At 47.6% G+C, this 118047-nt stretch overlaps 38 protein-coding genes across 38 annotated transcripts; 19 read left to right on the top strand and 19 right to left on the bottom strand.

Moving 5' to 3' along the window:
• Positions 1 to 9399: 9399 nt before the first annotated feature.
• Positions 9400 to 9603, top strand: EDB91DRAFT_1024513 (uncharacterized protein; the record flags this gene model as incomplete). Its single annotated transcript, XM_041312616.1, has 1 exon — positions 9400 to 9603. A coding segment is annotated over one exon (204 nt), but the record flags the coding sequence as incomplete, so codon positions are not given.
• A 1727-nt stretch (positions 9604 to 11330) lies between these two features.
• EDB91DRAFT_1236330 (uncharacterized protein) lies at positions 11331 to 15565 on the top strand (the record flags this gene model as incomplete). The annotated part of the gene is made up of 8 exons (XM_041321441.1): positions 11331 to 11357; positions 12872 to 13219; positions 13448 to 13645; positions 13698 to 13873; positions 14135 to 14346; positions 14392 to 14781; positions 14834 to 15204; positions 15362 to 15565. The coding sequence occupies 8 exons, from the start codon at positions 11331 to 11333 to the stop codon at positions 15563 to 15565; spliced, it is 1926 nt and encodes a 641-aa protein (XP_041179378.1).
• A 636-nt stretch (positions 15566 to 16201) lies between these two features.
• EDB91DRAFT_1049851 (uncharacterized protein) lies at positions 16202 to 16483 on the top strand (the record flags this gene model as incomplete). The annotated part of the gene is made up of 1 exon (XM_041313494.1): positions 16202 to 16483. One exon carries the CDS (start codon positions 16202 to 16204, stop codon positions 16481 to 16483), a length of 282 nt encoding a protein of 93 aa, XP_041179377.1.
• Positions 16484 to 16596: 113 nt separating this feature from the next.
• Positions 16597 to 16770, top strand: EDB91DRAFT_1049892 (uncharacterized protein; the record flags this gene model as incomplete). Its single annotated transcript, XM_041313497.1, has 1 exon — positions 16597 to 16770. The coding sequence occupies one exon, from the start codon at positions 16597 to 16599 to the stop codon at positions 16768 to 16770; it is 174 nt and encodes a 57-aa protein (XP_041179376.1).
• Positions 16771 to 18950: 2180 nt separating this feature from the next.
• On the top strand, positions 18951 to 21788 carry EDB91DRAFT_1246290 (uncharacterized protein; the record flags this gene model as incomplete). The annotated part of the gene is made up of 11 exons (XM_041322640.1): positions 18951 to 19509; positions 19585 to 19609; positions 19651 to 19982; positions 20034 to 20206; positions 20253 to 20366; positions 20433 to 20497; positions 20554 to 20774; positions 20825 to 21006; positions 21055 to 21073; positions 21127 to 21263; positions 21330 to 21788. 11 exons carry the CDS (start codon positions 18951 to 18953, stop codon positions 21786 to 21788), a joined length of 2286 nt encoding a protein of 761 aa, XP_041179375.1.
• Positions 21789 to 22260: 472 nt separating this feature from the next.
• EDB91DRAFT_1021809 (uncharacterized protein) lies at positions 22261 to 23367 on the bottom strand (the record flags this gene model as incomplete). Its single annotated transcript, XM_041312575.1, has 2 exons — positions 22261 to 22464; positions 22519 to 23367. Coding segments are annotated over 2 exons (1053 nt in total), but the record flags the coding sequence as incomplete, so codon positions are not given.
• A 2354-nt stretch (positions 23368 to 25721) lies between these two features.
• EDB91DRAFT_1080338 (uncharacterized protein) lies at positions 25722 to 29455 on the bottom strand (the record flags this gene model as incomplete). The annotated part of the gene is made up of 14 exons (XM_041315218.1): positions 25722 to 26481; positions 26582 to 26793; positions 26857 to 26925; positions 26980 to 27437; positions 27489 to 27549; positions 27775 to 27863; positions 27945 to 28120; positions 28161 to 28182; positions 28415 to 28677; positions 28728 to 28791; positions 28844 to 28950; positions 29044 to 29225; positions 29297 to 29374; positions 29396 to 29455. The coding sequence occupies 14 exons, from the start codon at positions 29453 to 29455 to the stop codon at positions 25722 to 25724; spliced, it is 2601 nt and encodes an 866-aa protein (XP_041179373.1).
• A 190-nt stretch (positions 29456 to 29645) lies between these two features.
• On the top strand, positions 29646 to 31777 carry EDB91DRAFT_1080337 (uncharacterized protein; the record flags this gene model as incomplete). Its single annotated transcript, XM_041315217.1, has 8 exons — positions 29646 to 29872; positions 29927 to 30177; positions 30227 to 30413; positions 30476 to 30722; positions 30769 to 30842; positions 30892 to 31063; positions 31179 to 31322; positions 31382 to 31777. The coding sequence occupies 8 exons, from the start codon at positions 29646 to 29648 to the stop codon at positions 31775 to 31777; spliced, it is 1698 nt and encodes a 565-aa protein (XP_041179372.1).
• A 276-nt stretch (positions 31778 to 32053) lies between these two features.
• On the bottom strand, positions 32054 to 32886 carry EDB91DRAFT_1335325 (uncharacterized protein; the record flags this gene model as incomplete). The annotated part of the gene is made up of 5 exons (XM_041325490.1): positions 32054 to 32107; positions 32138 to 32157; positions 32212 to 32368; positions 32440 to 32532; positions 32862 to 32886. The coding sequence occupies 5 exons, from the start codon at positions 32884 to 32886 to the stop codon at positions 32085 to 32087; spliced, it is 318 nt and encodes a 105-aa protein (XP_041179371.1). The 3' UTR covers positions 32054 to 32084.
• A 1632-nt stretch (positions 32887 to 34518) lies between these two features.
• Positions 34519 to 35439, top strand: EDB91DRAFT_1049964 (uncharacterized protein; the record flags this gene model as incomplete). The annotated part of the gene is made up of 4 exons (XM_041313502.1): positions 34519 to 34716; positions 34768 to 34935; positions 34986 to 35166; positions 35270 to 35439. Coding segments are annotated over 4 exons (717 nt in total), but the record flags the coding sequence as incomplete, so codon positions are not given.
• Positions 35440 to 36005: 566 nt separating this feature from the next.
• On the top strand, positions 36006 to 38257 carry EDB91DRAFT_1335324 (uncharacterized protein; the record flags this gene model as incomplete). Its single annotated transcript, XM_041325489.1, has 10 exons — positions 36006 to 36058; positions 36120 to 36174; positions 36227 to 36599; positions 36693 to 36919; positions 37090 to 37162; positions 37438 to 37449; positions 37779 to 37871; positions 37943 to 38099; positions 38154 to 38173; positions 38204 to 38257. 10 exons carry the CDS (start codon positions 36006 to 36008, stop codon positions 38224 to 38226), a joined length of 1086 nt encoding a protein of 361 aa, XP_041179369.1. The 3' UTR covers positions 38227 to 38257.
• An 882-nt stretch (positions 38258 to 39139) lies between these two features.
• Positions 39140 to 40135, top strand: EDB91DRAFT_1080333 (uncharacterized protein; the record flags this gene model as incomplete). The annotated part of the gene is made up of 2 exons (XM_041315216.1): positions 39140 to 39377; positions 39483 to 40135. The coding sequence occupies 2 exons, from the start codon at positions 39140 to 39142 to the stop codon at positions 40133 to 40135; spliced, it is 891 nt and encodes a 296-aa protein (XP_041179368.1).
• Positions 40136 to 40474: 339 nt separating this feature from the next.
• EDB91DRAFT_1080332 (uncharacterized protein) lies at positions 40475 to 41130 on the bottom strand (the record flags this gene model as incomplete). The annotated part of the gene is made up of 5 exons (XM_041315215.1): positions 40475 to 40503; positions 40558 to 40605; positions 40628 to 40661; positions 40710 to 40965; positions 41081 to 41130. The coding sequence occupies 5 exons, from the start codon at positions 41128 to 41130 to the stop codon at positions 40475 to 40477; spliced, it is 417 nt and encodes a 138-aa protein (XP_041179367.1).
• A 4172-nt stretch (positions 41131 to 45302) lies between these two features.
• Positions 45303 to 46663, bottom strand: EDB91DRAFT_1246280 (uncharacterized protein; the record flags this gene model as incomplete). The annotated part of the gene is made up of 4 exons (XM_041322639.1): positions 45303 to 45883; positions 46148 to 46222; positions 46276 to 46465; positions 46529 to 46663. The coding sequence occupies 4 exons, from the start codon at positions 46661 to 46663 to the stop codon at positions 45303 to 45305; spliced, it is 981 nt and encodes a 326-aa protein (XP_041179366.1).
• A 651-nt stretch (positions 46664 to 47314) lies between these two features.
• On the bottom strand, positions 47315 to 48265 carry EDB91DRAFT_1080329 (uncharacterized protein; the record flags this gene model as incomplete). Its single annotated transcript, XM_041315214.1, has 5 exons — positions 47315 to 47476; positions 47572 to 47691; positions 47738 to 47769; positions 47850 to 47938; positions 48084 to 48265. 5 exons carry the CDS (start codon positions 48263 to 48265, stop codon positions 47315 to 47317), a joined length of 585 nt encoding a protein of 194 aa, XP_041179365.1.
• A 406-nt stretch (positions 48266 to 48671) lies between these two features.
• On the bottom strand, positions 48672 to 52181 carry EDB91DRAFT_1080328 (uncharacterized protein; the record flags this gene model as incomplete). Its single annotated transcript, XM_041315213.1, has 11 exons — positions 48672 to 49288; positions 49391 to 49737; positions 49786 to 50263; positions 50300 to 50377; positions 50438 to 50971; positions 51096 to 51159; positions 51214 to 51415; positions 51465 to 51639; positions 51688 to 51741; positions 51883 to 51961; positions 52026 to 52181. 11 exons carry the CDS (start codon positions 52179 to 52181, stop codon positions 48672 to 48674), a joined length of 2784 nt encoding a protein of 927 aa, XP_041179364.1.
• Positions 52182 to 53000: 819 nt separating this feature from the next.
• On the top strand, positions 53001 to 53799 carry EDB91DRAFT_1335323 (uncharacterized protein; the record flags this gene model as incomplete). The annotated part of the gene is made up of 3 exons (XM_041325488.1): positions 53001 to 53218; positions 53292 to 53554; positions 53598 to 53799. Exons 1-3 carry the CDS (start codon positions 53147 to 53149, stop codon positions 53797 to 53799), a joined length of 537 nt encoding a protein of 178 aa, XP_041179363.1. The 5' UTR covers positions 53001 to 53146.
• Positions 53800 to 54130: 331 nt separating this feature from the next.
• EDB91DRAFT_1246276 (quinon protein alcohol dehydrogenase-like superfamily) lies at positions 54131 to 56567 on the top strand (the record flags this gene model as incomplete). Its single annotated transcript, XM_041322638.1, has 7 exons — positions 54131 to 55180; positions 55236 to 55262; positions 55322 to 55408; positions 55462 to 55629; positions 55682 to 55892; positions 56376 to 56485; positions 56538 to 56567. The coding sequence occupies 7 exons, from the start codon at positions 54131 to 54133 to the stop codon at positions 56565 to 56567; spliced, it is 1683 nt and encodes a 560-aa protein (XP_041179362.1).
• A 1282-nt stretch (positions 56568 to 57849) lies between these two features.
• EDB91DRAFT_147498 (kinase-like domain-containing protein) lies at positions 57850 to 59547 on the top strand. Its single transcript, XM_041326233.1, has 8 exons — positions 57850 to 58103; positions 58155 to 58269; positions 58325 to 58570; positions 58622 to 58652; positions 58706 to 58743; positions 58807 to 59013; positions 59068 to 59304; positions 59362 to 59547. Exons 1-8 carry the CDS (start codon positions 58078 to 58080, stop codon positions 59380 to 59382), a joined length of 921 nt encoding a protein of 306 aa, XP_041179361.1. The 5' UTR covers positions 57850 to 58077; the 3' UTR covers positions 59383 to 59547.
• On the top strand, positions 59239 to 61109 carry EDB91DRAFT_147481 (heterokaryon incompatibility protein-domain-containing protein). The gene is made up of 3 exons (XM_041326232.1): positions 59239 to 59304; positions 59362 to 60808; positions 60853 to 61109. Exon 2 carries the CDS (start codon positions 59387 to 59389, stop codon positions 60758 to 60760), a length of 1374 nt encoding a protein of 457 aa, XP_041179360.1. The 5' UTR covers positions 59239 to 59304; positions 59362 to 59386; the 3' UTR covers positions 60761 to 60808; positions 60853 to 61109.
• On the bottom strand, positions 61110 to 62693 carry EDB91DRAFT_1269752 (uncharacterized protein; the record flags this gene model as incomplete). The annotated part of the gene is made up of 5 exons (XM_041324556.1): positions 61110 to 61730; positions 61781 to 61871; positions 61937 to 62128; positions 62180 to 62271; positions 62358 to 62693. 5 exons carry the CDS (start codon positions 62691 to 62693, stop codon positions 61578 to 61580), a joined length of 864 nt encoding a protein of 287 aa, XP_041179359.1. The 3' UTR covers positions 61110 to 61577.
• Positions 62694 to 62986: 293 nt separating this feature from the next.
• EDB91DRAFT_1120734 (uncharacterized protein) lies at positions 62987 to 63516 on the top strand (the record flags this gene model as incomplete). Its single annotated transcript, XM_041318206.1, has 2 exons — positions 62987 to 63191; positions 63342 to 63516. A coding segment is annotated over exon 2 (175 nt), but the record flags the coding sequence as incomplete, so codon positions are not given.
• A 615-nt stretch (positions 63517 to 64131) lies between these two features.
• EDB91DRAFT_1080324 (uncharacterized protein) lies at positions 64132 to 65046 on the top strand (the record flags this gene model as incomplete). The annotated part of the gene is made up of 6 exons (XM_041315212.1): positions 64132 to 64381; positions 64435 to 64502; positions 64543 to 64698; positions 64755 to 64793; positions 64831 to 64869; positions 64921 to 65046. The coding sequence occupies 6 exons, from the start codon at positions 64132 to 64134 to the stop codon at positions 65044 to 65046; spliced, it is 678 nt and encodes a 225-aa protein (XP_041179357.1).
• Positions 65047 to 72919: 7873 nt separating this feature from the next.
• Positions 72920 to 73416, top strand: EDB91DRAFT_1120689 (uncharacterized protein). Its single transcript, XM_041318205.1, has 3 exons — positions 72920 to 72999; positions 73053 to 73088; positions 73166 to 73416. Exons 2-3 carry the CDS (start codon positions 73059 to 73061, stop codon positions 73349 to 73351), a joined length of 216 nt encoding a protein of 71 aa, XP_041179356.1. The 5' UTR covers positions 72920 to 72999; positions 73053 to 73058; the 3' UTR covers positions 73352 to 73416.
• Positions 73417 to 73576: 160 nt separating this feature from the next.
• Positions 73577 to 75193, bottom strand: EDB91DRAFT_1269742 (uncharacterized protein; the record flags this gene model as incomplete). Its single annotated transcript, XM_041324555.1, has 6 exons — positions 73577 to 74175; positions 74265 to 74314; positions 74393 to 74559; positions 74607 to 74821; positions 74871 to 74983; positions 75042 to 75193. The coding sequence occupies 6 exons, from the start codon at positions 75191 to 75193 to the stop codon at positions 73739 to 73741; spliced, it is 1134 nt and encodes a 377-aa protein (XP_041179355.1). The 3' UTR covers positions 73577 to 73738.
• A 1964-nt stretch (positions 75194 to 77157) lies between these two features.
• EDB91DRAFT_1049934 (uncharacterized protein) lies at positions 77158 to 79988 on the bottom strand (the record flags this gene model as incomplete). The annotated part of the gene is made up of 8 exons (XM_041313500.1): positions 77158 to 77786; positions 77834 to 78156; positions 78224 to 78443; positions 78500 to 78873; positions 78925 to 79301; positions 79348 to 79503; positions 79555 to 79739; positions 79808 to 79988. Coding segments are annotated over 8 exons (2445 nt in total), but the record flags the coding sequence as incomplete, so codon positions are not given.
• Positions 79989 to 80205: 217 nt separating this feature from the next.
• On the bottom strand, positions 80206 to 80887 carry EDB91DRAFT_1120688 (uncharacterized protein). Its single transcript, XM_041318204.1, has 4 exons — positions 80808 to 80887; positions 80719 to 80754; positions 80351 to 80641; positions 80206 to 80297 (listed from the first exon to the last, which is right to left on the bottom strand). Exons 2-3 carry the CDS (start codon positions 80746 to 80748, stop codon positions 80351 to 80353), a joined length of 321 nt encoding a protein of 106 aa, XP_041179353.1. The 5' UTR covers positions 80749 to 80754; positions 80808 to 80887; the 3' UTR covers positions 80206 to 80297.
• A 2226-nt stretch (positions 80888 to 83113) lies between these two features.
• Positions 83114 to 83275, top strand: EDB91DRAFT_1022151 (uncharacterized protein; the record flags this gene model as incomplete). Its single annotated transcript, XM_041312582.1, has 1 exon — positions 83114 to 83275. A coding segment is annotated over one exon (162 nt), but the record flags the coding sequence as incomplete, so codon positions are not given.
• Positions 83276 to 87793: 4518 nt separating this feature from the next.
• On the top strand, positions 87794 to 90526 carry EDB91DRAFT_1335319 (uncharacterized protein; the record flags this gene model as incomplete). The annotated part of the gene is made up of 12 exons (XM_041325487.1): positions 87794 to 87973; positions 88144 to 88289; positions 88515 to 88660; positions 88702 to 88805; positions 89007 to 89149; positions 89204 to 89321; positions 89368 to 89516; positions 89719 to 89880; positions 89984 to 90011; positions 90092 to 90247; positions 90304 to 90378; positions 90464 to 90526. 12 exons carry the CDS (start codon positions 87794 to 87796, stop codon positions 90524 to 90526), a joined length of 1470 nt encoding a protein of 489 aa, XP_041179351.1.
• A 7121-nt stretch (positions 90527 to 97647) lies between these two features.
• Positions 97648 to 98433, bottom strand: EDB91DRAFT_1120625 (uncharacterized protein; the record flags this gene model as incomplete). Its single annotated transcript, XM_041318203.1, has 2 exons — positions 97648 to 98361; positions 98411 to 98433. Coding segments are annotated over 2 exons (260 nt in total), but the record flags the coding sequence as incomplete, so codon positions are not given.
• Positions 98434 to 99180: 747 nt separating this feature from the next.
• Positions 99181 to 100082, bottom strand: EDB91DRAFT_1236327 (uncharacterized protein; the record flags this gene model as incomplete). The annotated part of the gene is made up of 5 exons (XM_041321440.1): positions 99181 to 99275; positions 99311 to 99380; positions 99466 to 99715; positions 99767 to 99961; positions 100003 to 100082. 5 exons carry the CDS (start codon positions 100080 to 100082, stop codon positions 99181 to 99183), a joined length of 690 nt encoding a protein of 229 aa, XP_041179349.1.
• A 409-nt stretch (positions 100083 to 100491) lies between these two features.
• EDB91DRAFT_1120622 (uncharacterized protein) lies at positions 100492 to 101572 on the bottom strand. Its single transcript, XM_041318202.1, has 2 exons — positions 101200 to 101572; positions 100492 to 101156 (listed from the first exon to the last, which is right to left on the bottom strand). Exons 1-2 carry the CDS (start codon positions 101495 to 101497, stop codon positions 100828 to 100830), a joined length of 627 nt encoding a protein of 208 aa, XP_041179348.1. The 5' UTR covers positions 101498 to 101572; the 3' UTR covers positions 100492 to 100827.
• A 2624-nt stretch (positions 101573 to 104196) lies between these two features.
• EDB91DRAFT_1236326 (P-loop containing nucleoside triphosphate hydrolase protein) lies at positions 104197 to 105797 on the bottom strand (the record flags this gene model as incomplete). Its single annotated transcript, XM_041321439.1, has 2 exons — positions 104197 to 105029; positions 105077 to 105797. 2 exons carry the CDS (start codon positions 105795 to 105797, stop codon positions 104197 to 104199), a joined length of 1554 nt encoding a protein of 517 aa, XP_041179347.1.
• Positions 105798 to 106581: 784 nt separating this feature from the next.
• EDB91DRAFT_1220332 (uncharacterized protein) lies at positions 106582 to 107898 on the bottom strand. Its single transcript, XM_041320891.1, has 3 exons — positions 107151 to 107898; positions 106934 to 107100; positions 106582 to 106885 (listed from the first exon to the last, which is right to left on the bottom strand). Exons 1-3 carry the CDS (start codon positions 107885 to 107887, stop codon positions 106824 to 106826), a joined length of 966 nt encoding a protein of 321 aa, XP_041179346.1. The 5' UTR covers positions 107888 to 107898; the 3' UTR covers positions 106582 to 106823.
• Positions 107899 to 107968: 70 nt separating this feature from the next.
• EDB91DRAFT_1220329 (small subunit of acetolactate synthase-domain-containing protein) lies at positions 107969 to 109594 on the top strand. The gene is made up of 4 exons (XM_041320890.1): positions 107969 to 108297; positions 108361 to 108556; positions 108607 to 109048; positions 109096 to 109594. The coding sequence occupies exons 1-4, from the start codon at positions 108032 to 108034 to the stop codon at positions 109200 to 109202; spliced, it is 1011 nt and encodes a 336-aa protein (XP_041179345.1). The 5' UTR covers positions 107969 to 108031; the 3' UTR covers positions 109203 to 109594.
• Positions 109595 to 110519: 925 nt separating this feature from the next.
• On the bottom strand, positions 110520 to 113440 carry EDB91DRAFT_1236324 (kinase-like protein; the record flags this gene model as incomplete). Its single annotated transcript, XM_041321438.1, has 8 exons — positions 110520 to 110630; positions 110693 to 111044; positions 111102 to 112085; positions 112237 to 112315; positions 112363 to 112451; positions 112503 to 112647; positions 112814 to 113000; positions 113048 to 113440. 8 exons carry the CDS (start codon positions 113438 to 113440, stop codon positions 110520 to 110522), a joined length of 2340 nt encoding a protein of 779 aa, XP_041179344.1.
• Positions 113441 to 113839: 399 nt separating this feature from the next.
• Positions 113840 to 114792, bottom strand: EDB91DRAFT_1120600 (uncharacterized protein). The gene is made up of 4 exons (XM_041318201.1): positions 114586 to 114792; positions 114538 to 114547; positions 114335 to 114482; positions 113840 to 114274 (listed from the first exon to the last, which is right to left on the bottom strand). Exons 1-4 carry the CDS (start codon positions 114711 to 114713, stop codon positions 114180 to 114182), a joined length of 381 nt encoding a protein of 126 aa, XP_041179343.1. The 5' UTR covers positions 114714 to 114792; the 3' UTR covers positions 113840 to 114179.
• An 18-nt stretch (positions 114793 to 114810) lies between these two features.
• On the bottom strand, positions 114811 to 115518 carry EDB91DRAFT_1120598 (uncharacterized protein). Its single transcript, XM_041318200.1, has 3 exons — positions 115339 to 115518; positions 115138 to 115288; positions 114811 to 115087 (listed from the first exon to the last, which is right to left on the bottom strand). Exons 1-3 carry the CDS (start codon positions 115510 to 115512, stop codon positions 115038 to 115040), a joined length of 375 nt encoding a protein of 124 aa, XP_041179342.1. The 5' UTR covers positions 115513 to 115518; the 3' UTR covers positions 114811 to 115037.
• Positions 115519 to 118047: the final 2529 nt, after the last annotated feature.

The raw sequence follows: 118047 nt of genomic DNA, 5'->3' as shown, positions 1-118047 counted from the left end.
TCCACCGAAGATGAGATGCGAAGTTTCTCCTGCATGGAAGTATCAATGAGGTTTATGAATAGTCCATCAGGGAGGACAGTGACATCAGAATTGTCCTTCGCATCAACAGGAATATGATCAGGTCTACGGGATAAAGAATCGGGAACGGAAAGGTCTTTGCCGGGTACGTGTTGGAGTTGCAAATCAAAACGTGAAAGGAATAGGAGCCATCGAGCTTGTCGGCGATTGAGTTGTTGAGCTTGACGGAAATAAGTCAAGTTTTTATGGTCAGTCATGACGAGAACTGGGAAAGGGGATCCTTCGAGGTAATGACGCCAGGCTTCTAATGCTCGTATGATGGCTAATAATTCCCGATCAAAGATTTGATAGTTTCGCTCTGCTGGGGAGAAAGTTTGCGAGAGATAAGAACAAGGGTGCCAGTCACCATTGGAGTCTTTTTGAAGAAGGACGCCACCGGTAGCATAAAGAGATGCGTCAACGGCGATCGTGAACGGCGTGTCCTTGTCGGGGATGGAAAGTATGGGAGCGGAGAGGAAACAGTTCTTCAGGTCGGTAAACGCCTTGTCGCAAGCTGGCGACCAATCAAAGATAGTATCTTTCTTCGTTAGGTCGATGAGTGGTTGTGTGATGGTTGAATAGTTGGCAATAAATCGGCAATAGAAATTGGCGAATCCCAAGAATGATCGAACATGTTTGATGATCATGGGTTGTTCCCATTTGACTACTCCGTCCAACTTGACCTTGTCCATGCAAATTTGGCCGGGACGGATGAGAAGGCCTAGGTATTCGACTTCGGTGGTGTCGAAGACACATTTCTCGGGTTTGAGGGAAAGTTGGTGATCACGGAGTCGTTGTAACACCTGCATTGTTCGTTGATGGTGGGATTCCAGGTCTTTGGAAAAGATTAAGATATCGTCCATATAGATGACCATCCAACCTTCGTCTATCATGTCAGAGAAGATATCATTCATCATTGCTTGGAACGTAGTGGGGGCGTTGCATAGACCGAAGAACATGACCGTTGGTTCGAAGAGTCCTCTTGAGGTTTTAAACGCCACTTTCCATCTATCTGGACCGTGAATTCTGACATTGTTATATCCTGCACAGACATCCATTTTGGTGAAGATTGTTGCACCTTTTAACTTGTCGATAAGGTCGGGGATATGTGGGAGTGGATATGCGTCCTTGACGGTTGCATCGTTAAGCCTTCTGTAGTCTTGGCAAGGGCGGAGGGATCCATCTTTCTTTCCTACGAAGAAGAAAGGAGATGCTTGTGGAGATTGAGATGGTACAATAGTTCCTTTTGCCAGATGTTCGTCTACGAATTCGTTCATTGCCTTTTCTTCTGGTGCAGACAATGGATAGATTTTGCAGGAACGCGGTTCGAAATCAGGTTTCAGTTTTATCTTGTGATCAAAGGGTCGAGACGGTGGTAAGGTATCCATGGCTGCCTTGTCGAAGACGTCTTTGTACATATGAAAGACCTCGGGCACAAGTTCTTCGAACGTCTTTGGCTTTTCCTTTGCATATGCTTCTTGTGCCAATTGTTGAGCGACATTAGCAGCCTTTCATACAGGAAGAGGAGTGAACATGAATCGAGGGGAATTGGGGATTTTGGAGATTCTGTTCGTTCGGGATAGGAAGGAGAATGTGGTGGGGATGTGTTCTTGTGTAAGTGGTGAGTCGAAATCGATTTTCTCGTACATTCCCACGAATGCTTCTCCTTTGACGTAAGCGATAAGTACTTCGTCATCTTGTAGTTCTTCTATTATTTCTTTTTGATCTTCTTCTTCTTCCTCTTCGGGTAGAAGTTCCGGTTGTTCCTCGGGAATGTCGTCCGAGGATATGTATGCTTCTTCATCTTCTATTTCTTCTATTCTTGGCTGCATAGAAGCATGTTTGTTTCTGTCAGAGATAAGGGTTTGAATCATGATTGGGTCTTCTTCTAGCGAGATTTCGCTTTTAGCCCAATCTATTGTTGGATTTTCATTTTTGAGCCATGGAAGTCCGAGGATGATGTCTTCTCCTCCGAGGGAGGTGATAAGGAAGGTGGCGAACATAGTTCGGCCCCCTGCTGAGAAGAACAGATTGCAGGCCTTATTAATAGTTCCTGCTTTGTTCTTCGTTCCATCCACGTTCCGGACTTTGATTTGTGAAGAGAGATTGTGAGTTGAGAAATTGTTCTTTCGTACGTATTTCCAGTCAATGAATGTTCCAGCGGCACCCGAGTCAATTAGGGCGGCTGCTTCGGCGGTTTTATCGGACTTGCAGGATTCGATCGAAATAGGAATGCGCATAGAATTTGAATCGCCTACAGAAGATACAATGAGTCCGATAGATGTACTAGGGGTTTCCGACGCCGGTCCGGTCTCCCCATTTAGAAATCCTTCTTAGAAGAAGAAGGTGCTTTCGACGCTTTCCAAGCTTTCCAAGCAAGGAACTCCTGATATTCTGCGTCTTGATCGTCTTGTTCGATCTTAGTCTCACGGACTGGTCGTCCGGCCGGCTTCTGCCAACCAGGGGCGGATTCTCTGTGGTTAGGGCAATCCTTCATAAGCCCTTTCTTTCCGCACTTGAAGCAGAGTCCTAATTTGCGACGCCTGTCTTGTTCAGATCTGGAGAGTCGTGCATTGCGAACAGTAGTTGTTTCTTCTTCTTCGTCGATGTCGATCTTATCTATTTCCATCGCGTATGGGTCGTTCTTCTTTGAGAAGCCTCCTGAAGAGTTCATGAGAAGTCTTCTGGATTCGTACTCTCTGGTGGCGTCAATCCAGTCCTTGATGGTGTTGGGCATCTTTTCTCTCATGAGAATTGCTTCTTGGACTTCCTTTCTAAGTCCTTGTCTGAAACACGTTGTTTTGACATCTGAATCTGTGCATCGGGCTTCTGCCGAGATTTGCTTAAAGTAAGCGATGTACGCCAATATTGTGGAAGTTTGCTTTGCTTTCATCATTACGTTGACGGCGGTCAGGGTGTCGTTCTTAGGATAGAACACGTTCTTGAATTCAGCAATGAATTCGTCCCATTTCCCCATTGGGGTGGCTGTGTCGTGTTTCCTGTTGATCCATCTGACAGCCCATTGTTGAGCGTGTCCTTTAGTCATAAACGACGTTGCAAATGCGATGCATTTTTCGTGATTGTCGTACACGTCCTTGTTTATGGTGATATAGGTGGATACAGTCGTCCACCAGGCTTTCGCCTGTTTCTGTGATCCGTCAAAGTTTGCCGGTCTGTTCAAGTTTAGTTCTCCCATTTTCTTTCTGGGTGTCGGTTCTACTGGAGTCTGAGGTGGTGGTGGTGGTGGGTTCGATGGACCTGGTTGGTCTGGTCCGTATCCGTCTATGTATTCGTTGTTATCCGGTTGGATGGGTGAACCTGGTTCAGAGAAGTGTTCGTCTTTGTGTTCAGACTCCGAGGAGTACTGTCGTTGATCGCGATAAGCCACGATGTATCGTGACGACTACTAAGGTAGCGTCGTCTTGTAATAGAGCTTAACCTTTTGTTACGCTGAAGTATAACGCAGGCAAAACAATAGTCAATAAGACCAAAGGTCTGTCGATACGTTCAAGACAACAGTCTTAAGAACGCCCAAAGTAAAGTCAAGGCTAAGTACCGAAGAGGTAACTTAGAATCAAGTCAGATGTTCAGAGGAAAACCAGCGTAGGTTAAGCTGAAGAATCAGCGTCACCTAGCCAGGGTTTATATAGTATAGAGGGTACAGGGTATGACGTAATAATAGGTATGTATCAGTAAGCACATGCGTAAGCAATGAGGCGTCTGAGTAATACCGAACTAAATATAGCATGATAAGGGACATGCGTAGTAAGTGTGTATCAAGGGAAAAAGAAGCAAGATAAGCACAGCCGTAACACCAGTCGTATATTCCGTTTCTCGATCGTTTTATTTTTCGTTTCCATCCTACGTACTATAAAGTTACGAGCTGGTCCATACGAGCATCTCAGTTCTGACTACAGACTGAGATGTGAGTACCCGTTATTTCACAGACGCGATACAATCAGTTAACAAGTCTCTAGTATTGTTTTAACTAGGTACATGACTTATAATAAAGAGTTCTGACTACAGACTGAGATTATTGTTCTAACTAGTGTCCCTCCCGTCTGCTCGTACCTGTAACTCACTACAGGTTATGAGCCCTGCCATGGCCACAGATATCTCGCTCCCCGGTACCACCTCATCCCTATTCAACATCTCCAAACTTGCCGAAGATGGCTCGAATTGGATTACCTATAAGGAACGAACATTGATGGCAATTGGTGCTCAAGGTTTGATGTGTTATGTTGATGGTCGTGCAGATAAACCTAAGGTCTTCGCAACTAACCCTACGACGGGTCTAGTACAGAAGCCCGACAGTACGAGCCCCACTCAGACAGACTTGGACGACCTAGATAAAAGGATCAATGAGTTCTATCAAAAGGATTTGCTGGTCAAGCAGCAAATTTTTAGCATGATAACAGATCGTCTGCTGCTTTCCGTTCAGAAGCTCAATACAGCCTCGCTGATCTGGGCAGAGATCTGTCAGATTCATGAAGGTAAAATGGAGCTAGTACAGATTGACCTACGTCGTTGTCTGCAGGAGATGAGGTGCAATGAAGCTGGGGATGTCAAGGCCCACTTCACTGAACTCTTGAGGTTGAGAGAGTCACTTGCTGGCATGGGCTCAGTGCTCGATGATTGAGACTTCCATGCCATTGTACAAGGCTCCCTTCCCGAGTCGTATTGCCCCCTCCTATCATCAGTAAATGCTGCTGCTAAGATAATGAAGAAGCCCCTCACCCCCAACAAGCTCATCAGCATTGTGACGGAGGAGTATGAGCATCGCCAGCTCACAGACCGTCACCCGACGAAGAAGGGAGGAAATGCCGCACTGGCAGCCAAGGGCGGTCAGTCTATGAAGTCCCGCACCTCAGGTGCAGCGAATGGAGTGAACACAGATGTTACCTGCCTCAACTGCGATTGAAAAGGCCACTATAAGGTGGACTGCTGGAGACCGGGTGGTGGAAAGGAAGGTCAGGGTCCGCAACAGAAACAAGGCAAAGGTGGACGTACCCAGAAGCAGAACACCAGACTTGGCTGGCATAGCAAAAGGGTTGAAGGTACCTGTTGATCGCCGTGGAGCCATCATGGACTCTGGCGCTACCTCGCATTTCTGTCCTGATTGATCAAAATTTACCAACTTTGTCGATATAGCCCCCCAGGATGTTCACACTGCAGACGGTTCCACGCTCAGTGCGATTGGTCGCAGAGATGTGAGCATAGACTTACCTCTGGGTGATAAATGGATGAACATTACCTTGAAGAACGCCCTATATGCCCCTACCATGGCATTCACACTCATATCCACCAACCGCATAGCTGCTGCAGGCCTGGTCGTACTTTTTGAGGGCCACATGTGCAAAATTCTATTGCAAGGCCCCAAGCGCAAGGTAATCACCGAAATTCCCCAAGTAGAAGGGCTCTATAGCATTGCAGCTCGAAAGCACTATGCACACACAGCAAGGACGAAACTCACAGTCTCTCAACTTCACCATGTCCTCGGCCATATTTCCCAGACGGCTGTGCAACAGTTAGTCAAGAAGGGACTCGTTGAAGGACTGGAACTCGACCCTACCTCGTCACCTGAGTTCTGTGATGCATGCATGAAGGCGAAGTCAAGCAAACGCCCATTCCCGAGCGAAGCAAAGAATAGAGCGCTCAGCTATGCAGAGCTCATGCATATGGATCTCTGGGGCCCGGCCCAGACCACCAGTCTAGGTGGGATGAGCTACTATATCAGTTTCACGGATGATTTTTCCTGTGAAACGAGGGTCCATTTCCTTAAGGCAAAGAGTGAAGCGCTAGAAGCTTTCAAGGACGCACCTGGCTCATCAAAATCCAGGCGTCCGGTTGTGGAAGATCCGTTCGGATTGTGGCGGAGAGTACCTTAGCGAGGAGTCCGACAAGTACCTGTGGGAGCAAGGAATCGCACGTCAGTTAACTGTGCATGATTTGCCTCAGCAGAACGGAGTTGCTGAATGCTTAAACCGTACCTTGGTTGAACTTGCCCATGCCATGCTGCTCGCGAAGGACCTACCCAAGTTCCTATGGGCCAAGGCTATAAGCTATGCGACCTGGTTGAAGAATCGCCTGCTGTCGAAGGCCATCCCCAGTCATACGCCCTATGAGTTGATCCATAACAGTAAGCCCAACCTATCCAATGCCCATGAGTTAGGTTCCGCTGTCTATGTCCATCAGGAGCACACAGGCAAGCTGGAGGCCAGAGCGGAGGAGGCTCTGTTCGTGGGTATTGACACTGAGTCTAAAGGTTTCAGAGTGTACTGGCCAGCGAAGTGACACATTTCAGTCGAGTGAAACATTATGTTTGCGCCGGTAGCTGAGGTTGTCGGAGAGGATATACTGGATGAGGGGGAGTCCGTCAATGCCGATTCTAATGCAAGAACGAACAAGAATGCACCTGCAAATAGCATCCAGACTACCTCTCCTTCCCCATCCCAGCCACCTTCTACCCCGCCCAGACAGCAACACCAACATCCTGAGACCCCACTCACACCACAGATGACCCGAGTACACCCGCCTCCAGGATACTTTGCTGCCCTCAACAAGGGAGAGAGAGCAACATTAGCCGCCGAAATCTTCAAACTGGAGGACTCAGCGGAGGAGCAGGAAGAGGTTACTCACCAGTACGCCCTAGCGGCTGTCCAACCCGAGCTGGCAAGAGGCAGTCGACTATGAGATCAGTCAGCTGGAAAAGCTTGGAACATGGGAAGTGGTTGACTCACTGTGTGGCGCTAACATAATCCCATGTCATTTTGCCCTGGCTACCAAGCGAGGACCAGACGGAGAGAAGTTGAAGCTGCGCGCCCGTCTCATGGCGAACGGACAGCATCAGCAGTATGGCGTCGACTACTTCGACACATTCACACCTACCTCCAACATGACGACCATCTGGACCATGCTAATGATGGTGGCTCAGCGCGACTGGGAGATACACCAGGTAGACATCAAAAGTGCATACCTATATGCGGATGTCCAAGAAGAGATTTATATGAGGGCGCCACCTGGGTACTTGAAGGAGGGAGAGAAGGGAAAGGTGCTGCGGTTGAAGAGAAGCTTGCCAGGATTGAAGCAAGCAGGGTTTGAATGGGCAGAAGAACTGGCCGGCGTTTTCCTGAAGATTGGGTTCAGTCACTTGAAGGTAGATCAAGCTGTTTATTTTAAACGCACCTCGCAGGAACACATGGTTGTGACCATGTCCGTCGACGACATGGCCATCACTTCTAGCCATACTTCCCACATTCAGCGGTTCAAGTCGCAACTACGCGAGTTCTTTGAAATCTCTGACTAAGGCGAGCTGAGTTGGCTTCTGGGTTTGAAAGTCACCTGCAACTGCGTCACACAAACCATTAGCCTGTCCCAGAAGGCATATATCGACACAGTCCTAGAGTGCTTCAACTTGACTGATGCAAAGAGCACTCAGACACCTATGGATGCTGGCACTATCCTATCTGCTGACCAGTCTCCCTCTACTCATGCCGAACTGCAAGCCATGGCTGACGTCCCATACAAGTGCACCATCAGTTCTCTTATGTATGCCGCTACCAGCACTTGCCCAGATATTTCCTTTGCAGTCGCCACCCTGTCCCAATTTATGTGCAACCCTGGAAAGGTGTACTGGGAAGCAGCAAAGCACATCATGCGCTACCTAAAAGGCACAGTGGATTATGAACTCACCCTTGGCTCCACAGATGGAGGTCTTGAGGCATTCGTTGACGTGGACTGGGCATCCCAGCCCCATTGCCATTCGATGTTGGGTTACATCGTATTGCTGAATGGAGGTCCCGTCGCTTGGAGTGCATGTAAGCAACAATCAGGCCACCATTGCCCTCGCATTGAACGGAAAATTCCAGTCCTGCACTAAGCACATAGCCATTTGGTACCATTTCATCCGCACCCACATCAAGGACGGCACCTTCCAATTGTTCTACTGCCCCAGCGAAGACAATGTGGCGGACACGTTCACTAAAGGTTTACCTTGCCCCCGTCTACAGAAGCTCAGAGCTCAAATGAGCCTGGATTGTGCTCGAGGGGGAGTGTTGGACTCCGAATGATCCGAATGATGAGTTGAGCTGTCTGAAGGATCCGAGATCTCAGTGCGAGCGCAATAAAAGGAGTGATGGACGAACAACACTTTGACGTCAGTTCATACCAGTCGTATATTCCATTTCTCAATTATTTTATTTTTCGTTTCCATCCTACATACTATAAAGTTATGAGCTGGTCCATATGAGCATCTCAGTTCTGACTACAGACTGAGATGTGAGTACCCGTTATTTTACAGATGCGATACAATCAGTTAATGAGTCTCTAGTATTGTTTTAACTAGGTACATGACTTGTAATAAAGAGTTCTGACTACAGACTGAGATTATTGTTTTAACTAGTGTCCCTCCCATCCGCTCGTACCTGTAACTCACTACAGAACCCACACCATCACACCTGTGAGAGCTCATGCCACTAGGAGCTTGCATTTTCTAGACTGACGACAATGCTTGAGTAGCGAGTCCAGAGGGCGGTAGGAGCTACAAGGTCGAAAGAGAGGGAATGAAGTTAACACCTCAGGCAGCAGTTCTCAGAGGCAAAAGGTAGGCTTTCAGGCCAGGTTCCTATGTTATGGGAAACTGGCCTGAGAGGCCCTCATCCTCCCAATGCTAATTTTAGCATGCATTCTAAAAATATCTGTGCACCTCATTGTCCTCCTTCCAGGATGCCCAGGTGCCTCCTCAGTGCTCACCAGTTTGAATCTTGCCTTCCAGGATCCTTTCTCTATCAGTGTTACATGCATCTGCTCCAGGTGCTCTCGAGCCTCATGTGGTTCGAGGTCTTTCTTACATCGGTGCAAATCCTCCCGTCCTTCTGAGTCGTAGAGTCACTGGAGGCAATGCCTTGTAAGTTATTCTTTCCCTTAAATTTTGTCTCTCATATACATAATACACCTACAACATTGGAAACCTCTACCATGGCTCCACAATCCCAGACTCGTGTGGCCCAGCTGACAATGTCTGGATTAGGTGCCCAGTTTGTCAGCCCATGAAAACCAAGAGACAAGTGCAAGACTCAAACATTAGTCGAACTCCCAGGTCAGAGGGAAAAGCAGTAAAAACTGGTGGCAAAGTTGGAATCTCTTCTCTCAGGAAAACACGATCCAGCTGAAATGTCTGCAAGAGACTTGTATGATACACTTCCCACTCCTCCCTTACCCGAAGAGCAGATGTCTGCTGATGCTGCCGAAGACTTGTTCCCCTTCCATGATGATAATGGGCCTTCAGACATTGACCCTCAAGGCCCTTTGCCATCACCAAACGCCTCCCAATTCACCCCAAACCACCATCTTCTGCCGGACATTGCTGCTGCACGTTTATATGATAACTGGAAAGCCCTTGTACCCACACTCGTTGATGTTCATCTTGACTACATGTCGAGGACCATGGGTAAACCTCTCGATTCAGCCCCATCGATTATGTATGCATGTTGCTCACAGAAATGCGCACTTAGGTGGACACCTATGATCTGCTTATTTTTTGATCATAAGTATTCCAAACCACATCCTGAATGTACCTCAAACACTAAAATCATTTAAAGACTTCATCTCCATTGATGTTATGAGTTGCAGATGTGCTACTCCAGCTCAAGTTCTTGTTTCTCGTGGATTATTCCCGACTGCTCCATCCCAGCCCCACATGTCAGTGTCTATCAACCTGCTTGCTTTCTATTGATCTCTCTTTGAGCGTTCATGTGACGCCGTCAATGCCCTTGCCTCCACACTTCACACACACTACAGTTGGGGACAAGCAAAATCGACAAGTATGGTTAACCTTTCCACAGCCTTCTGAAACACCTGTATAACGACATGCTAAGCATAATTAGACTATTTACAGATGTACAAAGTACGATTCAAGCTGCCGATCACGATGTTGTGGTCACTCAGACCCCAAAATTTGGCTGGTACCTCAAACTAGTGCCTAAAATCTCGAAAAATAGTGCAATCGACTCCATTTTCAAGCCTGAGTCTGACCCTGGGGTCAAAAATGAGGAATATCTAGAGTTTGGTCCCCCCAAAAATTAATAAAGTTGCACTACTCACCCATCTGAGTCTGCTCATGGCACACTCGAAAAGACCCAGGCGAAATACTCAGTTGTCGAACCAAGACAATTCTGAACACAAAGTCCGAGTCAATGCCTTGAAGCCCACTGTTCAAAGGCACAAGAAGAACTTGCGAAACCAACCTCAACTAACAAGGTTTTTCAACAAGTCAACCCTGGCACCTGCCCGAGATGCAATGGCAGGACCAGCAAACATAGCCAGACATGTGTTGCCCATGGTGACTGCGCCAGTACGCCAAACAACATTATCCATGCTGCAACCAGAATGGCAGCAGTATTCAAGTTCATTGACGATCCCACGTGCCTGCTCGTCATCCGTTCTATTGGATCAGGCATCATCAAATGATGAACTGGAGCCCACAGAGATTATGGACTCGGATGAGTCAGCTGAGGAGGTGGAAGATGTTGATGATGAAACTTGGGAAGACGAGCTGATGCTTTCAGCAGGAGGGGACATAATGAAATTTTGTGATTGGAGCGAGATGTGTGAAAACATCAAATCAGGCCTAAAGAAGAACAGCAAGAGCTTATTGCTGGTGCACATCAATAAACTCACCATACTCTCAAATTTTGCAACTCTATGCATCAAGGGATGCTCGCGGATACAAGCTAGCATTGGGATTGCTCGGCAATGGCATAAAGGCGAAGGAATTCACTTCACACGGAAAGTGCAAGCACTTGTTCGGCATTACCAGATATTTGCACAGCTGCCCATGGAGAAGCGAGGTGGCAAGGCTAATGCCCACTCTTGGCTTCATGATGAAGCTGTACAGGCATGCACCTGATCTTGGTTGACTGCACAGAAGGTTGGCAGTGTCACTCCAAAGAAGTTGCAGCATGCCCTCACTTCGGCAATTTTTCCGGACCTTGGCATTCACCCAAAGCAGCCACTTAGTGTGCACACAGCTCAATGCTGGCTTCTCAAGCTTGGATGGAGGCGCATGATGGTCCGAAAAGGGGTGTACATGGATGGTCATGAGAGGGATGATGTAGTGAAGTACCGCAGAGAGGTCTTCTTACCTCTGATGGCACAGTACGAGGCCCAGATGGTTCAGTATGAAGGGCCTGAGTTGAAAAAGGTTGAACCACATCTAAAGCCTGGAGAAAAAAGGATTATTGCACAGTTTCATGATGAATGTTGTTTTCACGCCAATGATCAATCCAATACTGCATGGTAATGTACACCCCATCAGCTCGAATACTCATATTAACTTACAATGTTGAATCAAAGGTTGCGGTCTGGTGAACAGCCCCTTCGCAAGAAAGGTCGAGGATGACTAATCCATGTTTCTGATTTCATCAATGAAGAAGATGGCTGACTTATTCTACAAGGTCAAGATGGTGAATTGGTTTGAGATGCATGCAAAATTATCTATCCAGGGTCAAATGGTGATCCTTGGTGGGACAGTGCCCAGTTCCTCGAGCAGGTCAAAAATGCAATTGATATATTCACGCTCGCACACCCAGGCTGCCAGGCACTTTTTGTATTTGATCAGTCATCAGCTCATGCCTTGCTCCCTCCCAATTCATTGAAAGCATTCAAAATGAACAAATCAGATAGAGGCAAACAACAAAAGCAGCACGACACGGTGATACCAATGAACAACCCCAATATTTCCGTCCGTGGCAAAGTCCAGAAAATGACAAATGAAGATGGCACCCCCAAAGGTCTCCACTCTGTCCTTACCGAGCGAGGATTTGATGTCAGACAGTTGAAAGCTAAATGTTTACCTGTCTGTCCTTTCGAGAGCAAGGGTTGTTGCATGGCTCGTCTTCTTTCACAGCAAGACGACTTTGCAAACCAGGAGTCAATGCTCGAGACCATGATCAAGAAGACAGGCCACCTATGTATCTTTTTACCAAAGTTACATTGTGAGTTGAATCCCATTGAAATGGTGAGTGGCCTGTCAAAGGTGGATTCAGATGCTGAGTTTGTTGATAGTACTGGGGCTGGTGCAAGTATCAATACCAAGAAACACCAAAAAACAGTTTTGGTGAAGCCAAGAAAGCAGCCGAGCATTTTCTCGATGCTTTCCCATTAGAGGTCTTTCGTCGTTTCATCAATCACTCGTGGCGTTTTATGAGTGCCTACTGAAAGGGTTTGACTGGGGAAGCTGCAGCTTGGGCAGTGTGAAAGCAGAAACAACACCACTCGGTGTCTCAAACTGCCATGGATTCAATTATGGCTGTTCTTAACTAAGATTCATACTATTATTTTTGCGCTCCCAGTGTCTATCAAATAAAGATTTACCCCAAAAATTTGGCCATACCCAAAAAACACGTGGGAAAATTCAGTTCAAGGCATTTTTGAATGTCTTTCGACCCGTAGAATCGATATCTGAAGGCTGTTTTGTGCCAAAAAATTTCCTTTGTCCGCTATGAAAGTTGTCGATTTTGCCTGTCCCCAACTGTACCTCCGTAGAGGTTTTCGAATAATGAACAGCAAGGTATGTCAGTTCAAGCTTGATTGCCTCATATCTAATACAGCGTAGGGTGAAGTAATTCAAGAACATTTTAGGCGAAGTCTCGGCCAAGCCATTCTATGGTTTGACATGCTACAGGTAGAGCTTGAACGCCAACTAGAACACACTGTTCAAGCCTGTCAAGACAATCTAGAGGCTTCCTGAGAGGCTCCCGAGCATCCCAAGCATCCCATATCAGCTGTGCCTGATGTACCAGTCGTTCCACATGAGCGCTGTGCCACGATACTTAATCAGCAATGTCCTGCCTGTTTTGAAGGAGTCGTGTTTGGCCGAAAGCTGGAAGAGGGCGGCAATATTCACGTGGCTACAGATGGGAACTTCCACCATCGACATCAGCGTTCGGCAGGTGATTCACCCCATTTTTATGACCCTTCTTACTTCTTGCTGAAGGCACAGGTTGATACAATTGGCCATCATATTGATCAGAGTCGTAAGTCTGCACCAAAGCCACATGCACCGCTTGTGCACCATGAGGCTATTGATCTATGCGAGAACTCATATAAGGCCGCTAATGGAAAGAAGCAAAAAGCCACCATGGACAGCTTCGACGACACCGGAGTTATGGCTTTGATATGCTGCCATGACATTCCCCTCTTTTTTGCCAACATCGACACTCCAGGCGAGCAGCAGAAGTATGCTGTTGCCCTTATTGATCATCTTTTTACCCTATTACCTCAAAGTGCTACAGTCGTCACTCTGTATGATGTCGGATGTGTTCTTTCACGATCATTGAATCAGGCGAGTCATTTCAATGATTCTTTGAACCCCATTGCTGATTCATTTCAGTATAATATACTTCCTGAAACTGTAACAAAGCGCTTGCGATTCGCAACAATGGCTATGCATGCCTATGGGCATGAGTGGTCATGCCAGCTTGTATACAACCCACAAATATGTGAAGGCCTTGGCCTTTCAGATGGAGAAGGCACCGAGAGGCTGTGGTCGAGGTTCATCCGCTTGATAGGTATCCAGCGCTCTTCATCTGTACGTGTCCTTAAATTTTGCTTCATCTCTACTGATATTCAAATGAATGTAGAGACAGTATCGGTTGTGGCTAATTGACCGCCAAGCTGCCGCCATAGGCCTTGAAATGCGCGCAGACCTTGGGGATTGGATCCGACATCAACTCAAATGTGGAATTGATGAGCAAGGGATGACTGCACAGAAGACCCTGAATGGATGCAACACCACAATTGAAGACTTACGACATCAGTGGGATTTGCAGCGACAGTCTCAATTGTCCATCTGTGCTTGTGTGTTCAATTTCCTTTACCTTGCCCAGGAGCCTCCTGAGCATCTCTGACTATGTTCTACAGATGCACCTGCTCGACTCGAGAAAGAGCTAGACACTGTGCTCTCCTTACAGGGTGACCTCGATGTCTCCGACAAGGCACTTCAAGCAACAAGCGAGGTGATTTTAAAGGGAGATGTATCCCAAACTATGCTCGATGCCATCAAGAGCCTTGAATGAAGTCACCAACGTCTCATGGACAAAGTTGATGTACTATATGCTTCCCTTAACATTAACGACAAATTCCCCAAACTTGAAGGAATCAACATTGAATTTGTTCAGACACTTCTCTTGGCACGAGACCTCAAGATCAACATTCGGAAGCATGCAATTGGGAGTTTCTTTGAGTGGGACAAACTCAATTGTGCTGTTGGTGGCTCACAACAAGCATTAGGTAGGAGGTTAGACTTGCACTATGATATGTGTTAATGCTGTCCAGGCACGAAACTTCACCAGCAGACTCGTAAGGCCATTTTGAAGCGGCAACCAGCCTTGCTGGCCGCACTATGTAAATTCAATGTGTACTGTGAGCGCCTCGAAGACCTATATGAATCAGGTTGTGGTATTCCCCTTCCTACACCTCTCCCAACCAAGCTGAATGAGCTACGTGATGATCAAAGTTTGATGGAGGACATTTGGATTGCACCTTCAGTGGGGGAGGTTACTCATTGGCTGGATGATCAGGATGTCCATGATGGTATATGTGCTATGTTAAAGCATGATAGATGCATCAAGGAGAAACAACATCTTGGGTTAGAGGCTGATAACCTTTGCAGGTGGTTTGGTGATGAGCTCGCTGCAATAGAACTCGCTCTGCAGTTGCCTCAAAGTACGTATTCTGTCTGTCTGCTTACATCTGTCTTGTGTTAATTCCTTCACAGACATCAGATTTTCCATTCTACTATGCCAATGGCAAGAGCATCTTGGACATCTTCAAATTTGTTGGTCCAACCCGCTTGCCTCATTGTTACAGTTTGAGTCCCAAGAAAAACATGATAAGTCATTAGCGATGAGGCTCTCAGGTGCCACCCAAGCAATTGCTCTTCGCTGGATTCCTGAAACCTCAATATCATGCACTACTCCTCTGGAGGATGACGAGGATCCGGAGATCATCCCTGCTTCTAACGATGTTCCACCCAAGCAAATTGCACTTGTCGACGTCATGGACATTGATACCCCTGACAGCGAAGATGAAGAAGACATCAATATACAGACTGAACATCACGCTGTCATCACCTGGCATCCGCCAAAGGTAAGCGGATTTTTCATTCGCAGATTTGACAATATCTTCATTATTTATTTGGCAAGTTGTCATTGACTCAGTACCACTGATGAATAACACTACTGTCATTGTTCCTGGAACCATCGCAACCAGAACTTGTCCCGCTCACAATGGATTCCTGCATCAGATTTTCGAACCTAAGGACATCAAGATCCTCGCATCATGTACCGCATTCCTGAATGATGCACTCGTTAATGGCTGTGCAGCACTCATCTATTCTGAGTCTCTGGAAGTTTTTTCTACTGTAGAGCAATATGCAATCATGTCCACACACGACCTCCCTGTCATATCCTGTACCTCCAGATCCGGAATTCTGGAACCCCACTACTAAAGTCCGGTCCTCCGTCCTGTTATTTCGCCCGGTGCTCCGCTCTCATCTCTGGACTCACCCCTATCTCCTTTTAGAATAGTTATTGCTCTGGTTACCAATTATGTCCTTTTCCACTATGCTTACTGATCCGTCCATTCTTACTTCATTTCCGACTTCACTGCTTTGATCCATTATACTTACTAATAGACTTTCCACATGCTTCGTACATAGCCCTTACCTTTGCTGACTGATTTACTTACATGATACCTACAGTATATAAACTCTTGTAATACTCTGGAACTCCTCAGTTCGAATATCATCTTAGTTCTGCTCATTCCTGCAATCTCCGGACTTGAGTCTCATCTCTTGTCCACCTCCGAGTCTTAGGGGTTAAACCTTAGGACTAATTCTCTGGCTCTACCTTAGGGTAGTCTAACCTCTGTTCTGTTTCTACTCCGGACTTCCATAGTAGCCTTGCTCCGCTCCCACATAGTCTTCCGGAGTTCTGCCAAACTCCACTGAGATTTGTCCTCCGGAACTCCCCGGACTTCCATCGGACTTCCCCTCTGCCCCTCGGAAATTAAGGGCATGTACTTGGGTAAGGGGCACAGCGCACGAGCTGAAGCCAAAGCCCTTTGAGTAACCTCCCCCTTGAGCATGACCTTAACACTCCCCTGCATTTGGTACAATGCATCAGATGACATCCTTTGGCGGAACATGTCATGGACCTGCTATTGGGCCAAGGATGTGTGGATCTTACCAGTTCATAGACCCTCGAACGCTGGTCATTGGGTACTGTGCATTGTGCACCTCGAGAGCAAGGAGCTCCACCTCTTCAATAGCTTTGCAGAGCAACAACCTTGGGAGAGGGATATCAAAGTGAGTACCATATACCTCTTTCGTTGTTCATTAAGACCAAATACATCTAGGACATCATGAAAATGATCTTTCGACTTTTCGAGCTCGCTTGACAGTGCAGACACACATTCAAAGTCAACTTTGACTTTGACAGTTGGGTTGCATGTCCACTGATAGTAAGTGTCGTCAATCAGATGAGTATCTTTGTCCTTATTTTATCTCAGACAACAGCTGTTCAGACTAATGGATATGATTGTGGTGTATGGGTGCTTGCAATGATTGCAGCAACATTGCGTGGATGTCACTGTATGGCTCTGAAGGAAGATGATATGTCTTTGTTTCGTCACTACCTACGCACACTTGTGTAAGGACAGTATGTCCTTTATGCACTGACCTAGCTTCAAAATAAAGATGCTCGAACTCACCACATGTTCAGTGCAGCCATGTGACTCACTGATGCGAAGAGCTCAATTCTTTGCATCTGAGTTACAGGGATACATCCCTCTTTAGCCTTCTCCATTTCTTACCATCATCCTACCTTGTGCTCTCCTTCCACGATACCCGTTTCCTCACCGATATCTCTTTCATTCCACATGCTCTTCAACTCGTTTCAGATTAGTACAACTCTCTCACACATATATAAATTGCCCATGTACTCTCACTTTCGATAGCAGAATCCCAGATGCTGATTCCCCGCTCCAAGCTCAACCGGAAGCCTCACAGACACTCTCTGTCCTATATGTTTTGTTATACATCTCAATTACCTTTGCACTCGTCTCTCTTCCGCTTCGTTTCATTACATTTCCCCTTTGAACTCACTAATAGCCTTACACTTGTACTATCGATTCCTGTATTCTAAGTGTGTAGCTAAATGTATGGATTGGGTCCGCAATGCATCTTCTGAACCTCAGTGTGATAGAAATGAATCCTGCGTGAACGCCATTGGAAGAGGCATTGAGCCATCTTGCAGTGTCTATCACAGTCCTCCATCACAGAAATATAGTCTTGTAGTACGAACCATTGCCCTAGCAGCATATCAATAGCATCTTTTAACTCTATACAAAGACCTTGCATTTCTCCTGCATTGTACTTCTGGGCGCGTTGGTGTAACTCCTCCCTTTCCAAACACAATTGCCGGCCATGCATGACTTGGATAAGGTTGTCTGTGAAGCGAGCCTCTACAGGCATGTCGGCTGGATGGGGCATAGTGTAGGGTGGATTGGTGTCTCACTGCGGGAGCTCTGATTCGTTGATGTTGTTGGCACTTTGGAAGGCACAGTGAAATAGATTGCTGTTTGGAAGGGGAGAGGTTGCAAGTTCAACGAGAGCAGGAGGCAGGCATGGAAGCTTAGATGATATGGACAGCTTTGACGAGCCTCTGTGGGTGTGTGTTTTAGTGTAGATTTGTGAGCGTCGAAGTCGACAAGTAGCTTTGCCCCTTGAAAACAGTTAGAATTGGACATACTGCATGCTGTAGCAACACATACCTCTTGGACTGTGCATATTGTATCTTCTGTTTGTTGAGAGCAGCAGTCTTCTCTACAAAAGTGAAATATTTTGCTTTCCAACCCATGAAGTCAGTAGAGGAGTGCAAAGAGTACATAGAAGTCCATACAATTAGTTTACTCAAAGTCTGCTCATTCAGAGTCCTTCAGTTTCTCACATGAATCCTTGGGAGATATTGGTACCAATAGAACCGGCATAGTAGAGAGAATTCAAAAATCTCTGTCCGAGAAATGTGTACAAAGACTAGTGCAGTTGGGAGATATTTTTTGTTAGTCACGAACTTTACACACATTCTGATTGGCCAATTAAGTCATCACAGTGATCATACCATTACCTCAATGCATGCCTTTTAGCCCTCTCAAGCCTCCCATGGGCTGTCCTCAAACTCATCCTTGACGCCCTCCAGAGCCTCCCTGATCATCAATGGCGTCTTGTTACAAGATCCTGTTCTGAGTCTATTCTTCGATTGTGGCAATGAATTCTGTCAGCAGATCCCATCACAATATATGGATTCTTGTCCTCTCCCTCGGGCATATGAATATGCTGGAGGGACATCTGGATGTTCCTCCTCTCCCCTCAAAATTTTCATCTGCAGCAACACACAAAAATCTGAACCGCTGTTGTGCTTTGCAAGCCTTAGGTGTGATAAATGTGAGTGCTGTTGCCTACTCAGCTCTGTCAATCCTCATTGGAAGTCTTGTGCAGCATCAAGACCATTCTAAAAAACAGTTTTGTCAATTGTCATTGGTAGGCACTATGTCCTGCTCACCTGGACAAACTTTGGACTGATCCTATGGCACCCCAGCACCTACACCTCCTAGCATCAAAAGATCGATTTTTGTTTGTCACATCTCACAGCCGAGTATATTGTAAGACCCTTTCACTATTGCACATCAAATGCATTGCTCATCTTATCCAGGTTTTGTGCCGTTTTTGTCTATCATGTTCTCGACCGTTTTTCTTACATTTTTGGCTTCTCTCCAACAAAGTAAGACTGACTATCCTTAAAACAAGTGATCTGACTGTGATTGTGCTCACAGCCATGGCTCAAAATTATGTCCCAATGGATTTGCCATGGGATTTTCCACATTCCTCAGTGCCCTCCCTCGCAGATCCCCTAGATCCTCTCCCTGAGCAATTTGGGGGAGGTCGTCAAAAATCACCCCCTGCAATGCAGACTCCTATGAAATTGCGCACCCACATCAAACCTACAATGCGTGACTCCAGTCTTGTTCGAAAAAGTGCACTAGATTGGAGAGCCCGGCTGGTTCCGGGCAATGGGCATGGCATCACTGAGAACCAGGTGTCTGGTTCTGTGCTGGACTATCAGGACACATCGGCTGCCCCTGAACAGTTGCCACTTGATAATGAGATCTGCAATGCTCCTGATGATTCAACTCAAGGTCGGGTGACCCTGCAATCACTCAGGGTACCTCCTCACAGTAATTCCGAATTTACTAGACAGAGTGTATCACGTGAGAGGCAACTGATGGGCCCTCGGGGGCCACACTTGATGCTGGAGGCACCTGATCATGTTATTCTTCCACAGCCATCCTTCGCCACTATGCAGGGACAGGAAGAGGCTCTGATGCAGTTTGGTGGTCAACATCCGCCCATCCACAATGACATGTATCGTCTGATTGTTTAAGATCACTATAACTTTCCATCACTCAAAGATCCTGCCCCATCACGGCACCGCTTGTGAGTGATCCACCATCTTCTCACATCCCAACGCAACCTAGCCTCAATATTCCTTCAACTTACGTCATCCCTCCCACTCCTGCCAAGCCCGTGGATGGTGAAGGATGGTCTTCAAGTTCAGGAGCTGCTGCTGTCGGCAGGAGGTCAGACGAGATGAACACTGCCATGGATGAGCACTTTGAGTTGATTGATGGCATCATCAACCAGCTTGCATTGAAGACTGGTTTTTCTATGCAGCAAGTTCTGAATCTATTTCTGAAGTCTCACAGCCACATCCACAATGTGATAAACCACTGGAACGTCTATGGTCAATACTTCAAATTGTACCGTCTGCAGGAACTTGAGAGAGCTGGCAAGGACGGAAATATGATCAGTAAGTCTTTCTTTTGTTAGTTCCGTTGACTTTTATTCACACTTGTCATAGTCACTTCAGCAATCCAGCAAGAATGTTATGGATGCTTTCAGACTGCTTATCCTGACACCTGGCAAGAAATCCTCGAAACATTCGACGAGGCATGGACCTTTACTTGGTCACCTGTGACTGTCAGGCAGCGTTCACAAGAATTTGGGAGGTTGACAAGGAAAGTGACTAGCTTGGTATGTCTTATGTTATCCAATCTCCTTGTGCTGATGAGATCTCCAGTTGGATTCTGCCACTGTGATGCATGGCTTCGAAGCAGCACTAATCATGTGTGGAAAGGTAGTCAACCAGGATGCGTCGATCAGTTACATCCATACGACTCCCGGTGCAGAAGAGGTACAATCCACTGATCTGCATATCCATAGACTAACAGTTCTTGCTCATCACTTCTCATTGCTTTAGTTTTGGGCAACACATTGCCATGCCAATGAAGACACCATGATTGGACACTTCAGATCACACGTATAGTAAGTCAATCATTTCCATTGAGTATCAATCAAGGTTCTAATTAGACATTCATCAGTCACCTGGCATCCCTTGCTGTTGTCGAGGATGCATATGGTGAGGACTCATCCAGTGAAATAAAGCCAGCACTCAAGTGTCAGATACCCTTACCTCAGCACACAGATGCTCCGCAGGCAACACAAGTTGATGGAGAGGCTTGGGAGGCTCCCAATGGCATTGACTGGCAGATGCTGCCTGATCCTATTCAGTGTATCAAAGTTGGAATAACTTCAATGTTCCGTAAGCTTGTTCATTTTTTGCCTGATCTCACTTTGTTGATCTGTTCACAGGCGACCTTGGTGGGCATTTGATAGCATGGACAGGTACTTTCCCCTGGAAGCTCCTCCACAGTGAGCTGGTGCGTCACTGCTACATCATGAGAGGCTATCCTGAGGACACATTAATGTCGGGAGAGCCACGTGCTACAGTTGCCCGACCTAAAGGTGTCAGTGACCTCGATAAACGAGAGCAGGTCATACTTGCAGATGCATTGTGATCGGGCAGATTAATCATTGAAAAGCAAAAGACGCATGACTTGGGTTCGTATATAGTACTGATTCATTTCCAGTATGAATGGCTAATTGTTCTGTAGATCTGACGACTCTTGTTGTGGGGGGCGAAGCCCCTCCTGCAGGTTCAATGTACAATTGTGGCCGTCGCATGCTGGCCGATGGAACTATTGACTGTAAGGGACTTCATTGTCTTGCACCAAGTGCAGCAAGCACAAAGGTCACTCGCAAACAGAAGCTTGTGCCAGTCGTAGAGGTCTGACATCCTCCTCCACGTCCATTCAAGATTGTCAAGGCTCCAAGCAGACAGCGGAAACCAGCACAGGAGGTCATTTCCATTGACATGTCTAGCAAGGTACAGGCCAGCTCAGAGTCAGACTCTGAAGATGAGTACCAAGAAGAACCTCTCGAGGGTGTGGACTCAGAGTATGACGATGCCATTGCCTCTCGTAAACACAAGGTTAAGGCAGCTAGAACCTCCCACTCACATAAACAACGTGCTCCTTCAAGTGACATCAAAATTGTTGACCCGCCATGCAATATGAGAGGAGATGTCAAGGGCAAGGGCAAGGCCACTGACCAGGGCACCTGCAAAGAGAAGAAAACTCGCACTGCAACAAAAAACGTCAAATCAGTGCGTTATTGCTTGGTCACTGCTAGTGTTGCCGCAGCTCAGCTAAATCTGGCTCAGCTTGGTGGCTTAAAGCATGAGTCATTGGGAAAGAAATTCCAGGCAATTATTTGAAGTATTGGATCATGTAGAGTTCATTTTCTAGTTCCCATAGCTGTGCTTTTCATTGGGGAAATGTGCTTCAAATCCCACAAAAATACAATGGAAGAACCGGCAGCTTGGAGCTGTGGCATCAGGAAAAACTGTTCCACTCTAGAGAGCTATATAGATAGGGGTCCAAAAAGGCCCAACTATAACAGCTGTTTTGGCTATATAGCCCTATAAAGAGCTCTATAGCAACACTGATTTTCATCCATTTCTTTAACCACTTCAATAAATATAGTAGCTTTTATTTGAACTCATTTTTCCAATGGCCCCTTGGGAAAATCAAATTTGTTTCATGCAAGATTACACCCTAATACAGTGTTTGATATGTGTACTTGGTGGACCAGTTATTTAACAAGAAACGATCACAACTATCTAGTACATTTTCTGATCTCCAGTCATCAGGAACATGTCCAGCACCAAAACAAGGAATAAGTTGACAAGTCTGACGGATACTGCTGAGAGGAATGATATTGGCTGGGGCCATATTACCATTCCTTAGGGGCATCTTCTTCACCTGATACATAAGGTGGTCTTTCTCTGGTGCAGGTTTAAGTGGAGTATACCATTGGATATAGGCCAGGGGTTCCGTTGGCCAGTACTCTGGGGAGGCAAAAGCACCATAGACCTGTTTGGGTAGCTTGAACTATAAACGTAGTCTACCAATTCTTGTACCTGGATTCTATAATAAGATTTTAACAAGAAAAGTAAACAAAATCAACTCACCTTGAAGGCCTGTGCCTTCACACTCATCAGTCCTCATCACCACAACTGTATCAAACTGTTCCTGACCATGGGGGCCCCTAGTCTTTGGGCATGCTCTTACCCAGTCATTTGGTCCATGGCCATCCACCACATCCTCCCCCAGTTCCTCCAAAACAAACTTAAAACCATGGTATACGTCAAGCTTTTCAAATGGAAGCTGTGTCATCTCTAATCTATTTTGCCCCAAACCTTCACCTATAGCCCTGCTCCTCAACTGATTGAGATAAGTTTTGAGGTCTGGTGTCAGTCCAGGGCAGTGATGGGCGTCCATGATATTTTGAAGTGATTGACCGTACTGATGGGGCCTTTTTGGTAGGGATATGTGAGGTTGGGGATTAGTTTCATGTGAGTTGGGTGTTTCGCCTAGACTATCCAAGTATAGCTGGAAAGACAACACCTTCTCATACCTATCCAGCCAGGAAGCCATTTGTGGATGCTCATCCCTTTTATTGGTAACCCTCCAGGCGTCCTTGGCAAAATCAATATGGAGGCACTCAAAAGCCTCAGTATTGTAATTGTCAGTAGCACCAAACATGCGTATAGAGTTGATATAGTGGGTGAGGCTGTGTATTTTGGGAATATTGAAGTGGTCGCGTATGCCCAGCTCAATAAGCATGGACTTATGTTTGTGAAATGTGTCCAAAGCATCTTGAAGATAGCCTAGGGTGTGATCGTTGTGAGTGGGGTACTGGGCTAAATAGATGAAGTCTAGTAGGGAGCGGTAGGCAAGTACAACCCTTCTAGGAACCTTTCCCACTAAGCATCCCAGTAAGATGCGTGCCATCTCTTTTCTCTCTCTACCAGAGATCTGGGAGAGCTCACTCCATCCTTTCTGGAAATGACGCACTCCAAAGCAGGGGGCAGCGCTTTGATCCTAGCATCTAATTCTGAGGGATGCAGGAAGTAATCGCACCAGGCAACCATGTGTTTGAGTATTCCCTGATAGAGCTGGTGAAGGACGTCAGGCGTCATGGAGAGATGAATGTTGGAATAGGGAAATCCTTCCCAGAATGGACGTTGGACAGTACCAGAAACTCCCTTGGATTGACAGAGCGAGTGAAATTTATGGAGGTTGTGGGATTTGGATTTGGCGTCCTTGATCTCCCCCATGGTCCATGCTTGAGTGCGAGGTTCTCCAGGCATATTGGAACCAAGCTCTGAAGCTGGGCTCTGACATTTGGGACAAGTCCTGTACTTCGCACAGGTGACCAAACACTGTTCCGGATAGTTGGCCATGTAACAGGCAAGAATAGGGTGTATCCTCCTGACCTTTCCATCTCCACCTGCCACGTCCATCCCAGTACACCCAGCCTCCTTTAAAGGTTCCAGGATTGTATGCATAGAGTCATGGAATAAACATTGGATTCTGGACGTTTTCTCCTTCTTGGAGAGTTTGGAGTTTGATATCTTGTCCACAGAGAGGTAACCTATTAGGATACATGCCTGTTGGGAAGGCTTACGCCTAATGGCTCTAGAGATGTTGCCAAGAGTGAGATACACTAGGTACGCCAATTTGCTGCCAGAGAATTGGGTTAGCTGCGTCTTATCAGTCGCTATGATCACTGGTGCGACCACTGAGCCTTCTGGTAATTGTTCCTAGAAATAGGTGAGTTGTTGTTATATGTCGATTGAATTCATATCAGCTTACCTGGAGCGCATTCCACCACTTTCCCGTCCACATCTCACTATAGATCCTATTTTCCTTGCTTTCATCAGAGAAAACCTTGCAAGGCTTGCAGACGATGGTCTCTGCATGAGCAGGATTTCCCAGTAAAGTGCGTATGGCTTCTAGTGGGTCCCTATACTGGACCATGTGTCGTTCCTCTGGATCATCTGGAAAGGACAGGTAGGTGGTGTGCCAAAGCAAACATGATGGAATAGTATTGATGATTTGATGCATAGCGCATGAGTTGTGAAATGATAAGCCAAGGTTCTGAACAACCTGTTTGGAATTAAGCGGTGAGTATGATAAGTAAAGTCACATATTACTCACCCCTGGAATTGACAGCAGGCGGTCAAGAGATTTATGTCCAACACCTTCTTTGGTTGCCCACTGGGCTACCCTCCACTCAACCTCAGAAGCAAAGGGTGAGTATTTTTGGGAAGCAATGCCATCCATATCAACATCACCGTCGCCATCAAATTGAAGTCAGTCCCCAAGGATGTGCCTATGCCAGCTCTCAACAAAGGTTTCGCCCTCCCTCATAATAGCACCTGCAGTTGGGTGCTCTACCACCACTCGGTGATCTTCATCAACATTTAGAACCCTCCTTGATGAACCTTGAATGGGCTCTTCCACCTCTGGCAATTCTGATCTTGCTGGAGCATCATCTGTGGGAGGCCGCATAGGTATGAGGTCAAATAACTCTTGGTTTCATGCTTCCTGAGCATCTTCAGGATCCCATTCATCAACCCCTCTATCCCCTTCATCCACGTTCATGTCCTCCCCCTCCTCAACCAGAGCGTCTGGGATCACAGCATGTTCAAATGTACCTAGATTCCCAAGATCCCTTAGCTTTCCCTTATGATACCATCAGCACCCTTTTGCCTGTCCCATATGAGAAAGGAGGCCCTTAGAAGTTTTGAAGTCATGTTGTCCGCATGCGGGGCACATATGCAGGGCCATGGTGGTAATAGGTGAGTGTGGGAAATAGCACAATGTTATTGCGGTGTATATCTTATCAAATGTTTAAGACATCTGGTGTGTGGCTGCATATTAAGCAGAGTAGTGCGTATTCTTGAATCTGTGCAATCTTGGAGTTGGGGAAACTTGAACATGCCAGAGACAGCGTGAGATACCAAAATTGATGAAGAGATAAATGTATACCTTGCTCCAGGATAATCTGACCAGTTTGACAAGGCAAGACGCTAAATGAAAACCACCAAGGAAGAAATGGGAGATCACGTGCTCTGAACCAACGATGTAAAACTAACTTGAAGTCCAAATCCCCAACAGTAAACGATGGGCGCTGGTGATGGGTATGGGGATGACGTGTATCAATAAGAGATTCATCAGCTTAAATAGATGAAGGGGTAAGTATCATACAACAACATAGTATAAAGATATCCTCTGCGCGGCAGGTTCAAACTGATAACATGAGTGATACTTTTAAAAGAGAATTCAAACCGGTGCATAGATTAGTTCTTCCTCTTCCCAGACGTCGATGCCTTACCCGGGACATAATCTTCATCATCGTTGCAATGAGAACATGAAGTGCCAGACTTCTTCCCAGCTACACCAACGACAATGGACTTTTTCTTGCCGCCATCACTGGTGCGGGACTTCTTGACCCGGTTGCTAGTGATGGACTTCTTGCCCCTGTGGGACTTCTTCCCACCTTCATTGGCAAGTGAGTTCTTCTCACTGGCACGGAACTTCTTCCGTGCATTGTTATCGACATCCTTGGGAGCCTTGCATTTGGAGGAACCAGCCACAGCATTGGAAGTGTGATTGGCAACAGGATCAGTGACGGTGCCCTCCTCGGTAGGCAGGTTGCCAGTGGAAATGGTTGCAGGGGGGTGAGCACGAGAGGATTTCTTGATGACGACTCTACTAGGAGGTTCATTTATGGGTTCTGGCTGGACGTCACCCTCAGGAAGCTCACTCGTTGCTGCCACAGCATTCAGCACCAAGGAGATCTTGAACACTTTGGTGGGTGTGTACGATGCTGCATCAGTGGGTCGGAGGGCTAGCTTATCTTCTGGAATGCTCCTTGAGTCGATGTCATCACCGACCTCCGATTCCAGGAGGGAGAAAAAGCTGGCATGTGATTCCTCCCACGGTGATGAGGAGGCGACCTCTGTTATGGCTGGGGTGCCTCTATCTGAGTGTTCCTCTTCTTGTTCCGCTATCTTGACCATTTCAGAAAGAAACCCAATCATCTCCTCATAGGTGATGCTGTGGTCCAATATTTAAGAAGGCATTCAAAGTTAGCTTACACCCAACAGTAAGAAACAGTATATTCCTCACTGCATCAAGATCGTGCATGGTATCATACTGATGAAATAACGCCTTGCGCATTTTGTCCACCACAGGTTTGAAACAATCAAAATATGGACCTATGTGGGATGCTATGCGTGATTTCCATAGAGCATCCTGCTTCATGGTGGTAACCTTCCACTCTGCAGATGATCTCCAGTGCTGCTGGTTCCACCAATGATCCACCAGCATCGTCTCCTCCAATTCCTCAGCGGACTTTTGCTTGCTGGCCTCATGGAAGGCGACCATGATGATCACGATCACATAAAAGAATGATTCAAGATCATCACGTACTTTGTGAGGGCAAAATTGTTCAATGGCAGCTGTGTACATCAAACAAACTGAGATGCGGGCAGTGTTTCCCTGGAAAGACTCAATTCTTAAAGTTATATGAAACTTGGGTGGGACTCTACTCACCGTCTGTTCCACTAGATCAATGTTGGAGTTAGCAGCGCCAGCCCAAGACCCAAATTGGTCCCAAGGATCAGAAGTTGACGTCCGTCGGGCATCAGGGTCTGATTCGTTATCTGTGGTGAGTGTTTGCCATGATGGTGCCTGTGCCAGCACCCTTGGCTGCTGTGGGCGAAGCGTCTTCAAGTTGCGTAGCTGGAATGGTTCAGGAGAAGAGGGCATTGATGTTAAGCTGGAGGCTGCGGACATAGGGCTGGAGGCAGGGATGATGGGCTCAGCCTTTTTGGGGAATGTGCAGTTGAGAGGTTGGAGACATTGTTGTACTATGCATAGATCTTGACACTCTGCAAAACCCCAATCTCCAAGTTCACCTCCATCATTACCAGTTTCTGTTTTGATGTATAAATTACCAATGTGGATGTCACGGTGCAACACCTTGAAGGTCTGAAACACTTCTCTGTGCGCTTCAAGGATAAGTTAGAGAGATGATTCATTGAACCAGTGTCAGAACTCACCAATGACGCAATCTCTTAGGGCTTTTTCCAACCCCGCCCTGCTCTGGAACGGTGAAATCACCTGAATAGAATGCGCTTTAATCAACAGCCTGACATGAACATGAGCATGAAAACGGTGCTCTAGCTCATGACTGCGGGCTTCAGATGCCATCAAAGCAAGCATACGAGCTGTGCTTGTACAAGAAAAACAGGGCGTCAACACTACGTATTCTTCCACAAGTTCCAGAATATTTGCGATCCCAGCAATGACACGTAGGATCTGACCTTCTGTCATCTTTCAATGCACATTGTGCCAGGTATCCTTGACAATGAACGATTCCTTGGTTTCCAAATGATGGACCCAGTGAACATTCGATCTGCGACCAAATAGACTATCTGTGAGATGTATTTGAGCATCCATGGCATAGTTTAATCAGCAAGACTCGGGTAATGAATTTGTCTTGTCCTCCGGTATACATTGCATCGCCATTAACCGAGGACCATGGCATGGTGCCAGCTGGGCGCTAATATTGTATCCCAGCCAGTGGGGGTGACAGTATGCAAGACAGTATGCCATACGGGCAAAACATGTCCAACCCGTCGGATGGGTGATGGAGATTGCCGCTGAACGCATCAAACCGCCACAATCATACCTATACAAAGATCCATTCAATTCATTGGACTAATACACACTTTAACATGAACTCATATGTACCTATAGATGATCATGTTATACTTCACGAAACCTAGTGCGATAACAAAGCTTCTGTTGTCCTGGGATCCAAAGAGAATGGCACTTTTGACTGCAAAATTATGTCTAAGTTTCTCATCAACATCTATCAGTGACTTCGTACCACTGATTTGATCACAAAGCTCATTCAAGCTGGCAGCGGTGTTCTTCTTCGACTTCATTTCGCTGAAGCTTCAAACGCATCTCTAGTTGGCACTTGTATTCTGATCAATCAAGGTAAGGTCTAGTTTTCGATTTGCTTGGTGGCCGCCAAGTACATTCGTGCTGTATTTGGCCATCCAACGCCGACGCGGAGCACCAGATCCTAAGGCTTCACCACAAATCTCTGCAACAGCATTAATAAACCCGCCAAACTGGCCCTCCAGATGATGAGTGAATGCATCCAGGTTAGGGCAGTCCCGCCAGGCCAGTTTATCAGGGCTGAAGATGCCTTCGTCCCTCAGGTGATTTTCAGCATTTCTAATACACCATCAGTACCACAAAAAGCCAGAAGGTAATGTGGTGCTTACTTCCATGGAATGTTGTTGGAGCCCTTGGGCATGCATTGTTCAGGGAAAAGATTCTCAATAAAAGCTGAACAACTGGTCAGAACTGACAGAAAGATGCAGGATGAAAGGTTACGCACATTGAGCGCCATATCTGTGGCTTGTGACACCGGCTGGTTTACGCCATGCCAAAGTCCCGACGAGCCCAATCAACAAACCACCCATCAAAGTGTGACTAACTTCTCGCCTTTGACATTTGGAATAAGTACTTGCGTGTCAGGAAGTGGGCACCTCTTGCAACTGAACATGCAACGTCAAATCAATCAATTAATATATGGACCGCATGGCCCCATTCCTTTGGCCATTCCAATGGCGCATTATTGGCGGTCCAATGGAAGCACCGCAAGAACCGTATTGCTGGGCATGCAATGTGGGGTGCACGGAGTTGGTAGCGTGGAAAACTCTGCAATGGCATTGCACACTTTCCCACTGGCAATTCCAAGCACCTTCCAACTTTGCACCCTATGGAAGCGCGGACTGTGCTGTCAACTGAACATCAGCTGTTCTTTCTTTATTTATTTGATGGTGCTCACCAACTTCCCCATGAACTTCACCCATTCCAACGGCTTATCAAAATTGCGTGTTTGCTGTCCACATCGCTGTCCATATCGCTGCATGTCAATGTTGCACACCCTGTTGGTTTGCAAAGCGGGCTGGAGAATATTGATGGTGGAACCAAAGGTTTGTGACATCACATTGGGTGATGCTGATAAGGGCTGACAGTTATGTACAGATGCAGATGTGGATCAACAACACGTGAATGTCGAGGAATGTAGGGGAAGAAGGCGAAGAGGTTCATGCTCCCGTGGGGCCCAAGCGTACGTTTGTGCACATGCAAGTTGGAGGGCAAGGAGAAACCCTAGGATTAGAGGTGGGGATAGCATGGAAGTTATAGTGGCTGAGCTTGGGGCGGCAAATCTGGACTCTCAGACATACAACCCACATGAATGGGGGTGGGTTATTGCTTCCTCTAGCGCTCGTTCCCTCTCTGAAGGTGATCCTTTACTCTGTTCCTTATTGGAGCAATGCATGGAGATGGGGAGTAAGGACATTGCCATCAGTTTTAAAACAATGGTGACCCACATGAAATTAGCGGTAAACATCCAGCAGTAAGTCCTTACATTTTTTAACTCTTATGTGCCCATTAATGTGATGGTGTTTAGCATTCGCACTATGAGGGCTCAATCTCTGCAAGACTTATATGATGCAGAAATTGCCCCCCTTCGAATCAAGTCCAGTTACCACACCTTCCAGCATTGGCATACAACCGGGACTAAGTTTGCGGCCCTGGCGGGCGGCAGTACTGTTTACTTTCTTGTCTTGGTGGCAGGTCTAGGCCTCAGGACATCACTTGCTTCCATGCCGGGGGACCTTGCCTGCCATCTAGGAAATGCCTTGAGGCACCCAGATCCTGGTAAGGACATCTGCAATGCCTCATGTTTTCTATACTTACCCCAAAGCAGATACCATGATTGGATGCACCATCATTGACAAGATAATCCAAGTCATTCATATGCTCAGGAGCACGTTTCCCATAACAATTGATCCCTTGTTTCCATCCACTATTCTGGCCTCACATTCTCTTCCTTCTCTGATTGACTGCGCCAACATTGCCACTTCAGACCTTTTCTTCAACTCCTTCATTTTCAAGTGAGTATATAATATATTTGACATCTTTATTATGACTGATGGAATCCAATAAGCATGTTTAGATTGGTAGAGCGTTCCCACTCACCCTGGGATGAACAATGGTTTATTAGCTCCGATGTTTCTCAGCAAGATCCTTCAGTCCGTATTTTCACAGAAGTCATCAACACATCATATGATGGAAGCCAGTTGGAGAACAGCAAAATTCCGATGCCTCAGGAAAGTGCAGTGGATACAGTATGGACTGAGCGTGAACGCGAGGTTGTAGCAAATGTGGAGGAGGTAAACAATGTCGACAGCCTATGGTCAAAGGTAATGTTACATTATTCAAACTGCTGATGAAGCTGATGCGCCTAAGCTTGAGAGTTTTTATGTTGGTGGAGTGAAGCCCACCGATTCATATATCTTTATACCTAACTCATTAGTGAGAAGGTGAGTAGCTACTTTCTCTACATCATAACTATGGGCTCACAGCGGTTAGGAATCAACTCAAGCTACGCAACAGCGATCAATCGCTGATGGCGTATATCTGTGGCTCGCTTCCAAATCACTTGCGCTCCTCTCTGATGAGTGATCTTATTCTTTCCTTTGGCGACGTGAATATCCTTATCGACAAGGACACCAATCAGGGTACACAAGGAGATTTCCAGGCGGTCCACTTTTCATGGTATAATTGACATGCTACTAGGGTGAGTACCTTGTTTCAGGCAGATTGGTTTTTGAGGGTGAATCTTATCTTAGAGTTTAAATGCTCCAACACATGTGCAGCCATACATGTTGGAAAAGGATGATGTTCGATTCAATTACTCTCAACTGGTCCCATACATATCGTCTGAAACATTGAAGAACCAGGCACTCTATGAGGCGGTGTTAGCAGTGTTTACAGATCTCTTTGAATGGATAAAGGAACATGTAAGTGTCATTGTTTTTAGAAGCAAACACCAGTTGATGAATCTTCATACATACTGCAGCTCAAAGAGAACCTTCCCGCAGAATATGAAATCCTTGTTGAGGTAGCAAGAGAACTTCCCTGCAACAGCGCATCACCAGTGCTTCCATTTCTTTCGCTAGTATTCAACATAAATGTGGCTACAAAGGGCCATCGGGACAGCAGGGACTTCGACCTTTGTTTGGTCCTCCCGATCGGTAATTTTAAGGGAGGTTTCCTTGCTATGAAGGAGCCAGGGCTCGTAGTGGAGCTTCTGCAAGGATATTTCATCGGTTTTCAATCTGCATGGGTAACTCATTTCAATACTCATTATCAGGGTAAATGTGCTTCCATGGTCCTTCATACGGACAAGGAAATTCAACATTGGGCCAGGAATCACAACGGTTGGGGTGATAATTCTATGCTGACTACTTTCTAATTGGATCTTGGACATCAGGAAAATGTGGTAAGGCTATATAGCCACCCATAGCGCTATAGACTGCTATACAGACTCCATAGCCCTATAGCTCGTATAGCCAAGTGCCCAATTGTGCAGGCTTACTACACCAGTGTATAGTGCTATATAGCTCTATTAAAGTTGCTATAGCTGGGTGGAACATACCACAACTATTGTAGCTATTATAGCTCAAAACACAAAGCAAAAATTTCTCTTAATAGCTGTTTGTTGCCATGATAGTGTTCTCAAAATTAAAAAAAAGCGAAAATTCCAAATTATATTTCAACTACTACAATACATGTAAACTAATAACTACAAAACAGGCAAAAATGCGAAAATTACAGGAGGAAGAGGCAAGAGAACTAGAAGGAAGAATCAGAGAGGAAAGATGAATACAAAAAAAAAGAAAGACTTACCAAATAGTGAAAATTGCGAAAATTCTTGAGGGAAGAGGAGGGAAGGGAGCTAGAAGGAGAGGATCAGACAGGAGGAAGTGAGAGTCAGAGAAAAGACTTGCCAAATGGTCAAAAATGCGAAAATAGTTGGGGGGAGGAGGAGCAGGAGGGAAGAGAGCTAGAAGGAGAGGGTTAGAAAAAAGATTAGTCAAATAGTCAAAAATGCGAAAATTATGGAGGGAGACTTACCAGAGTTCAAAGCACCAGCACCAGTACCACCACCAACAACATCAACACCAAGAGAAGGATAGAGAAGCAAGAAGAAGAGAAGAGAGGCAAAAACTCGAAAATTGTAAGAAAAATATGGAAGATAATCTAATGGGGGGGCAGTGGGGGGGGAAGGAAAGAATGGGAAAAGACTTGTTGGTTGACCGCATTTTTGCTTACATAAGCAGTGCCAAACAAAGCCACAACACAAGACTTGGTGAATTTTCGAGTTTTTGGTTAATAGGACTAGGATTATGACAGTAAGAAAAAGACAATGAAATTGACTGTTAGCATTAGGATTTTGAATACACATAAGGTGAATTTTCGCATTTTTGCTTACATAAATAAGGTGTACCTTAACACTTTTGAACCCTTCAATTCCAAGTATTTTCCTTATAACTCACTAAGATCTTGACCTATTGAAGTCATTAGACTATGGATAGACTTCCCTTGACAAGGACTACAACTTTGATTTAATCGAAAAAAGTTCCCATGGTCAAGTTGCTTTCTTGAACCCTTCAATTTCGAGTATTTTCCTTATAACTCACTAGGATCTTAACCTATTGAAGTCATAAGACTATGGATAGACTTCCCTAGACAAGGACTACAACTTTGGTTTTCATCGAAAAAAGTTCCCACGGTCTACTGGGGTCTATAGTTGTTGAAATGTTTTACTTCTAAATACACTTACCAAACTTTATGGTAATATATAGACTTTCATGATGTCTATACTGGTCTATAGTGCTGTGATAGCTTGCCATAGACTGTATAGAGCTGTGGTGTGCTATCGGGGCTATATAGAGGATGGTCCTCTATATAGAGATATAGTTTTTCCTGATGGATGGCCTGAGCATGGGAAACACATGAAGGTATTACATTTTATCTCAACCTTTCATATTTTTGCTTAAGAGGTCTGTAATAGTTTGCGTAATCATAAAGTTTGTTTGTTCTCTCCTCCACCAACTATTTGAGCTTGCCTTGCCTCGTGTTCGCCTAATGAGCACCAACCACCATATTACACCATTGCTTACCCTTCAATCTAAACACAATGGACATCCTCAAATAACCGACACATATATAAAGTTGCTGGATGCTCCACTATCAGTCCTCATCAGCAGTTGGCTTGCTTTTTCTTCACCTCTCCTTGCATCTTGCCTTCCTGACCCTCATCCTTGCCAACATAGGTTGATGGCCAACACTAGACGTCCCAAGGCCAAGACCGCCAATGCCTCACAGCCTGGCATACAGAGGATTGTCAAGCCAAAACCAAAACTAAAACCAAAATCGAAGGCCAAAGGTAAGAAGGTCAGGGAGGCAACCCCCTCGGAACCAGAAGGGGAAGAAGATGAAGAAGAACACAATGGTTCTGATGCTGATCAGGTGGCTCTCTTGGAACGCCAGCTGAAGACAAGGAAGAAAGGTCATTCTGGGGATGCCTGACAGGATGAGAGACTGGAAGGTGAGTTATACTTCTATATTAGTGCACCTCTAATGTATTATCACCCAGCATCAAGGAAATGCAGTCGGGACATGCTGGATGAAGAGGGTGAGGAAGATGACGAGGAAGCCAGCAACACTGGGCAAAATGGCAGATGCAGAGTCAAGAAGGCACGAGCTCCCTTGGATGAAGAGGAAGAGGAATTAAGACACTTCATGTCAGAGGGGGATGAATTTGGTGAGGAGCAGGAAGAGGATCAGCTTGATCAGGATGAAAATGAAGGTGAGTAGTGTAGTTTTTTGATCAAGATCAAAACTTCTCATATCTGGCTGCTGTAGAGCTTGACATCCCTCAAGACAAAGATGACTACCTAGGTTATGATCTCGACAAGGCAAGCATCTTATCTTGTAGAAGCCTGGGCTGACTTGGACTCAGATGGAGGTGGAAGAAGATGATCATACTCCTTTCAGGAAGTCTAAGAGCAGCTCCCTCAAGTCGCGTAGCGCAACACCTGCAGGGTCAGAGCTTGGAAGTAGGAACAGCAAAGCACTCAGGGGAGCTTTTTCAAGCAAGGTAAGCATATAACAATCAGAGGCGCCCTTCTCACACCATATATTACCTAGGTCGCAATTCTGGCTTCCTTGGGCCATAGGGCACTAAGAGTTCATGTGGCCACAGTGAACGCTTTCCCGTCATCCCTCCTCAAATATGAGGAATCCTGGAGCTGTCTGGTGGATGCTGTTGAAGATGTGAAAACTTTGAAGGCTGACCTGGACAAAATTCAAGCAGATACAGAACTCAAAGAGCGCGTCATCAATTATGTATGTATGTCCCCAAGAGTATGTATTAATTCTTATAATTCATGTTCACAGATTTGGGGTGCTTGTGCTCAGATGAGAGGGGAGCTAGTCTTCAAGGCGCACCAGAAGGTTCCTAGATCATACTCTATTCCAGGTAGCATGACCGCTCAACAAGTTACTGAGAGTGTTCAGTGGATGATCAAATCATGTGCTTTCATGTATGGAGGCTTGAATGTTGTGGTAACTTCAACTTCTTATGTTGGAACAAAGCTGAATATTTTTAATGATAGGCCAAAACATTTGACAAGATGACGCCTTTCTGCAATCCTATTTTCAAAGATGTCTTTATTTCCCAGTGGTTTGGTGTCAAGGGTGAGGGAATACGCTTTGCTGATGCCTTCAAGCACATCCCCAATACCACTTTGGCTCTTATAGCCATAGTGGTGAGATTTAATTTCTTCATACAATCCCGTAATTTAATTAATGTAGGTTGAGTGCGCCCTCAACTCCTGGCATAATGGAACAAGGTCCTAAGTCAAATTCAGTGAGATGCAATTCCGCACAAGGTGAGTAGCTCTTTGCTGGTTTTGTGATCCTAACACCATCTCATACACATCCAGATATCAATTTTACACCAACAAGCTGGAGCACATGCAAAAGGACTGTCCTAACTGGATGAAACAATTCAAGAAGGAACTATATGACAGTATTTGGTATACGCATTCTTTCTACATTAATATCTAGCTTCTAATGTACACCAACAGTAAAGAATCTGGCTATGAGTTGCTAGCACTTCAGATGGATGATGAGGGTAGCGGTATTGAGGAGACCTATGCGGACATGGAAAAATCAGCTTTGTCCAGGATGGAAGGGAGTGGTGAAGGGAGAGTTGATGATGATGTTAGCACATGACCCTCTTAGCTTATATACCATTTTCAATATAGTACATTGCAATGATCTATTATTGCTTTTGACGCCCCATGGATAAATAAAACATTAAGGGAACTGTTGCATCTATTACATCTCTTATAGCTTTTGACACTCCATGGATAAGCAAAATATTAAGGGAACTGTGGCATTTATTACAACTGTTCTAAGCAATTCTAAGCATAGCACCTCTAGAAGGTATGGAGACTGTGGATGCTATGTCAACTATGGGGTTTTGGTATATTTTGTCCAGCTATAGCAGCTTTAGAGAGCTATATTGCACTCAATAATAGGCACTTATCTGTAGATCCTATGGTTGCCCTGGGTACCTATTGTGACTATATAAAGCTATATAGAGCTATATAGCAAAACAGTTTTTCCTGATGGGCAACACTAGTCACTGTGGAATCAGGCTCAGAGCAGGAGAAAATGCCTGGTAAGCAAGGCTTTCATATATAATCCTGTCATACTGATCAATTTCCTGTTCAGAACACAAGCCTCTATGCCTTCGTGATGGCCCAGAGCAGCCTTTGGAAGCACCAATTTAACGTGGTGGGTCCAAATAATGATTTATGTGCTGGACTCAGCTGATAATTATTTAGAGCACCCCAAGCTGAATAAGATTGTTCTGGGTTCTGAGCAAGCTGCCCATCATGCTGCTGTATACATTGAGGGTATGCGTGGAATAAATGCCACCAATGAGCTGGCTCGGGGGATGAGGGAGAAAGGGTCCAGCAGGGGCGTTAGCACTGCTAGAGAGGGTGTCAACGGAGGTACTGGTGTTAATGGAGGTTCTGGCGCCAATGGAGGCCCTGGCATCAATGGAGGTTCTGACACCAATGGGGGCTCTGGCACCAATGGAGGTCCTGGCACCAACGGAGGCTCTGGCACCAATGGAGGCTCTGGCGCCAACAGAGGGTCTCAGGCTGACCCTGCCATGCAGCCACAATTGAGACCAGCTGCAGATGCACCTGATGGTGATGCTAACTACTCACACATGCATTTGCCTACACCCCCCTCTCCATCACCTCAGCATCAACAACCTCTGGAGTGAGATCAGCTGAATCCAGCTTTCCAAGCCCATCCCCCACATGGCATCCAAGAATGTGCTCTTCCGTTACCACCATCATCAAGTGGCTCCATGGACGCAATGTCGCATGTTCATGCTGTGTCTCAGTTCCAAGTCTCGCAAAATCATCATTATCCTCAGGCTGATCAGCACCGCATTGAGCAGATAGACTATTATCAACATGGGAACCAGCCTGATCAGCATCGCAAGCAGATCGACTATCAATGTGTCAGCAACCAGCCCCAATATCACCAAGACATGATGTACACACATCCTCCCGCACCTTATACTGCTCGTGCTGAAGCTCATGAAGGCAGAGCTGCATCAGGAAAAACTATATCTCTATATAGAGGACCATCCTCTATATAGCCCCGATAGCACACCACAGCTCTATACAGTCTATGGCAAGCTATCACAGCACTATAGACCAGTATAGACATCATGAAAGTCTATATATTACCATAAAGTTTGGTAAGTGTATTTAGAAGTAAAACATTTCAACAACTATAGACCCCAGTAGACCGTGGGAACTTTTTTCGATGAAAACCAAAGTTGTAGTCCTTGTCTAGGGAAGTCTATCCATAGTCTTATGACTTCAATAGGTTAAGATCCTAGTGAGTTATAAGGAAAATACTCGAAATTGAAGGGTTCAAGAAAGCAACTTGACCATGGGAACTTTTTTCGATTAAATCAAAGTTGTAGTCCTTGTCAAGGGAAGTCTATCCATAGTCTAATGACTTCAATAGGTCAAGATCTTAGTGAGTTATAAGGAAAATACTTGGAATTGAAGGGTTCAAAAGTGTTAAGGTACACCTTATTTATGTAAGCAAAAATGCGAAAATTCACCTTATGTGTATTCAAAATCCTAATGCTAACAGTCAATTTCATTGTCTTTTTCTTACTGTCATAATCCTAGTCCTATTAACCAAAAACTCGAAAATTCACCAAGTCTTGTGTTGTGGCTTTGTTTGGCACTGCTTATGTAAGCAAAAATGCGGTCAACCAACAAGTCTTTTCCCATTCTTTCCTTCCCCCCCCACTGCCCCCCCATTAGATTATCTTCCATATTTTTCTTACAATTTTCGAGTTTTTGCCTCTCTTCTCTTCTTCTTGCTTCTCTATCCTTCTCTTGGTGTTGATGTTGTTGGTGGTGGTACTGGTGCTGGTGCTTTGAACTCTGGTAAGTCTCCCTCCATAATTTTCGCATTTTTGACTATTTGACTAATCTTTTTTCTAACCCTCTCCTTCTAGCTCTCTTCCCTCCTGCTCCTCCTCCCCCCAACTATTTTCGCATTTTTGACCATTTGGCAAGTCTTTTCTCTGACTCTCACTTCCTCCTGTCTGATCCTCTCCTTCTAGCTCCCTTCCCTCCTCTTCCCTCAAGAATTTTCGCAATTTTCACTATTTGGTAAGTCTTTCTTTTTTTTTGTATTCATCTTTCCTCTCTGATTCTTCCTTCTAGTTCTCTTGCCTCTTCCTCCTGTAATTTTCGCATTTTTGCCTGTTTTGTAGTTATTAGTTTACATGTATTGTAGTAGTTGAAATATAATTTGGAATTTTCGCTTTTTTTTAATTTTGAGAACACTATCATGGCAACAAACAGCTATTAAGAGAAATTTTTGCTTTGTGTTTTGAGCTATAATAGCTACAATAGTTGTGGTATGTTCCACCCAGCTATAGCAACTTTAATAGAGCTATATAGCACTATACACTGGTGTAGTAAGCCTGCACAATTGGGCACTTGGCTATACGAGCTATAGGGCTATGGAGTCTGTATAGCAGTCTATAGCGCTATGGGTGGCTATATAGCCTTACCACATTTTCCTGATGTGGAGTGTACCGTAAAGGCAGTGGACCATCTGGAGCCTCGGAAACCTTTTACCAGGACTCAAGGAGCTATCGCAATGATACTCGGCCTATGTACCCCCAAGATACTGCCTATCATCAAGAGTCTTGTTACCCCATCTATGCTGACAATGCTCTTAACTTACCTTACTCGTCATCTCCAGCTCCTTCTGAAAACGGCTACATGAGTGGGCCTCCACAATATTGATTGTCGGTACATCAGCAGCATCTAATTCTTGGCATAATTCATCCCATGCATCCTTTTTGTTTTGCTTCTTGCTGAAAATCTTAGTGCGGGTATATATGCACATTCTTGGCGTCATCTTTACTTTTGATTGTGTGCACTCAATGTTTCCGTATGTTCATATCTCACTCATGCTTGCTTTGATTGATAGTGCATGACTGCCTTCGATAATAGTTTACATATGTACATTTGTATTTTCCTATTCTGATAAATCAGAAGTGTCCAGTTGAACGAAAATGCTTCAGAGGTTCACGAGGGAAAAGTCACTTATTGGTACCAATAGAAACCTTTTGGGTACTTACCACATGATTTTTTCATTGATTATCGATGAATGCGTTCTTTTTCTCGCCACCTCATTGATGTTCAGGTTCTTCTGCAATCAATGGACTCCTCCCTCTCTAACCACACAAGTATCCGTTGTGTTGATGGATTTTGCCAAACTCGATGACATTCTTGAACGCATCACATCGCAGCACAGGCTGCCAGTACAGGAGGTATTGGACAGATGGTTAGAGATGCGACGAGTCTGTGTTCCCGATGGATGGAGGCTTCTAGATGGTATACCTTGCATCATTGGAGGCTTGACAGCACTTCTTGGTAAGTGCGATGGTCAGATCATGCGTAGAAGTACTAAAATTGGTACAGGGACACTTGAAGGGTGAGGATGAAACTTCCCCTGGAAGATGCTACCCACTATTCTAGCCTGTCGCGGCTGTATCCTCCAATACTACCCAGAAAATATCCTCATGCCCAGTGAGAGATGTGCCACAGTGGCAAGGAGCAAGGGCATACATGACCTCTCTCTTCGTGAACACTTGGTCCTCGCAGATACCCTCAAGAAGGACACACTCACTGTCAAATCTGTCACCACGCTGGATGCCCACAAAGATCTTATGGTGTTGTGTGTTCCCGTCATGATCGGAGAAACACCTGTAGGAGATCCTCTGATCATTCATGGGAGGCACAAGTTTGCCAATGGATGGATCAATAGGCTTGGCTTGGCTAGTCCGGATGACACCTCACCATCAAACTCTCATCCTGCATCATCTCATCAGCGGAGACCCCATGTTTTCATAGAGGTAACACTCCCCCCACCCTCCTGGAGGTTGAATGGAACAAGGGAACACTCACCAGTCCTGGGTACCAATGACTCCAGTGAATGCTCACCAGTCCTGAGTACCAACAACTCTAGTGATCTTGTCCCACAGATCACCTGCCTTAGCCCACATGCTATGGCCACCGAAGATGATGGAACGGTTGAGGATATCATTATCGAGGACAAAGAAGCCACCGTTGAGGATGAAGTGGAAGTTGATGAACTTTTGGGGTTGCAAGAAAGTAATGTAGTTGTGTAGTGATCTCACCTCACGCAGCACTTTTCGGTGTGTTAGGAATGTCAGGATATGTTTTTTGTTAGTTGTGAACATTATACGAGCGTTCACTGAGAGGCACTTGGGAGTCTTGACGCGACGCGACGTCTGAATCACATGACCTTGTTTACCACCTCAAGGAGGTTTCAGGCAAGTTGATGCCACACTATTCCTCCTCGTTCTCATTACCCTTGATGCCTTCACTATCTGGCTTTAATCCCACTGACTGCATCAGGACTACTGTTGTCAAACTCACATGGTACATGACAGACTTTTGACACTGTTTGCTGACATAGTCCATGTCATTATCTTCTAGTGAATGTGTTATGTGAACACGAGCTGTGAGGAGAAGCCTGTAACAACCTCAAGAAGCAACAAAAACTCAACGACAGAATCAAGATATGTACCTGGATCACCGATGAAATGAACCCCTTGCTCCTCCTCACTCCTCCTCGCTGGAGGTTCTATGAAACACACCATGGTCCTGAACAGGATCTAAGGGGAGGCCTCCCTGTGGAGGTGGGCTTTCAGGCAGGTTACTACCTACAATGAAACCTACCCTGGAAGGCCTTTGGTACCTTTTCCAAGTGGTGCCAAGGGTGGAAGTTAACATAAGTATGCAGTCCCCCGCCAGCAAAAATGTGAATGATGTAGTGTAAAAGATGTCATCTCTATGCATGACTTTGTAATACCTGGACTCTACATGTCCATCATAGTGGCCTCTGGAGCCATAAATGGCAAGGGCAAGGATTTTGTCGAGAGTACCACAGTTGTCAATTGCGATGATGCAAGGATCGTCATCGAGCAATTTAAATCTGTAATCACACCAATCTGACTTGTTGTAAGTGTTGGAGGAAGGGTTGTTGGGGGGGAGGGAGTTGATGAAGCAGGTGATATGATGAAAAGAGTCTATGACTGTTGAGTACTGACATTTTGAGGCACAGACCAGGAAGAGGAAATGAGATGTCAGAGTGAGACATTGTGAGCACAACCAGTCTATGTGACACACGATGAGGTGACGTCAGCCGAGACATACTAATATATTACCTATGCTACCATTTATTTGTATTGCTATGCTAACTACTATAAAGTAGTGATGTGCACAGCCTGGCTTCAAGCCCTGGGCCAGCCCAAGCCGGGCACAAATAGGCTGGGCCCAGCCCAAGCCTAAGTCATGGCCTGAGGAAGGTTTGGGCCTGGGCTTGGGTTTTGAAAAGCCTGAGCCAGCAGCCTAAGCCATGGCTTTGGCATGTTCAGTGGCACTGCCGTAGAAACCTGCCGGAGGTACATTTCCCGACTCCATTTTTGTCTTTTTCCAAGCTTCTGACTTGCATCTCTTATCAGCTTTGACGGTCCATATGTCACAGTGAGTCACCATGTCTTGTGCTTTGGTTGGTTGACATTACTCACATCACAGTCAAAAAACCTGCATTGTCCAATATATCCAGCAATTTATCCTCTTTTGAAGCCTTATATCTTGTGTGTTGCTACAAAACAGCCGCAGTGAGCTACCAGTGCTATGTCCAGTGCTTCATGAGCTCAATATAACTCACTCCGCTGTCGGAAATGTCTGCGACAACAATATACCACCTGTTCATACTACGAGTGGCATTTGCATTTGTCTGCAACTGTCGCTGCTTGTCTATACTACTTGTTTGTACTTGTCTCTGCTGTCCTGCGCACATTTGCGCCTGGTGATTGTCTTTTTGTTCACCCGAGACTCATTTGCATTTATTTCCGCTTGTTCATGCAATCTAGGTGCGTCTTGTTTCACTTATCTATGTATGTACATTGCTGACAAGTATCTACATTCGTCTGCACTCTACCTCTGCATTTGTCTGCATGTTTTTAGCGTGCCTGCATTGTTCATGACATATAGGTACATTTTATATGTCTATGTATGTATGTACTTGCTTGTATCCACTTGTTCACATTGCCATCGCAGAAAATTCAGCGTGCGGGCTGTGGCTTGCTTGGGCCCAAGCCCTGGCTTTGGGCCGGCTTGGGCTCACGGCTCAGGCTTGAATTCTGGCAAGCCTAAGCCCCTCCAGGCCGAGCCTAGGCCGGGCCGGAACATCACCACTATAAAGTATCGAGTACCGCGTTAGAACATCTCAGTCGAGTATCTCGAGACTGAGATGTAAGTCATTATTATTATTTCCCTTTACTTATAACGAGCTAACATACCCGTAGTATATATTCTTACCAGCTCCTTGTTCGTCCCCACTTGCATAAACTCGCTTTAGGTTATGAGCCCTGTCTCGACCATGGATACCACACTCCCCAGCACCAGCTCTAGCCTGTTTAACATCCTGAAGCTTGCCAGGGACAGCTCAAACTGGATCACCTACAAGGAAAGGATGTTAACGGCAATTGGTGCACGAGGTTTGATGCGGTATACCGACGGTCGGGCACTCAAACCGAGCCCCTTCAAAGTTGACCTTAAGATGGGCACATTAATGAAGTCTGATGGCACCATGCCTACACAAGCAGACTTCGACAAACTCGATAAGAAGCTAGATAACTATTATCAAAAGAACTCACTCGTCAAGCAGCAAGTTTTTAGCACAATCGTGGATCAGCTTCTGCTGCGCATCCAAAAGCTAGAGGGCACATCTGAGGTCTGGGCAGAGATTTTCCAGATCCACGAGGGCAAGACAGAGCTCATTCAGATAGATCTGTGGCACTGATTGCAAGAGCTGAGGTGCGACGACAGAGGAGACGTTAAGGCCCACTTCGCGGAACTGCTAAGGGTCCACAAATTCCTTGCAGGCATGGGTACAGCGCTTGACAAGCGCGACTTTCATGCCATCATCCTAGGGTCACTCCCCGAATCATATCGCCCTCTCTTATCATCCATTAGTGCAACCGCAAAGATCACTAAGAGTCCGCTCACCCCTAATGAACTTATCAGCATCATCACAGAAGAGTATGAACATTGCCAACTCACTGATTGATGCATGACCAAGAAGGGCGGAAACACCACACTTACTGCCAAGGCAGGCCAGAATAAGACCTGTGGGTCTACATCCGGAAGCCAGCCGAATGCGGACATGACCTGTTTCAATTGTGATCGAAAGGGACACTACAAAAGCAACTGCTGGAGGCCTGGAGGCAGGAAGGAAGGTCAGGGGCCAAAGCAAACTCAGAAGAGGGAAAATCGCTCACCAAATCAAGCCACCAACGCCGCAATGCAGGACAAGTCACACGATGAGTACACTTTTGTGACTTCAGACCTGGCAACCATTGCAAAAGACTTGCACATCCCACTCAAGCGCAGGGGGGCCATAATGGACTCAGGCGCTACCTCCCATTTCTGTCCCAACCGTTCCAAATTTGTTAACTTTGTCTCTATAGCCCCACAGGATGTTCATACTGCAGATGGGTCAGCAGTCAGTGCGATAGGATGAGGAGATGTTAAAGTTGACTTACCCTTGGGCAGCAAACGCACCTCTGTCACATTGAAGAGTGCACTATATGCGCCCAAGATGGCTTTCACCCTTATTTCTACCAACTGCATCACTGTGGCGGGCCTGGTGGTACACTTTGAGGGCAAGATGTGCAAGATCCTATCGAGTGGCCTGAAGAGAAAGGTCATCGCTGAGATACCCCAAGTTGAAGGACTATATGCCGTCCTCAGTCATCAGAGGGAGCACGCTAATATAGCCAAGCCAAAGCTTGCTGTCTGCAAACTTCATCGCATACTCGGACATGTCTTGCAAGAAATGGTCCAGGAGGCGGTGAGGAAAGGCCTGGTAGGAGGTGTCAAGCTAGACTCCACCTCCAAGCCAGAGTTCTGCAACACCTGCACCAAGGCAAAAGCTACATGAAAACCTTTCCTGAAGGAGTCAGTGAATTGCGCCAAGAGGTACAGCGAGGTCATACACACAGATTTGTGGGGACCAGCTCAGACCGAGAGCCTGGGCGGAAGCCTCTATTATATGATGTTTACTGATGACTTCACACGTCAAACTGAGGTCAAGTTCCTCAGGCAGAAGTCCGAGGCACTAGAGGCCTTCAAGGCTTACACGTCGTGGCTCTTGCGCCAGAAGGATGGGAGTCGCATCAAGACCCTTAGGTCAGACCACGGTGGGGAGTACTTGAGTCGAGAGTTCGACCAGTACCTACAGGATGAGGGTATTGAGAGACAAGTGACTGTCCACAATTCGCCCCAACAGAACAGCATGGCAGAGCGCCTCAACTGAATGTTGGTCAAACACGCCCGGGCGATGCTGATTGCCCAGGATCTCCCTAAGTTCCTGTGGGGCAAGGCCGTCAACTATGCGACATGGCTGAAGAACCGCTTACCATCGCGCACAATCCCCAGACACATGCCTTACGACCTCATCCACAGCCACCCACCTTCCCTTGCGCAGGCCCATGAATTTGGATCCATGGTCTTCATGCACGTAGACCATGCAGGCAAGCTTGAGGCTCGAGCCGAGGATGCGATCTTCGTAGGGGTTGATGGGAAGAGCAAGGGCTATTGGATATATTGGCCATTGAAGAGGAGGGTTTTGGTTGAGAGGAACGTGACGTTCCCACCCATGGAGGTCGTGGTAGGAGATGATGTCCTGAACAACGGGGAGTCCATTAGTGCTGATGTACACACTAACAACGAAAATGTACCACACGTCCAGGCCATGTCCCTCCACAGACTCCAACCAGACCAACTCAATGACCCAAAACTCCACCCGCACTGCGATCGACCAGAGTCCGACCACCCCCAGGCTATTATGCAGGCCTTAACAAGGGACAGACGGCATCCCTTGCAGCTGAGGCACTCTTTGACCCCCAAGTATCAGACTTAGCTGATGAACCAGAGACCACTCACCATATTGTGTTAGCAGCCGCTGAGCCCGAGCCAACATTGCAGCAAGCCTTGAATGGACTGGATGGTGTTGAGTGGCAAGAGGCGGTTGATTATGAAATCAGCCAATTAGAGAAGCTTGGGACTTGGGAGGTGGTAAATGCACTGTCACGTGCTAATATAATTCCATGCCACTTTGTTCTAGCCACCAAATGTGGGCCAAGCGGAGAGAAACTCAAGCTACAAGCCCACCTTGTCGCAAATGGACAGCGTCAGAAGCATGGCATCGATTATTTCGATACATTTGCCCCTACCTCTAACATGACGACGATCAGGACAGTACTAGGGATGGCAGCTCAACGCGACTGGGAAATCCACCAAGTGGACATTAAGAGCACCTACCTTTATGCCGATGTCAAGGAGGAAATATACATGCACACACCACCAGGCTACCTGAAGGCAGGAGATGAAGGAAAGGTACTGTGGTTGAGGAGGAGTTTGCCCAGAGACAGTACCTGGAGCAGAGTCAACAGACTCTGCAGAGACAGCGGAGTCGGGGGGAGATGCGGAAGCTGCTGCAGGAGTAGCCGCCCTGGTGCCTTTCCTTGGACTGCGCTTCTTGCCCTTATCGGAGCACTCTTTGTGGGCTTTCTTCTGAACCACGACTCCCTCTGCTGAGGCAGAGAAGACACCAGTGAGCTCTGCTGCCAGCCGTTTCCTGTGTTGTGGTGCTGGTGGAGGGGGCTGATCAACTGGGATAGGCGTGAGTGTAGATGAGCCATTGGCCTCTGTAGCTAAGTCGGATGATTGCGAACCAGGAAGCAGTGCCACATTGTTTGTCGAGGGATCTATATTAGTATTGTCAGACATCTGAGCCATAGCGGCATCAAGCCTGCTAGTCTCCCAATCTCCAAACTCAGCATCTGAAAGCTGACGGAATTGAGTGAATTAGTCTCCCGAGCATGGAACAAGACATGGAGCTCGTTGCATGAATTGATGTCCCCTGGACAGCAGAATTTTGACAGTGGCCAGTTTTTGAGGACCACACCATACTTCGCAGTTAAATTTGTGTTGAAGTTTGTGTAATACATACACTGGACCTGCTTGGGTGATGCTGCTGTCTCTAGCACGAGAGAAAAACAACATTGAGGGCTGATAGGAAGACTGGAGAGAGACAATCCACTCACAAAGCTTTTGCAAGATCATTTCACTCAAGTTCTTCTTCAAGTCAAGGACCTCTTCTACATGTGTTTTCGCAAGGCCTACACAGTCCAAGTTAGAAGGTGCAATAGTATATAATGAGGAGGTGTCATACCTTGCACACCTGCAACACAATATCCTTCGAAGCGGAAAGCAAGCGTTCCTAGTGAAGTCTTCAAGCAGGAATCAAAAAACTCTGCTGCACAAGTGGTGTTGAAAATATGAGGCTGGTTCCAGTGTTTAGTGTCTCCTTGTACAGCAAGTAAAATGAACTCAATGCTGGTACGGCTATGCAAAGTCGTAAGCTAGAAAGAATAATCAGTATCGTGGTTGAGTAGAAATGAAATGAATCTCGCCTCACAGTCCACCTTCTCGAGGGTCTTGTTAGCATCCGCCAATGCGCTTAACATCACATTATGGGAAGATAATTCCTTCATCTCATGATGTTCCTTGATGGACTCAATGACATCTTCTGTTTCAGCAGTACGCTGGTCTTCATCCATCTCTTGCCATCACACACAAATTTGTGGCATGAGCTTGCAGGCTTTGTGCCGTCTTTCGCCAGCTGGTAACACTGAAATTCTATTGTGAGTTCAAGGGAGATAGCAGAAAGAAATAATGCCAGTACCTGAGTTATGACGCTCAACTTCCTTTTTTATAAAAGCATTCCACTTTGTAACCTTGCGTTGACCCATTAACCGCGAACACTGCATAATTTCCTCAAAATAATAGTTGATGGAGTGTCGACCAAATTTTTCATGGAGTAGAGTGGCTTGCTCCTTTACAACATCCCTAGCAGCAGTAAGAGCCTCTGCATACTTGTCACGATTCTTCTTGCATCCAGCCTTTAATAAGGCCTTCTGGGCCGCAGTTTGCTTCATGCACTGGCGGTGTTGCCACACTGTTCAATTTTTGGTGGTCGACATCTTGCACATTGTCAATGCATAGCGAGCAATGACATTACCTGCCTTCTTGTGTGGAGCCATGACGGTTGTGTGAGCAACGAATCGTACATGTAACATTGAAACAAAAATCCATTCACATGGTTTTGACAAGTGGCAGTGAGCATGTAAAGCGAAAAGCAGTAAGTGGTAAGTGGTAAGCTGATATGACAAGTTGATGCGAAGATGCGAAGATGCGAAAGTGATACATCATCATTCATCAACACCATCAGCTGCGATGAGTCCCCAAAGGAAGACAGCTTCAGCCATAGGCATTCCCTTGGCAGCAATGGCCATCACAAACTCTTGACATGAAGAACTCATATCATGGGCATGAGCAATATGAAGTAAAGCCTTCAAAGTATACCCATGAGCCTGAAGATACCAATCAGTAATAAGACCAAAAGATGGGAGTGGTGTGTCGTCAAATTGTGGTTGATCAAGAGCACCACAGATGCCATCAATCTCACGTATGTGCTGGTAAATAGCCGTTGGTGTAGATATTGAGGCATTGGCAGGTATTCTTCAAGCACGTGTGGGATTTTGGGTGGGTGACAGTGGAAGATGAATGTTAGACGTATTGCGCGCATCTGCAGCACATATAAATCTCAACTTATCTAGAATACAGAGACTTACCAGTACCTTGAGATGTAGGGTTTGATGGAATTCTAGTAGATCCATCTCTCAATGAAGCTGAGTAGAGAATTGGGTAAGGAAGAACAAAGGGTGAGGGTGAAAAGATACATACCATTGTCAAGAGAGACTTTGAAGCGAGAGACTTTGTAAGGTAGAAGCGCGTGGACTTGAGATATCGGTAGCATTACCCAAATGATGTGCCTTCATGATAAGAAATTCCAAAGTGGCAGCTAGACTTGAAAGCTTTTTGAAGCAGGGAGAAGAGAATCCTGTGATGGCACGGTGACAATCCTCCCTGTAGATCAGTAAGACTTGCATTGGATGTATGCAGCGAACAAAACTTTACCAAGACAAGAAAATGCCAGACTCGTGACCGATTACAACTATGTAGAACTTTTTGGATCCACTGAATAGCCCAGCTACAATAGGATCGTGGTAGAAAGTGAGAGCAGCATTGATGTGTGTGGTTTTATCTGAGATATTCTTCATGATTCCCTGTAGACTTGACTGAACCCTCGAGGCCTGCATATATGAGTCGCATTTGAGGGCTATAGGGAAAGGCTCGCTCCAGAAACCGCAAGGAATGAAAGGTCTATGAAGAACCAATTATCAGCAAGAAGTAAGACCGTGTACAATACATATATACACCTTTTTTTATAAACTCCCGGGTTCCTCCCACCAATGATGGCCCAATGAGATTCCATAGATGCTGAATATCTGAACTATTGATAGTTGAATGTTGAATGTTGAATGGTCAGAATGGTCGAGCAATTGTGTTTGAGGTGATGAGGTTTGGGTGTCAGTGGTGATTATTGATTATTGGCTGATTGATTTGCAATCCACTGTTTGGCTGACCAATAGCTTCATGTGCATGAAATTGCGTTTGAACACAACACAATTGAGAATTTGCGACACATGTAATATACAAATAGTATCAAGGATGCAGTGCTAGATCAGACAGGTATTCTACAAGTATCCCAATGTCCCTCTCCACACCATCATCCTCATCAAATGCATCCTCTTCCGAGTCATCACTCTGAGGCTGCTCCGAGTCACCCTGGGCTGGTGCTACAGTTGATGGTGCTCGGTCACTGCTTGTCCCTTTCCTAACACCACAGGACTTGTCTCTGCTGAATCCAGGAAGAGAATGGGTCTGATTAATGCATGATAACAATTGGCTATTAATACGATGGCGGCAAATTGAGTGTTCTTTCACAGCTACAAAAATCAGTGAGTTAGCAGCGTCAAGTGCTGCAAGGACACATGTGAATTCCTCATTCTCGACAACAATTGCTGTTTGCAGGTGGCGCACTTCAATGTTGCAGTAGACAATCTCTTTCTTCGCACGTTGAATGTGGAGATGCTGCCGCATGGTCTCACGAACTGCTGGCTTTGTCCATGGCTTGTTGCAGATGTCTTGGCAAGTTTCATGAAGGAGGTTGAACTCGTCGAGAAAGCTGAAGTGTGAGACCTTGCTCCACTCAAGTGGTGGCCATGGTGGCCGTAGCTCAGATGCAGCCTCGTTGTATTTCTTGACAGCATTCTGAATCGCTCGGCATCAAGTTTGAAGTGACTTTGCAATATGAGTCCGCATCTTATACACTGTAAAATATGTCAGTGAGTTGTCAACTGAAAGTTCAGTGATAGACTTACCTGTTCGAGAGACATTCAGTCTCTGCAACTTGAACAACCGCTGCACAACAAGATGCTGAATATTATCCAGTGCTTTATGATACTTGCATAGTGTCATGTATGTAAGAGTTTCTTGATACTCTGCAGATAAAGGGGACCACCAATTTGCGATACTGAGCTTCGGTTCCATAGAAATGACATTGTGTTGAATCGAAGCGAGTCGTTCAGTAGCGTAGTGTCGCTGCATCTCCAATTTCGGTGTCTGGGAGAGATTAACAGAATAGAAGTTGGTCTGTGAGGGGGCAGAAAATTGGTAGTTGTCCAGTGCAGAAGAAACAAAGCGAGCAAAGCTCACGGATGCTTGAGACCTGCAAAACTCATCAATTACATGAACATCATGCTCACAAAGCACTTACTCAAGCTCTTGCATCTGTTGAAGTAGCTCTACATAGACAATGGCATGCACATCCCACTCAGGTTCCTTCCCAAGTGTTTGGAAGTACTGGATCTCTTCTGACCGCCAGTTCATGAGGTCCTCTTCTTGTATGCCTAGAGAAGACATAGCTTCCCTCAACATGATAGTCTCTGTCGAGATCACTTGTTGTGCTTGCCAGTAATTGTTAAGTAACATTGTGCCGAGGTTTGAGTATTTGTCTTCATCCCACTGCTTGAAGAATAGATCTAAGAACACATGGCGATGGTAAGGGCTGGCATAGCGAATTACAGACGCTAGAGCATTGGATGCACTAAAAATACTCTCAGCAACACCGAAGTCTTCCAGACCAGCGCCTTCGATGCCAAGTGGGTGATGTTGAGTTTGGCAAATGTAATTGTGTGCATAGCCATGAAATGCGTCAATGCACAAGTGTGACTGCTTTTCCATGAAAGCAGGACCTAGGGAAGATGCACGAACTGTAGATGCAAACCCACATCCAATGTCATAGGCACCAAGGGTGTGCTCCCCAATGACATCCAGTATTTTGGCAACTATTGCTAGAGGGTACTTCACTCTACAGTAGAAAATAAGTGAGGTAATGATGATAAAAAAAGAAAATATGTACAACTCACCACTTTTAATTATATTGGCATACCATAACATGCTCCCGTGTCTGCAGGCAGCAATAAAGATACTCGTCTCATCAAAGATAGCCCACATCTTCTTCTTGTCATCATCAGCAGCTGCTTTCCAGTTTCTGCTGCAGTCTTCAGCTATAACTTGTGCACTTGAGACTACAGAGTCATCTTCTTCAGCTTTTGGAATGATGGGATGATCGTCAGGGCCATCAAGTGTGGAGCGAGACTGAACTTCATTTGCAAAGTGATCAACGAAGACACAGGAGAGTAGGTAATCACTCTCGGCATAAATATGTGTGTCACCACACTGTCGGTCACCGATAGTCACCATGTGCTTGGCAGAGTTGCCACCATCCATGACATACATACATGAGTATTTGAGTGGTGGCTCATCATCAAGTTCATAGGAGCATGGAGGGCATGCATTGAGTACCTGCCAGTTGGGAGTATCATGGTTAAGCACTGTTTGAACCCTTCGTTCAATTTCATGAAGAATAGTGAGATATAGGTCAAAGGTGTCTGCAAGCACTGTGCAATAAGTGCGATGATAAGGCATCTAGATTTTATAAGCATGAACATATGACGTTAGTGAAGGCCTAAATACTAAATGATGGCTTTCGCAAACGGAGGAGGTGGTAGTGTTCGAGCGTACATAGTGATATTGCAATCAAAGAGTTGTGTGGTGCGTTACCCAGGAAGCCTTCAGATACAAGGGCCTCAACAGGAGATATGGTATCCTCGCCTCAAGGAATCGTAGCGCATGTGTCCACCGTGAATATGTCAACAATGTGGATAGTGAAGGACAACTCTGGGGCAGTGGGGCACTGTGGTTGAAGAGAAATGCCAAATTGTAATGAATTCCACGTAAGATAGGTGTTCACGAGTGTTGGAATCAATGGTGCCCAGTTGGCATTGATAGATTGAAGCTGATGTTGCCATGTACAGCCATCATGGTGCTTGTGATAACCCCATCTGAGAATGTTTAGAATGATGTTAAGCGTGAAAAAAAGAACGAACTTACAGGTGATCAACAAAGTCGCGGATGGCATGTGTAATTGTCTCGTTGTGGTTCATATTCTCAGGAAGTGGCTCAATCTCTGTGTCTCCGTAGTCCACCCATGCTGTGTCATCATCACCATGTTCAGCTGGTTCCCCACGCATGTCGTTGAACGCATTGATAGTCTCATTTGAGAGGCCTAGGTTCTATCAGTATGTAGCAGTAGATAAAATATTGAGAGACACACCTGCAATTTCCAGTTGATAACGAGTTTGGGCAGTAGCAGCTGCCTTACTGACAGCTGCTTGTGAGAGAGTTTGCTGTTATGCTACCTTAGTCCTATCACCCACTGTAACAATCCAAACTTTCTGAGATAGGCCTTTAGTTCTGGTAGGAGCCATGGGAGTGAGGGAAAGAGAGGCAGAGAACATAATGTACTTACCTCCAGGTTTAAGTAACTGTGGGCCATTTAGCGGCGCAGTAGGTAGAGCCAATGCAGTGTGTTTGACATAAAAGATGATCTAGATCATTGTGGGAAAATTTGGTGAAGAAATAAGCAAGATACTTGAGCTCAATGTTGAGGACAGTGAGCACAAAGGTTTCGGATGTTGCCAACGATGTGTGGTTAGGGTGAGGCGCAGTCTCGCCTAGTTTGGTATGTTTGTGCTGGTTACTTGTTGGGGGTGGCAGACATTGCCAAGGGACTTGGAAGTATTTCTCGAAGTTGTAGATATCCACCATTATCGAGCTATTTATTGGCAGTGTAGGGGACTCAAGTAATCCATTCTAATTAGAATGGTGTACCCCTGGGACTTTGGCATTCTAAATAAGGTATGATTATGTGAGGTTGAGGTGGTTCATATAGCTAGAAACAAAAAATGCGAACCTATTTTGTATTTTTCCATGCATATACTGTACCTATTGATGTAGGGTGCTTCAGGGGGTCAAATAAAGATGGTAATCTCTTCATGTATGCTCCTAAACATGTTCTGAATGCCCTGGAACATTTCCCTATCAAAGGGGCAAAAATGCGAAAGTGTTTTGTACCCTACCCTATTTTGAATGGCCCCTGGAGCAGGAGCAGGCACACAAATAAACAAAAAAGCGGTCTATTATATTGTATTATGTATACATATATATACAGGGGGAGCTATTGTGGTGTGGTGGTGAAGCTGCAGTGAGGTGGGGAGGGTGTGGGAATAATTGAAATTGTGGGGTATACCATATTGGGTGATGTTTTGGGTGTTGTGGGGTAATTCCCACACTGTGTGATTGAAAAATGCGGAAATGTAATGTGTGGGAATAGTGTGGGGAGGCCTAACATGAGGAGGTGACTGTAAGGCATTACACTGCCAGTTTGGGTGAGAAGGTAATGCAGCCCACACTTAGCACCCCCCATGCATCACTCTCCACTGACACTTAGCCCATTTTAATGCAATAGAATGACAGTATAGCCTGCAGGTCCAGGACTTTTATTTTTTTATTTTCTTATTCTCTCAGATCACGCGTACTGACAACCTTTTCGCAAATACTGTAGAGATACAACACTAGGTTCGTCATGTGCAGCCTGTGACTACGTCACACTCAGTGTCACAGGTTCGAATGTCCATGCGACCTGTGACCATACCCAAATAGATTCGCCCGCGGGTGAACAGTGACCATCGGACATACTGCTTTGTGATTGCAGCAACTTGCTTCAGCTTGTCATGGATTCGCCTCGCATAGCTCTGAATGGTAATGAGTGGACTTGGAGACTCCGTGGTCTTAAAGCCTGCCAGGTGAGTCTATGATCCATTTTCAAGTGCCTGTCATTCTGACATGCTGCTTCGTGATTGCAGCAACTTGCTTCAGCTTGTCATGGATTCGCCTTGCATAGCGCTGAATGGTAGCAAGTGGACTTGGAGACTCCGGTGTAAGGCCGGGGAGAAGTTCAATCTCTCGTTTGCGAGTCTCACAAGTCGGGAGGCATTGCAATATTTACGCGATGTTCAGAAGAACGATCTAGCTGGATGGGCGAGGATTGCTACTGCTCAGTACAAGACTGACAGCATCGACCAGGCAACAGACTCCGAGTCAGAGGACGAGGCCACTAATGCTATCGGAGTTGAATCCCAGTGACGTGCCAATGGATGCACTTCTTGACCATATGGCTTCCAGGGGTGAACATGTCCGTTCTGACTTCCGTATCAATGCAGATGGTGGACTTTCGTGTGCAAACCACTCCGAAGTCTATGATGTGGGTGACATTGCTGCTGAAGATGTGGAAGGTGGCTCGAACAGTGTTCTGAAGGTTGAGTATGGGCGTGGAAAGTGTAGACGCATCGCAAATTCAATGTATGATGATTTCTGGTCCTATTAGTGCACAACCTATGTTTTTTCTTATGTTTTTTTTTTCCATATGTCACAAATTAGCTTCGTCCCGCCAAAATCCATGTGACGGTCACACCAAATAGATTCGATTCGTCAAGGGCTGTGACCTGTGACGAACCTAGTGTCGTATCTCTACAGTAGCTGTAAACAGCGACCACTCTTGACTCAACTCTGCATCGAACAAGACTGTAACGTCATCGCAGTTTCCATCGAGGACCCGTGGCATAATCAAGTATATCCAAGTAAGCGATAGAATTCATTTGCTGGATAAGAGCTGAAATTGTGCTGCGCTCATTAGGTGAAGTCCTCGAGCCAAAATCATGTCTTCAAGAGCCCCTGCGAAGCAAGGGAGATCAGCAATGAAGCCTCACCGAAAGATGCAAGGACACACCAAAACTGTCACTGGTGTCGTACGCCTGCCTGGTCAACGGCGGATCATCACCTGTTCATGGGATGGCTCACTTAGAGTGTGGGATTTGGAAAGTGGAATGCAGGTTGGGGAACCCTGGAAGGATGAAGGAAGTGGACCAGTGCTCTGCATGGCACTATCACCGGACGGCAAGACAATAGCATGCGGGACCCTGAGTCACGATGGCATCATGACAATGGGATTAATATGGTGGGATACCAAAACGGGCAAGGTTATCAAAAAATGGACGGGACACACAGATGATCCAAACTGTGTGAAGTGTATCTGCTGGAGTCCAGACGGAGGGCAAGTCGTGATCGGAGGCTGGGATAACTTCAGTTTCAGAGTATGGGATGTCAAGAGCGGCCACATCATCCTGGCACCAATCGATTCAGAGGAAGGCTGGGATCACCGCACGGATGCGATCAGCTATTCGCCCGATGGTACAATGATTGTGACGGGCACGGCCGACCTACTGAAAATCTCGCCCGAGGATCGTACATTAACGATTATGACGGGCTTGGGCGAACGACTGAAAATCTGGGACGCCAACACAGGCGAACTACTCAAAACAATCAAGGGACGCACTGCGTTCCTGGCATGGTCATTGGACGGAAAGACCCTGTTCGCCGGGTCATATGGATCAATCAGGAAATTCGACACCGCCACTTGGACAGAAACTGTGGTTGTTGACCGACAATATATTGGGGCCATCTCACTATCTCCGAATGAGCGCATCCTCGCATGTACACATTTGACCGAGAAGACAGTGCAACTATGGAACCTAGAAACTAATCAACCCATTGGACTACCCCTTCACCTCGAATACATAGTGCACTATGCGGCCTTTTCTGCAGATGGAAAGTTTCTCGCTACTGGCGGCCCAGCTAAGAATGTATACATATGGGATGTTTCTGCCATCGTCAAAGAGGCTGGCCTAGACCACCTTTTGTCGGGCAATGTAGGTTTGGATTCGTTTTATTCTCAACAATCAATGTGTCTAATCATCCTTTCAGGTCAACACTATCAAGAAGCTGTTTAAGGTGGGTGTATGCTATGCGTTTCTGGACCTTTTGCATGATTTTGAGTATCTATATTTTAGGTTGATGTTACACGACCACAGGCCCGGCAAAGACCAGCCCCGCGAATCGAAGGTACTCGTCGACCACCCCCAGGGTTCTTTGATGATGTACGTGGTCTCCATCTATATTTTAACGGTTCTCTTTACCAATATTTTATCAGCCCTCTACCTCGCGTGGGCGACGCACCACAGCACAGCCTCAGCGCACTCTTCTCAATCACTTACCTTCCTTCTGGCGCCGCTACTCCAATCCACGCGGAGACACTGAGCGCGATATCCGGTTGCGAAACATACCAGTGGTCGACGTCCCATGCGCACCGGGCAAGCCTGTACATTTTTTCCCACTCGGTTCTTCTCCGACACTGACTTGTTTTCATGCAGAGAATCTATCACACGAGAGGGCAGAGCTCTTCTCGACCACCCAATCCACAATACTTACATCGGAACGCCTCAAAGCCCACCATCATTGTCGCAGCCACAACCTACCGCAGATATGATATCCACGACTGGCATCGCGGGCGCAGCGTGTACAACTTCGCCTCCTCATCTCACCATCACAGTTACTGGATGGCGCGCTCATTTGATGTCCTGGGTTTGTTGCAAGCCTGTTCAACACACAGATGGCCAACATTAGGGAAGCAACATGTCATCTTCGGCGCTTCATTGACATTTTCTGTTTTATCTCGTCTGGTAGTTTTTCATCGCTCTCTTGCACTCCATCACTGTACTGTGTCTCTCGTGGTTCCGCTATCCCTTGAAAAATCTTGTTTATTGCCCTATGTAGACTCCTGCCGCATGCAGCAAGTTCCATTGGACATGATCACGCTGATTTCATTGTGTTACAGTGCAAAGTACATGCACTAGGACCAGCGGCGCGCCGTCTATCATTAAGTCGATTGTCAATTGTGCTAAAATGTCCCTACCTCGCAGTCGCACGAGATCGAGCGAGGAGAACTGACCAGGCTGTGTCGTCAAAATCAGCTGTTATTTATTGTGTTGTCATTCGGCTTCTCTACTTGAGCCCGGTGGTGGCTTGGAGGTCGCATTGCAGACTCTGCTCACATTCTTCTCGCAGTAGCTTCAGCACAACTTGGCCAGCCAGAAGTTGACCTTGGCCCCATCCCTGGTGGCGGGGGACTCAATTCTGCCGTGCCCTATGTCTTTCATGTTGCAGCTACTGATGCGGTATGTGACAAGTCTCTCTACTTTTGCAGAGTTTGCATGTGAGGTTTTGAAGGCATGTACAGAGGATATCCACAAGCCGTAGACATCCTCTACATAAGCGGCGCCTGTGAAATACTTCTCAATACCAGCACTGAACGAACCATATCATCAGCGCCTCTTTTATTCTCTTGTGCAGGTAGAAACATGTCTTCCGATTCTCTTTGACACGTACTTTGCTCATACCAGTTCCTAGAGGCAGATTCTGAATTCCTAGCGCTGTTCCGACGAAGCGCTAAAGACATCCCGGTGGAAATTAAAGATACTATTTCCAGATATTCAGCGACATATTGCATGGCTTCGGGACGAGGGGAGATCTGAAAGTTGAGACTGAAAGTCAATGTCCGTCGCTTTTTTCCTCACTGATTTGAAATCTCACAACATTGCCTCTGATAGGATGTGCGAAGGAAGAATGCCGACGTGCAATGATGGAATGGTCCAAGTGGTTTACGAATAGCAAGTTATAGATATCGTCACAAATGACGGTAGATCACGCTTGTCCGCATCGAAGACCTCGTGGGATCCAAACATACGTCTCTGATTCTCCTACCTTGGCTACAACACAGGAGGTGATACCATCCCTCTCCGACGTCGTTTCTTAAACAATCAGGTGAGTCGAACTTATTTCGCGTCTTGCGGTGCGTCCCGTTTTCTCTGATTATAAATCATGAAACGAATGGGCTATCTCATCCTGGGGCCTGATTACTTCTTTGGAAATGCCATACCACCCGCCTAACTACGATTGCCAAACGGGGCTTGCGAATGCGTGGAAACCAGAAATGGGCGCGTTTCCAGCCTGGCTAAACGCTCTGCAAGCGAAATATGGTACGTCCTTGTTCCAGCGCCACAAAGTCGGTTGAGATGTAGTTGTGACACAAATAGAGTGAAAAAACCAAGCACTGCACTATAAAAACACTGAACCCCGGGCCTTCACCAGGTTTCTGCTTCGGAGCACCGTTCGTCATGGAATTGCGTAATAAGGGATCTGTAGTTACTGGTAAGTGACTCAACCGCTCTCAAAGAAGGATAGCCACGCGAGGGCTATCTGAACTATCGCTCACCCATATCCCTGGAAGAAAGCCGCTTAATGGTGAGTTCTCATGCTTGATATATCATCTACTACCAAACGCCACGCCATCAGCCTCTCACCTGCTGCACATACGGCCGTGGCTGACATCACGATCTTTACTTCTAAACCTGCCTTGAAATTTCTCGTTGCCTTTCTCGTTGCCCGCCGCCTCCACCTTTGCCCATATCCTGCCCGCCAACGCCATGTCATCTACTGCAGCTCTACTTATAGCTGCCTAGTATCCTGGGTTGACATGTGACGGACTTCAAAGTTGACAGCTTGGAACTTCCCGACTAGTTGTCCCACAGACTTCACACAGACCGGCCATATCTTACATGTCCTTGAGACTCGAGAGTCAGACAGAGATTCGCAAAGTTCCTGTAGGCTGTGATGGGAAATATAAACCCACCAAATTCCATGGTACTCGTGTTTGACACTTGACCCACACCTCCTGACGGCGCAGTAGCCATCCAACTCACGAGAAACAATGTCATCAGTATTCGAAATTCCTATGTACGCGCGAGTTTTCATTGCTGTTCTCTTGTTGCTGAATCTGTGCCTCAGTTGCGTCCCTGATCTCACTGATCAGATAGTTAAAGACAACCCCACCCCGGTTGCAGCGGGAGATTATGCGGATATTTACAAGTGCAGCTGGAATTCGCCTTCTGAATCTTCTCCAGTATGTCCCCGCTAGCTGGCAATCAACCCTAGCTGATAATTCTAAACATCACCAGGTGGCAGTCCAGGTCGTTAGAGTTCGGCATGACTCTGAGTTTCTCCCTAAAAAAGGCGACGAGTTGAGACAAGAAATCAAAGTCTGGGGACGACTTCAGAACGAACACATTTTGCCTCTGCTTGGGATCGTCCACGGAGATGACCCTTTACCTGGCCTTGTGTCACCTTGGATCAACAATGGAAGCTTAATCGAGTTATTGAAAAGCCATCACGAGACCTTGACACGCCATGAACGTTTTCGCCTGGTGGGTTATTTTGGTTATGATTTCGCCCCATCTAAACACGAATTTGTTCAGCTACAAGATATTGCCTCAGCACTGCAGTATTGTACGTCTTCTCCCATACGATTGTGGGCATTCTTAAGCGGATTGTTTCACTAGTGCACGCTATTGCAGTGGTTCACGGAAATCTAAGTGGTGTAAGTCTTGCTAAAATTTAGACAAGCGAGCACTGATCTCCAACTCGAATATGCCGATGTCAGCATAACATTTTGGTTGACTCAAGTTTACGTGCCTTTGTCAAGGGTAGCGGCCTTTCCACAATGCTCGATGAGATCGCAGAATCAGAATCTTACGAGGCCCGTCAGGGTGATGTTCCCTGGAGAGCTCCCGAGTTGATGAAGGGTAATTCGAGCGGCCTTCCCACGTCCCAAAGCGATGTGTGGTCTTTCGGTTGCAACATGATCCATGTACCAATCCTTATCCATCAACACTGGCACCACGATGTCTAACAACTTTCTTAGGTACTTTCTGGACAGGAACCCCCGGAAATTCCAGCTGCCACTGCAGCAGCCCATCCGTATCAAAGTCGTGTCCCACCATTCCCACAAAACGTCAGCAAGGAAGATTTATCTTTCCTCCAGCAATGCTTCTCTATTCGGCCAGCAGATCGCCCTTCCGCAGATCAAATCCTAGCCTTTGTGCGCGAAGAATGCTTGCGTTGTATGCCCGAGGTGCCACAGACCGCGGAAGCTACGGAGGTCAGTTCGCTTACAAAATCCAACTTTATATTCAAGCTGATTTTGATATCAGCATAGTTCTCCCAATGGCATTCCTGATGTCATGGCTGAGTTCAAACGACGTGTTTTTGATCAGGTTCCATCACATTTGATCTATATCCCAAAAATGAAATTGGTCTCGCGGGAAGAACTCATTACAATACTCCAACCAGAGAAGATCACCGAGGAGGACATACGTAGATGCGGGGGATGGTCGAGGAAGTCTGCTATAGAGTCGAGGTTGGTCCCCAAGATGCTCAAATACGCCATTCTATCACACCGATGGGGAAAATCGGAGCCAACATTCCAAGACCTGAAGTCGGGGAGACACAAACTTGAAGGAGCGGGTTACGAGAAGTTGCAAGAGTTTTGCACGAAAGCAAAGGATCATGGTTGCCGTCTCGCATGGTCTGATACATGCTGCATTAACAAAGAAAGCAGCTCAGAGCTCGACGAAGCCATCCGGTCGATGTACAGATGGTATCATGATGCTTATATATGCATCGTGCATCTGGCTCAATCGCAATCGTTGGAGACGCTAGGAATCGACGAGTGGTTCCTTCGTGGTTGGACGTTGCAGGAGCTCCTTGCCCCCCTCAGGATGAAGTTTTACGGTCCTATGTGGACACCCCTAACGCAGAACGCAAACGACAAGAATGACGCGGCGGTTGTTTCTGCTCTTTCCCGGGTTACCAAAATACCTCCGAATGACCTGTGCAACTTTCGCCCCGGGCCAAATCGTGCCTGGGAGAAGATGACCTGGGCCGCGAGCAGGAAGACAACTCGCCTTGAAGATATTGCCTACTCCCTAACTGGTATCTTCGACATTAGCATGACGATCGCATATGGAGAGGGAGATCGAGCGTTCAAAAGATTTATGGCAGAACTTATTCAGAACTGCAAGGAATGGCAAATTCTTGTATGGGCCGGCGGGCTTCCCGGTTGTCCAACAGAGCCCGGGTGTTATGATACGAAAAACGAGGTGGCACTGGATATGCTCAAGAATCGCCAGATCTCGTGGTGGGGAGAGGGTCGTGGTGATTCCGACTTCTCAATTACGAAGCGTGGCGTGCAGGTCAGACTGCTCATGCTTCCTGCCTCTGTTGACCAGAGCCAATGCCAGTCAACGTTCCTTTCCCGACCCACAGGTCGCCGCTGGGCATCACCGCTCAAGAAGCTGGTCGTGCAATATCACCTCTTTCCACCTGCATCTACGATAGAGTGGTCGATCGGGATCGTTAACTACCATGATCATGACCACGCTGACAAAGGGATATTAAAACAAGGAGAAAGCTACATGTGTTTCCTCTTGAAGAGGTTTCGCCGTCCTGGCATGGACACCGTGCGCAATCACTGGAAGAGGGAGGTCACCAAGGAGATTTTGACTGTTTCTTGCGCAAACGACTTCGAAAAGACGCTAGAGTGCGTTTGGCTATAGGTGATGGAATAATGGTCATGGACTTGAGCGGGAGGGATGACGAACTTAGTTTGTTATACGTATTCACCTCTCCTATTCTAAGAGTAACGCAGCGGTGCATTGCAGATAGAACGAAGTCACTACTACCCGAGCTGTATTGGATCGAGCTGTTAATGGTGCAAGCATCTATAAAAATTCCTGATCCGGGACTTCACTTCTTCAAGACAACTTGATATTTGCGGGACGAAGCTCGTTGTCAAAGCAGATTCGCGTACAAGATACGGACACATGAAAAGATTTGGTAAAGTGTCAGTTCATCACACACAACAAAGGCAAGAAGCTCACTCTTGCTGAACTCTCTCCTTCTGCTTTTGCATAAACCGCTGTAACGATGGGACAACCAACTTTACCACCAGTATTTCTCTCTTCTGGATCCTCTTCTAATACCTTTGTCGTTCTCCAACCTCTTCATAAAAGCGCGTCAACGTCTCCCTCGCTGCCGCTCGTCTTATCTTGTACATAGTCGGCAAGCGCCTGCATGAGGGGTGAGAAGTTAGCATCGAAGTAACCTGCCTTTGCGGTGCGCCATGACGAGGTAAGAAAATTCATTGTGCTTAGACAGTAAGGAAGGCGCGTTGGGGTTCGTGGTGCGCGAGACGAGGTGAGCTACAAGGTATGAGACAATTGTTGAGGAGGAACACAGAACCGAAAGGAGGTCGGTGTTGTGTGCGTGACTGGGTTGGGAGGCTGCTGATCAGAGTGTCGACGTCGACTGCAGATCAAATGAATTGTGTTCGGGAAAGGGAGAGAAAACGCAACCCACAGACAAAGTGCTGAATCAGCACTTCTCGTTTACCTCTACAGAGCTGGACTTGGGAGTTTTCCCTACTTGCTTCCTGTCACCCATTTTCCAGTTCCCGTCCCCGAGCGCAGACAATGCAGACCCGACGGTATCCTGGTCATCAGGTATGCGATTCGGATATCGCACTGTCTATATTTGTTAAGTGGGTGAAAGAAGAGCGAAAGACTGTCGTAACATACCGAAACAGCAATGTCCGCTAAGCTAACACTCAGGTCGCCACCCTTGCCAACAGCAGCAAGTTTCCAACCAGCCAAGAAATCGGGGAAGCTTCTGAGGCGTACGCCATGGATCGCATTAAACCCGTCTCACAGCTCGTTCCCCTTCCTCTTGCCAACACAGATTTCCAGCGACTCTGAGACATCGACAGAGCCGAAAATCCAGAAAGCGCATGTAGCGTGTATTTGTGCAGGGAGCGCTTGATGAGGGATGGCAGAGATGACAGGATATGCAAAAAGAGGGTGAGGAGAGGAGTAAGAAGAGTAGCATAAGTCGATGCGATGAGGGAGTTACTGAATAGCGGGTGACTTCTGTGAGGAGGGTATATTTGGTCTGTTTATCTGTGCTCTCTCGAGAACAACACACTTACGAGTTCGCATAGGAGATCGGCTGTGAGTATTACTGTGCGCTGCATGTTCTCATCTTCGTCTGCGAGGGAAGCCCTAAAGGGGGACTAAAGATGAGTTAGTATCGCCACAATTGGAAAAGAGGGGACAAAACTCACATTAAATGACACTGCCTGCCCCTTCGATGACGTACCTCGACAATCGCATGGAGCACGACGAGTCTTTTGCTCAGCTCCGCACATAATTCCCGAGAAAGTGAAAAAGATGGTGCCAGAGGGGGGTGTGAATAACGAGGGACGTACGAGCAGCGTCCGACTGCGTGCTTTCCTCCTCCTATTTGAGTTCCACGGTGATGTGCACTGAGAATATTCGCGGGAGAGTGGGTTGACGTCGCGGGCTTGTAATGGAGTTCCAATGGGGAAGCGTGTCGTTGACTGGCTTTGCGCCTTCCGTATTTCCATCTTGTTAATCCAAGGACTGCCTCCTTGGTATGAAGAGCAGCCCCGAATTGTGTCCAGTGCACCGGCATGAAGGAGGACGCGCAACCTAATAACGCGAACGAAGGCAACAACTCGGGAGTGGTGGATTTCCCCAGCTTGTCCTTCACGCAAAACCCATTTTCCATGACCCTGTCCACGCACTACATTCAAGAAAAGTCAACGTCTGCATGAGTTGTTGGATGTGCCAGAAGCCCTGGGAGCGCGCAGAGTAGGATCGCTGGAGGAAGTCATCCCTAAGGACGCGTATGTCACACGTTTCATGACTTGTGACATGTCGCGCCTGTGACTTGTTCGATCACCTTCGGATCTACCTTGATCAATGAGCTCGATCAAGCTCAGCCTAGCTCAGCACTGCTGTTTTTACTAGAGAACATGTGCCAACCTATTGGTGGCGTCGCAACAGCGTTCAGCGCTACTCTTGGTCCCCTCCAGAAACAAGTAGCTCAAAAGCCACTCCACTTCTACTGGAAACTCGTCTCTCCCAACTCCCAAGTACGACGAAAACGGGAAACTCAAGCACAAAATGTGTATGTCTTTCCATTCATTCTTCTGCTGACGCGCATGTACTCACCTTCCCCAGAAACACCATCTGAAACAACCTGATAAGACTGATCCCCCAATTCCGGACATACCATTCTTGATATTCCTCCAGCAACAACCGAACGAATACATCCACGATGCTACCCTCCGCTTCCTCTAGAGACGCAAAACTCTTCGAACCAGTCATCCACACCTCCCGCAGCTTCCTCCAGCACTATCATTCCTACATCCGCAAGAACGCTGTATTCGCCATGTACACTATCTACCGCGAATACGAACACCTCATCCCAGACGCCCCTGAGCTCCTGCAGAATCAGATGTGACGTGCAAACGTAGCACATTTGTATTCCTTGCGCAATGTGCGATGCTCAAGGTTGTGGAGTGGTTGATGATCAGTTGACGAGTCTGGATGAGGCGTTGCAGATGAGCATCATAGAGGCTATCAGGTTAGATTGTAAGAATGATGTGACACGTTGGGTGAGTTCCCTTCGCTTGTTGCCTTGCTATCGGACGTCGAGGAAGTCATACTCTTCTTCAAGAAGCAGCTGCGAGAGACACAAGAGCGGGAATTCGAAAGGGTCGGTCTCGTAGTCCCACATATTATCGCAGCTAATCCTATGACAGGCCCCAGAGTACAGCCAACTCCTGATCCAATCTATCCACGTCATAGCAGTCGAGTTTTGTGATGTAGCTGCAACTGTGATCCATGCATTCATGGCATTCCTTGGAGACTCGAAGAATTAACATTGGACACCATCGCTTTCATCCGGTTCGTTCTTCCCTTCCTAGTCCCCGCATCTTATTGGACTAACCGTCACCCACAGCGAAGTACCCACACCTCCGACCGTCTATATGCGACAAACTCACATAGATCAGAATTATCAGATCCGGCAAAGCCGTCCGCGGCATCCCCTGGATCCTGGGCACATGCCAAAGGCCTGTCACACATCGAAACTACATTCCAGGAGATCTGGAAACTGCTTGGATAAATTGCGATTCTTGCAAGCGAGCAACGAGGCTGGCGGAGAGGAGGATAAAGTGGAGGATAAGAAGGTTGAGGGGAGTGGGCGACCGAAGGTGCTTGCTGACAGAACAAATGCGACGGAGATGGCCTGCACGAGTGCTGGGTCAGCGAGATTGGAAGCCATCAATGCCGTGTCTAAGCCGTCGTTGAGAGGTGTGTTGTGTGTGTGTTCATCGTGTTTGAAGTCCTTGATGATGTAATTTCAGCACTCATTGGGAGGCGACTTCTTCACGGGTGCGGTGCTCGCTTCGACGTTGATGAAGCTTGTGCTGCGGTTTTGTTGAGGTCTCTAGCATTGACTAATGCACACCCAGTCTACGTTGATTGCGACCTCCATTATCCGAGTCGGCCAGTCAACAGAAAAAGACAGCAGAGTCGAGTCAGAAAGCACACAGGAACATGTCGTACAAGTGGATGACTTGCTTACTTTCAGGCAATTCTCGAATACATCGGCGGATGATCCCATTGATGTAAGTTTGTGAAATTTTGGTTAGTTGGTTCTGCGTCACTCCATATTTTTTCTCAGTACGTTGAGGACTTGGGCAAGGCGACGGGAACTGCTGAAGTCAGGCAAGACCTCAGTAGTACATTCCAGCTCACAGGTAGGTCTTGGCCATGTATCTCGTGCACTGGGTCTCAAGGTACATAGCCAAATTAGCAGATCTCTGTGATATGACTGACGCGCTTCATAGTCCAAGATACTCATCATCGACATGGTAACTGTCCCGAACGTAGACGCGACTGCTACAACAAGTGTTGAATCGTTCTTAATAGATTCACGCCAAATGCCGCGACTACAGTATTCCATCGCACTTTGAGTGAGTATCTAAATTAGTGACTTAGTCAATGCATATGCTGAGCATCATGAACGGTTGCGAGACGTCTTTGGTACGTACAGAACAAAGTTTGCCTGTGTGTGCGGGGTCCACATCACAAACATTTACTCCCTGCGAGATCACTCTATCATTATTGAATGTGTACTTGACACGGTCATGAAAGAGAAGAGAAGGTTGTGTGGTATTGTAACAACTCCAGGGCATGTATTTCAAGCCCGCCGAAGTCTAGATATGTTTTCGTTCGAGGAATGTTTCAGTTTCGATATCAGAACCTGATTTTGCATTGCTATGGTGCTCAACTGTTAGGGACGAGGCTAGGCAGTGTAATTCTTATCGTCGATGGGCACTATAATAAGTGTTCAAACAGAAGCCCTTGTGTAATGATATCACGTTCTGACGCGGTTCGCATGTACTCTTTGCCCTGCCACTGCGCTAGCAAAAATGCCTGGAAAGGGTGTGCGAGACGAAAGACCAGTTGTAACGCTCTCGAGTAAGACTCTGAGTCTGGATGAACACTCTGACTCTGAGCTCATGGTGCTGCGCGAGGATCTGAGAAGCGCATCCCTGCTTGATGGTTGGATCGTCAAGGTACGAATGCCAATGATCGGCTTTCAACCGAGGGATTATCATACGGGAACGGCTTTCCGAGATATCCTTCGTAAGATGCACGGTGATGCCACGGCTGATGACGCGATGGACGTGATATGTATCGCTGGTGATGGAGGGAGGGACCAGTGGGGAATGCGGGCTCGTTTAATGGCAGGACTACCAGATATAATGCTGAAATCTCAATGCCGAAATTCCCGAAAACGAGGCTTGGGCGCTTGATCTGCACAGCCCGCTCATGCTGTAAAGCAAACACAAGGATAAAGACGCACCTGTAGAGGACTTCAACAGTAACCACTCTCTTGACTTAACCCTGCGTTGAACAATACTTTAACGCCACTGCAGTTTCTATCGAGGAGCCGTGGCATAATCAAGTACCTCCGAGTAAGTGATAGGATTCGTTCGCTGGATAAGAGCTGAAATCGTGCTGCACTCATTAGGTGAAGTCCTCGAGCCAAAATCATGCCTTCAATAATAGCCCCTGCGAAGCAAGGGATATCAGCGATGAAGCCTCGCCGAAAGATGCAAGGACACACCAGGACTGTCACTGACGTCGTACGCCTGCCCGATCAACGGCGGATCATTACAAGCTCATGGGATGGCTCACTTAGAGTGTGGAATTTGGAAAGTGGAATGCAGGTCGGGGAACCCTGGAAGGATGAAGGAAGTGGAGGAGTGCTCCGCATGGCACTATCACCAGACGGCAAGACAATAGCATGCGGGACCTGGAGTTACGATGGCCGAGTCATGACAATGGGATTAATATGGTGGGATACCAAAACGGGCAAGGTTATCAAAAAATGGACGGGGCACACAGATACTCCAAACTGTGTGAAGTGTATGTGCTGGAGTCCAGACGGAGGGCGAGTCGTGATCGGAGGATACGATAAATTGAGTTTCAGAGTATGGGATGTCGAGAGCGGCAAGATCATCCTGGCACCGATCGATTCAGAGGAAGGCCGGGATCACTACACGGGCGCGATTAGCCACTCGCCCGATGGTACAATGATTGCGACGGGCACGGCCGAACGACTGAAAATCTGGGACGCCAACACAGGCAAACTACTTAAAACAATCCACAAAGAATTCACTGTGTCACTGACATGGTCATCAGATGGAAAGACCCTTTTCGCCGGGTTATACCGTTCAGGATCCATTAGGAAATTCGACACCGCCACTTGGACAGAAACCGCTGTTTTTGACACACATTATGGTTGGGAGGCCATTTTACTATCTCCAAATGAGCGCATCCTCGCAAGCGCATCAAGTTCGACCAAGACAGTGCAACTATGGAACCTAGAAACTAATCAACCCATCGGACTACCCCTTCAACTTGAATATGCAGCAGACCGTGTGGCCTTTTCTGCAGATGGAAAGTTCCTCGCTACCATTGGCGGCCAGAGCCATGACATATACATATGGGATGTTTCTGCCATCGTCAAAGAGGCTGGCCTAGACCACCTTTTGTCGGACAATGTAAGCTTGGGTTTGTTTCATTCTCAATAATGAATCTGTCTAATCATCCTTTCAGGTCAACACTATCAAGAAGCCGTTTAACGTGGATGTATGCTATGCATTTCTTGACCATTTGCATGATTTTGAGTATCTACATCCTAGGGTGATGCTACACGACCACGGGCTCCGCAAAGACCAGTTCCGCGAATAGAAGGTGCTCGTCGACTACCCCCAGGGTTCTTTGATGATGTACGTGGTCTCCATCTATATTTTAATGGTTCTCTTTACCAATATTTTATCAGCTCTCTACCTCGCGTGGGCGACGCACCATAGCACAGCCTCAACGCACTCTTCTCAATCACTTACCTTCCTTCTGGCACCGCCGCTCCAATCCACGCGGAGACACTGAGCGCGATATCCGGTTGCGAAACTTACCAGTGGTTGACGTCCCATGCGTACCGGGCAAGCCTGTACATTTTTACCCACTCGGTTCTTCTCCAACACTGACTTGTTTTCATGCAGAGAATCTATCACACGAGAGGGAAGAGCTCTTCTCGACCACCCAATCCACAATACATCGGAACGCCTCAAAGCCCACCATCATTGTCGCAGCCACAACCTACTGCAGATATGACATCCACGACTGGCACCGCGGGTGCAGCGTGTACAACTTTGCCTCCTCATCTCACCATCACAGTTACTGGATGGCGCGCTCATTTGATGTCCTGGGTTTGTTGCAAGCCTGTTCAACACACAGATGGCCAACATTAGGGAAGCAACATGTTATCTTTAGCACTTCATTGACATTTTCTGTTTATCTCGTCTGGTAGTTTTCCATCACTCTCTTGCACTCCATCACTGTACTGTGTCTCTCGTGGTTCCGCTATCCCTTGAAAAATCTTGTTTATTGCCCTATGTAGACTCCTGCCGCATGCAGCAAGTTCCATTGGACATGATTACCCTGATTTCATTGTGTTACAGTGCAAAGTACATGCACTAGGACCAGCGGCGCGCCATCTATCACCAAGTTGATTGTCAATTGTGCTAAAATGTCCCTACCTCGCAGTCGCACGAGATCGAGCGATGAGAACTGACCGGGCTGTATCCTCAAAATCAGCTGTTATTTATTGTGTTGTCATTCGGCTTCTCTACTTGAGCTCGGTGGTGGCTTGGAGGTCCCATTGCAGACTCTGCTCACATTCTTCTCGCAGTAGCTTCAGCACAACTTGGCCAGCTAGAAGTTGACCTTGGCCCCATCCCTGGTGGTGGAGGACTCAATTCTGCCATGCCCTATGTCTTTCATGTTGCAGCTACTGATGTGGTATGTGACAAGTCTCTCTACTTTGGCAGAGTTTGCATGTGAGGTTTTGAAGGCATGTACAGAGGATATCCACAAGCCGTAGACATCCTCTACATAAGCGGCGCCTGTGAAATACTTCTCAATACCAGCACTGAACGAACCATATCATCAGCGCCTCTTTATTCTCTTGTGCAGGTAGAAACATGTCTTCCGATTCTCTTTGACACGTGCTTTGCTCATACCAGTCCCTAGAGGCAGATTCTGAATTCCTAGCGCTGTTCCGACGAAGTGTTAAAGACATCCCGGTAGAAATTAAAGATACTATTTCCAGATATTCAGCGACATATTGCATGGCTTCGGGATGAGGGGAGATCTGAAAGTTGAGACTGGAAGTCAATGTCCGTCGCTTTTTTCCTCACTGATTTGAAATCTCACAACCTTGCCGCTGACAGGATGTGCGAAGGAAGAATTCCGACATGCAATGATGGAATGGTCCAAGTGGTTTACGAATAGCAAGTTATAGATATCATCACAAATGATGGTAGATCACGCTTGTCCGCATCGAAGACCTCGTGGGATCCAAACATACATCTCTGATTCTCCTACCTTGGCTACAACACAGGAGGTGATACCATCCCTCTCCGACGTCTTTTCTTGAATAATCAGGTGAGTCGAACTTATTTCGCGTCTTGCAGTGCGTCCCGTTTTGTCTGATTATAAATCATGAAACGGATGGGCTATCTCGTCCTGGGGACTGATTACTTCTTTGGAAATGCCATACCACCTGCCTGACTACGATCGCCAGACGTGGCTTGCGAATGCGCGGAAACCAGAAATGGGCGCGTTTCCAGCCTGGCTAAACGCTCTGCGAGCGAAATATGGTACGTCCTTGTTCCAGCGTCACAAAGTCGGTTGAGATGTAGTTGTGACATAAATAAAGTGAAAAAACCAAGCACCGAACTTCTAATCGATACGTAGAGACTATTAACTCACATCTCAGTCTCTTGAAAGAAGCTGAGATGCGGTCGTGCTACTGCTGGCGTTCTTATACTAAACTGGATAGAAACGAAATATATCAAACAAATAGGTAAGTTATTGCAGGACACGAGCCGACGTCAACACGTCGCTCGTCAATGTCCTTTTTGGCTTGGGCTCGGACCACCTGTCACTCTCCCTCCTCAACCATTTCGGATCTGTCGGTCTTCTTCGTCTCTGATCGCTCTGATCGTTCAGATTCCAACATTCCCCTCCCTCTTGCTAACACATATTCCCAACGACTCTGAGACATCAACAGAGCCGAAAACCCAGAAAGCGCATGGAACGTGTATTTGTGCAGGGAGCGCTTGATGAGGGATGGAAGAGATGATAGGGTATACGTGAAGAGGGTGAGGAGAGGAGTAAGAATGGTAGCATAAGTCGATGCGATGAGGGAGTTACTGGATAGCGGGGAGACTTCTGCGACGAGGGTATATTTGGTCTGTTTATCCGTGCTCTTTCGAGAACAACACACTTACGAGTTCGTATAGGAGATCGGCTGTGACACCTACTGTGCGCTGCATGTTCTCGTTCCTGTCTGCGAGGGAAGCCCAGAGGGGGACTAAAGATGAGTTAGTATCGGCGCAAAGGTTTTGAACAGCACAATTGGAAAAGGGGGGACAAGACCCACATTCAATGTCATCACCTGTCCCGTCGATGGCGTACCTGGACAATATCTTCGAACGCCTCGACAATCGCATGGAGCACAACGAGTCTTTTGCTCAGGTACGCACATAATTCCCGAGAAAGTGAAAAAGATAGTGCGGGAGAGGGGGTGTGAATAACGAGGGACGTATAAGCAGCGTCCAACTGCGTGCTTTCCTCCTCCTATTTGAGTTCCATAGTGATGTGCACTTGAGAATATTCGCGGGAGAATGGGTTGACGTCGCGAGCTGTAATGGAGTTCCAATGGGGAAGCGTGTCGTCGACCGGCTTTACGTCTTACGTATTTCTACCCTGTTAAGCCAAGTACTGCCTCCTTAGTATGAAGAGCAGCTCTAAATTGTGTCCATGCACCGGCATGAAGGAGGACGCACAACCTAATAACGCGAACAAAGGCAACAATTCGGGAGTGGTGGGTTTCCCCAGCTTGTCCTCCGCGTAAAACACACTTTCCAGGAAAGAGTCAGAAAGCACACAGGAGCATGTCGTACAAGTGGATGACTTGCTTACTTTCAGACAATTCTCGAACACATCGGCGGATGATCCTATTGATGTAAGCTTGTGAAATTTTGGTTGGTTGGTTCTGCGTCACTCCATATTTTTTCTCAGTACGTCGAGGACTTGGGCAAGGCGACGGGGCCGCTGAAGTCAGGCAAGACCTCAGTAGTATATTCCAGCTCACAGGTAGGTCTTGGCTATGTATCTCGTGCACTGGGTTCCATATAGCCAAATTACCAGATCTCTGTGATATGACTGACGCTTTCATAGTCCAAGATATTCATCATCGACATGGTGACTGTCCAGAACGTGGATGCGACTGCTGCAACTAGCATCGAATCGTTCTTGATGGGTCGACGCCAAACACCGCGACTACAGTATTCCATCGCACTTTGAGTGAACATCTAAATTAGTGACTTACTCAATGCACATGCTGAGCATCATGAACGGTTGCGAGACATCTTTGGGACATACATAACAAAGTTTGCTTGTGCGTGTGGGCTCCACATCACGAACACTTACTCCCTCCGAGATCACTCTGCCATTATTGGACGTGTACTTGACACGGCCACGAAAGAGAAGAGAAAGTTGTGTGTGGTATTGTAACAACTCCAGGGCATGTATTTCAAGCCCGCCGAAGTCTAGATATGTTTTCGTTCGAGGAATGCTTTAGTTTTGATATCAGAACCTGATTTTGCATTACTATGGTGCTCAACTATTAAGGACGAGGCTAGGCAGTGTAATTCTTATCGTCGATGGGCATCATAATAATGAATGTTTAAACAGAAGCCCTTGTGTAATGATATCACGTTTTGGCGCGATTCGCGTGTAGTCTTTGCCCTACCGCTGCGCTAGAAAAAATGCCTCGAAAGGCTGTGCGAGACGAAAGACCACTTGTAATGCTCTCGAGTAAGACTCCGAGTCTGGGTGAACACTCTGATTCTGAGTTCACGGTGCTGCGCGAGGATCTGAGAAGCGCATTCCTGCTTGATGGTTGGATCGTCAAGGTACGAATGCCAATGATCGGCTTTCAACCGAGGGATTATCATATGGAAACGGCTTGCCGAGGTACCCTTCGTAAGATGCACGGTGATGCCACGGCTGATGACGCGATGGACGTGATATGTATCGCTGGTGATGGAGGGAGGGACCAGTGAGAAATGCGGGCTCGTTTAATGGCAGGACTACCAGATATAATGCTGAAATCTCAATGCCGAAACTCCCGAAAACGAGGCTTAGGCGCTTGATCTGCACAGCCCGCTCATGCTGTGAAGCAAACACGGAGATAAAGCAAGGAAGACGCACCTGTGGAGGACTTAAACAGCGACCACTCTCTCGACTCAACTCTGCGTCGAACAAGACTTTAACGACATTGCAGTTTCCATCGAGGACCCGTGCATAATCAAGTACCTTCGAGTAAGTGATAGGATTCGTTTGCTGGATAAGAGCTGAAATTGTGCTGTGCTCATTAGGTGAAGTCCTCGAGCCAAAACCATGTCTTTAACCGCCCCTGCAAAGCAAGAGAGATCATTGGCGAAGCCTCACAAAACGATGCAAGGACACACCGACAATGTCAGTGGCGTCGTACGCCTGCCCGATCAACGGCGGATCGTCACCTGTTCATGGGATGGCTCACTTAGAGTGTGGGATTTGGAAAGTGGAATGCAGGTCGGGGAACCCTGGAAGGATGAAGGAAGTGGAAGAGTGCTCCTCATGGCACTATCACCAGACGGCAAGACAATAGCATGCGGGACCCAGAGAGACGATGGCCGAGTCATGACAATGGGATTAATATGGTGGGATACCAAAATGGGGAAGGTTATCAAAAAATGGACGGGGCACACAGATAATCCAAACTGTGTGAGGTGTATCTGCTGGAGTCCAGACGGAGGGCGAGTCGTGATCGGAGGCTCGGATAACTTGAGTTTCAGAGTATGGGATGTCAAGAGCGGCAAGATCATCCTGGCACCAATCGATTCAGAGGAAGGCCGGAATCACGACACGGACGCGATTAGCTACTCGCCCGATGGTACAACGATTGCGACGGGCGTGGTCGACCATCTGGAAATCTCGCCCGATGGTACAATTATTGCGACAGGCCCGGCCGAACGACTGAACATCTGGGACCCCAACACAGGCAAACTACTCAAAACAATCGAGGGACACACTATGTCCCTGGCATATTCATCGGATGGAAAGACCACCTGGGTGGCACCATTAATATTACTAATTAGTAATAGTACTGCGTACCTGTACGTGTTACTAATTCGTAAGGAATATATATCTACCATGCTACCAGCAATAATACCAGCACTCAGGCCTCACTTAGGTGATTTCTACTGCCCTAGTCGCCTGCTATAACGGGAAGACTCTATCGGGTAAGTCCGAGCTTCTCGTCACTGCCCGGCAAATGCCTTACTGCCTAAAATAGCCTTTGATGCTGTCAATTCCCACTGCTACGCTTATTGTAAGCTTCTGCTCATCGTCTACCATGATGAGCTCATTCCTTTCCTTCTCCTACCCTTATTTTTCATCCGTTTTTAGGTGAAGCTCACGCAGTGCATAGCCACTGGCCTGCTGAACGTTCTCACCATGCCTCTCACGCTTTTGGACCCACGGTCATCGTGCTGCTCAGCCCCAACAGTGAGCTCACTTGCCAGCCTCTCCAGCCCTTGTTTGCTGTCCGATCTTTGGCGGGCCTTTTGTATCATGCGGGCAATAGCCTTTTGAGTACATCCACTGTCTCTGCCACGTTGTTGGACCCATCATTGACGTGCTGCTCAGCCCCAACAGTGAGCTGCTTCCCTACCCTCTGCTGCCCTCGTTTATCATCCGTTTCACCGCGTTGTTGGACCCATCATTGATGCACTGCTCAGCCCCAACAGTGAGCTGCTTCCCTACCCTCTGCCGCTCTCGTTTCTCATCCGTTTCACCATGTTGTTGGACCTGTCATTGATGTGCTGCTCAGCCCCAACAGTGAGCTCCTTCTCTACCCTCTGCCGCCCTCGTTTCTAATCTGTTTTTGACGTGTCTTTTGCATTCGAGTAGTATATATGTAAAGCAATACAACACAAGTGCTATTTACTCAGCCCCACCTAATATGCCGCTTGAACCCCCCTACTCCATATCAACTGAACCTTCAAGACTGTTCGTGTTGCTTCCATCCTGTTCGTTGTGGTTGTCTTCCTCGCCGTCTTCGAGGTTGCTGTCACTGATTATTTGAGCGCTCTTAGCGCTGTCAGCTTTATGTCGTCGTGCGGCTTTACGGGGTTTGTAAACTTGTTCGCCACTCGCTTGGTGCTTGCAGTTGTTGCTGATGCGTTCTGATACCTCGTCATCATTCAATGTAACCCAGGAGCATGTGCCTGTGACCAGCGCATCTAGCAATTTGATTAGGTGTTCTCGGCGACCAATTTTCCCAGGGTTGCAGACACTCTTCTCGTAAGTCCACCCGTCGATTGCAATTGCGTAGACTTCGACAATCCTCTTCTCATAGTTGTTGTAATTCATTGGGATCTTCTTTGAAGCCAACTTGTTCTTCTGCAAAATATTGTCTGCACAACATGTCAGCCCATATTGCAGTACAACACCTCAGTAAGATCACACCTAAGCCATCTTGAATATTTTGTCTGCACAAACTGACGAGTTTCGACAATGGAAGCCGCTGTGTCGTGGACATCGACGACTCTGTGCCTGTAATGCACACCTCATCAGCACGTGACCTCTGAAACATCTGAAATTGTTCCCGCACCGAAATTCCCAACAACCCACGACTCAAACTTGAGTGCCAGAAGTTTCGGTTCAAAATGCAGCACATCCTTAATGAAGGACTTAGCCTTGGCGGTAAGGAATAGTTTAGCTTCATGGTAATGCTCTAAATCCCCTCGAACAGCAATATAAAAACCTTCCATTGAGGTACGCGCATTGATGGCAGTCCACTATGTGACAATGAGCTAAGGGATTCCATGGTAAGTGGTTGACAGACCTCTTTTTCCATGGTGTTAAAGGTCGAGTTGACATCTTTCAGAAGAGCTTTTGGATTTGATCGCACAATGTTTACCCGCATTGTGCACAGGTCATCAATACCAAGCCGTAATTTTTTTTTCTCCGGTTCTGACAAACGTCTGTAAGTCCGTTGAAGTTCAGTGTGATGTGCAGAAATGAACGCCGGGAGCCTATAATGTTGCCCAGGTCCACAAGCTACAAAATTTAAGTATTCGATGAATACTTTGTGAACTGCAGTACGTACTCTCATTGGCTTCATTGAGCTTCCCCCTCACAAAAGCATTCCAGGCGCTTGCTTTTCGACGTTGTCGAGTCAATCGGCTGCCATTCAATTCAGCACGGGTCCATTTTAAAGACCTGTCAATGGAGGTGGGTACATCAGATCACCTTCGTCTCATTAAATATATAGACTTACCTCCCGTGGTCTTGAGCTATAGAACGTGCTTCCTCCTGGTATGAATCCCGTGCTGTGTTTATGGCATCCGTAAGCTTTGTATATTTTTGACGACATTCTGCTTTCTGCTCAGTGGTGAGCTTTGCGCGCGCACATTTCTGAGCGGAGAGCATGGGGATAGAAAAAAACGCTAACGGGGGGACTGGGGACCAATATTTAAGCAATTAAATATTTTAGCTGAAGTGGTGGTTTTCTGACGAGGACTACTTACCACACGGCGATCACACTCAGGCTAGAACGTTAACTTTAAAAAAAAATGTTCATGTTAATTTGTTGAAATGCAATGATTTCAGCTCATTCTACTGAGTCCCACTGCCCTTGGAGTTCCTGATAAAATGTGCTAGGGTCATAATCTACATCAATCTACTGAGTCCCACTGCCCTCGGAGTTTCTGATGCTAGACTCGTATGCAGGAGGTGGACTATTGGTTAGACTTGAAGGGTGTGGAATTATTATGACATGGGTATGAGGTTGGTCACAAGCCCGACAACTCAGGGTCACTGGAGGCTGAGCATTAGACCCATGAGGCGCTAGCAACAGTCTGTCTTCGGCTTCCTGCAAACATGCTATATAAGTTTGTGTGTCCAATCATCATTATTGTAAGGTCCAAACAAGATTCCTCACCTTGGGTGACAACGACGAATCAGTGTCAGTGTCAGACTCTACCAGAACTATTGGAGACCTCGTTGTTACTGATGGTAGTGGTGTTGGCCGAATATGCAAAGGAGGGGGCACCATCGGAATGTTAGGTGTTGATGTAGACACCTCTGAGTCAGATGCTACGTCAAAATGAACATGCCGGGACTGACGGCCTGCCTGCATAGTTTGGTGGTGGGGTGTGGAATATTGTTGGTTACCAGTTCGTCAAGATAAACCAAGTGCTTCGGGTGGATTGAGAGGGTTGCGCTATTGAGAGAGCTGAGAGGGTTGGCGATGGGGTCGCGATGCACGACGAGTTTGGTTGGGAGTTGTAGTAGGTGCAGACTGTGTCCGGTTGGGAGTTGTATGTGCAGACTGTGTCTGGTTGATGGTAGGTACTGAGCGAGGGGCCTGCTGGCTTGTGCTCAAGTGCAATGGACGTGCGGGTAGATCGAACGCTACTGACGCCCGGCTGCCCTGCTGAAACATGTTGTTATCCTCTAAAACACCATGTCAACGCCAGAGCTGTAAAGCCATATGAAAAATAAAACTTACCAACAATCCAGCCACCTCCTGCGTTAGAGGACGAGACTTTACTAGGTGCGTTCTTCCAGTCCGTGTTGAATGATTTCTTGCATGCGGGGACTACAATCTGCTCTGCGAAGATATCCTTGATGAGATTGACAGCATTGTTGATTTGATCATCTGTGAGCTTGCAGGAATCACCCTCACTTAGATTCTTCGACCTTGTTAAGTTCAGAGCGATAATGGGGGGTCGGCGAAATGTTCCTGTGTTGCGCTGCCAGCGAGCCAGCCAGATGTGTGCTTCGATGTTGAGGGTGAACGTCAACTAGATAGTGCCAGGGTTAAAATTGAAGAAATGAGTTTGAAAATCAAACAATCATATTCGCAAAACTTACAGCATCAGTTCCATCGCGTGCAAGATCCAGCCAATGAAGACTTGATAGCGCAGAGGCACTCATCAGAGTGAGGTTCCTTGAACAATTGAGAACTTGAATGTCGAAGGCGTCCATCATGATTTGAAGAGTAAGTTGTATGAGTCTAAGTTAATTAAAAGTCACGCGAGGAAAGGGAAAGTGTTAGTATGAGTTTGGTGTGTCACTGAGTTTGCACTGAGTACTGAGTACTGATCAGTGATAAAGTTGAACATTGAACTTCTGTATTATGTTGGCCACTGCACACCGGTGCTATAATTGTTGGCTACACGCCATACATGTAAACCTGAACCACTAACAATAGTCCTACCTGTCTTGCTGACACTAGTAACACATTCACGTTTATCGCGGCTTGAGTACTGTCTCGCTGACACTAGTAACGCATTCATGTTCATCGTGGCTTGAGTACAATGAACTCTCAGATTGGACTAACACTTTCACTTGTATCATTGCTTGAGTACAATAGAATTGTCCACAGTATACTAAATCATACAGGCTTGCAAATGGTCAGCTTCGTCACAAAGCGCATCATCTTCATCAACCTCAATACTCCTAGTACCCCTTAAATCTTCCATCATCTCATTTGCGTCCCCACCTCTATCATTGACAATACCTCTTGTCTCCACACCCCTTGATCCAGAGTAACCAGGGAGCTCAGAAATAGCATGAATTCTTCTCCGATGCACGTCATTCACTCGTCTGCGCTCCTCATACATGCAAGAGATCTCGTGCGAGAGTGTTGGATCTGATTTGACCAATGATTCGATTGTTGCTTTGAAGTGGGCATCTTCGTGATCTACCCAAGCAGATAGTCGCGCGACTTCAACATTGAGACGTCGAACTTCTTCATGAGCACGTTGAATCTTGAAGAAATTGTTCGCAACCTCGCAATTTCCTTTGGACGCCCACGGCTTCTCAAGTATACGATGACGCGAATGCTTGAGCAGGTCAAACTTGCCTAGCCAAGCATATGATGCAATTTCACTGAATTCTAAGACTTCTCGCAGCGGCATTTGAACAATGGCAAGCTGATTGTATTTTTCAAGGGCTGTTCGGATGGCTGCTGACCGGCGACTGATAGCGTTTGAGATGTGTTGACAGAGTTTGTAACCTTCATGTCTTTGTTAGAATAGTGTCAAGTAAATGGAAATTACACACCTGTGCCGGCGATGTTCGCTTTGGCCAACTCAAAGAGCCTCTGGATGACGAGGCCCTGCAACTGCTCAATGGAACGAATAAATCGCCGGTTGGTAAGATATGCTAAACCCTCCTGATATTTAGCGTCCTGTGGTTGCCATCTTGCCGTAATTCCCATGTGGTGCTCGATGTCGTCAACGACGTTCATTTCAAGAACCAATTTGCGATGAGCTGCATGGCATTCAGCTTCTCGAGCCCTCGCAAAGACCTGTTGGTTTTTTTGGAGATCATGGGAAGGGGTGAAATCTGCAGGAGTGTAAGTCAGAAATTGTGCCATCATAACGCTACCATATGCAGCTCTGAAATAACACAGGTGTCAGTGCAATTTGAAATTTGACCGATGCGACTTACTCTGCTCTGGTGAGTGATTGTAATGCGTCCACATAAGTCATAGTGTCAATGTCCTCCTCCATTTCCTCCATCAGGCTCTCCAGAAATTCTAGCTCTTCCATATTCCAGCGCTCAAAGTCTCCATCCGAAATCTTCAGTGCTAACTTTAATTCCTCAACTGCAGGGCTTAGGTCATCAATGATCGCGAGGGCTTGCTGGTAGTTGTTATACAAGAATGTACCTAGAATTGAGTCAAACACTAATTCATGAATGCCAACGACTTAATAAAAACCATACTTAGCTCCAGGTACCTATCGGAATCCCATTGCTGAAAATGAAGGTCGATGAACTGAAGCCAGTGAAAGTAAGATGTGTGTCGGATAACAGGAGCTACAGCATTTGATCCGGAGAATATGCGCTCGCACATTTCAAGGTCTTCAAGACCGAGTCCATGTTGATATAGAGGATGGAATTGAAGTTGACACCGGCGGTTGTGTGCGTGTCCATGAAACAAATTGACAATGAAGCGATGATGGTTGGAGTGTGCCTTGGCGGAGATAGAGCCGGCATCAACAGTCTTCTGATAGGAACATCCAATGTCATATCCCGTTACTCCATCCAGACCATAAACATCGAGAACTTTATTTGTTGTCGCGAGAGCATATTTGGCACTATAAAGTTAAATCAGAATATGAAAGAGGGCTAGAACTTCGAAGACTCACAGTTCCCCACTTCGCCGCATCTCAGCCAAGGTCTGGATCATGCCATGTCGACAAGCACTTATGAAAATACCTGTTTGCTCAAAAACTTTGACAGTGTTGTCAGAAATCGTGTTCGTGGTCTTCCAATTGTCGGTGCAAGCAGACTCTGAAACACCAGCTGGAGTGGTGCCTCCCGCTGTGTCAGTAATGGCTGTGCCACGTGTTCCTGGCCGCAGTCGCACATCATCCTTGAATGTGTCGACTTCGTCAGGAGAAATCAAATAGGATGTTTCGAAGACACGGTCGTCAGCGTGTCCAGAGCCATCAACCCGTTTCAATGAGCTATTGCCGTCCATACTGTCCATCCTCGCAGGGATCAATGTTGGCTCATTCTCTTGCTGTAGCATGGTTCAGTTTTTGTCCATCGTGTAATAATAAATGTACCTTGTAATCACATGCAGGGCACAAGTGAAGCATGCGCCAATGAGGACCATCACATTTCAATGCAATGTTGACTAATTCTTGAATGTGCCGTAAAATGTCGAGATATGCATCAAAAGCAATTGCGAATTGATCCCGCAGCGCTTGAAAATATGAGCGCTAGAATGTAATATTAGAAATACACTTAGGTATACATTACAAAAAATGTACATTGTGAAGGGCACATAATACTTTGACCATGGCCTGTACACTGAAGGATGGTTTGCGCCGGCGGATCTGATGATATAATTCGAGGCATTGGAGGGACACAGCGATGTTAGGCTGAATGGGAGAACAGCCAAGGAGTCCGACGTTGATGAGTGACACATTGGCCAGCTCATCAGCAGCTTGCGGGACTGACATCAAAGGTGTGGACACTGCAATTTATAAGTCTAGCACTATAATCATACATGTTAAATCATACCTAGAATATCAACTGTGCTGACATCGAACTTGAACATTCCAGCTTCAACATTGGGTATGGGTATGGCTTCGCAATGCTTCCAGTGCAAGTAGCCTGCGACGAGGGCTGGCATTTGCGATGTCCATGCACTGTGACATTGCCGGTTACGCTGAAGTTGACTGCATGGTGGCCGGCGGCAGCGATGTCTACCTTGAAAACTGCACTAACCATTACATATTAAAACCCCCCCAAAAAAAGGAAATTTACCAATATATGACATGAGCTCGTGCAGCATCAACTGCTGAGCCCTCATATCCACCATTGCCTTCTGATGCTCTCTCGTCTTCCTCCTCCTGTGGCCCATCCTCCTCGTCTACGTAGTCTTCTTCTTGATCCATATTAAAGTCCATGTCAGCGTAGTCCGGGTACTGGGTGTCAGCACTTGCATTGTTCACAGTGCCCGCCTCAAGCGCTGCCTCAGCAAGGAGCTGTCTTGCAGTAGCATTGTCAGCTGTTTATCGGTCAGGGAAATAATAAAATGGTAAAAGAGTAGAAGAAACCTACCTAGCTGACTCTAGACCTGCTCCCTCTCAAACGCAATGCGATCAGCTCGCAACTTTGTAAGGTTGAAGTGCAGAGTCTTGAGATTACCACTGGATTGCACGACGGCCTCCTTGACTTTGCTGACAGTAGAGAGTTTAGAACGCTTGCGACCCATGTTGAAGCTTGAGCGTGGGAGCAAGTATACCAGTGATGGCGCTGATAAGCAAACAAAAAACCTGGAGGGTCCAAAAGCGTGAGAGGTGTGGTGAGAACGTTCAGCAGGCAGGTGGCTATGCACTGCGCAAGCTTCGCCTAAAAACGAATGAAAAATAAGGGTAGGAGAAGGAAAGGAATGAGCTCATTGTGGTGGACGATGAGCAGAAGCTTACAATAAGCGTAGCAGTGGGAATTGACAGCATCAAAGGCTATTTTAGGCAGTAAGGCATTTGCCGGGCAGTGACGAGAAGCTCGGACTTACCCGATAGAGTCTTCCCGTTATAGCAGGCGACTAGGGCAGTAGAAATCACCTAAGTGAGGCCTGAGTGCTGGTATTATTGCTGGTAGCATGGTAGATATATATTCCTTACGAATTAGTAACACGTACAGGTACGCAGTACTATTACTAATTAGTAATATTAATGGTGCCACCCAGGTGGGAAAGACCCTGTTCGCCGGGTCATACGGATCAATCAGGAAATTCGACACCGCCACTTGGACAGAAACTGCTGTTCTTGACTCACCTGGAATAGAGTTCGACATCATTTCACTATCTCCAAATGAGCGCATCCTCGCAAGTTTGGATGTGTTCGAGGATACAGTGCAACTATGGAACCTAGAAACTAATCAACCCATCGGACTACCCATTCACTCTGAATATGCAGCATGGCATGCGACCTTTTCTGCAGATGGAAAGTTCCTCGCTACCGTCGGCGGCCCAAGCCACGGCGTATACATATGGGATGTTTCTACCATCATCAAAGAGGCTGGCCTAGACCACCTTTTGTCGGACAATGTAAGCTTGGGTTTATTTCATTCTCAATAACGAATGTGTCTAATCATCCTTTCAGGTCAACACCATTAAGAAGCCGTTTAACGTGGGTGTATTCTATGCATTTCTCGACCTTTTGAGTATCTATATCCTAGGCTGATGCTACACGACCACAGGCCCCGCAAAGACCAGTTCCGCGAATAGAAGGTGCTCGTCGACTACCCCCCCAGGGTTCTTTGATGATGTACGTGGTCTCCATCTATATTTTAAAAGTTCTCTTTACCAATATTTTATCAGTCCTCTACCTCGCGCGGGCGACGCACCACAGCGCACCCTCAACGCCCCTTTCTCGATCATTTGCCTTCCTTCTGGCGCCGCCGCTCCAATCCACGCGGAGAACCTGAGCGCGATATCCGGTTGCGAAACATACCAGTGGTCGACGTCCCGTGCACAGCGGGCAAGCCTGTACGTTTTTTTTTCCTTCTCGGTTCTTCTACACCATTGATCCATTTTCATGCAGAGAAACTATCACGCGAGAGGAAAGAAAACTGCCAGCTCCTCTAGACCACCCAAGCCATCTACCTCGCAACATGTCGGAGCCACCCAGAACCAACCATCATCCTCGCAGCCACAACCTACTGCAGCCATGCCATCCACGACTGTCACCGCAGGCGCACCAGGTACAACTCTACATCCTCATCTTATGGTGAGCGGATGGCGCGCTCGTTTCATAGCCTGGGTTTGCTGCATGTCTATCCAGAACACAGATGGTCAACATTAGGGAAGCATCCTCGGTGCTTCATCGTCATTTTCTGTTACCTCCTCTAGTAGTTTTCCTGGCTCTTCTGCACTCCATCACTGTACTGTATTTCCTCGTGGTTCCGCTGTCGCTTTAACTTGTTTATTGCCCTAGGTAGATGCTGCATACTTATGTTGCACTAAGTACGTGCGCTAAATGTGCCCTATGTTATGATTTTTCGGTCGTGGTCACACCAGGCTCATACAGGGGTGTACCCGTTTTGGACACTCATAATCCTCTTTTTGACACGGCAACGGATTGAAATTGACGATGAACGCCTTGCAAGCTTCTGAGTTGGCCTCACTCTTGTTTTTCAACAATATGTCGTGGTTGCTGCAGGCTGGCCCATCGGCAACTCCTCGGTCCTGGGACTTCAACTTTCAGAGTTCGCTGCATTGCAGTTCCATATGTACGTCGTCTGTGGTATTGGCTCGATTGCGTAGGAAATCCAATAGCAGGCCATGTAGGTTTCTTCCATCCTCTAGCTCCGTTTTCTCAACTCGAACTCCTTCTCTTGTACCAATATTTTTGCCATATGCCAGGACTGCGTTTACTGAGAAATATAGGGCAGAGTGGTTGCACTCAGAAGGGGGCGTTCGATGCTACGGCTGACGACGTGATGAACGTCTCAGAGATTATTTTTTTCTCGCTGGTGATGGAGAGGCGCCAGTGAAGAAACACAGGAACGCGGACTCATTTGATAGCAAGACCACGTACCAGATGCAATGCTGAGATGTCGATGCCGAAATTCCAGAAAACGGGGCTTGGGCGCTTGATCTGCACAGTTCGTGCTGAAGCGAACGCAGGATAAAGTGAGGAAGACGCACCTGTAGATGACTCAATCGGCGACCACTCTCTTGACTCAACTCTGCGTAGGACAAAGCTTTTTATCATGTCAGTGTTTTCATCCTTGATGCCTACTGCTACGCTGTTCAATACTGCTGAACCTGAAAGGCCGCAACTAGAAATCAAACATTATTTTGACACTGTCTAGAATGCCTCTAGGCTCATCCAGAATTTGAAGAGATGTGGCAGCATTGATCTACTTTTGTTCTGCATTCGCGCCGAAAGACTCACTACTACGGTTAGGAGCAGTTACCGGCTCTTTCATGACTTCTTCTGCGAGAAGAAGGTTTCCATTGTTCTCGCAATCGATCACGGACATCGAAGAAGAATAAATCATGAAGGATTTGTGGACGAGAAACTGTGGGACCTTCCGTCGAAACAATATCCATGTCTGGTCATGCGTGCGTCACTGCCGTTAATTAAACAGAGACTCCAAGATCCGCGCCTTCATGAAGAAACGTGCGTAACGATCTGAAACCTTGTTGAGCAACACCCTGCTAACAGTCAGAAACAAGCATGAACCGGAGGGGGGATCTATTTGCGTCATTGACGCGTAAGTTGAAGGAACTACTTGTAAGTTGTAGGGAATTTGCATTCGAGAAGGAATGATCTTGTCCTTCGTCTCACGATTCACGAAGCGTTGCGGTATGTCTCGAGAAGCCGCAAAACGGTTGGCTGATATTGTGATTAAGCGACACGCAGTGGATGCTACTTGACTTCCCGTTTATGTTCACTCTACTGTGGGTAGTAGGCCCTAGGAATTTTATTAGGTGAACTCAACGCCAGATTCCGTGAACATTATAGGAGGAAGTAGGATACTATGTCAAGAAAGCCTAACCGCTTGATTGTAGACGAAAATGACAGCACCCGCCAAGAATGCTCGAATGCTCGACACAGTTTCAATTGCTGTCGAATCACTCAACCTCAGTGCTGCGATCGCATGTTCCAGTGGTGCATCAGCCAGTATCACCATCTCATGCCATTCTCTCCGTGGCCCGTCCTCTCTTTCACCAAGCTAGGCCCACTGCACTGTCTCCTCGTTCGTCCTGTGCGTTACTGCCACAGCCTGCATCAGACTCCTGCACCGAACAGATCTCGCGTCCGCGTCAAAAAAAGACGCAACCCATCAAATGAATTGCATGATTATATCGTGATTTCGAGTCTTATTTTTCGACGTTGCACTCAGCTATGATATCTCAAGCGTCTTGGCATTCATCTTGTTATGAACAGAGGTCACGTCTTTCACTTGTGCAATGATATCACGATCACGATATGATGCGATTCTCATATCCTGCTTGCTCTGCCGCTGCGCTAGCAAAAATGCCCCGAAAGGCTGTCCAAGGCGAACAACAAACTGTTAACACTCTCGGGTGAGACTCCTAGTCCGAATTAAATGAACACACCCTGAGCTCATGGTGCTGCGCTCATACCTGATTCGCGAGGAGAATGGATGCTCGAGGATCCGAGTAGTGCGTTCCTGCTTGATGGTTTGATCATCAAGGTATGAATTGCCAATGATTGGCTTTCAACTGAGAGATGTAAAGATATGGGAACGGCTTTCCGAGACATCCTTTGTAAGACGCACGGTGATATCACGGCTGATGACGCGATGGACGTGATATGTCTCGCTGGTGATGGAGAGAGGGACCCGTGAGGAATGCGGGCTCGACTACCAGATGGGATGCTGAGATGTTGATGTCGAAACTCCAGAAAACGAGACTTGGGCGCTTGATCTGCACAGCCCATTCTCAAGCTGTGAAGCGATCACGAGGATGAAGCAAGGAAGACGCATCTATAGAGGATTTAAACAGCGATCACTCTCTTGACTCGACTCTGCGTCAAACAAAACGTTCACTCCACTGCAGTTTTCATCGAGCACTCATTCGTTCTGTGTATAATCAAGTACTTCTGAGTAAGTGATGGGATTCGTTTGCTGGATAAGCGCTGAAATTGTGCCGCGCGCATTAGGTGAAGTCCTCGAGCCAAAACCATGTCTTCAACAGCCCCTGCAAAGCAAGAGAGATCATTGGCGAAGCCTCACAAAACGATGCAAGGACACACTGACTGTGTTTGTGATGTCCTAGGCCTGCCCGATAAACGGCGGATCGTCACCTGTTCATGGGATGGCTCACTTAGAGTGTGGGATTTGGAAAGTGGAATGCAGGTCGGGGAACCCTGGAAGGATGGAGGAAGTGGAGGAGTGCTCCGCATGGCACTATCACCAGACGGCAAGACAATAGCATGCGGGACCTGGAGTGACGATGGCCCAGTCAGGACAATGGGATTAATATGGTGGGATGCCAAAACGGCCAAGGTTATCAAAAAATGGACGGGGCACACAGATACTAGAAACTGTGTGAAGTGTATCTGCTGGAGTCCAGATGGAGGGCGAGTCGTGATCGGAGGCTGGGACAACTTGAGTTTCAGAGTATGGGATGTCAAGAGCGGCAAGATCATCCTGGCACCAATCGATTCAGAGAAAGGCCGGAATCACCACACGAACGCGATTAGCTACTCGCCCGATGGTACAATGATTGCGACGGGCGCGGCCGAACGACTGAAAATCTGGGACGCCAACACAGGGAAACTACTCAAAACAATCGAGGGACGCACTGAGTGCCTGGCATGGACATCGGATGGAAAGACACTGTTCGCTGGGTCATACTGATCAATCAGGAAATTCAACACCGCCACTTGGACAGAAACCGCTGTTCTTGACTCACCTGGATGGATCCACACCATTTCACTATCTCCGAATGAGCGCATCCTCGCAGGCGTATCAAATTGGATCGAGAAGACAGTGCAACTATGGAACCTAGAAACCAATCAACCCATTGGACTACCCATTCACCTTGAATACATAGTGCGCTGTGTGGCCTTTTCTGCAGATGCAAAGTTCCTCGCCACTGGCTGCGACGACAACCATGTATACATATGGGATGTTTCTGCCATCATCAAAGAGGCTGGCCTAGACCACCTTTTGTCGGACAATGTAAGCTTGGGTTTGTTTCATTCTCAATAATGAATGTGTCTAATCATTCTTTCAGGTCAACAGTATCACGAAGCCATTTAATGTGGGTGTATGCTATGCATTTCTTGACCTTTTGCGTGATTTTGAGTATCTATATCCCAGGCTGATGCTACACGACCACGGGCCCCGCAAAGACTAGCTCCGAACATCAAAGGTGCTCGTCGACTACCCCCAGGGTTTTTCGATGATGTACGTGGTCTCCATATCTAATGTTTCTTTTTACCAATATTTTATCAGTCCTCTACCTCGCACAGGCGACGCACCACAGCACAGCCTCAACGCACTCTTCTCGATCACTTACCTTCCTTCTGGCGCCGCCGCCCCAATCTACGCAGAGAAATTGAGCATGACATCCGGTTGCGAAACCTACCAGTGGTCGACGTCCCATGCGCACCGGGAAAGCCTGTACGTTTTTTCCTTCTTGGTTCTTCTCCAACATTGACTTGTTTTCATGCAGAGAAACTATCATGCGAGAGGGAAGAGCTTTTCTCGACCACCCAATCCACCATACATCGGAACACCTCAAAGTCCACCATCGTTGTCGCAGTCACAACCTACTGCAGATATGACATCCACGACTGGCACCGCGGGCGCAGCGGGTACAACTTTGCCTCCTCATCTCACCATCACAGTTACTGGATGGCGCGCTCATCTGATGTCCTGGGTTTGTTGCAAGCCTATTCAACACACAGATGGGCAACATTAGGGAAGCAACATGTCATCTTCGGTTCTTTATTGTTATTTTCTGTTTTATCTCGTCTAGTAGTTTTCCATCACTCTCTTGCACTCCATCACTGTACTGTATTCCTTGTGGTTCCGCTATCCCTTGAAGAATCTTGTTTATTGTCCTATGCAAACTCCTGTCGCCTGCAGCAAGTTCCATCGGACATGATCACGCTGATTTCATTGTGTTACAGTGCAAAGTACATGCACTAGGACCATTGGCGCGCCATCCATCACCAAGTCGATTGTCAACTGTGCTCAAATCTCCCTGCCTCGCAGGCACACGAGATCGAGCGATGAGAACTGACCAGGCTGTGTCCTCAAAATCAGCTGTTATTTATTGTGTTGTCATTCGGCTTCTCTACTTGAGCTCGGTGGTGGCTTGGAGGTCGCATTGCAGACTCTACTGACATCCTTCTTGCAGTAGCTTCAGCACAACTTGGCCAGATAGAAGTTTCGATGCGATGAGGGAGTTACTGAATAGCGGGTGACTTTTGTGAGGAGGGTATATTTGGTCTGTTTATCCGTGCTCTTTCGAGAACAACACACTTACGAGGTCGCATAGGAGATCGGCTGTGAGTATTACTGTGCGCTGCATGTTCCCGTCTCCGTCTGCGAGGGAAGTCCAGAGGGGGACTAAAGATGAGTTAGTATCGGCACAATTGGCAAAGGGAGGACAAAACTCACATTGAATGTCATTGCCTGCCCCGTCGATAACGTACCTGGACAATATCTTTGAACACTTCGACAATCGCATGGAGCACCACGAGTCTTTTGCTCAGCTGCGCACATAATTCCCGAGAAAGTGAAAAAGATGGTGCCGGAGAGGGGGTGTGAATAACGAGGGATGTATAAGCAGCGTCCGACTGCGTGATTTCCTCCGCCTATTTGAGTTCCACGGTGATGTGCACTTGAGAATATTCGCGGGAGAGTGGGTTGACGTCGCGGGCTGTAATGGCGTTCCAACGGGGAAGCGTGTCGTCGGCTGGCTTAACGTCTTACGTATTTCCATCTCGTTAAGCCAAGTACTGCCTCCTTGGTATGAAGAGCAGCCCCGAATTGTGTCCATGCACCGGCATGAAGGAGGACGCGCAACCTAATAACGCGAATGAAGGCAAAAATTCGGGAGTGGTGGGTTTCCCCAGCTTGTCCTCCGCGCAAAACCCATTTTCCATGACCTGTCCATGCACTACATTCAAGAAAAACCAACGTCTCAATGAGTTGTTGGATGTGCTAGAAGCCCTGGGAGCGCGCAGAGTAGGTTCGCTGAAGGAAGCTATCCCTAAGGACGCGTCTGTCACACGTTTCATGACTTGTGACATGTCGCGCCTGTGACTTGTTCGGATCAGCTTGATCTACTATTCAACGAGCTCAATCAAGCTCAGCCTAGCTCAGCACTGCTGTTTTTACAAGAGAACATGTGCTAGCCTATCGGTGGTATCTCAACAGCGTTCATCGCTACCCTTGGCCCCCTCCAGAAACAAGTAGCTCAAAAAGCCACTCCACTTCTACTGGGAGCTCGTCTCTTCCCACTTCCCAAGTACGACGAGAACGGGAAACTCAAACACGAAATGTGTATGTGTTTCCATTCATTCTTCTGCTGATGCGCATATACTCACCTTGCTCAGAAACACCATCTGAAACAACCTGGTAAGACTGATCCCCCAATTCCGGACATACCGTTCTTGATATTCCTCCAGCAACAACCAAACGAATACATCCACGGCGCTACCCCCCTCCGCTTCCTCCAGAGACGCAGGACTCTTCGAACCAGTCACTCCCCCTAAACCTCCCGCAGCTGTCTCGAGCATCGTCATTCCTACATCCGCAAGAACGCCGTATTCGCCATGTACACTATCTACCGCGAATACAAACACCTTGTCCCAGACACCCTTGATTTCATGCAGACTTTCATCGCCGCAGAGTCTGACGCGACGTGCAAATGTAATACATTTTCATTCCTTGCGCAACGTGCGATGCCCAAGGTTGTGGAGTGGTTGATGATCAGCTGACGAGTATGGATGAGCTGTTGCAGATGAGCGTTGTAGAGGTCCTTATGTTGGATTCTAATAACGATAAGACGCACCGAGTTAGTGCTTTTTTGTTTGGTATCTTGCTACTCCTCATGTCTCTTGTCTTGCAACCGCAATATATCAGATCCATGTTTGAAACTCTGAGCTCATCATTACATGCAGTGAAGTACGATGCTGCTACGACACTCACGCAGAACGCTGTGCAGGGTATGTTGACGACTGATCCCGTGCACATGTCTGCTCAGCTTGCTTTTTAGCGTCCGTGCTTCATCAACCTCATCATCAAACAATTCGACAACAACGTCAAGCTGATCGTCCTGTATCGCCTGGACACCCTTCGTTCCAAGCACGGACACATTCTGGATGGACTGATCCTGCATATCTTACAGGTTTTGTCGAGGTGCGAATGGTGCTCCAGTACTTTTGTAACAATTACTGAGTACTTTCGTCTCAGCGCTGACATCGAGGTCGGAAGGAAAGCCATGAGCATTGTGCTTAGCATTACTTCGACTCGGACGTCGTACTCTTCTTCAAGAAGCAGCTGCAACGGACACGAGCGGGGATTCGAAAAGGTCGGTCTCGTAGTCCTGCATACTATTGTAGCTAATCCTATGACAGGCCCCAGAGTACAGCCAACTCCTGATCCAATCTATCCACGTCTTAGCGGCCAAGTGTTCCAAAGTAGCTGCAAGTGTTATCCACGCACTCATGGAATTCCTCGGAGACTCGAATGACCCCTCTGCGTTGGACGTCGTCGCTTTCGTCTGGTTCGTTCCTCCCTTCCTAGTCCCCACATCTCATTGGACTAACCGTCACCCACAGCAAAGCAAATGAGAAATTCTTACGCCTCCGGCAATGTATATGCGATCGGCTCGCTCAAACACTCACAAAGATGAAACCTTCCGCTGCGTCCTCTGGATCCTAGGCGACTCTGTCGAAGGCCTGTCAGACATCGAAACTACATTCCAGGAGATCCGGAAACTGCTTGGATAGATCCAGATTCTTGCAAGCGAGCAACGAGGCTGGCGGAGAGGAGGATAAAGAGGAGGATAAGAAGGTTGAGGGGAGTGGGCGACCGAAGGTGCTTGCTGACAGAACATATGCGACGGAGACGGCCTGCACGAGTACTGGGTGAGCGAGATTGGAAGCCATCAATGCCATGTCTAAGCCGTCGTTGAGAGGTGTGGTGTATGTGTGTTCATCGTGTTTGAAGTTCTTCATGATGTAATTTCAGCACTCATTTGGAGGTGACTTCTTCACGGGTGTGGTGCTCGGTTCGACGTTGATGAAGCTTGTGCTGCGGTTTTGTTGAGGTCTCTAGCATTGACCGATGCACACCCAGTCTACATTGATTGCGACTTCCATTATCCGAGTCGGTCAGTCAACAGAAAAAGACAGCAAAGAAGAGTCAGAAAGCACACAGGAACATCTCGTACAAGTGGATGACTTGCTTACTTTCAGGCAATTCTCGAACACATCGGCGGATGATCCTATTGATGTAAGCTTGTGAAAATTTGGTTGGTTGGTTCTGCGTCACTCCAATTTTTTTCTCAGTACGTTGAGGACTTGGGCAAGGCGATGGGGCCGCTGAAGTCAGGCAAGACCTCAGTAGTATATTCCAGCTCACAGGTAGGTCTTGGCCATGTATCTCGTGCACTGGGTTCCATATAGCCAAATTAGCAGATCTCTGTGATATGACTGACGCGTTTCATAGTCCAGGATGCTCATCATCGACATGGTAACTGTCCCGAACGTAGATGCGACTCCTGCAAACTAGCGTCGAATCGTTCTTGATGGGTCGACGCCAAACACCGCGACTACAGTATTCCTTCACACTTTGAGTGAGTATCTAAACTAGTGACTTACTCAATGCACATGCTGATCATCATGAACGGTTGCGAGACGTCTTTGGTACGTATAGAACAGAGTTTGCCTGTACGTGCGGGCTTCGCATCACAAACATTTACTCCCTGCGAGATCACTCTGCCATTATTGAATGTGTACTTGACACGGTCATGAAAGAGAAGAGAAAGTTGTGTGGTATTGTAACAACTCCAGGGCATGTATTTCAAGCCCGCCGAAGTCTAGATGTGTTTTCGTTCAAGGAATGTTTCAGTTTCGATATCAGAACCTGATTTTGCATTACTATGGTGCTCAATTGTTAAGGAACGAGGCAGTGTAATTCTTATCGTCGATGGGCACTATAATAAGTGTTCAAACAGAAGCCCTTGTGTAATGATATCACGTTCTGACGCGATTCGCATGTACTCTTTGCCCTGCCACTGCGCTAGCAAAAATGCCTCGAAAGGCTGTGCGAGACGAAAGACCAGTTGTAACGCTCTCGAGTAAGACTCCAAGTCCGGATGAACACTCTGACTCTGAGTTCACGGTGCTGCGCGAGGATCTGATAAGCGCATTCCTGCTTGATGGTTGGATCGTCAAGGTACGAATGCCAATGATCGACTTTCAACCGAGGGATTATCATACGGGAATGGCTTTCCGAGGTACCCTTCGTAAGATGCACGGTGATTCCACGGATGATGACGCGATGGACGTGATATGTCTCGCTGGTGATGGGGGGAGGAACCAGCGAGGAATGCGGGCTCGTTTAATAGCAGGACTACCAGATATAATGCTGAGATGTCGATGCCGAAACTCCCGAAAACGAGGCTTGGGCGCTTGATCTACACAGCCCGCTCATGCTGTAAAGCAAACACGAGGATAAAGACGCACCTGTAGAGGACTTCAACAGCAACCACTCTCTTGACTCAACTCTGCATCGAACAAGACTTTAACGTCATTGCAGTTTCCATCGAGGACCCGTGCATAATCAAGTACCTTCGAGTAAGTGATAGGATTCGTTTGCTGGATAAGAGCTGAAATTGTGCTGTGCTCATTAGGTGAAGTCCTCGAGCCAAAACCATGTCTTTAACCGCCCCTGCAAAGCAAGAGAGATCATTGGCGAAGCCTCACAAAACGATGCAAGGACACACCGACAGTGTCAGTGGCGTCGTACGCCTGCCCGATCAACGGCGGATCGTCACCTGTTCACGGGATGGCTCACTTAGAGTGTGGGATTTGGAAAGTGGAATGCAGGTCGGGGAACCCTGGAAGGATGAAGGAAGTGGGGAAGTGCACGGCATGGCACTATCACCGGACGGCAAGACAATAGCATGCGGGACCCAGAGAGACGATGGCCGAGTCATGACAATGGGATTAATATGGTGGGATACCAAAATGGGGAAGGTTATCAAAAAATGGACGGGGCACACAGATACTCCAAACCGTGTGGACTGTATCTGCTGGAGTCCAGACGGAGGGCGAGTCGCGATCGGAGGCTCGGATAACTTGAGTTTCAGAGTATGGGATGTCAAGAGCGGCAAGATCATCCTGGCACCAATCTATTCAGAGGAAGGCCGGAATCACGACACGGACGCGATTAGCTACTCGCCCGATGGTACAACGATTGCGACGGGCGTGGTCGACCATCTGGAAATCTCGCCCGATGGTACAATTATTGTGACAGGCCTGGCCGAACTACTGAAAATCTGGGACCCCAACACAGGCAAACTACTCAAAACAATCGAGGGACGCACTACGTCCCTGGCATATTCATCAGATGGGAAGACCCTGTTCGGCGGGTCACTCGGATCAATCAGGAAATTCGACACCGCCACTTGGACAGTAACTGCTGTTCTTGACTCACCTGGAATAGAGCTCGACATCATTTCACTATCTCCAAATGAGCGCATCCTCGCAAGTTTGGATGTGATCGAGAATACAGTGCAACTATGGAACCTAGAAACTAATCAACCCATCGGACTACCCATTCACTCTGAATATGCAACATGGCATGCGACCTTTTCTGCAGATGGAAAGTTCCTCGCTACCGTCGGCGGCCAAAGCCACGGCGTATACATATGGGATGTTTCTACCATCATCAAAGAGGCTGGCCTAGACCACCTTTTGTCGGACAATGTAAGCTTGGGTTTATTTCATTCTCAATAACGAATGTGTCTAATCATCCTTTCAGGTCAACACCATTAAGAAGCCGTTTAACGTGGGTGTATGCTATGCATTTCTCGACCTTTTGAGTATCTATATCCTAGGCTGATGCTACACGACCACAGGCCCCGCAAAGACCAGTTCCGCGAATAGAAGGTGCTCGTCGACTACCCCCAGGGTTCTTTGATGATGTACGTGGTCTCCATCTATATTTTAAAAGTTCTCTTTACCAATATTTTATCAGTCCTCTACCTCGCGCGGGCGACGCACCACAGCGCACCCTCAACGCCCCTTTCTCGATCATTTGCCTTCCTTCTGGCGCCGCCGCTCCAATCCACGCGGAGAACCTGAGCGCGATATCCGGTTGCGAAACATACCAGTGGTCGACGTCCCGTGCACAGCGGGCAAGCCTGTACGTTTTTTTTCCTTCTCGGTTCTTCTACACCATTGATCCATTTTCATGCAGAGAGACTATCATGCGAGAGGGAAGAAAACTGCCAGCTCCTCTAGACCACCCAAGCCTTCTACCTTGCAACAACATGTCGGAGCCACCCAGAGCCAACCATCATCCTCGCAGCCACAACCTACTGCAGACATGACATCTATGACTGGCACCGCGGGCGCAGCAGGAACAACTCTACATCCTCATCTTATGGTGAGCGGATGGCGCGCTCGTTTCATAGCCTGGGTTTGCTGCATGTCTATCCAGAACACAGACGGTCAAAATTAGGGAAGTATCCTCAGTGCCTCATCGTCGTTTTCTGTTACCTCCTCTAGTAGTTTTCTGCACTCCATCACTGTACTGTATTTCCTCGTGGTTCCGCTGTCGCTTTAACTTGTTTATTGCCCTAGGTAGATGCTGCATACTTATGTTGCACTAAGTACGTGCGCTAAATGTGCCCTATGTTATGATTTTTCGGTCGTGGTCACACCAGGCTCATACAGGGGTGTACCCGTTTTGGACACTCATAATCCTCTTTTTGACACGGCAACGGATTGAAATTGACATTGAAGTTCTGAACGCCTTGCAAGCTTCTGAGTTGGCCTCTCACTCTTGTTTTTCAACAATATGTCATGGTTGCTGGCCCATCGGCAACTCCTCGGTCCTGGGACTTCAACTTTCAGAGGTCGTTGCATTGCAGTTCCATACGTCGCCTGTGGTATTGGCTCAATTGCGTAGGACATCCAATAGCAAGCCATGTAGGTCTCTTCCATCCTCTAGTTCCGTTTTCTCAACTCAAACTCGTTCTCTTTCACTAGTCTCACGCCCACGCACCCGCCTTGCAAAATCGCTCTAGCCCATAGAGAAAGCCAAGAGGCTGGGCAAACTCGAGATAGTACCAGCACGTCCCCAGTTCAAACGAGATACTGTCCCACATGAAGCCCTCACGCCGCGGCAGTGAGAGAGCCCACCTAGGTGCAGAACGACTCCACAATCAAGACCCAACCTAAAAAGTTGGACATCAAACAGCGACACGGATGCTGAGACTCGTCGCAAGCAGTAGGCTATCAAAGCACACTCTGACCGTGTCGACAAGCGCAAGGCTATAGCACGTCAACTGCAGACGTCTCAAATTAATCCCCTCGAGGAAGAATTTGATTTGTCTGCAACGGCTGCTTCCTCAAGCAAAGACCTTCCCACTCGGTTCTCCTCTCCACCCTTAATGCCCGGGTTGCTGCAAAGTTTACAAGAGATGCTAGGAAAGGAGGTCAGGCTGACAGCCATTCAAGCCACGTCAATGAAGCGTCTGTTCAAGGGACCCGTAGAAGGAGAAGAGAGGTAAAAGGAGTTCCTTCTTGCTAGCGAGACAGCATCAGGAAAGTCGATAGCAAACCTCGTGCTTCAGGATCTCAGATGCACAGAGCACGACCAGTCCAACACCATGTCCCTCCATTCATCTCTCAAGCCTCGCAACCCACGTGCACTCGTACTTCCGCCTACACATGAACTCAATCACCAACTTGCAAGTTTCGCGAAGAGCTTGTCGCATGTACCTCAGAGCTTCTTCGCACCTTCAAGGCTTTTATCCGGTTCACAATGTCGTTCTTCGCATTCTCCTGTTCGATACATCGCCAAGTCAGCAGCAGCACACATCTCTTCTCCACCAGCTTGCACGCCTAGCGTGAATACGTCAATGTCCTTGTCTTTCGGCCCGGCCCACTGGTCTTTCACTTGTGCAATGATATCACGATCTGACGCGATTCTTGTGTACACTTCGCCCTGCGCTAATAAAAATGCCCCGAAAGGCTGTCCAAGGCGAACGATCAATTGGAACGTTCTTGGATGAGTCTCCGAGTCCAAGTGGACACCCTGAGCTCATGGTGCGCGTACATACCTGATTTGCGAGAAGGACAGATGCTTGAGGATCCGAGCAGCGCGTTCCTGCTTGATGGTTGAATCGTCGAGGTATGAACACTAACGAATGCTGTACAACCGAGGGATGTTGGCAAAGATACGGGAACGGCATGTGGAGGCATACTTTGTAAGATGCATGGCAATGCCGTGGCTGACGACGCGATGAACGTCTCAGAGATTATATTTTTCTCGCTGGTGATGGAGAGGCGCCAGCGAAGAAACATAGGAATGCGGACCGGTTTGATACCGTCGTTTGATCTGCACAGCCCGTGCTTACACTATGAAACGAAGTGATAAGGCAAGGAAGACGCAAGCTGTAGAAGACTTGAACAGCGACTTCTCTCTTGACTCAACTCTGCGTCGAATAAAACGTTCACTCCGTTACAGTATTCATCGGAACTCATTCATTCTGTGTATAACCAAGTAAGCGATGGCGTTCGTTTGCTGGGCGAGAGCTGAAATTGTGCCGCACCAATTAGGTGAACCCCAAGCCAAACTGATGTCTTCAACTACCCCTGCGAAGCAAGGGATATCAGCGATGAAACCTCTCAAAAAGATGCAAGGACACACCAGGGCTGTCACTGGCGTCGTACGCCTGCCCGATCAACGTCGGATCGTCACCTGTTCATCGGATGGCTCACTTAGAGTGTGGGACTTGGAAAGTGGAATGCAGGTCGGGGAACCCTGGAAGGATGAAGGAAGTGGAGCAGTGCGCCGCATGGCACTATCACCGGACGGCAAGACAATAGCATGCGGGACCTGGAGTCTACGATGGCCGAGTTATGACAATGGGATTAATATGGTGGGATACCAAAACGGGCAAGGTTATCAAAAAATGGACGGGGCACACAGATACTCTCTCCTGTGTAAACTGTATCTGCTGGAGTCCAGACGGAGGGCGAGTCGTGGTCGGAGGCTGGGATAACTTGAGTTTCAGAGTATGGGATGTCAAGAGCGGCAAGATCATCCTGGCACCAATCGATTCAGAGGAAGGTCGGAATCACCACACGCACGCGATTAGCTACTCCCCTGATGGTACAATGATTGCGACGGGCGCGGCCGAACGGCTGAAAGTCTGGGACGCCAACACAGGCGAACTACTCAAAACAATCAATCGACGCACTGAGTGCTTGACATGGACCTCAGATGGAAAGACCCTTTTCACTGTGGGTGCGATCGAGGTCATGACATGGGGAATCATGACATTCGACACTGCCACCTGGACAGTAACCGCTGTTATTGTGGGGTACACCCAGGTCATTTCACTATCTCCGAATGAGCGCATCCTCGCAGATGTATCTATCCTCGCAAATGCATCAAACACATTGCAACTATGGAACCTAGAAACCAATCAACCCATTGGACTACTCCTTCACCTTGAACACTCGACGGAGGGTGCTGACCTTTTCTGCAGATGGAAAGTTCCTCGCTACCGTCTGCAGCCAAAGCCACGAACATATACATATGGGATGTTTCTGCCATCGTCAAAGAGGCTGGCCTACACCACCTTTTGTCAGACAATGTAGGCTTGGATTCGTTTTATTATCAATAATAAATGTGTCTAATCATATTTTCAGGTCAACACTATCAAGAAGCCATTTAATGTGGATGTATGTTATGCGTTTCTTGACCTTTTGCATAATTCTAAGTATCTATATCCTAGGCTGATGCTACACGACCACGGGCCCCGCAAAGACCAGTCACACGAATAGAAGGTGCTCGTCGACTACCCCCAGGGTTCTTTGATGATGTACGTGGTCTCCATCTATATTTTAATAGTTCTCTTTACCAATATTTTATCAGTCCTCTACCTCGCGCGGGCGACGCCCCACAGCGCAGCCTCAACGCACTCTTCTCGATCACTTACCTTCCTTCTGGCGCCGCCGCTCCGATCCACGCGGAGACACTGAGCGCGATATCCGGTTGCGAGAGCTACCAGTGGTCGACGTCCCGTGCACAGCGGGCAAGCCTGTACATTTTTTCCTTCTTGGTTTCTCTCCACCACTGACTCATTTTCATGCAGAGGAACTATCACGCGAGAGGGAAGAGAACTGCCAGCTCCTCTAAACCCGCGCAGCAACACATCCGAACGACCCAACCGTCATCGTCGCAGCCACAACCTACTGCAGTCATGACATCCACGGCTGGCACCGCAGGCGCAGCGGGTGCAACTTCGCCTCCCCATCTCACCATCAGAGTTATTGGATGGCGCGCTCATTTGATATCCTGGGTCTGTTCGCATCCCTATTCAACACATTGATGGCCAACATTAGGGAAGCAACATGTCATCTTCGGTGCTTTATTGATATCTCCATTTTATCTTGTCTAATGGTTTTCCATCACTCTCATGCACTCCATCACTGCCGTATTATATTTACTGGTGATTTCACTATCGCTTTAGAAGTTATCGTCCTATGTAGATGCGGCATGAGACATCTTTCATTGTATTGCAGTATGAAGTACATGTGCTAGGACTATGGGCGTGCCATCCATCACCGAGTCGATTGTCAACTATGCTCAAATGTTCTTGCCTCCAGTCGCATGAGATCGGGAGCTGACCAGGCTGTGTCCTCATTAATAGTGGTAAATCGCGTGCCATGGAACTTCTCGTCCTTACGGGACGAGGTTTGAGAACCGGTTGTCCCATGCTTTGTTTGGATAGTTGGGTATCTTTTCTGTATTGTCGGATTCGTGTATGTACTGAATGTGACCGGCATGAACGAGGGAATCAGATCGGGCTGGTGAACCCCTGCTCTTGCCATGTCGAAGTCTCTAAATAAAATACTGCACATACGCTCGCTCATTGACGTTTCCAACCGGTGATAATACTTTGACCGGATGAGGAGTGGTTTTCCAAGAAATAGAAAACAGATGCACCACTCTATCAAGACCGACACCCTTCACACAGATATCCCCAGTCACAGTCCGGGTATCGTCTCTAGTCTCACCCAAACACATGAGCTCCAGCTGTTTGCGCACGACCAGTCTGATGCATTCTGGTGAGTTCAACCGCCTCACTTTCCGATTGTCCACTTGGTATCGAAGGGCTCCGATATGCCGTTCTTCGGGAGAACAGCTGCAACGCCCTCATCCGACTGCTCAAACGAGCGGAGTTCAGTGTTCATCTCGACAGAGCACGAGAACTTCTCTAAATGGCGTCGTGCTAGAAAATAAAAAGTATCACCATGAAAACTTGAGAAGACGGCGGGTTTGCCTACGAATGATGTGCGAATACAAAACCAAGGACCTAGCTGACCAATATCAATGAAGACCTTATGATGATGATACAATGACACGAACCCTTGATCGGGAGAGTTCCATGTCCATGGACAGTCTTGTCCACACGGGTGACGGAGTCTTCATTCGTCGATGCGAAATATGCGTTTGAGTTGAGGGAGGGGTCAGTAGAGTGCAGTAGCGAAGGTTTTGCAGTACGTGGAATCGTCCATCTACTGGGCTGTACCTTGCTATAGAAATGAAGCCGCGTCGGCAGAGAATGACCAAGAGAACGAAGGCAAGCCAGTAAGGCTGTCCTGTGGTAGTTCAACACAATGACGGTCGAGTCTTTGTAGCTCTCGTCCAAGAGTATTAAACTCAGCGCTTGTCGCCAATGGCAGAATCTACGAGATAACGGCGGCGGCGATCGGATACATGGTCAGCGATATAACCTGCGTGATGTGTGAATGACTGGAATGGGAGATAGTGACGGACGTGCCACAAAATAATTGCCTTTGGCTCCGTCTCTCTCTGCTGGGACTGTCTTTGCGTTGGTCCGGCACACACTTTTTTGTTTGTTTTTGAATCTAGTTGATTGTCGTCTTGGGGCAACGCCTGATGTCGACAGTACATGCAATATAACCGGCACCCGCTCTTGTAGCGTTGGCCGCTATAGACCTGTAGATGGACTGCAGGAGAAGGGAGGAAGGGATTAGCGCGCCGTCAAACACGGAGAAGGAGCTTAGTGGTTTTGTTCAACGGCGGTCACAGTCTGGATGAAGTAAAGGCAGGAAGCACAACAAGTATCAGGAGTGCTGAGAATGAGACGACACAAAGTCACAAGTATGCAACCTTCATTTCCGACCTGCTCTCCATTCTCCAGTCGCAAACAGAGCCTGCTTACCGGCGAATACGGTGGGAATGGCAAAGATACCCCTGTTCAGAACCGCTTGAAATCTACCCCAAGTAGCACTTCAAAGCCACCAAGGAGGGCGGTGAAAGGCACGATGCTAGGAGCGAAGAGGTTGTAAACCCTGAAGTTAATTTTGCTCCACTGATATAGCGCAATTCGTCAGCCAACAAGTGATGTTCCAGCACGGAAACGCATCAGTCTAATCAACGAGGCAAGGCTACAGTACAGCCGCTGCGAACACGGCAGAGATCAACCGAGGAGGTGATCTTTGGTCGGGGCGGAAGGTATGCTTGATGACAGGGAGGATGTGGAATGAGGCTTCATCCGAGTGTTCAGTGGGAGTTTGGGATGTTGGTATGGAGAGGTCGAAGAGATCGTATTTTTCAGGTGCATGCACGAAGGAGCCCAGCATGAACGAGACCTCAAGAGAATCAGTGCGTAGTTGTGGGGATGGATGCAGGTCACAGGTGGGCAGACTATGTTGATTAAGTCGAGGGCGTTTCACAGCAGCGGAACTAATGAAAAACACCAGTTCAAACTTGGCCTTTCCTCCAGGAGTTACCCTGACAGGCTGGATGCCCTCCTTGCCTGACACTGTCATAGAATCAGAGGAACGTTTGCTGCGGTTGGACACCTTACCGTTGTCGTTCTCCGTAATTTGGAACGTAAATTTCAGGGTATCCGTTGCACCAAGAGTCAGAGGCTCTGGTTTTTTGGTGAACCTGTGTGGTATGAGTGCTACCACGACAGCAAGTGGATACACAACAGCTGGGTCACATCTGACGCGCTAATCATGAAACGAGGCGAATGAAGAGGCAGAGAGGCAGCTTGGACAGTTATCATCTATCTATAAATAAGTACATGATGAACGAAAGAAAGAAAACCGACAGAACTCATCAAATGAATCACGTGATTAAAGTGTGTTTTTCAATGGTGCACTCAGCGAACTGCAATATCTCCAATGTCCAGCTGACGTCCATCATAGTATGAACAGAATTCACGTCATTCACTTGTGCCATGATATGACGATCCGACACGATTATCGTGTACTTTTCCCCCTACCACTGTGCTAGAAAAATGCTCGAAAGTGTCATTTCTTCTTCTTGATGATCGTTCTTTTTCACAACTACGTACTGAAGCACAAGCCCAAGTACTTATAGCTGTTTGTAGTACCAAAGGCACGCGCCCTTTATGAGAAGTTCAGTGTAGCAGCTCAAATTGTATTCTTGTCCCATTCTCTTGATTCTCTCGATTCAGAATCAGCGTGACAAATTTCAGAACACAGAGGATGTCGCAGACTCCTGCCCAACGGGGGGATTGAATATGAAAATTCAATGTGCTACAAGGCGCGTAGTATAAAATTGAAAGCTTCAGATCGGTATGCAAGTGGAATCTATGTTAAGGTGAAACATTGCAGAAAGTAGATTGAGACGTATGATCAACAACCTGAAGAAAATAAAACTGCATCACGGTTTGACAAGCTGCGTAGTGTAAAATTGAGAAGCCCTTTTAAAATTAGTATGCAAGAGAAAGCATTACACAAAGCAGATTGAGATGTATGATCAATAACCAAGAAAATGAAACTGCATCACGGTTTTCCAAGACAGATCTTTTCGTGCTTCGTCTTCCCGTCTTTTCGCGTGAGGCTTTTGCCACAGTACGAGCATTGGAAACGTGCCCTGACGTGAAGCGTGATAATATGACGCGGAATGCTCGCGGCTTGCATGTAACTGCAGCATCCGGGCCACAGACAATTGATAACGTCGAGGCGCTTGGCACGTAGCGCGTGGCTGCTGCGCAGATGCGTCGTGATGGAGGCTTCATTACAAGGAATCGATGCATCGCAGCACGTTCCATCGCTAGACAGCAGCGGGCAACGATAAATCTCATCGGGCGTCATATGTTCGTCATGAAGATCTCGGCCATCGAAAGAAAGGGGGACATGAGTTTGTAGGGGCACTGATGGAGGTGGGAAGGCCCGGGACGAACGGCGTGGGCGGATGCCAGTGAGCATCAACTGGGGTTGTCGTCCACCCGCTTTGAGATCCGTGTATGGGGTCTCCCACTATAGGTAGATCGGAATCAGGGTATTCACGGCCTGCGTGCATCAGAAAGCTGTACTGCTCATGATCGGATGCTAAATGTGAGCTACAGGGGAAGCCCTCCGAGGGCTGGTTTGACAAGGTTTCCCAAGCCCGGACGTCGATCAGGGGTGGCTCGTTGAAATTATCCTGCGAACTTCCATGACCGTACGCCATATCCCTGGAACACACATGAGCACGAAGGTCACTGACTCGCGAGCAACACGCACATGGGCGGAGGATAATAGAACCCCGGAGGAGTTAAATCACCAGTGCTTGCGAACAGCCCGTCATAAGGACTGGATACAGACATGAGGGCTAGATTCGGAGAAATGACAGTCTTCTCACCTAACGTCAACATCTGGATCCCCCTGCTCCCAGAGGTATGACGATGAAAACCCCGGGGGTTGAGTCAATGTATCCATATCTGAGACAAAGGCGGTGGAGGCTTCCTTGAATATGGCGGTTTTTGGACATCGGACATGTCTTTATACTACCGAAGGCCACCAATTGGCGACCTCTTCCTGACGAAACCGAGTTAGGCAGGGCCCGCAGTTCCCTTAAAATGTTCTTCGAACCATACATATCCGAACATGTAAAGAGTTCGTGACGTACAGCTCTGGATGGGCCAATGAGAATGGCTGCCAGCCAGCCAGGTGGCGATGGGGAGGAGTAATATGGGGTGCGGTACATATATATACGCGTAAGCCTCCACGAGGTAGAGTATGTCAATAGAAGACCGTCGGGCTAGATGTCCGTAGCGAGAAACCAAGGAGTTCGTAACTGGGAGGAAAGGGACGCGATACTTATTGCGGACAGGTGGGAATGTATTCGGCAATCACAAGGGGGGAAGACAGTAGATAGTTAGGCTTCTCGCTTCTCGATCTCGATTTTTTTTGATATGTTATTCAGGGAGATGAAGAGCCAGGGTAGTGCTTGAGTAAACGACACCCAAGTTGATACCGGCGGCCCCGATACTTATTGTAGGTTCCAGATACAGATTAAACTTCAACTGCAAACAACGTAAATTCGGGCATCATGTCGGAACACTGCGTACGCACGCTGCAGGTGACCGAGTTCATTTTCAAATCAAAGATGAAAATATAGACTGCGCACCGAGAAACGCGGCGGGTGCACGACTGTTACGATAGTTTGACAATAGCGGCGGCGCCATTCCCGTACAATTGGGATCGTGAGTATATGCACATTTCGCGTGAGTAGGTTGAAGGAAATACTAACACACCCACTGACTCCGAGTCGTGATTGATATGATCAGGGATCCAAATGCATGCGACAGCACCACACGTGGTCGCGAAATGAAATGCCTGCGAGACAAAAGGATCACAAGTAAGTGTACGGCGACCTCGTACTTCGGCTCTGTAGTTGACAAGCTCTTACCGTGTCTGTCTTGGCACAAATGCATGTAAGACAATATTCAACCGGGAGACTGCATAATACCAGATCAAATGCGCCGAGGGTGTGAGGCTTGGACTTCGGCTTGGGTCGCTCAGCCTGACACATACGACATGGTAACCATTGGCAGTAGTTAGGGCCCAGACCTGATAGGCTCAGAAAGTTACTTACTTTCTCCAGAGTGCTTTTCAGGGATAGTGCATTAAAGAAACGTGCCGCTCCTGACTACTGTATTCTTCCCACCACAGAGTGCTGTGGGCATCGAAACACCTAACAGGTCCCAGGTCCCAGGAAAGAGTATCAATGAGAAGCTGACTAGCTTAAAAGCTAATGCTCAGGCACGTAGTATGCAGTAAAGACCTCCGTGTTCACAGGCGATATTTTTGTGCTTAGGCGTTTTCGCCACACAACGCGGAGAATCGCGGTCGCGATAAAATATATGAAGTTGATCGCAACGAGTCATGCTATTAGCTCGGAGACGGTGAACGTTTATCTAGTTCGAACCTTTCAGACCGCGCAGCCTGCCGCATGCCACGCGAGCTGAGATTCACATGTACTCCGAGATCGATCATGATCAGTGGCAGAGTCCGAGTCGTCATTAATTGTACCTTAGACTAATCAGCGTAACATGACAGCTCATGACAGCTCTCCGGAACGCGACATATCAAAAATTAGCATACGTCCAGTTTACCGCTGTTCACCGACCCTAAGTTGTTTCGCGAAGACCAGGGCAGGGACTCAGAAATATGATATGTTAGAATCAAACGAGCGGGAAAATCTACCACTTGGCCCGTCCTCGTGTTGATATTTCGTGATGAACAACTCATTCTGGAAGAACTCTCGAAAATTCTCACTGTCGCTTGTCCAACCTAGTCTCCCGTAGTCAGACCTTGAAACAAGGAAGACAGTCGTTAACCCTTCCTAAGACGTCTCAACACAGAGATGGCGAAGTTTAAAGAGGAGCTTTGCGTCTATTTTGCATTCAGCGGAAATATGAACTATTTCAAGATCCATAAACTTGGCGGCGCCAAGAATTACCTTCTGCGACGAAGGGAGATACGGGCTGTCAATGGGAGCCCTGATGAGGATGTGTAAAGTGACCGTGAATATGAATAAACTCACGAAATATTTCGGGTGTGTTGTGTTGGAGGGGCTAGTCAGTGCTGCGCAGCTGCAGGGTGCAAATATTTTAAGGAAGGATACTCACGGTTTATGGACATGACGCAACTACTCTCACCGCGCTCTCGAGCAGCAAATTCTTCGTGTATTTTTTTCACCTGCGCAGACTTCTGTAGCAACCAGGTTAGCTCTGCGTATGTGTGATGGTCTGCCCCCACAAAAAAAGGAACAGTATGCAAAAACCGTGAGTAGGGATTATTAGACGCCTATTGATTATACACATCACATAATATCAGTTGAAGTGGTCGTACCAATCTAAAACGACCCACCACCACCGACACTGTCTACCCAACCAAAGCCCTGACCCTCTGCTTAACCTCCTCTGCCCGCCCACTACCCCTCCCCTTCGACCTCCCAAACACCACCACCTTGCCCGCCTCGCCCGCCCGTCCAGCCCGCCCAGCACGGTGCAAGAAATCAATCATATTCCTAGGTTCATCGACGATAAACACATGCTTGATCATTGGCGAAAAGTCGAGCCCGCGGGAAAGAAGCGACGTAGTGACAAGCACATGCGGCGTCTGTGCCGGATCAGACAACCCCGGACCAGACGGTGCAGGCCCATCCTTCTTGAGGAATCCGTCGAGGTGATGGTTTGAGCCTCTCTTGCGCGCTTCTGCACCACCGGTGAGCGCGACGCATTTGATGCCACGCCCGTCGAGGAAGGCGGCGAGTTGCTCAACTTTGCTGCGCTTGTTGCAGAAGACGAGTACTTTGGAGAGCTTGACGGGCCCAGGGCCTGTTGCGCTCTTTGCATGCACGAGAGCGTCTTCGGCCCATACGCGACGGATGCGGCGCTCGATGTCTGCGGCCTTGTTTCCGCCAGTCCATGAGGTGTGTTCTGTGCGAAGGGTCTGGGGGAGGTGATGCAGCCGCGGAGATGCAAGGCGAGTGAGGGATGGGTGGTAGTTTGAAAGATACGTAGAAAGAGATGTAGGAATTGTCGCGCTGGTGAGAATGAAGTTGAAGGGGTACGAGATTTCCTGTGCAGATGTGGGCGTTGCATCTGAATCCAGAGTTGGTGATATGGCCGAGGAAGGGACCACCGGGACAGGCTGCCCACGTGCTGCTGCGATATCCGCAAGAAGCATACGAGTGGATTCTTGGAAGTCCGGATCTGCAGGATGTCAGTAAACGTGTGTATAGCTCAAGTCGAATACGCACCAAACAGGACGTCCGCCTCGTCTACAACTACCCACTGCACGTTCTCCAGGCCCATCTCGGGTTCATCAACCCAGAATTCTCGCGGTGGTTCTTTGTTACCCCCACCTTCTTCCTTTATGTCCTCGTGCTCTTCGGCCTTCCCTATCCTCATTGCTCGCTCTCGCGCCCGTTCCTCCCAGTTCCAGCCTCTTCCACGTTCCATCTCAAGAAGTTTCATTGGCGTGCCCACCAGTAGATCTACCGGTCTCGAGCCGCGGGAAGATTTCGAGATGACGAACTCAGCGTCGCTCGGAGCACCAACTTCCTCGAATTTTCCTTTCATCTTCGAAGCAGTCCCACTCGACTTGGCTGTACTAGGTGTATTGGCCTTGCTGGCGCACATGACGCGCAACTTAATGACATGCGACAAGTTTTTCGCGAAACTTGCAAGTTGGCGAGTGAGTTCATGCGTAGGCGCAAGTACGAGCGCACGTGGGTTGAGAGGCTTGCGAGATGAATGTGACGTAACGGTGTTGGATTCCGTGCGTTTGAGATCCTGAAGCACAGGAAGGAGGTATGCTATCGACTTTCCTGATCCTGTCTCGCTGGCAAGAAGGAACTCCTTGTACTTGTCTCCCTCTACGGGTTCCTTGAAAAGATGCTTCATTGACGATGCTTGAATGGCTGTTGGCCTGGCTTCATTCCCTAGCGCCTCTTGTAAACTTTGGAGCAACCCGGGCATCAAGGGTGGAGAAGAGAACCGAGTGGGAAGGTCTTTACTTGAGGAAGCAGCCGATGCAGATAGATCGAATTCCTCCTCCAGGAAATTGACTTGAGACGTCGGCGGTTGACGTGCTACAGCCTTGCGCTTGTCGACACGCTCAGAGTGTGCTTTGATAGCCCACTGCTTGAGTTGAACCTCAGCATCCGCGTCGTCGTTTGGAGCCCGGCTTTTTGCGCTGGGTCTTGGTTCTGAAGTCGTCCTTCGCCTAGGCGGGCTCTCTCGCTGCCGCGGCGTGAGGCCTTCATGTGGGACAGCATCACGCTTGAATTCTGGACGTGCTGGTGCTATCTCAAGTTTGCCCAGCCTTTTGGCTTTCCCTGTGGGCTCGAGCGATTTTGCAAGGCGTGTGCGTGGTGGTGAAGCTAGTGAAAGAAAAGGAGTTCATGAAATCCTGGAGAATCCGGAACTGGAGGATGTAAGAGACTTACATGGCTTGCTACTCGACTTTTTGGATTTCCTACGCAATTGAGCCAGTACCACAGACGACGTGTGGAATCGCGAAGCAGCGACCTCTGAACTCCCAGGACCAAGAAGTTGCCGAAGCACCAGCAACGATGTAGCCATATGGTTGAGAATTAAGAGTGCAATAGGCCAACTCAGGTGTTTTAACGTTTCAATTCCTAGACTTTGGAAAAAGTTTCGATCACGTGCACATAATGCACGTAAGTAGTCCCCCTATTTGACGATTCGTATCAATCTGGCTAGTAGACACCTCGTCTTGACAATCACAAGGTTGCTCGCTCAAGGGGACAAGAGATCTTTGCAGGCTCCGTAGTAACAGCTTATTCGTCCCTATCCAGGATAATCTACTACTAATCCTGTAGCGCCAGTCGCTTCCGACTCCGTAAATTTGATGGTATGCATGCGATGTCGGAAGCCATTTCGAGGAGGAGATATAGCCCATCTGTCATCCCATACAGCAATCACGGAAGCGGCAGGGTGAGACACTGAATAAATCCTGATAACGAGCACACCACCAGTGCCTTATCGCTTGTCGCGAACAAAACCAGAAGGTGCCCCAATACACTTCATTATGCCGACGTTCACTGTATTTTGGTTTGCAAGAGTGACAGAAACGCTAGACCGCAACTCACCTGGCCGTCTTTCCCATCCTCGTGCTTTTGCTTTGGCAGAGCCCAGGCGACCTTTAATAGCAAGACTTTGATTAATAAACCTGCGTATTTTTTGTGGTGGGATCGTGTGCGCTGTTGAATGGATCTTGGATCCAAGTGGATTGGATAGGGTGCGGATAGTACGAGTTCTGTAAATGATTGGTTAGGAAGGGTACAACGAAGCGACTGAGTTGCGTACCCGACAAGAAGGTCTTTGGCGCGCGCAAGTGGTCGTCGTTGCCGTTTTCTCGATGGTTGTGCTTTTTGTAGTGACCTGGTTGCAGTCGTATCTGCCGTTGCATGCGCACTTTGCGAAGCAAATGCAGACGCGAAAAGCTCATCGTCCAGATATTGTGCCTTGGTCGACGATTTCGTTGAGGGAGTTGGCTGGTCTTCGTCTGCTGATTCGTCCTCACTTCCATCCGTCATCTCCCCATCCTCTTCTAGTCCGCCTTCAGCATCGAACTCTGCCATCTCCTCATCCATGTCACTGTCCCCTGACCCTCCATCCATTTCTTCGTCCATTACATCTTCTAGATCGTCATCGCCGCTCTCATCATCATCTCCGCCATCCATTTCGCCAGCAGCATCCTCCATTGCACGTCGCATCCGCATTTCCAACGCGGTATCCTCAATCGTCTCATCGTCTTCAGCAGAGGACCCATCACTTTCGACAATAGATTCCCTTGAAGCTTTCCCCTTTCCCTTGCGCACTGCATCACCTGGAAGTTTCCCCAGACGCGTAACAACCGCCCGCTCCTTCAATTTCCGATCTCTCTCTCGATTGTGCGCCTTCTTCCGTGCGTTTTCTTCTGCTTTGAAGTCACGAAGGGTTTTCTCCACCTGCTTGGCGTTCCGTTTGGAGATAGAGTGAGAGACTGCTTCTGGGGCGTCGTCGTCGCTTGAAAGAGGATCACTGGGAGGTGGACGGGCCATTGCAAGTTGCAGCTACGATCTGTATAGAAATAATTAGTCTATATTTTTTAGCTTTAGAAATTTAAAACTCCGCGATACTATCTTGATCCTACAAAGTGACTCGGTGAGCTGTTTAGAATTCTTCTCCGAGTCCTCTCCAAGAAAATGTTTGCGCTTCGATCGCGTTGCGCGTCCCGCACCGCCAATTCGCGTCTTTTCTCAACTTCGACGCGCCTCCTTGCTCCAAACGATGCACCAAAACCACCTCGGTCAATCGACGACTCGACTTCTGCACTGGACTACAAAAGAGCACAGCGGATACGTCCACCGCCTCTTCCTGCTATGGACCTTCCAAGATCTCGTAGTGCAGAAGAGGCTGTCACGAACATCCTCTATAATACCCCTCCTCCGAGTTTGCAGCCTTTTAAAAAGTGTGTTTTGTTCGCAAACCCAACACCTTGTTATTTTTTTGCTAATTAATGGAATTTAACTAGACATATCCTCAATTGCTTGGTACAAAACGAACCTGGTGTTTTATCCCGCGTTTCTGGTATTCTTGCTGGACGCGGGTTTAATATCGACTCTTTGGTGGTGTGCCGGACTGAAATTCGGGACTTAAGTCGGATGTCCATCGTCATTAGCGGACAGGATGGAGTTGTGGAGCAGGCAAGGAGACAACTAGAAGACCTCGTGAGCTATCTCGTACCACCCTCCCTCTCACATTTCTCAATGCAGGACAGGTACCTGTATGGGCTGTTCTCGACTATACAGACACCCGCGTCATCACGCGTGAATTGCTCCTCGTCAAAGTGTCCATCCTCGGTCCCGAGTATCTGGAGGATCAACTCGTAGGTGGACCATCGCATGAACCGAGGCGGGGTCCCCTCCCACCTCACCGCGAGACCAAGCTCGAGAAAGAGACCACGCTTGCCCACAATTTCGAGCGTGGTGCTCACCCCAACTCCCATACAGAGACACCACCCCCATTGACGCCCTCCGAGGCCCTCCGTCATAAACACCAGCACCTTCAATCCATCTCTGTCTTAGCCGACCAGTTCGGAGCAAAGATCGTAGACGTGAGCGAGAACAGCGTCATCGTCGAACTCACAGCAAAAACGAACCGCGTCGTCGCGTTTTTGAGCTTACTTAAGCCATTTGGAATTCTGGAGTCTGCTCGGACTGGTGAGTCTCGTTGTTCTGCCTGTGCAAGTGAAGTTAATACTGTGTAGGTCTCATGGCAATGCCGCGGACACCTATCACGCGTTCATCCGATGATTCTGACGACGCGGTGGACGAGATTGGTTCTGTAGACGCTAGTCTGCTTCCCCCTGGTTAGATGGCGATTGCACTCTCATTCGTCGATCTCGTGATATGTATTGTTTAAGATATATCATGCCAGCAAATCTATCTAACAAGGAATTCGGAGGATCTATCGATTCATAACTCTTATCTTGTAATCTTCTGATAAGCATAGAGTCACTTGCTATGACGCCACCCATGAGGACACAGATGCTTCTGATATGATATGGTCACTCTGGTGAGATCTGGCTTAGTCTCCTGCCGTAGGCAGACCCAAAAGGCTTCGTTAGATCTAATGTCTGGCCGGAACTCGAGCCACGAGAAAAGCACCACTATATTCACGTATATTGATTATCGACCTCGTTCGTAGCCTACAAGTTCGTCGTACACAAAGATGACATAGTATACGAGACCAAGACTGTATGATGACTGCAATTTGCAACTGTTGTCAACTGTTCCTCGATGTGCTTGAGCTTGGCTGCTGCTGCAGTTTGGACGGAATATATATTATCCAGATTAGAAGGAGGAAGATGTTTGAGGGTTAGGGAATCCGCTTAAAGTTCGAATGCGATGTTCAACATAGTGTAACAGATAGGGGTATTTCCTGTACGAGGGAACCGTGTGTAGCTGTTGGCTCGGACTACCTGGCAGCTTCTCTTCGATCCCCTATCCTCGTGTGTGTACTTCCGGCTCCTTTGTTAGTTTTTGTGTTATACTACTTATCCGCGCTCCTTCGTGCCTTCCATTTTCTCATTAATGTGTTCTCTCGCTTCTGTGCGCCATTGTAATTACATAATTGCCTGTTTCTGCCAATTCCCTTCGTTAAAGTGAAAGAGCTCTCTCTCTTGTTCTAGTGCGTCAGTACTTATCTTGTACCTCGCTCGGGGCTGGAGCCATTACCCCCGAAATCACCTATTTGGCTTTCAAGGCCTTGTAATTGCTACGAGGATGTCATTGGTATGAGCTACCTCTTGTATGAGACCGGTTTGGCAACTTTGGCTGGACTTGCAACGACATTGTCATGAGCACCATATATCCACGAACACATATATTGATCATCAGCCTCCTCGTCGTAGCCTACATACATAACGATGACATAGTATACGAGACCACGCACCAGGAATCATAAGATCAATACCAATACCACATCAAAGTCATCTGAGAACCAGCTAAAACAGTAGCACGACAATCCCCAGACCCAGACCCCAAAATAAACAGTTCCTATACTACAACTATACATTCGCGCATACCAATACCAATACAATCCTTGTCCCCAAGTGCGCGTGCGTGTAGATTTGCCCAGGTTGAAATGGAACATTCGAAAGAAGCGTTGGATATCATCCCATCTCGTCCGTCATGCCTGAGTCCGTGTCTGGGGTGCACGTGCGAGAGCCGCATTGATCTTCTCCACCCACATCGCAGAAACAGCTCTCGTTTCAGCAGCATAAGTCTGTGACTTCCTAGACTGTACCACGCCCCATAATCAGCACCGTAAACGCCCAAAAATGGACAACGAAGGGGACTAACGGTCAAAATCACAAACTCTCGTTCACCTTTCGGCTCCGCACACTCGATCACGTCTTTCCCTTCCTTGCATGTGTCTCGCTCCTTCTCCTTGCCTTCTCTAGGTTTCTCCCGATCCTTCCCCTTCTCAACCGCGCCCACACCCAACCCAAGCTCACTCTTCAAACTCAATTGACCGCCCACTTTCTGCTTCACGCATAAGAGCCGCATGTTCGTAAGCACCAGCTGCCTCGTCTTCGTCTTCGTGAGGCTCGTGCTAATGGGAAGACGGAGTCTGCTACCACGGCGTTTGGGTGATCGAGCTTCGACACGTGTGTAGAAGAGGACGAGTTCGGAGGGTAGGAGGAGGCATGACCTAGTGACAAAGGAATGATTAGGATTGTCTCGTTAGCTGAAGCATAGAGCAACGCACCAATCTGCGTTCGAACATGGTCCGTTACCCTGTACAGGAGTCTGCGCGCGATTTCGTCCGCGCGATAGACTTGGTTTCAGCTTCGCCTCGACATCGGTGCCAATCCTCATCTTGACGTTGAGGTCTACTGCTACCCTATCGACAGGGCTCCCGTCTGATGAGCTAGAACCAGAGCCTGGTCCGTCTGCTCTGGGGATAGTCAAGGATATAGCTGCAGGCAAGATCACAGCAGGCACAAGGGTGACTTCTGACGGGGGCTGAGGTTCCGTGGCGGCCTGTGGTAGTGGTAGTGGTAGTGGAGGAGGGGTCTGTATTTCTGGCACAGCGTCATGCTCGCCAACGACAGTCTGCGTCTCCTCTATATCCTCCTCCAGCCCTGGCATCACCCTCCCCCCATTCCTCGATTTCCACGCAAGGTAATCGGGCATCTCTCCCATGGGACCCTCTTCCGCGTACCTACCACCTGCATGCCGTGCCTTGAACGAATGCAACTTCGTCCCCTCGCTGTCCTCAGCCCACACTATCCCGTCCCCACTTCCCTCACAGCCCTCCCCATCCCCGCTCACACTGAAACTAACGCCAGCATTCCCACCCACCAATCGATCCCACATCTCCCCAACATCATCCCACTGCCCCCCCTCAACCTCATCCGCAACCACCACCTCCTTCTTCACCAATCCCGCCTCCAACACCGGCGCAGGATCACTCCACAGCGTATCCCACGAAACATCCGCGAAAAATGGGTGTGCCCTCAACGCCGCGTACGAATATGCAGAATCTGGCCCGCCAGCACCAAGACGCTGCGCCGGATCGCGTACGAAGAGACGCCGCACGAGATCCTTGGCATCTTCGTCGAATCCGTCTGGGAAGGTGTAGTCGAGGGATTTGATCTTTTGCCAGGTGAGGTATTCGCTTAAGCCTTGGAATGCGAAGCGGCCGGAGATCATTTGGTAGATTATACAGCCGAGGGCCCAGAGGTCCGAGCTGTGGAATGTGTTAGCGTCTTGTAGCGGCGGAGATAAATGGGGGATGTTCGTGATGCCAGGAATGATAGTAGTGAGGGAATGGAATGTACGAATGCAACGTCTCTCGAGGAAGGAGGAAAAAAGTGGATATATGCGGTGGATAAACGCACCTCTTACTCGTCTCGTTCCTCTCTAGCAACTCTGGCGCGACGTATTGCGCAGTACCCACAAATGTGTTGGCTCTCTCCGCTTCGGGACATGTGAGAAGCGCGTATATACGCCAAGAAATAGCTTACCTCCGTTCTCTAATATCTTTCCGGTACCAAAATCGGTAATCTTTATTCGAAACTCTGCATCTAGAAGGAGGTTCTCGGGTTTGAGGTCTCTGCAGTGATGTCAGCGACTCGTCGGGCGTAAAGATGGTGGAGTTACGCACCTATGTATGACGTCTTTCCCATGCATATACTCTAGTGCGTCAACGATCTGTGCTGCGTAATATTTCGAACAGGCAAGGCTTAGAGAGCCAAGCCGTGATATACGAGATTGCATCTCCCCATTGGGTGCCAAGTCAAGGACAAAGACTAGGGAAGAGTCAATGACGAAGGTTCAACGCATATGAGTGACCTGTGCATCCGATCACGAGGCCAGGCGCGGCAGTGTAAAGCACTAGCTGCCCGGAGGAACAGCCAGGCAAGGAACAGGATCGGATGCACATCCACAGCATATAGAGAGAAAGATGGTACTGACATAAGCTCCACTCGTCTTGGAAGGTCCAGTGTAGATGTATGATTCCGGGGTGACCGGCGCCCAGTTTGACGAGGACATTCTTCTCTGCGAGTGCAACAAGCATCTTTTCCTTTCGAATGAGATGGTTCTTGTCGAGGATCTTGATAGCATATTCCTGTCCTGTCCTTATGTACTGTGCACGCATTACCTGGCAAGGCATGAGTAGGCGTGGTGGGTGATAAGTGCTGTACACACCGTGGAATAAGATCCTTCTCCAAGCGTATCTCCAAACGAAAATTCTTGTGCTCCCAATCTACCATTTGCACTCCTGGCCCTACTTGCCTCTCGTGATCTCTTCCTACTCTTGCTCCTCTCCTTGGTCTGCTGTGCGGGTTCTGGCGGTGCATGGTTGGATACTCCGAGTTCACGAGTGAGATAATTTGGAGGTCGGGGGGGAGCAGCAGTTGGGGCCTGTGGACTTCGCGAACGTGGTGAGGAGAATGCGCGAGCTGGTCTTGGGCGTGGAGTCTTGAGTACTTCAGACGGGATGGTTTCGGCGTCAGTGTCGGAAGATGAGGAGATGACAGATGCATTTCTGCTCAGATCGGCGAGGGTTGGCGGGAAAGTTGGCGCAGTCACTTGCACCATTCAAAGAGCTCGAAAAGAAATAAAAACGATGAATAAACAATATAAATGATTTCAAGACGTATGCAACGTAACCGGCCTCCGCACCGCAGTAACCTCTCAACACAGCCACTCCACAATCCTGTAAAACCTTAGATCATAGTTAGTAGCCTATGCCTAGCCCTTGAGCTAAAAAAGAACGCCTCGTCTGTAGCGCTGCAGCTAGTACGGTATCGTGTTTCCTCGCCATCACACTAAAGAGCCCTCAATAAAGTTGCCTCCAGATTCTAGGCACCATAATAACCGTAATCTTCAACTTCTTGGAGTGTTAGAAGTCCGAACGTTCGCATCAGTACAGCAAGCCAGTTTACAATAAATGCAGACTCATAGACAGCAATGTGAGGAGAATAGATTATATACTCCCAGCTTTCTGAAATCGTCATGAGTTCGTCATCCCTCAGATTCGGAGCTCGCGAGATATGAACAACCCAAACTAGTTTTGGCAGGCATACTTGTGAGCGCTGGAACCTGATCCGCTTCTTTCCTGTAGTTCGTTCGCGAAACTCTTGAAATGTATTCATGGCATGAACAATCTCCACGTCTGATTGTGATGCAGAGATTGAATGACGCCATGGTGCGTTAACGCAACGAACACCGGAAATATCAAAAAAAACATGGCAGGCTCTTGTTTGAGTGACTCGGAAAGCTGGCGGCAAAGCCTTGGAAGGCAATTCTGGAATGATTAGTGGTTGCTCGAGGTTGCTCATTGCTTCGTCAAATACACCCAAAGAGGGCCAAAAAAACACTGTATTATTTTACTCATATATCCACCTGCAACCTTTTCGACTTTTGGACGCGCTACATTTTCGCATCAGCACAGCAAGTCATTTTAAATTACAATGAATGGGTATAACTCACAGACGACAATATGGAGATAGTTACCATCTGGTTGGTTTCGAAACACTTCCGAGAGAGGGGACCAGGCGCCCAACTCAACCTCAAAAAGCTCGAGGTACGGAAGCAAAGACCTCAATTCGTGGTCGTTCAAATCAATGTCGCGGACAACCTTCGATCCTATCATTTGCAATACAAGAACAATGCAGGAATTTGAAATTGCTCACCTTGCAGACGCTGAGAGCAGTCAGCATCGATAGTTTTGGAGTTGAGACTTCTTAGTTTTGACGAGTTCTTGCAAGTCAGCGACAATCTGGGTCCTTTCGATTCTGATAACGAAGATATGTCTGGGGTCGTCTTCGATAAACCAGCAATTAAGTTGGAGTGTGTTGGACTGGGACATGGTGTACTAGAAGTCAAGGAGGGTGGCCCAAGTGCCCAGTACCCTGGACTGGAGGCACGCGTTTACTACTTATGTCATGCCAAACTTCAAAGCTTCAAAACTGGTGAGACACAGCCATTCCACATGCGTGTAAAAATCTCCTAATCCTCCTACAGGCTCCGCACAGCAGCAAACCTAGATCTTGACACAGCCACTCCACAATGCCTAGATTGCATAGGGCCGTCAGACAAAAGCCTGCAGCTTATAGTACGATATCGTGTTTCCTCGCCACAAGTGCCATTATACTAAAGAGTCCTTTACAAAGTTGCCTCCGCATCCTAATAGTCAATCAAAATAACCGTAATCTTCATCTTTTGCCGGAAGTTCTATTGTAGCTATTTTCGCATCAGTACAGCAAGCCAGTTTACAATGAATGCAGACTCACAGACGACAATGTGGAGCTGGTTAACGTTTGGTTGGGTATTGAACACTTCCGACAGGGGGAACCAGGCATGCAACCTCCGGACCTCATGTTGTTGGAGGTGGCGAGGCTCAGGCCTCGTAATGTCGTTCATCAAATCAATTTTGCGGGCGACCTTTGGTTATATTATCGAAATGCAAGAACGATCATCAGGAAACTGCTCACCTTGGAAACAATGAGAGCATCAGCATCTATGTTTCGGAATTGTGACTTCTTGCTTTTGATGAGTTCCTGCAGGTCACCAACAGCTTGCGTTCCTTTGATTCTGACTATGAAGATGCGACTGGGCTCATCCTCTACAAACCAGCAGTTGAGTTGGAGTGTGTTGGACACGGACATAGTGTAGAAGTCGAGGAGGGCTACAGTGGCACAGTACATTAAATAAGTCTTAATATAATTGTGGGAAAAGCCCCCAAATAGTCGGCTACTATGCAAGACCACCAACGATACCGTGCTCTCTGGAGTCTCTTTCGTCATCAAGCGGAAAGAGGAAAATGCGAGCAGGGAGTGGGATCATGGGATATCGTGTACTTGAGAGAGGCTGCAGTTTAAAGGGTCGGAAACATAGTCACGAACATATGAATGATACATGTTCACGAGAAAACTACCGTCGGTAGGGATATCCATGACAGACCGTAGCCGCATGAGCACTGTCTCAACATCCTTGCCCAGGCCAGGGCCAAGGGTAGCAACAATGGATAAGTGCAGGGATGCCCGCTTGGGATCAGCACACGTGGAGAGGATACAGTCGTACAACTTGCAAACCTCTGTCCCTGGTAGCAGCGCACTCGTCAGCTCGAGCATCAGTCGTAGCCGATCGTGGGGATCGTTTTCTCCATCATCGATAATCTACCCGCTCGGCTTTCAAGCCGCTCGAGCTGATTTCTCGATGGCCGCAGAAAATCGGGATGGCGACATTCAAGCTCTCTAAAAGAATGCAAAAAATATAGATGTCTTTGTCGACATCCGTGCCTGTCCAACGAGATGATGGCCTCGATGCCCTCCCCAGAAGTTTCCACTGTATTTCGCACACCAGCGAGCGCTGCAGATACGTGATTCTGAGCGACTCGTGAGCAGAGGGTGGATCACAGGTATATCAGGTTCACGAAGAGCCCGTGCAAGAAAAAGGATGAGATCAACAAGCTCGGTTTCCGATGTGCATTCATCAAGGACATCGACAACAAACGACAAAGGCAGACACCCCCGCAGTCTGGATCGAAGCCAACTGTACGGAGAGGTTGGACAAATAGCACCTCCATCTGGTCGCGAAGATACTTGTTGGGGTCTAGAAGGGCCGGATTCTCGCGGATAGTTTTGTTCACGTCCTCCTGGATGCTGGGAAAATTTCTAGTAAGCTGGTAGGCAAGCATCGCAAAAGCAAAAAAAAAAGTCCAGTCGTACGGCGTTCGGTGTGCTTGCGCGAAAAAAAGAACATTCCCGCGAGCCGCTTCTCGATGTTCGTCTGCTCTGTCACTTTTATACCTCTCATCCTTTCAGCTGCAACGAACGCAACGGCCGACTTTCCGACGCCCGCCGTGCTGTGCAGCCAATGAATCGACTCTTCTCTCCGCTGTCTAGTAATGTGTAGATGTGCTTGAGAACGTTCACCCGGGTCCCTTCCAAACATTTCAGATGGGACTTGGCGTTCACGGGAGTCGTATTCAGCACCATTGACAGTGACCTGGGACAGCCTCTCCCAAGTTCCATAAGACGATTGAGGAACTGTTAATGAGGTCAGAGAGTGAAAGAGAGATGGGGGATGGAAACCCTGACATTGATCCTAACTCATTCAAGGAAGTCATGACACAAATTGTGTGGTGGAACGGGAAAACTCAGGGGAGTACGAGTTGGGTTCGCATCTGGTGACGGTTATAATTATTCGGGGCGGCGACGTACGGAGATTCGCACCCAATGATCGACATCTAAGTTGTTCCGATCTATTGAAGCTGATGCAAGTCGTGGGGTTATGTAGGACGAAACGATGAGGCTACTTTCAACAATACGCTTGTAGCTGTCTATTTGGCAACAGCTTCCATTCTTAACAAGACCAAATATTGATCCAGTCAACTTCGAAGTCTCAACGGCGTGCGTCGGGCTCAGGGCATTGTTCATTGACATGGTATGGATCCAGGCATAGCGAGTTGAACACATGCCACGTCAATTAACAATACCCATATCGATCTGTTCAGTAAGTTCAGCACTTTGGACCAAAATTCTCTTATCGATTTAAAGTGTCCCATTCATACATCTAGTACGACCGCCCGGACATGCTTGCACACATTTTGTCACGACTTCGGTATTACGGTAGCCGTGAAATGCTCCCCACGGTGTCCCATCGACCAATCCTCAGTTTCATTCAACAATGTCAGCTACCTGTTTCATTGCGTAATACACAGTAATACGTGTGTTAGTTCAGTGCAATGCTCTCGCTGGAGCTTTGTGCTTAATTCCCCTCCTAAATCCCGCTTTCAGTACTAGTGGAGGCCCCATTTTTCCGTGCTCCTTTCTGTACTGGGAGACCCCTCTTGACACACTACCAGCGCATTCCTCAGCTGCGAAAATGTTGGGTTCAAGCCGAGCAGAACTGTTGAGTGGCTATTGTTGCATCGTCCCTAGCCATATAACGTTCCATGATGAAGTGGAAGCGAACCCTTCTGAAGACAAATGAGCACTATTCCAAATCGGGAGACCGCAGGACGATGAGGTTTGAGAGACAGTTGGTCCACACCTTCCTCCGCTGTACGCCCACTACCTGAAGGTAGTAGCGATAATGAACTCCAAACTTATGGGCATGTCAAACCTGCCATTGCTTTATACTAACAAATGCACGAAGCTGACGAGGAGTATATTTGTCTTTCCTAAGGGGAAGCCCAC

Source organism: Suillus paluster, assembly GCF_016628075.1.
Source record: "Suillus paluster strain FC165 chromosome Unknown EDB91scaffold_14, whole genome shotgun sequence".
Lineage (NCBI taxonomy): Eukaryota > Fungi > Basidiomycota > Agaricomycetes > Boletales > Suillaceae > Suillus > Suillus paluster.
Note: the sequence above shows the minus strand (reverse complement) of the source record. Positions and strands in the feature narration are given on the sequence as shown.

Coding starts and splice junctions, on each gene's coding strand:
- EDB91DRAFT_1120598 (XM_041318200.1), bottom strand. CDS start 115,512: ATGTCCGTGTCCAACACACTCCAACTCAACTGCTGGTTTGTAGAGGAT. Junction 115,289..115,338: donor ATGCTCTCATTGTTTCCAAG/GTGAGCAGTTTC, acceptor ATATAACCAAAG/GTCGCCCGCAAAATTGATTT. Junction 115,088..115,137: donor CCAGCTCCACATTGTCGTCT/GTGAGTCTGCAT, acceptor ATGCGAAAATAG/CTACAATAGAACTTCCGGCA.
- EDB91DRAFT_1220329 (XM_041320890.1), top strand. CDS start 108,032: ATGTTTGCGCTTCGATCGCGTTGCGCGTCCCGCACCGCCAATTCGCGT. Junction 108,557..108,606: donor GGAGACAACTAGAAGACCTC/GTGAGCTATCTC, acceptor AATGCAGGACAG/GTACCTGTATGGGCTGTTCT. Junction 109,049..109,095: donor TCTGGAGTCTGCTCGGACTG/GTGAGTCTCGTT, acceptor AATACTGTGTAG/GTCTCATGGCAATGCCGCGG.
- EDB91DRAFT_1120622 (XM_041318202.1), bottom strand. CDS start 101,497: ATGGCGTACGGTCATGGAAGTTCGCAGGATAATTTCAACGAGCCACCC. Junction 101,157..101,199: donor GGGCCTTCCCACCTCCATCA/GTGCCCCTACAA, acceptor TCGATGGCCGAG/ATCTTCATGACGAACATATG.
- EDB91DRAFT_1120689 (XM_041318205.1), top strand. CDS start 73,059: ATGCTGTCAATTCCCACTGCTACGCTTATT. Junction 73,089..73,165: donor TTCCCACTGCTACGCTTATT/GTAAGCTTCTGC, acceptor ATCCGTTTTTAG/GTGAAGCTCACGCAGTGCAT.
- EDB91DRAFT_1220332 (XM_041320891.1), bottom strand. CDS start 107,887: ATGGCCCGTCCACCTCCCAGTGATCCTCTTTCAAGCGACGACGACGCC. Junction 107,101..107,150: donor GCCAAAGACCTTCTTGTCGG/GTACGCAACTCA, acceptor AATCATTTACAG/AACTCGTACTATCCGCACCC. Junction 106,886..106,933: donor AGGATGGGAAAGACGGCCAG/GTGAGTTGCGGT, acceptor ACCAAAATACAG/TGAACGTCGGCATAATGAAG.
- EDB91DRAFT_1120600 (XM_041318201.1), bottom strand. CDS start 114,713: ATGTCCCAGTCCAACACACTCCAACTTAATTGCTGGTTTATCGAAGAC. Junction 114,275..114,334: donor CTATCTCCATATTGTCGTCT/GTGAGTTATACC, acceptor GCGAAAATGTAG/CGCGTCCAAAAGTCGAAAAG.
- EDB91DRAFT_147498 (XM_041326233.1), top strand. CDS start 58,078: ATGTCATCAGTATTCGAAATTCCTAT. Junction 58,270..58,324: donor CGCCTTCTGAATCTTCTCCA/GTATGTCCCCGC, acceptor AAACATCACCAG/GTGGCAGTCCAGGTCGTTAG. Junction 58,571..58,621: donor GCCATGAACGTTTTCGCCTG/GTGGGTTATTTT, acceptor GAATTTGTTCAG/CTACAAGATATTGCCTCAGC.
- EDB91DRAFT_147481 (XM_041326232.1), top strand. CDS start 59,387: ATGGCTGAGTTCAAACGACGTGTTTTTGATCAGGTTCCATCACATTTG.
- EDB91DRAFT_1120688 (XM_041318204.1), bottom strand. CDS start 80,748: ATGCTGTCAATTCCCACTGCTACGCTTATT. Junction 80,642..80,718: donor TTCCCACTGCTACGCTTATT/GTAAGCTTCTGC, acceptor ATTCGTTTTTAG/GCGAAGCTTGCGCAGTGCAT.